At 41.4% G+C, this 144,179-nt stretch overlaps 3 protein-coding genes across 7 annotated transcripts; all 3 read right to left on the bottom strand.

The window, feature by feature from the left end:
* Positions 1–227: 227 nt before the first annotated feature.
* kiaa1191 (KIAA1191 ortholog) lies at positions 228–10,200 on the bottom strand. Of its 3 annotated transcripts, none has more exons than XM_072662295.1 (9): positions 9,997–10,200; positions 8,642–8,774; positions 7,116–7,228; positions 6,187–6,380; positions 4,571–4,682; positions 4,246–4,370; positions 3,800–3,903; positions 3,513–3,685; positions 228–1,179 (listed from the first exon to the last, which is right to left on the bottom strand). In XM_072662295.1, the coding sequence occupies exons 3-9, from the start codon at positions 7,141–7,143 to the stop codon at positions 968–970; spliced, it is 948 nt and encodes a 315-aa protein (XP_072518396.1). In that variant the 5' UTR covers positions 7,144–7,228; positions 8,642–8,774; positions 9,997–10,200; the 3' UTR covers positions 228–967. The 3 variants fall into 3 exon arrangements, with proteins under 3 accessions (XP_072518396.1, XP_072518395.1, XP_072518394.1); XM_072662294.1 differs by having other exon boundaries at positions 3,504–3,682; positions 9,997–10,199; XM_072662293.1 differs by having other exon boundaries at positions 3,504–3,685; positions 9,997–10,198.
* Positions 10,201–12,667: 2,467 nt separating this feature from the next.
* On the bottom strand, positions 12,668–18,061 carry LOC140539776 (uncharacterized). The gene is made up of 2 exons (XM_072662537.1): positions 17,854–18,061; positions 12,668–15,070 (listed from the first exon to the last, which is right to left on the bottom strand). Exon 2 carries the CDS (start codon positions 15,066–15,068, stop codon positions 14,322–14,324), a length of 747 nt encoding a protein of 248 aa, XP_072518638.1. The 5' UTR covers positions 15,069–15,070; positions 17,854–18,061; the 3' UTR covers positions 12,668–14,321.
* A 22,723-nt stretch (positions 18,062–40,784) lies between these two features.
* On the bottom strand, positions 40,785–116,887 carry adamts2a (ADAM metallopeptidase with thrombospondin type 1 motif, 2a). Of its 3 annotated transcripts, XM_072661483.1 has the most exons (23): positions 116,609–116,887; positions 114,074–114,465; positions 93,899–94,079; positions 73,139–73,341; positions 66,564–66,647; positions 66,259–66,415; positions 65,645–65,750; positions 64,467–64,610; positions 62,385–62,517; positions 61,556–61,585; positions 60,947–61,060; positions 59,025–59,170; positions 56,982–57,157; positions 54,773–54,906; positions 53,415–53,538; positions 52,580–52,660; positions 52,067–52,230; positions 49,458–49,617; positions 49,218–49,350; positions 48,885–49,092; positions 47,747–47,876; positions 46,192–46,266; positions 40,785–43,169 (listed from the first exon to the last, which is right to left on the bottom strand). In XM_072661483.1, exons 1-23 carry the CDS (start codon positions 116,691–116,693, stop codon positions 42,334–42,336), a joined length of 3,996 nt encoding a protein of 1,331 aa, XP_072517584.1. In that variant the 5' UTR covers positions 116,694–116,887; the 3' UTR covers positions 40,785–42,333. The 3 variants fall into 3 exon arrangements, with proteins under 3 accessions (XP_072517584.1, XP_072517585.1, XP_072517586.1); XM_072661484.1 differs by lacking the exon at positions 61,556–61,585; XM_072661485.1 differs by lacking the exons at positions 114,074–114,465; positions 116,609–116,887 and adding an exon at positions 94,210–94,225.
* Between the last annotated feature and the right edge of the window lie 27,292 nt (positions 116,888–144,179).

The following is a 144,179-nucleotide window of genomic DNA, read 5'->3' as shown; positions in this document are numbered from 1 at the left end:
TGTACTTGCACTCATCCACACAACTGATTCCCAACCACCTTACCACCAGAAATAAGAATTCACTGTAAATAAATAAACCCAATGTGCAACACTGGATGCAGAGGGGACAAAAACTTCTAAAAAGCAGAATTTTGATTCCTTCATCCCAGAACGATCTTCTACAGAATTTCTCTTCTGACTGACATGTAGGCCACATGTAGACAGCTGAATGAAAGATGACAACGACAAACTCTCATTTAGGTTTATTTCGGTTCAACAGATCCACCAAGAAGATTGAACTATACATTCAATTTCTTGAAATTGAACACATAACATTTTTACCATTTAACAAAAATAGAAACAACCCTCTCTGCTGTCTACATTAAATAGTAAAACTCGTCTTCAGCCAAACACAGTTAGTGCCTTCAGAACAATATACTTGACATCACAGTGTCAAAACTAAGTCAAGGAAACGTCATATTCTGAAATATTGAATGGTGAGGATATACAGTAGCCACCATGGGGGTAATGAACAGAACATGATAGCTGCTACCAGACAGAAAGAACCAGGAGTCCATCACCAACCCCACTGCTGCACTACAGAACATGCAAAGAAAGGACACTCAGAAGGAGAGGCCAAAGTCGAGCCTGTACTCCAACGTCTGTATTACAGGAAGTGAATTAGAGGTAATTTAACACTGTTGTGGATGAGGAGGCATGAACACACACGAAATGTAACCAAGGGCCCACTACAAGTCAGGGTGCGCGCAGAGGTATGATACGGACTTCTTTTCAGGCATAACATTGACACAAGACACGAGAGGAAGGCCATCATTAGGAATCATGTGGGCACAGAAGGTCTCAACTAAAAGGGCAAAAAAAATGAAACTTCAGTCACCTCACGGCACGAGGGACACAAATGGGAAAGGAAAGAGGGTAGACCAGCTACGTGTTTCCAGTGTGGTGAAGGTCCGCTAGGGTGGGCTTTTTAGAAGCCCGAGGGGGTCAGCACGTTCATGTCGCGGTGTTTGAGTTTGTGGGGGCGCGTCATCTGCCGCTTGCCGTCCACAGTGGGGATCTCCATCTTGGGTGGAGCCTTGAAGTTGGTGGGATCCTCTGCCAGCCGGGTGGCCTGTGCCTTCATGACCTCCATGGGGGTGGGCTTCTGAGCGCCTTTATAGGACTGCAGGGCAAAGCCCCCTGTTGAGCCAAAGGAGAGTGAGAGTTTATCCTGCTGCTGGGATCAGTGGTGAATATGGGAAGAAGGCGGTGGGGGGTGCTAAACCATTAGCAAACATTGAGAAGATTTGGGGGGAGGGCATTTTGCGCAACATCATTAGTGTGCTGGACCTTGCCTTTGTAAACAGCACAGAAAGCCAAAAGAAAACAGAAGGAAGGCTGTTTGACGTGGTCAGTCAATACAGCTGAAGGCACTAGCTAAATAATGACAGCATTTCTTAGGTCTGGTACTACACAGACACTGCTTTGTTTAAAATCCGCAACTCAAATCAATCTCGGGAACAAGTAGAGAAGGGAGAAGAAAGTTCCATTACGCAGATTAAGAGTTGTGAGAAAGAGCTTTTAGAATAGAGCTGTGAAAACACCCATACTTTAGTTCAAATTGAAATTTTCAGAATAGAACAGTAAATGCCAAACGTCACAATAGACACATTTCATTCAGCTGTATGCCCTAGTTTCAAAAACAGATTAAATGAGCCTAAGAGTCACCAGTCACCACACCCCCCCACCCCCATCCTGTGTGCTGGGGCACTGACATGCCATGCGAACAAGGGATCGACATTTAGGGATTGACATTTGAGGCATAACAGGCATAACTATTCCACCCATGGACTCCAATACAGCAAGAACTGTACTTGAACTTATAACGCACTGACCACAAATCAGACTGTTACACCAGTCATAAGCCAAGATTGTTAATTGTCTGCTGTCTGCAGTCAATATTTAGAGTCATCGTGTAGAAGACTTATCCGGTGTATAGTTTGCTAGGCGCTGTTAAGCATCTACAGTGACAGAAGAGGTGATTATCCTAAATGTAGTCATAGTGCATTTACATATAATTTAAAAGAAAAAAATACTCATTAGTTCATGAACTGATAGATTTATTTCAGATATTAACTACTAATTTTTCACTCACTAAAACGAATCCTCATTATTACAGGCACAGATGATCTTCAATATGTAATCTCTATCTACTCTCCAATTTTTCTGGATTCACCCCAAAAAGGATAAGGGTCTTCCATTTGAGCCTGGGTAGAGCTGAGCAACTTGATGATATTTTATTTTTAAGTTTGTTAACATGGTCCTGATACATTTTCTAAGCATATCGAGGATATTATTAGTGCTTTAGGAACTCTGATCAACTGCCTGTTTCATTACAAACATTTTAATTAGTCTGGTTTAATAAGATAAAGAGCAGCAGATGTTGAATAAACATCACTGTACTCAGTCTAGGAGAATATCTGTTTTTATGAATCGGTCACTACTGATGTATTTAGTCTATGATTACATGAACTGCGATAAATATTATGTCATCAAAATGTCTTATTCTACAATATTTAGATATAGTATTTTCCCCATATTGCCCAGGCCTAAGCCCGGGTTCTCCTCAGAGTTTCTCCTTCTTAACATTTTAGGTGTTTTTCCTCATTACAATTGCCACTGGCTTGCTCAAATCGTGGTTTGGACAGCATGATGTCAAGGTTATGATAACAGTGTCCAGGCCTTGGAGATACTTTATAGGGTGGTGTCATTGTTTTGTTTGTTGTTGTTTTTTTTTTTTTGTACTGAGCTGTTTTGCTGAAGGCGGTCATCAAGATGCTTTTTGCTGTGTTGGGCAGAACTGAGACTGAACAAGTGTATGAAGAATGGGACAAGCTATCGGAGCGACGCACTCGTAACTTCTGCTCAGTATTGCATGACTGTTCTACACGGTACAAAGTCACAAGACAGATCAATTCTTCCCATTTACCTTTTAAGAACTTAATGATTCTTTGACGTATGAAGACTAACTGTTCCCAGAGAAGGACGCAGCAGCACAAGATAAGTTCCTATCTTGAACCAAGTTATATACTACTGTTATGGCCATACTGATAACTGCCATCCAATGGTTTTATGTGTAGTCTTTAGTGTCAAGTTAGTAAAGGCTTTTAAAGATCATTCACAGAAGTATGTATATCTTTGACATTTTTATTTATAATGTAGCAAATGAAATAATTTACATGATCCTTACCTTTACTGATTTAAATATAACAAATGTGAATGTGCTGATCATTTTGCTTCACTTTTCATCATGTTATTTCTTGTGTCTTTAAAGCCATAATGAATTTTCAAGTCAATTTTAATATTTTAACTTTTAACTACAAGGGCAACGATTTTAATGGTCACTGTTTCTAAAGCTTAAAGCTTACTAAGTCTCCTGTTTTTAAAATGACCACTAATCAACTTTCTGGACAAAAGAAATGGTGTTAGGCTGGCATTTTCTACATCTAGGGTGTTCGAGTTACCTGCAGTACCTGCTTCTGTACCCATGTCGGAGGTGGATTTGTGGACCTGTGGTCTGGGCCCAAAGACACTCCAGCGCTCCATGCCTCCTTCACCTGCTCCCAGGTCCGAACTTGAGCTAGAGCTGGCACTGAGCTCTGAGCCTGTGAGGGAGGCCGCTGAGCCCTGACTGCTGAACCAGCTTCTGACAGACAAACATTTGCACAGACTTAGCCAGACATTTTCACCCTGTATGACCGTATATTTAACAAGGTTTTAACTGCTAAATCTCACATCACCGAAACAATGCCATTTTTACCTGCGCTTCTGTTTGGGAGATGACTGAGGGGTTCCGGATGGGGTTGACTGAGCAGACGATGACTGCTTCTCCTCCTTGAGGTCGACACTTTGCATGTGCAATTTCTACAACATTGGTGAGAAAAGAGAAAATAAATAAATAAATCAAACAGCAGACAGGAAAACTAAAGAACTAAAGAGTATCAATTTTACCCGCATTCTATTCTTCTGAATAAAAAAAAAGCCTCAAATGGTTATTTAAACACTACCATAGAGGAATGACTTTTGGTTCCTTAAGAGATATGTGAATATTCATACACGCATGATTCTATTACAAGCATGGTTTGTTATGGATCCAAAAGTGGTTTTATTATGGCACTGTTCAAAGAACCCTCAAAGCACATTTTAATAGTGCACTTCATTTTTTTAAAGATGTCCTTGTGTGAAACAAATAGTTTGCAAGGTCACCTGCAGTGATTCAGCCATGCGGTGAAAGCGGGTTTCTTCAGCAGCCAGGCCTTTGTGGGGGGTGTAACCTGTATCAGTCAGTCCAGCTCTCTTCTCAAAGGTCTGTATGCTCTCCTGGGTCTGCTCTAAAGCACAGAGGAAGATTCACTTAGTTATCATCTGCTACAATCCACATTATTATTATTAATTATTATTATTCTAATTATAAAAGACAATCATTCCACAGTACTCTTTTTTAAACAAAGTGAGAGTCATCTTCACAGTGCATTGCCAGCGTGTTAATGCAGTGATAACTAGACAGATAAGCAGACTGTATTGCTCTTACTGACGATGAGGGAGTTCATTAGAACCGAAGCTTTGGCCTTCACCACCGGAGCTGGAGGTTGGGAAGGCTCAAGTGCAGGGGTGGTTTTTACTGCATTCTCTGTTTCATCCTCCTAAAAGCACATGAAATAAGGTCCCACTTCAGGCATGACAAACAAACCATTTTGTAAATCTTCAGGTTCTTCGGTTTCCGAATGAGAATTTCAGCACTAAATGATATCAGAATGTGTAAGTAATGCTACAAAGGAAAGCCACCAACCAACACACCTGGCTCAAAGTTTTACTAATGTTCTGGAATTTATTACATTTAAAAAATATGAATATAGAGTTCAAATAAAATAACACTGTCTTGGTAACAAAATGTCTGTAAGAAAGATCACATTAAAATGCATACACTATATAGACTAAAATATTGGGACATCTACAATATACACCTATATTGTCCCATTCTAAATCCATAGGCATTAATATGGAGTTGGTCCGCCCTTTGGTCCGTCCAACATTTGTATGCACTGTGTACCTCAGCAGTCAGCAGCCCCACTCTGTTACTTTACATGGTTTGCCACTTGGTGGCTGAGCTGCTGTGGTTCCTTAACGCTTCCATCTTTTTAATACAGGTGCTCAAAGCTAATGGAAGGATATCTAGGAGGGTTTCATTCAGTAAGCTCTTAGAATGACCCATTCTTTCACAAATGTTTTAAAAGAAAAACTGCATGCCTAGATGTTTGAATTCAAATAAAAACAAAATCCAAAAGCAAGTACAAACAAATGACTAAAATAAGGAAAATATCCAGAATATTTACAATCCAGCATATTCTAACCATCCAAAAGGCCTTGATCTTCAACTATGCAATCCAAACTCAACGTCTAACTTCATCTACATGAATGAAACCCTAATGTTTTTACCACTAATGTTAAAGTACATTTACAAATAGGAAGTAAATGTAAAAGTGTTTAAATCAATCCAGGGATCATTTTACTGTAAATTAGTAAACCTAAGGGGTGTACCACAAAGCTCTCAATTAACCAGATATCTTAAGCCCAAACTTGAGCTCTTTTCCTATTGAATAGACACAACTTTGGGTTTAGGTTTCCTAAATCCTGCTTTGTGGCATACCTCTCTGGTAATCACTCCTGGTCATCCATTTACATTTTTGGAAATTCAGAAAAGTGCATATTCATCGGGATCTCTTATGGACATTCTCAGACTAAATACTGTGCGTAGCAGCGTCCAAAAATAAGAGAAGACAGCTGCTGGAGAAAATTACAGATCTGTATCTGGACGGAACAAAAATGATCAAACCACCGCTGAGTTCAAAGAAACACAGCAGACAATTCTCAATTTTCTCAGAAAAGGAGGGAGACAAATAGATTTGGTCCTTCCGGACAGACAGCAACAGCAAAGCAGCACCTGTGAAAGATCAAATTAATCTAGGAGACCATGTCAATTTAATCCCTTCCACATAGGGCTTAAGACTAGCTTTGAGCATTGCAAAATCCCAAAGCACTGTTAAAAACAATACAGACAGCTGAGCATGAGCACAGCAATAGCACAAGAACATTTTTGGGCGAGCAGTCAGCTTCATATTCTCACTGAAACAATAGAAGACAGTGCACCTCAGCCAACCGAGAGAACTTTCTGTCTGGAATGACGGGCCTCCTCCACAGGTTGGTAATGTTGATATCAGAGGGGGGAGGAGACATGGGCCGCTCCAGGTTCTCATCGTAGCTGATGGCTCGGCGGGTCATCCCGATGGGAACAGACATGCCCCCTAGGAGGCCCTCACTTACTCCAGAGCCCGCCTCCAGGGCTGTAACAAACAGCAGCACATGTGACTAAATCATCATCAGTAGTGTTATACATTGTTCATGGAGTGGAATAACACACGAGTGTAGTTCAGGATTTTTGCCATGCCCCAGTCAGTGATTACTGCAGCCGTACCTGAAGTACAAATACTTGAAATGCTAGATGCTGGATCCTCTTTAGTCTCCCAGACTTTGATTTTCAGAATAAAAATCATGAGCCCAGACAACACTGTGCCAAGCACAATTATAATATTTATATTTTAGTGACAAAAGAAATTGAGTTCATTTATCTCAGTGTTCATTTGTTATATTTAGTTTTTACTAATATATACTGGGTTTTGGCTGATAGCAAAGTTCATGTATTGGTATCTGTATCGGAAAAGAAAAAGATGGATTGGTGCATCCCTACAAAAAAATAAAGTTTTCTTAATGATATTAAATCTACGTTACATTACTGCATATATCAAAAGTGTGATCTGCTTTAATCTCACACAAATCATGTTTGTCACATTTCCTGTGATATAAAATAAAATAACTAAATGAATGACATTTCTGTGCCAAACTGAGCTGTTCATCAAGGACTTGTAAACATGTAAAAATAAAAGAAGCCAAAACTCAAGTGTCTCAAGAAGACAAATACCAGAGTAGGTTTAACCAATATTTTAAGATCTCAACACTTTTGACATATAAACCCATGCCATATACAAAACCCATAAATTTCACACACAAACTGCACTTACCTGGAATGTCTCCAGGTCTGGACACCATGGCCACAAAGGACAGGCTTTGTCTTAGGCGAAAATGTGCAATATTCTAAGTAATATCCACCAAATGGCAGAAGACTGGATCTGACCTGCCAGAGAGTAGGACAGAGAGCAATACCAATCAATACTGCTCCAGATTACATTACAAGGTACACTTCTTGGAAGCAAAAATACTGCATGCATTAAGCATTAACTGCAGCTGTTTGCCATTCAATACACATCATCTAAATGCAGTCAATGATCAACTGAGAAGGAACAGGAAAGCTGTGCCGATACATTCAGTAATCCACAATCTGAGCATCTCTGAACCTGAAGAGTTCAGCCTAGGGCTGTTTTTACATCAATCCCGATACTAAGTAGTTTCACAATGCTCAATATTATGACAACCATCCAAACAGATGGCATCCAAGCTAGTCTTGACAGCACCAACCAAAAGTTTTCACTCTGACTAAGGTCTATTTAGTTGCTATGTTCTACATTAGGGACGCTCAAATGCACCCATTGCCCCCTAACCCAGAGTACCTTAACGCTAGGTATTAGCTGACCCTTTTATCATCTTTGTTTCCATAGGTAATCCGCCACACAATTCAGGCAACATGCTCCTAAGTAATACTGAAGTAAAATCTCATTTTGCTTTAGGCACACAATTTAGCATAATTTAACTCCGTACAACAGATATAATAACTGAATATAATTCTGGACTGATTTTTGTTAGGTAGCTACCTTTTTCTATAATACAGTCTGACTGACTTCCCTGATTGGTCAGCGTCCAGATACCTTAAAATGCTGCTGGAAAATCACTTAGTGTTTGTTGTGTGTACAGTAGTAAGTGCTTTTTACAGTAGGAAATCTGATTTGAAAGTGCTCTGATTACATTTTCTAGCCAACCCCTCTCTGTTTGTAATGCCTTTTAATTCAGTGCCAATTTAAAAGCAAAGAAAGGCTTGTGTCCAGAGTAGGTCCGCATCTAAAATAGTTCCACACTGCAGACATCTAAACATTCAACAGCAAACACAGCAGTGAGTGCAAAAATATTTTTTTACCATATGACTTTAATTTACTTGTCATATGATTATACCATTACAAAGACTTGAGCAGGTGAATTACACAAGTACACTTCCGTTCCGCACCACTAAATGAGCTTTGGTTCGTGGCTTTCTGTTGGACAATCCGGGGTAAATATGAAAGAGAAGACACAAACTAATGGCCAATAATGATTAGAGGTTTTAGGAGGACATACTGGGAGGGCATCTGGTAAGAGTTGGTAAGCTACAGTTAGTACGGATCTGTGTACAAACATGCGAGAACCGAATACATCTGTAGTCATAACACATTAGTGCATGGACACTACAAAGTCAGCTAATAACCCCCATTGCGCAACTCATGGTGATACTCTGTGTACTATAGGTGAAGGGTGCCACTGTGTTTTTCAGTTCCCTCATTTTTTTTTTCCAGGAACAAGCAGTGAAACATGTGCAACACAGTGATCAGTGTGTGCTTACCAGTTCAGGGCACAAAGGCCTGGAGTACTGCTGCTATAGCACAGGATCCTGCTGATTCACCCAGAGTGAAGGTTGCACACTGAGCATTGTGGTATATACTACTGGAGTACAGGCAATGATGAAAGACAGATAACTGAAAAGGAAGAAAAAGAGCCATTAACACAGTTCTGCATCAGAAGCTTCATGATGAATGAGATGGACAGGGTCTATTTAGTGTTACTAAAAGCAGGTGACTAAACCTTGATCAGGGTAACAAAACAAAAAAAAAGTGAGGTTCTGTCAACACCACTCAAACCCAGTAGAACCTGAAGGTCAGAGTCACTGATTAACCCAACTGATCAGCAATAAAGAAAGATGCTCATAACATCACACACAGCTCATACACAAAAATGGGTAAAACACAGCAAACACCTGACGTCTGACAAAAAGTACATGCTCCACTTGGACAGACATGTGCATGCATACACCTACAACACAAACAAAACAAAGCTGACCACTAACAACAATAATAATAATGATGATAATAATAATAATAAAAAATAATAATAAATGAAAGTTTTAGTAAGAAAGTAATTACAGATGGGAGAGAATGGGATTCCTGTAAATCAATGGCAGCTAGCTAACATATTACTAAACAACATTAGCCAGCGCTACATTAGCTATGGATATGTTGTCCTGACATGACTAGTCTTTGCAGATCTATCGTAGCAAACGTTTCATAAATATGATAATAAGTTCTACTAGTGACAATTGCATTATATAGATCTTGATTTCGAGTATTTAATAGTAAAAATATGGTGCTATTTTAGGCTAAAACAGCTCACCGCAGCCTACACAACAAGGGGCTGATCAGGACTGAAGTAGATATGTTCCAGACCCTGTTCCAGATCACCAAGTTAAACAGAGTTTATAAATTACTTTAACTCACAAAACATCCACATTTCTTTTTCTCTGCGGTCTCTGTCAGTGATCTGTGGTTAAAGATCAGTAGGTCGCCGAGAGCGAGCGCTAAAGGCAGGACTCGGTCAGTTCAGCATTATGCAATAGCGCAGCAGCTGAGCCCAGGCTCGCTGTACTGAACCGATGACAGCACACTAGCTATAGCTAGCTAGCTAGCTAACACACCTGACGACAAGTCGTGGTGACTCGCCAGCAAACACCCCAAAAACACGAACTCAGGCTCAAGTTAGGTGTCTCTGAACTGGACCGCTTTCCGGCTCAATTTATTAACACACCTTTTCACATAAACAAGAGCTAGCTAGCTAACCTGGTTAGCTAACCGCTGCGCCGAGAGCAGGACAAAACAAGCCGCCCCACAGGGAGCCACAATATACAGCTAGTGCTAGCTAAATTACCTGGCGCGATGTTTTCCGGAGCCAGTAACGTGTTAGTCGGTATCTAACAATCCAAAATGTGTAAAGAGAAGAGTAGAAACCGAGCGACTTCGCCCCTCTTTGACGGTATCTGCGCGAAGTCGCCTTTTGTCTCTGCCATTATAAACTTCCCTTGAGCTCTGAGCGGTTAAAAACACAGGCCTGCAACGGAAGGGCGACCCACTCTCGGTAAATCTCGCGATACTCCAGTACGCCAACACGCTGCTGCTGCTGCTGCTGCTGCGTATCGATTCATCACAGGGGGCGGTGTAGGACCAGTGCATGCAGGAGCCTGCTGTGTAAGTGGGGAAGTACGGCTCAGTTTCATGAACCGATTCTTTTGCTCCCGCTTCACAGTGAATCAAATGTGACCCAGCGATTCAGAAGCCAAAGCCTTAACTTAATTCTTGTCTCCTTTACGTTCAGCGACGTGCTGAGAGTGAGTCTGGTGTCTGCATGTACTCATTAATGGAGTCCTAATCTTTATTAAAATAATTACCTGAAGAAAGATGTCATTGACAAAACTGGGAAAATGCGAGTTAATTCAAGGGGATTGTATTTAACGTGTTACATTATGTTGTGTTTTTTTTTTTTAATGTGTTGTTTACTATAGTTACACGTTTTTAACATATTATTTACTTAAAATAATATTTATTTTTTATTTCTTTAAAATGTATTAATCTAAAAAAACTAAACTTAATTAAACTTAATCTTTATTTCTTTCTTTCTTTATTTCAGTTAGTCTAAAACAAACAACTGAAGAAAGAAGCCATCGACGGCAGTAAAGAAAAATAGGGCATTTAAAAAACATTATTTTTACACCGTACATTGTGTTATTTGTTATGTTTTGTGTATTTTTGTTGACTTTAATTACAATTCTATTACATTTTTTGTCATAGGGTTTTTATTTATAGCGTCAGCGCTAGTTCCGTTCAGCCGAAGTTCGGCTCAGTTTAACGAACCGATTCTTCTACGCCCGCTCCTCAATGAATCAAATGTGACCCAGCGATTCAGAAGCCAAAGCCAACTTCTTGTCGTCTTCCTTTACGTGCAGCGACGTGCTGAGAGGGAGTCTGGCATCCTAGGAGTCCTAATCTTAAATAATGAACTGAAGGAAGATGTCATTGACAATACTGGGAAAGTGTGAGTTAATTCAAAGAGATTGCTATTAGTATGTTAGATTAATTTTTTTTTTTAATGCTATGTGTTTACTATAATTACACGGTTTTAACAATGTATTTATTTTTTTATTTGAGTTAGTTATTTGTATGGCATCTCGTTTGGTTCAGTGAGTCGATTTGACTGCCTTACTGAAAAGAACCGAAGCTAAAGATCGATTCGTTACATTCAGAAAAAGAATCACTGACGGGTGTGTCTGAAACTGACGGTAGCTGCCTTGGTGTCTTGCTGCCCACGCTGTTCCACAAGTGTAGTGATGAAGATCTCTGTAACCGAAGGCAACATTGGCTGTGTCTCAAACGTTATAACTATGAGTTATGAGCTAAACACTCATTTCTATTGAGCTGCCAGTACCTCTGAAACATCAGGATGTAGTGTTGCCCTCATGATTCAGTTACAGAGACCTTCATCACTACACTGCCTTCTGAGACAGTGTGGAGAGCAAGGCATCAATTCAGCCAGCTACCTCCAGTTTCTGACACAGCCAATAGGTCCTGACGTAGCCAAGGTATCCACTGCTCACTTTTAGATGGGTGCATTTGGCTGTGTTTTATTTAGCAATAAAATAGAAGGCCAGATCACTAAACCTCAATTCAGACATGACTGGGTGCCTTCCTGCCTCCGAATCCTGTCTAAGTAGGCAGCAATTCTAATATTTCAGACACAGCCAGAAATTGCTTGACCACTAAATAATGACGGGCTGTGTCGCACAGTTAACATCACACTGCTCATTGTTCTGCACCTCTGTACTGTCAGTGTGACGTGTACAAAAATGTGGATGTAATTTGGACTACATTTCATATATGTTAGCATTTATAACAGCAATTCAGTACTGACCCAGTCACCACCACAGTGGACCATATTGCTGTCTAATCAGGTGTAATGGTCAGGACACAGTGACCTTCGTCTGAGTTAATATTTGTATTATTATATTTGTATTATGATTACATGTCATTCTAACCCGGTTCACTGCGTTAGCTCTGTAAGTTGTCCCTTAACAGCCTATTTATGTACGATGCTAAATGCTTTAAGCGTGCATTCCTGAATATGCTCACTGTCATGCAGAAACCTTGTATGTCTAAATTGGCAGTTTTACAGGAGAAGAAAGAAATCTTGTATGTTAGGTCATTTCGGAGCATTTCTATAGGTCCATGCATCATTACATTTGACACGATGTAAATAACGACTGCCAGATTAAAAAAAGGCTGCTTATACAAAAGAAAAATGTACACTGTTCTCATTTTCCATGATAAATCTACCAGAGACAGATTAAAAGATTATATCTGCACAATATCTGTGTTTTTATTATATATATTGCAATATAAATCACAGAAGAAGAAGGAATCTATTGCAGTGCCTGTGTTTCCCGGTATCATGCAGCCCTAATACAAGGTGGCAGTGGGGATGATATGCATGCTCTTCGGATTAAATAACATATAATAAATAACAGAGACGCAGACAGAGAACAACGAACTAAACACAGACATTTTATTTGCTTAAAAAAGTGAAAAACTCTAATGAACACAATTTCGAAGACTTTACAAATAACATTTTATTTCCCCATATAATCATTTGTTTTTACTCAAATCATTGGCATTCATGATAATAATTTATAGGACTTCAAATGCATAAATAGAAAACCATTTACAAAGTCATGCAACTACTGTTTGCCCTCTAAGGTCCATCATTTAACAGTTCAATTACCTGCAAAATACTGGAACACCAAATCAATGCTGGGAAGGGTTTTAGGGTCTGTGAGTAAAAAAACAGTCATGTTAGGATAACAGTGCAGTCCTAGATTGGCTTTTTTGTGTAGCAATTATGCTTTAACATCAAAAAAATAATTCTTTTAAAAAGGAATAGTGGTCTCTTGATAACTCCAGCAGCTTGTGTTCCAGGAGCTGGGGTTTGTACTCGCGAGTTGGCAGCCTGCTCTCTCTGTATAGCTGACCAACATGAGGCCGGGCCTGGGTAGAATGGCTATCATTATGATTATTACAGTTATCTTACAGCTGCGGGCAGCAGATGGCAGTGGATTATTGTTTGGATGATGCCACAAGCCTTGGGCCAGCATTACACTGCATCCTCAATCTTAAGGTTTCCACAGTTGGTTCTTCGTCCAGCTAGCTAGGAATACAGGACCTCGTTGAGAATCATGTCATTATTAAGAAGCATATATACCATTAATAAACGTGTACACCTGGAGACAGGTGTCGATTTGATATGTACAGTCTCTCCAGGTGGACAAGTGTGTGTGTGTGGGGGAGGGTGGGGGGCAAGAACATCGTCCTGTAATAGTCCACGATAGCCTTAAAGCTTCGAGCCTTGCAGTTGTTGTTAAGCTTTTACACTCTAGAAACGGGAGTTGATTCGAATTTTCATGAAATATCTTGATTTCTTTGGAAGCATGGTGTCTGATGTTTTTGCCCTAGCTGCCAGATATGCAAACTTGTAAAAAATAAGATTTTGGACATAAAAAAAGCAAATAAATCTGGTAACAAACACACAGTGATTATACTCATCTGTTACTTTTGTGCATTGGCCCATAGTCCTGACCTTGTTTCAGCTAACCTATATGTATAGAGTATTCTGTGTTAGTAATGCAGTTTTGATGATAGAATTTTTTTTTTTTCACCAAACAATGTTAAAAGCATCCAACAATCAATACAGTTATTGATCACAATTGGACACGACTGGACTGACACTGATCAGTTTTTAGCATTGACATTCACTGTAACTCTACACTGTGGTGTGGCATAGACACGTCACCATCTATAGGGTCACTTTTGCTTAGTTTACATCGAGAAAATGTATATGCATATAAACCTGCACTGAAAAGAACGATGCACTGAAGTCACTTGATTCACATGTGTGTGCAGTTTCCACACCAACAGGATCTGACATCTGTACAAATTTGTGTTCGAGTCTCTTACTTTGAGCAGTGATTGTGTTTCATGTAATTCATTGACGTGAAAATGACGTACTCATGTGAATCAAGTCAGTTCAGTCCTCCTTCAGTGTGGACTGTGAAGTCGGCTAATTTCTCTGTTTGCCATGTAGTTTTCCCTGTACTGATAAACTTTTGAGACTCTGCCTATGCAAGACAAAATCTCCACGCTTAGACCAGCCTACTTCTCGGCAATAGCGGGCAGCATGCAGGCCCGGATGCGGGCCTCCCTCCACGCGCTTCGACATTCGGCGATCCAGTGCGACACCATAGTCTGTTTGTCCATGCAGCGGCTGCTGCTCTTCCCCCTCCAGCCAGCAGAGGCGCCGTCGAGTTTACCCGGGAAGCTGCTGCGGACTCCATCATCCAGCTTCTTTCTGCTGACCGGTGAGCGCTGCAGGACGGTGGGCGACGGGACGGGTTCGGCCAGGCCCAGCAGCTCGGGACAGCTGCTCTTGCGCTGGCTTTCCGGCCCAGGGCGCCCCCTTCTGGTTGACGCTGCTGCTGCACCTCCGTGGCTGTATAGGTACTCTAACGGGTCAGCTGAGCCTGGATGGTCCGGTCCGCCCTGCTCTGGGCCCTGGGCTTGAGCTTGCTCTGCCTCCTCCTTGTGTGTTGATGGCTGGCTTGAGATGGGGACGCTGCTGGATGTTGTGAGGGGCTGCTGGAGCTGCAGGGAGAGGGGCTGGCGCAGGCGGTGCAGACGCAGGCAGGGTTTGGGCGAGTTCAGTGTGCCGAGGGACAGGATGTCGCGGTCAGGCTCATGCAGAGGGAAGGCTGGGCGGGCCAGCTGGCAGATGGAGTGAAAGTAGTCCTGCGTGCTGGTGTGCTGACTGTTGGTCTGATTCAGGTCCTGCACCAGCTCCTCGTAGCCCTCCCGGATGGTGGGGAGGCCTCTCTTGGTCAGCAGTCTTGACCTGGGCCGCATGGCTGCAAAAGATGGAGGAAAGACACTGTCATGATGATGTAAACCAATATACTGACTGTATGTGTACATCCATATGTATACAGATACTGGGGACGAGATGAATTTCCTCTTTCTTCACAATATATTGTCGCTGTCAACCTCATTTCTCCAGAATGCCAACTTCAATGGAGAGAAGCATAACTTTCAATGGAAGTCAATGTAGAAACATTTTATTTCAAGGCATTTAGGAACATTTCTATTGGTCCATTGGACACCAGGAGGGTAACGACTTAACACATGTCTCCTCCGATACATGTGAAGCTGCTGCTGATGATGTGGTATTGCCGGGCAACCAACATACTCTGAGGAAGGTGCCAGGTTCCCAGCTCCACCGCACCAGGGAACGCCTGTGCTGGCCAGTATCACTTAAGCATCATGAGAGCGAGAAAGCGAGAGAGCGAGTCATCTACCCACATCTGCTCTCTCTGCCTCCGGTCGCTGATGTCAATCAGAGCCCCAGACCCAAGACCCATTAAAAACATGTTGAAATAATTTCAACGCACTTGAAAGAGGGCAGGTAAGAGGGTACCTTTTCATTTGTACTGACCACTGCATCCCAGAAAATCCCCCACAAGACCTACTTGATGTTTTGGAGATGTTCTGATTCAAACATCTGTCGTCTGACCAGATGGTTCGGTCCTTGTCAGAGTGGCTTGGATCTTTATGCTCACCCATTTCTCCTGCTTTTAACACATCAGCTTCAGGAACTGACTGCTGAATCGCTGCCTAATATATCCCATTATTATATAAGCTTTTATATACAGTATATCTATATCACTACTGTTTATCAGTATGATAGCTGTGCAAACATGTATGGCCCTGGCACGCACACATACACACACACACTGCAGTGGCTATTTACTTCCACAGCTACCAAAATGGCTGAAATGTGAGTTTTAATCCGCAGTGTGTCATTAAATCCAGTCATCCCATGCCTAATGGATACGCTATTGCCCACACAGTCACATGCTGACGGTTGTTCAGACCGCCGGCATACGAACATGAAGTCACGTTTTTTTTTTGCCAGAGACGTGAGTTTCACGTGTATCGAATCTCTTCCTTTTGCAGACATGCCATTTAGTGCAAACTACAATTTGTACAAAAATGGTGTAGAAGATACAGATAAGGTTCCCACTCTTTTTAGGAAAATGTTTGATATTATACATTACACACATGGCTACTGGATGTGCTGTTTAATATCTAGTACTATATGCTATAAAAACTATATGCTTTCCCATAAGATGGAAAATCCCTAAATCAGTAGGTGTTCAATTAATAGGGTGTCAGTAGCTAAAACATGCAATTCCAGTGCTCAACTTTTCCAGGATTTTTTTTAGCCATTGTCTCAATGTTCAATAATCTAAAATATAAATTTGCAGGTTTTCCAGTTTTACAGGATGTGTGGGAACCCTAAGATAGAAAAGAGTGAATACTGTGAACCGCAGTAATGGCTTCTCTCTCTTCTTCCCTCACACACACATGCATACCATCGCTGTCACTCAAAAAATCCTTTTGACATAATCTGAATCTGACAGTTGGTCTATGCATTGTCTCAAAATTTCATGATACATGGACCAACAGAAAACTCCCATGGTAAGTTAAGAAGGTGTTTTCCCCTCTCCTGTAAAGTTGCTGTTTTGGAGATACAATGTTTCTACATGGCTCCTTCAGAGCATACGTTATTATCCAATTAACGAACGTATATCCAGTGTTGTTTTTTTCCTGGTAAGATTTACAATCCAAAGGCGTTTCCTGGTAGATGTCTACTGAACAGGTTCTTTCCTGTGTCCCTCTCGCTTCCTTCATACTGTAACTGCAAATAATCGATACCCGTAGTGCAAGACACGGCTTACAGGGAACTGTGCAAGCCCTGTCTCCATGGTAACTCCTCTCCCCATCAGATCTCAGGGTGTGCTCAGATTTCATTGCAATCGGAGAATGCACACACACAACACACACATATGAACGCACACTCTCAGAGACTGCCAGCCCCCACCCCATCATTAGCACACCCCTCCATTTGTTGGAAGAACAATGTAAACAACCCAGCACCCCATCCTTCTCTCCCTTTCTCGCTCTCCCTCTCCCTCCCAACCCCATTTTCTCTCAGTGTTTACCACCCAATGCTGCTTTCCTCAGCTCCTCCACAGCTCACAGCACACACACTCACACACACACACATACACGCCTTCCCTTTCCCAAGCGAGCAAGCCCTTTTTTTACATAACTCTCCAAGGTGTGCACACTCTTTAAGCGGCGGCTGAATTTCATACTCTTCTTTTAACCACCTCTGCTTTTCCCTGCCCTACTGCCCCTCTTTTACGTAATCTCGGAATCTAATTCGGCCCCCGTTTTGTTTCACTGTTTAGAGAGAAAAAAAGTGTAATCTGCTTAACCTACAGCGGACACATCAGATGTGATGTAATCGCCCTTCTATTTTGAGACCCGTTGGCTGTAAATGGCTGTATGGTCGCTGTCACTGGATTTAGAGCATTTTAAACCCTTTTGGTTTAGTCTATGATGTTAAGATGTGTTATTCAGTAACCAGTATGAATTACTCCGTATCTCTGTATGGCTTATTCATTAACTACGCTGAAACTAACACGTGTGATATCTTCAGTGAAAGTGCTAAAGCATAATATACAGACGTATTAGAGAGGTGCTGCCCCTGAGCTCCATTTGTGTGTGTGTGTGTGTGTGTGTGTGTGTGTGTGTGTCGTAGGTGGCATTTTATTTCATCTCCCACCTGTGCTGGGTCTCTGGGTGCCTGGGGTCTTTAAGCTTCTCCTCTTCCTCCTCTTCCTCCTCGCCTCTCCTTTCTTGGTCCCTCTGCTACCACTGCTCCCTACCACAGCACAGCGTCCAACTGCAGCTCCACACTCCACACCAGTGGTGCTTTACCCCTTCTCTCTCTCTCTCTCTCTCTCTCTCTCTCTCTCTCTCTCTCTCTCTCTCTCTGTCTTTCTCTCCTCCTCCTCTCGCTCTCTCCTACGTGCGCTCCCTCTCTGGCTCTCTCTTGCACTCACTCACTCGCCCTACCTCCTTTCCTCCCTCCCTCCCTCCCTCTCTCGGCCTGGGCTAAAAATAGCATCACTAGTTCATTCCCATCCCTGTAGCCGTGCACGATCATTTGCAAAATGAATTTGACTGATACGAGGAGAGAGGGAGAGGAGAGGAGAGGAGAGAGGAGGCAGTGGGAGGATTAAGAGGTGGAGAGAGTGGAGGACAGAGTCAGAGAGAGAGAGCGAGAGAGTGGACAACAGCTTTGTCATCCTATTGAGAGATGGGCACTGCTATCCTACTTTATGGCTTGTCCTGCACTGATAGCCCTGAAACACATTAGATCTAGTATTTGAGCTGATGTTTTTTTGTCCCACAGAACCAGCCAGTGCTCGGCTCCTGCTGTTTGTTTCCTCAGCTGCAGACCAAGACCCGGTAGATAGCACCGGGACATTAAATATTTGTTTACAGGACGAGCATAGTGTAAATATTTAGCTCGATTCGGGACAAGGCCTGTTGGGCCAGAACATTCTTTGCAAGCCCCTCTTAACCGCTCCCTTAAAACCCAAGGTTCCTCTGTGGTTCTTGACCTTGGTGCTCGATTCTAGGATTCTAAAGGACCCATATTCTAGACTTTTTTGTAACCCATGAAGTCCACTTATGGCATTTGTATGGGTTTATGGGGAAAAACTGTCAGACTGTGCCTGTAAGGCTGATATGCTGATCAGCTATATCGCTCCAATCGTGACGTGAAGTAAAATGAAGTGAATGGCTTTGATTATCATTATTATGGCACCTGTCAGAGGATGGTATATACATATTAGTCAGCAAGTGAGGAGTCAGTTCTTGTAGATCTTGGAAGCACAAAAAATGGGAAAGCTTAAAGATCTAAGCTAGATGGACCAGACTCCGATTGCTAGACGACTGGGTCCGAGCATCTCCAAAACAGGAGGTCTTGTGGGGTGTTCCTAGTATGTAGTGGTCAATACCTACCAAAAGTGGTCTAAGGAAGGACAAGCAGTGAACTAGCAACAGGGTCATGGGAGCCCAAGGCTCACTGATACTTGTGGGGAGGGAAGGCTAGTCCCATCTGGTCTGATCATGCAGAATGGTTACCGTAGCACAAACCAAGCTAAAAGAAAATTCATACTGGGGTCCATGCTTTGATGAGTCAGTACGAGGGGGACCTACACAATATTGGCCGGATGCTTTAAATGTTACGGCTGATTGAGATATATAAACAACCTATGTTCTGATTGGCTGTCCTGTCCTGTGCCTCACTTAAAAAGCAGTCCAGGCTGAAACACTGCTTTCCTTTAGGGCAGAGCTAAACTGAATGGGCATAGACAGTGTATGTAAATGTGTGTATGTTATCATATTACAGAAACCATGAATTCAAAACGGGCTTTTTGGCAGCTTAGCTTTCATTTATGGGCTGAGAAAACACCAACTGTGACACCAGTGTTTACATACTCCATCAAACTCTTGGAGATGTCTAATAACCAAGGAAACTGTCATTTTTTCACAGTATGGGCCCTTGGAATAGGACTTTCGAAAGGTTCTTCACACTCACACATATCACTTCCTCAAATGCTCCTTCAAGAAACCATCTATTGAAAGGTTCTACAGGTAACAAAAAGTGGTTCTTCTGTGGCATCGTTGCAAAAGAACCTTTTCGGTGTACACCACAGCACCACTCACACTTCACCATATCAGTGCCATTGCTGTGCTGAGAACGACCCACCTGCCAAATAAGTCAGCGGTGGTCCGTTTCCATTGATGGATGCGATAGTGGGGGGTTGATGAATTATGCAGCAACAGAAAGGGGTACAGTCAGTGATTGAGGACCTCTAAAACGCATAGTAATCAGCGTACGCTGTACAGCTACTGTTTTTCCTAATTGTGTGTAATTAAGAATGAACTAGTTTTCATTCATTTCATATTACCACACAGATACACTTTGCAGGTCTACAGTTACTGACTGTAGGCCACCTGCTGCTGCACAATGTCTCAACCCTTCTCTACTCACCATCAAACCACCGCCAAATAGTATCTAGTCAGTGGTGGTCTGTTATTTCCATTGAGGGAGGCTGTATCTGTATGAAAATAAGGTCACCCTGTAAATTACACTGTGTCAGTTTAAAATAATAACAAGCACTTTAACTCAATTACATTCAACTCCAATAAATACTTTTGGTTTAAATGGAAAACAGGCATATTTTACTTTTACCATACAAACCTCCAAAAACAGCAAAACTGCCCTGATCCACTCTTTACAGTGAAGGTACAGAGCAAGGGTTTCTAATAAACTGGCAAAGTGACCATCAACAGAAAAAGAAAAATAACCTCTAGTATGTACCTCGCAGCGGTCGGCCGCCTTAAAGCCGCCCTGCCATAAGGCGCTGACTGCGGGAAGGGCAGCCAGGTGTTTGTTTTATCAGTAATTTTAGAGATATACTTCCATTTTAAGCTCTGTCCAATGAATGATGTGCTTATCTTGGGTAAAGAGAGTTTATTTCTGTGTTTGTACACGCCGCTGCGTGGCTATATTAATCCCTCAGTGACCTTTTCATGAGTTCATGTTGCCAAGGCTTGTTGTGATTGGGCAGTAAACTCAGGAGTGTCTACACAACAAACACAACTACAGCGGCATTAATGACACTCGCACTAAACTTCAGAAGCTCCGAAGTTCTTTGAGGGTGTGAAGGGAGGGACGCACATAAACGCACACAAAATAACGCAGCTCGCACATGCATGTCCGAGCACATGCATACACACCTACAACTGTCAGTGGCATAATAAGTCATGTAAGGCCGCCAGTCCACTCCACCATTGTGTGGTAGGTATTTATTTATTTATTTATTTATTTATTTATTCATAGCCTGTCTTAATCTTTCTTCTTTACTTCTTTAAGTCATTTTTGTAGGACCATCGTTCTCATCATTTTGAATGAACTATTTTTCAGTCTACTCAGTGTGCTCCTGCTGCTGCACAATTTATCAGCCCCTCATAGCACCATAGGACCACCCATGAGATATTATTTGGATGGTGGACCAGTGACATTCCTCTTGTCAGTCACACTGTTATAGTAATGTTTGTGTGGTGGGGTTGAGGCCTTAAAGGGCCCTTGAAGTGCTCAGAAATGGTTCAACACACACACACACAAACAGCAGCAACAATGTTGACCAAGCAGTGAGATTCAGTTTCTTATACAGCTCAACTCAACTTGCCCCAAACTGTCAGAAAGGCATTAAACTGCAATGCACAATGTGAATGTTCTTTAAAGGGGCCTTATTATAGTGGAAAACTGGACTTGGCATGGTTGAATAATAAGAGTTTGGTACATGGAACTGACAAACCGTGAACCTGAAACAACCAAAATGGAGCTGTAAAATGGGCCAATTCCAAAATCCTAAGACTGTTACCTAAAAGTTTTGACTCATAATGTTTACACCCCCTAAAATGTGCAATTATCTAGTCCGCTATCCCTAGTCAAAGCTAGCGAACTTGAGAAAGGAGACAATGACTTCAGGAGGATGTGGTGTTGATATGAAAGCAGAACACCACCAGACTCAGATAATTATGGGAATACAGTTTGCTATGTAATCCAGACCTCATGGTCATGGCTTTTCCAGTGCCCATGTCCATAGAAGAGGAGTTTAAACTCAGCACACAACACAGCGAAAGCTGGGGAGGGGAGCAATCGGGGATCCGTGCTATGCATAAAGCTAACGCCAGCCGAGTGGCTTTTCATATCTCGTCTTTTCAAGGTCTGTCCAAAAATGGACTACCTGTAGAAAGTCAAACCTGGGGAGCTGAGTAGAGGCTAGGCTGAAAACTGCTCAGCTTGCTAACAGCACACCGCACTGATAGGACACAAAAAGACAACAACACCACTATGCAGTAAGACTCTGAAGACCAAGATCAAGCTGGACTGTGAATCTGGTTCAGTCCGTGCGCAATATCTAACCTAGCCAACATGTTTAGCACCTTTGAGCAATCACACACATACCTGAGATCACTGTCTGGAGCTTGTCTGGATGCTAATAGGTGGCACTGTGGCTTCCTGTCCTCTTGCAGTGTTGTTGACACAACACAGCCTGTGCTTTTATAGCTCAGACCTTATGATAATGCATACGGCCTTATCTGAGAGGACTGGGAGAAAGGGAAGGATAAACAGGGACATTGGCTTGGTCGGAGGGAGAGAAGGTGGAGCAGCTGCAGCTTGGCACGTGTGCAGCAGCCTGGCCTTGCCTAATGCAGTCCAATCCCTCACCGTCCATCCATCTAGCTGTCATTTACAAGCTTTCTCTCCATTCTGATCACACTTACCGTTATACACCATCCATCACTTTTACTGTAAGAGTGCATGGGGTGCACAGAGAGGGGGATGGAGCAAAGGAAGAAGGAGGGAGAGACTTGATGGTGCAAAACAAGAGAAAGGAGAGTGAGAAAAGGGGGAGTGTGTCTTTTGGAGCCGTTTAAAGTAGGTCAGGAGCCTGAGCCAGATGAAAAATGGAGAAAGAGAAAGAGAGAGAGAGTCCAGGAGAGAGACGGAAAAAAAGGATCGAGCAGAGACGGCACCAGGCGACTACAGAGGCACAGGGAACTTTATAATGAAGCTTATTATAGCCCGGTCAGTAGGTGGTCGCAGGCCGAGCGCCATGGCAACATACGTAATAAGAGGCAATAAAACCTGAACTAGTTTGCCCCCACAATCCATCGAAGCTTTCTCATCAGGCTCATGCCTGCCTCCGCCTTCAATGAAGAAACCATGCAGAGCTCTTCCTCTGGAAAAAATCACATGAATTCGGTTTCAACCACACACATTCTCTCTGATCAGAGCGAGCGAGTTCCTCCGTCTGACTTTATTAAGAACCAAAATGGCAGTTTCGATTCTGCTAAACTCCTTGTGTTATTGAGTTGCTGATCTGCCATCATTTCTGCACAACACGGTCATTAAAATGTAAAAAAAAAAAAAAAAGTCTTTCAGAGTGAAGTCATTCAAACTTTTTTGAGGATTGCTCATAGAGCATATCTAATATGATATATGAAATTTTTTGAGACGGTTTTGGCCAGAAACATATTAAATATACATTTTTTGGCACTATTTTATTAGAAGCAACGTTAGATCTAAAACTCAGATGATGTGTTTGGATTCACCTGTCATTTTGGATGGTAAATAAAATGTCTACATTTGCATTACAGACATTGAGGCCCCCTGGTTCTCATCACCGCCACTGTAAATGAATGAGCTGCCAATCAGAACGGGGCTCATTTAGCTTATTTCCCTCTCAAAACAGAACCGAAATAGATTCTAAGGGGAAAAGAAGTTATGTAAAATTAATTTTGACCATTTTTTAAACAAAAAAGCCACAATTTGGACCTGCCTCTATAAACACAATGTTAATGCGCACTATGTGTCTAAACGTTTGTGGACACTCCTTTCAATTAATGCTTTCAGTTACTTTAAGTGAACCCATTGCTGACACAGATGTGCAAATGCACACACATGTACAGCTTGTCTGGCCCCTGTAGAGAAGTATTGGGAATAAAGTAGGACTCTCTGGACCAGATAAACATACCTATTGGCACCATGCCTAATGCCAGGCGTGGGCTAGAAGGGTATAAAGGCCCCCAGCATTGAGCTGAGAAACTGTGTTCTCCAGAATGATGGTTGGTGCTCTATCCAGTACTTTTGGGATGAGGTGGTGATCATCCAACTTCCTGGCCTCACTAACCCTCTTGTCGTTGAATAAAAATCAAATCCTCACAGCAGTGCTCCAAAATAGTAGAAAGTAGAAAGCCTTCCCTGGACAGTAGAAACAGTCACTCCAACAAAAGCAGGATGAAGTCTTTTAATGCCATGGTGTCCCTATACTTTTGTACATGTAGTGTATGTAGTGTTGTGGACTTAAATGTCTTCTAGGGTTAAAGTTGTTAAACAGTGTCGCTGCCTTCCAAAAACTTAAATAGCGACTTTACAAAACTTTGCTTATTATTGGTCCATTCATCAACAGGTGACAATAATGAAATATGGAGTGAGACATACAGTGTTGTGCTTTTCAGTGAAGTGCACGTTAATTTTTCAGCATCAGGAAATAAAAGCTGAAAACGCTCATTGTTTACGAAAAAGCCAAGATATTTACAACAGGTAAATGTAATGTAAGAAAGAACAGCGTTCAGTGCGTCCATTCTTTACCTTAACGAAAGCTTCTATTTTTTTCCCACCTAACCTTTCCCCACCTTCAAAACTCTTAGACGTTGGAGCATTGTAGACCTATTAGTCATTCTGCACACATTCAGTGATGTTGAGATATAGACTGGGGTGTGGAGATATAGGGGCGGTCAGTCCATTGTGCTGTGACCTTTCTTTAAGCTCTCCTTGATCAGCTCCACATCATTTTAGACCCACAGCTATGAGTCGTCTTCTCGGAGTGGAAGTGGCTTGATTTGACCCCCTCCCCCCACCTTCCTCTCTCTTGAATGTGAAAAATGTAAGTACTGTGATGGAGCAATTTTGGTGGTCTACCAGATGTGTTACAATGGGGTTGGGGGTCCCATGTTTATCTTTTAAAATTTTATCAGGACATATTTTCTTATTAAATTCAGAACATTTGGGCCAGCTGACTTGCAACATCATTTGTTTACATCCGTGATGTTGCTCGCCCTGGGCTGAACTGTCATCACAACAGACACGCACCAGCATGAGGTCATTCTGAACAGACTGTACTCCTCAAGTCACCTGTGTTTATTTTGATTTAGTGAGGAACAAAATCTGTTGTGAGGACAGAATTAAGCACCCTTTCCCCTATAAGAAGCAGACCCCATTTTTCTAGGAGGACCGAGCATTTTCAGCACATGATCACGCATTACAGTGGTAGGGAAAAAAAAGTTTTGAGAAATGCAATTGACTAAACCATTTCCAATAAGTGGTCAATAATGTTGAAAATATAAGATATAGAAAGTATGACACAAGTGGCCAGAAACTCAATAGACAAAATATATAGCAGAAATACACTAGACTTACAAACGTCTGTGGACACCTTCTCATTAGTGGATTAAGATGCAACCCCTGCTGCCACAATGACCTAATCATCCAACATCAGAATGTGACTGCACTAATGCTTTTGTGGCTGAATACAATCAAACCCTCACAGCAATGTTCCACAATGTAGTGGAAGGCCTTCCACCGGGCCAAACTCATTTGTAATACTCTTGATTTGGGAAGAAACAGGGGATGGGCAGGTGTCCACAAACAAGTGTAAAATGTAGAAATTGAGATTAGCAGAGAAAATTAAATGCTATAGAAATTATTAAATTTAGATTCAGCATCACCTAAATATTATCAACCAATAGTTTGAAATAATGGTGACATCTAATTGATATAGTCTAAAGCTGAACGTTTTTAAGCTATTTTTAATTTTATTTTTGTTTGTTGAACAATTTTTCTCCCATTTTGGCATCGTCAGTTTGCCCACGCGTTCATAGCACTAGGAATGCTCCGTACACTAGGAGGGTAAGCCAACATCCGCCTCTTTTCAAACTGCCGCCGGGTCCCCAGCTCCACCGCACCATCACTTAAGGGGAGGTAACACGTCCAGTTGTGCTCTCTCGGCTTCTGATGGCAAAGTAGCATGGTTCAGAATTTGAACTTGTGACCCAGGCCATAGTGGTAGGGCATTAGACTGCTGAGCATTACCTTCCAGCAAAACTCTCCTCTTAATAAAAGTACAGGTGCTCTACTTGTTTCAAAGCCTGTTGGATTTATAAATAAATTGTGAATAAAATATATGTATTAATGATGGGTTCATAATTTAACATCGAAAATAATGAGCTGGGCCAATATTTTTAAGGCCCTGTCAGTCACAGGCTCTTTGAGGCATAGGCACTCTGTTTATCATGCAGTTTGTTGCCGTTGCTGGTCTAGAGTAGTCTAGAGGGAATGAGGAGTGGTTACATGTACGTGACAAATGGCTAGTGTGATGTGAGACCGTGAGATTAGTGCCAATGTCTGGGAGTTGCCAGCCCTGCCTCCATTAATTCTAATCTAACCTCCAAGAATCTGACCTACTTTGACATTGCTCAAACTGTGATGACCAGACGATTAGGTCAGAACATCTCTAGAACAACAGGCAGGTCTTGTGGGGTGTTTCAGTGGCCAGTACCTAACAAAAAGGTCTAAGAAAGGATAAGTGGTGAGCCAGCAACATCATTGGCTCATTGATGCTCATAGAGGTCCCACCTCACAACCTACAAGACAAAGGATCTGCGCTAACGTCTTCGTGACCGATACCACAGGACGCCTTCAGAGGTCTTGTGGAGACCATGCCGCAAATGGTCAGATCCTGGCAGCACAAGGGAGACCTACTTAGTATAAGGTACTAATGTTATGGCTGTTTGGTGTAAACTCTCACGTGTAGCGCACCAGTGGGCAAATTATAAGGCACAAAAGAAGAATTAGATAGTTTGGAACTTTCTCAGCACATGAATACTCCACCAAACCTATAAAAACAAGCCAGTGCAGGCTGTTGATGAGAAAGAAAGGGAGAGGTTCCTGTGAGTCAGTTGTCTATGTGTGTGTGTGTGTGTGTGTGTGTGTGTGTGTGTATTGACTAAACTGAGACTTGAAAGTGCAGGTGCAGAAAAACAATACATATGGGATGATACGGGTCGATACTGTAAACAGGGAAATTTCGCACAGAAAGGTGAGCATGAGGACGTGGCATGCTCAGCTATTATGCAGGAACGCTGGACAGCGGTTCTCATGCACAGAACAATCTAGGTCAAAAGACGTTTGCCAAGGAAATTCACTTTTTTGTTGAATGTTTTTTTAATCTTCAACAAAGCGCCTCTGTGTTCTTTAAAAGGTTCTTGGCTTGTATGCACAGTTCTACAACATAAAAATAATAAAAATAATTGGGAGAACCTTTAGGTTCTTTTAACCGTAAAAAAAGTTCTTCTCAGCCACATGACTTATTTACAAACATGGTTCTTTAAAGAAGCACCCATTTGTGATTCCAATAGTGGTTATTCTTGGGCATCACACCAAAGAACCCTTTTTGGCACCTCTATTTGTTCGAGTGCACTCAAGGCTAGCCTCGCCTTTGCCTGTTCAAAGTCCTTCAGGCTGTTAATATAGAGGAGCTGTTTGTGAGAAGGAAGTCTAATGTGTGTCTCAACTGGAATGGTAAAAGAGAAATACAGGGTCATTTTGTAAACAAGAGAATATTCTGGGCGAGTAATGACCCGGCACGATCTCCACAGCACGTGCACCCACGTCACCACACGTGCCACATTACTGGCTGCTGACCTTTATATCAGCCCCCTCTTCCACATATGGCTCCACAACCGATAACAGCGCAGGTTTAATTAAGAGCACAAGCCCAGTCCGTGCACCCAGAGAAACAGCTTGAGGCTCTATGTCATGATCTACAGCATCCGTGCTGGGGAAAGTCTGCTCTGTGCTCCAAATTAAGAGCAACTCCAGCTCTATTTGCAGCCAGCTGGGAGGTCTATTTGAATCTGTGCACTGTGTACAGCATGTGTGCTGTACTTAATATATAACAAAGATAAAATACAGTTCTGTCTCTTCATTTAATTTGTTGAAGGATGTTATCCAACACCATTTGAGACAGTGTTATAAAGTAACTGCCCCCTCAGTTATGCAATTAACCATATTCAAGTAATAACTGGGTTCAGTTAAACTAGATAGACTTGATTGTTGTCATGCTGTGCTAAGACCTGGAAAAAGTTACAAAGCTAAGCCTCTGGGTCTTTAGCGAACACTGTGAGAGCCATTACGTAGGAATGGAGTAAACTTCAAACAGTGGTAAATCTTTCCAGAAGTGGCCGGCCTACAGCAAAGACCCATCCAGAAAGTTACAAAAAATCTAGACAGGCATTTTAGGAACCCCAAGCCTCATTGCTTCAAAAAAGGCTAGTGTTTATGATTCCACTATTAGAAGAAGAACAGGCAAAAAATACCATCTACGGAAGAGGTGTGTGGTGAAAACCTAAGCTAAGCAATAGAAACCTAAAGACATTCAAATTTTAATACTTGATTAGTCCATTCAGTGTGACAACTAGCAATTCAGAGATGTTTATTCACCTTAAAACCATACTGGTTTAAAGTGTAGACTTTAATTCAAGGGGTTTTACAGCTATTTTATGTAGTCCCTTTTTTTTAAAGGTTTAAAAGTAAATGGAAAATAAACTGATAAGACCAGGTTTCTGTTTCCTTGTTATTTCATGAGAAATTGAGGACACAAAAGGTCTGGAGTTGAAGTATTTCATTTGTATTTGGTAGCTGTTCATGGGAAATCACCATTGGAATTGAGTCATGTGTTTATAGCAGATATGAGTCTTAATAGAAGTAGCAGGATAAAGTCTAGAGTGTATAGAGCTCGAGGTTTTGCTCAGATTCAGGCAAATGTTGCAAAAGGGATACTAGTACAGATGAATAATAACCCAAAACATATCAGAAATACAACCCAAGAGCATTTTAAAAGAAGAGGAATTAAATGGAATGTTCTTGGATGGCAGAGTCAGTCCTCAAACCTCAACCCAACTGAGCAGCCTTTTACTCACTGAAGACTAAAGTAAAGCAGAAGGACAAAGCAAACAAGCAAGAACTGAAGGTGGCTGCAGTAAAGACCAAAGGCCAAGCAAAGCGTATTAAGGGGGGACAACTCTGCGGATTTGGGAACCAGAAAGTTTTGTTCTCGGGTTCCATGTTGGTCCCACATATGGATGCCCTCCAGGGTCAGTGAATGTGACCAGGAGGGGTTAAGCATGGGCACCATTTGGGTTGTTCACTGCACATGGGGCCTAGATGGGACCCATGTGAGATTAATGTGGGCTGTAATCATTTGGGAAGCCCATCTGGGTCTCAGTAACAATGTATGTCTAAACCCACTCAGAGCCCATGCCGAACTGGAACCCCCGTAGCCCACATGTGAGCTCCACGTGAGCATGTTGGCTGGGACTGTAAAAATGGAGGGACTATGGGGAAAAAATGTCTGTATTTCCTAAATGGAAATCTGAGCGTTATTTTAAATCCACTGGTGGGGTACAAGAGCAGAATTACAACAAATGTGTGAATGAATCACTAGTTAAACTGCTTGTTGTGTCTGGAAAAAAGGTTCTGAAATGGAGAATTAAAAAAATAAATTAATAAGAAGAAATCTTTCTGCTGCTCCTCATCCCCACACCCCTACCCCGTACCGAAATCACACCATATATATTACCCTGACCCTGACCTACAAAATCAGCAATGGTCCGGCCCCTCCATACCTGATTCCAATGGTCAGAACCTGATCTGACCAAGAGCTTCAAGTATGGCTCGGATTGACCCACCATTCCTCAAGATACACAGAAGACAAGCGTCTAGACTTTTCTTAATGTCCTGGCATTAAAGTAGTGAAACCAACGTCCCCTAGGTGTCCGAACGGCCTCCAAATGCCTCCTAGTACTTAAATCAGCACTACTATTGCACTTGTACTTATTGTGTAAGAGTATTGTGTATATTAAATATCTAGGTATCCAAACCTTTGGTTCCGGAAGTACTTCATCCTGAGATATCTTTGGATTCTAGACTATTTTTGGAATAAACTGTAGGGATATTTTCGCAGTGCGCAGCAAGTGCGCAGCAACACACTTTTGAAGTCGTTCTGGAGAAGAATATCTGCTAAATGCCTTAAAAGTAAACATATTTTCATGTAATTTCACATTTACAATTTTGTTCTGCTGATGAAAACGTCAGCAGACCTTCTCATTGGGCACTAGTGCTCTGAAAACTGAGCTTCAGCCATGGTATCTCTGGTACCAGCTGTTCTATTTAGGCGTCATCCTGAGAGATAATAAAATCACTTTTTTACATTACCTGATTAGCTGAACCCCGATTACGATCAAGTGTAACTAGATGTCAGTTACTGTAAAGCCTGGTGACAGATGGCATGAATGATCACTGCTCCTCAGACGCTTGCATGATCAGTCAGGCCTCCTGGGTGGGAGTACGTCATGCAGTGGGTGGCGAGAGTCGTGTCCTTCACCGCCTCCACGTCCGCTTGCTTTGATGTGCTGGGTCTGCTACAGTAATTGTGACCAGGGCTCTTTTTTTTCCCACAAACTCTCTTCTGCCTGTGCTATGCCATATTACCCATATAAACCTCAATAAAGCTTTTGTATGTGCCTCAATTCTACACTAAAAGTCCATTTAGGGTTACATTAAATGTTAAACTTAAGGTTAACAATAACAATAAAAATGAGGGGGAAGAGTGCCATCTACCTACCTGGAGAGAGCACGGCCAATTGTGACTGATGGGAAAGCGGCAGGGCTTGGGATTTGAACTCACGACACCTGCATTAATTATGTCCTTATTTTAATCCTGGATTTAGCGTAACAGTAAGCTTAAAACAACGTTAATCCATTTGCTTTGTTATGTTAAATTTCACCTAGGGGTTAAGTGTATACTTTCAGGTTTATGGGTAACGTTCCACAAATGGCAAAAGAGTTCCCTGAACTGTCATTTTTGACCTCATTGTCTACCTATGCTCATTTCTATTCAAAAGAGAAGAGAACTTGCATAAATAATGATTTCAGGATCACAAACATTCCTGTTCCATCCCCCTAAACACTGGAGTCCCCCAGGGCTATGTGCTGAGCCCTCTGCTGTAGCCTACAGCCTGCTCACCTATGACTGTGTCACCAGACAACATCCATCTCATCATTAAGCTGATGCTGATGACACAACAGTTGTAGGGCTTATCTCCAACAATGATGAGACAGCATACAGAGAGGAGTTCTGATGCAAGGACAGCTCTCTCTTAATGTCAGCTAGACAAAATAGATGATTTGTGGACTTCAAAAGGAACCCCTCAAAACATCAGCGAGTTGGACAGTGGAAACAGGGCATAGCAAGGTCTTGGAAGTACACATCATTGACAACCTCTCCTGGTCCCTAAACACCTCCTCCGTAGTGAAGAAGGCTCATCAGTGGCTCTACCTCCTGGGAGATCATCGGCATAAGTAAAGCTATTTTCAGCTACTTCTACAGAAGCATCATAGACCTCCAGCATCATTGTGTAGTACGAGAACTGCTCGGTCGCAGACAGGAAAGCATTGCTTGCAGCAGGAGGTGAAGACAATCCAGCGCATTGCTGGGTCAAGTTTTCCTGTCCTCACGGACATCCTGCAGCATCTGGAAGGATCTCTGACACTTCACATGGACTGTTAATACCCCTACAGTCTGGAGACAGGCTAAGGAGCATTTGGGCAAAGTCCTGCTTGGTGATGTATAGCCACGATCACAGTTCTCCTCGTTCCTCACTCAGACTTTGACAAATTAGACACATTCCACATTGATAGGCCGGCTGATCTACTGAGACTGGAGCTTGTAACATTCCCAAAGTTCTTGGAACATCAAGTCCTCCTCGAATAAGAGGGGCAGGTTGGATGGGTCAAAATAAGTAGGTCCGGTTCCGCACTGACTTTTTGTTACCCATTCAGCAGCATGTAATTCGCTTGTCCAACTGCTTGGCCTTCTTACCCACAACTGGGTCACTTTGAATGGTCCTTGGAGGGTTTGAACAGACCAGATCCATATCACCTTTGAAAAAAATTTTTTTTTGATGAAGCATTCTTTACAAAACAATCTGTTTAGACACACACACATGCGCACACACACACACACACACATTGCTCTGTGCTACAACAAGGACAGTGCTGGGAGCGTAAATAAGAACGGAAGAAGAGGAGTTGGAGCAGCTAATTCATGGGAATTTATATAAAGTGTCTAGATTATCTTTAATGCTAGTGTGGCTAGAATTCTGTGTAAGTAAGGACCCTGTAATTTGCTCCTACAACAGACTGCTCATGTGTGCTTCAGCAGCCCAAAAATGGCTAATGCAGTTTTAGAGGTGCAGCTATTCTGCCTGAACAGAGTACAGATGAATGGCATTACACAACTTCTTAAAAGTGCATAATCGCCAGCTTAGCTTACTGAAGCACAATGGCATTGTGCCTCTCCCAACAAAATCACTTCAATTATATAATGTTAACAAACGGTAAGCTAGATTGCTTTGTAATTAGCACTCAAGGCTACCATTCAGAACAAGAGAATCAGCTTCAGGGCCATTTGATGTTTCCGGAGATCAGGGCAGGTGCTGATTAGCAGAGCAAGAGACTCACCATTTGTCCACCAAAGAATCGTAGTCTGATCCTTATTTGCAGTGTTGTAGTACTGTAGAACGTGTGTGGTATCCTCACAGCTCCAGGATCATGTAGTTGTGGGTTCAATCCTCACTCTGGTCACTGTGAGAGGTTTGGTGTGTTCTCCATGTGTCTGTGTGGGTACATATGGTGCGTATGGTAGAGCATTAGGCTATGCTACACTGCCCTAAATGGGTGACCCTGTAAACTTAAACAGCAAATACAATTCAGAGAAGATGTTTTTTTATTCAGTTTGGCTAATGACATTATCTGATCAATAAAAAACAACATTTTGATTTTATACAGTTAGAGTTTAAGGTTTCCAAAAGTTATAATGGAGAAGCTGATGACAAGTTGATAAGCTAAATGATTTTTGTAGGGGACACAAGTCCCAGAAGCACACATACAGACCACGGTTTGAAGCCGCCAATAGTGTTTGATGCGTGTACCATTAACAACCCCAATACAGGAAGAAATATATAGCCTGGCTTACAGAGTCACTGAAACTCTAACTCAGTCTCTGCCCCCACATACAGTCCATTACAACCCTCTCCAGGCCTTCTCTCATGTGTCCCTGATCCCTTAGACCTAAACGTGATCAGGTGGGGGCTCCCAGGAAGAGGTGACTGGGGAAACATACACTTGGGTATCCGTAGTTCCTATCAACCCAACTGCCTACTAGAGAGAATGGAGTACTGAACATGCCTTTCAGATTTGGCTTGGCTTCCTACTTCAGAAACTGTCTCATTAGAATTTTTTCAAATGATTAAATGAAAAAATTAGAATATGAACGGGAGTAAATGAAAGCGCACTGTATCATGAGTAGATAACGATCCTGATTTGATTAGCTGCGAACTTAAAAGACAGAAATTCAGGTACAGCAGATTATCACTTAAAGGTGCAGGCACTCAAAATTGGATTTCTGGATTTCTGTTCTTTTACAAGGTAACAGTTACGTTAAAAGCATAAGATCCTTGAGGAACTTTCGGAGGTTCTTCAGTTTGGAACTGTGGAGGAACCTCTTAAGGTGCTTTGAGAAACCTTCAAGTAAAGATTTATAGAAGAAAAAGGTTCCTTAAAGGTTCCTTAAAGCACCTTCCGGTTTCCAGTTTCAAACTAAAGAACCCCTAAAAAAGCTCCTCAAGGATCTTATACTTTTTACAGTGTTGTGCATGTGTCCCATAGCTCCACTGAGGTTGCTGTCTGTGTAGAGTTTAGTGTGTTCTTCCGATGTCCGTGAGAGTTTCCTCCGAGTCTCCCATTTTTTTACTCCCTCGAATTGGTGAATTGCCCCGAGTGTGTGAATGAGTGTGTGTGTGATACCCTGCACTCAATGAGTCTGGACCCACACGACCCTGACCAGGAAGAAGCAGATATGAAGATGGATGGATGGATTAGAAAATGATTGGAGATTCCTTTCATTATATTTGCACACCCTTCTACCTACCGCTACCTGTTTAATTACCATGTTAAAACCGAAATGGACTCTTAACTATCTGCCACTATTAATCACTATCATCACTATTAACTATCTGTTGTATCTGGTTTGGTAATTTTTATCAATAATGTTTAAATAGTTCTGATCAGAGGAGGATGAGTCGGGTCCCTCTTGTGAGTCTTGGTTCCTCCCAAAGTTTCTTCCTCCAGCTCTGAGGGAGTTTTTCCTTGCCACTGTAGCCATTGGCTGCTCACTGGGGGTCTTTGATCCTTCATGTCTTACGTCACTTCTTTTTTGTCTCTGACTTTTATTAATTACTAATTATGTAAAGCTGTAAAGCTTTGTGACAACAACAGTTGTAAGAAGCGCTATACAAATTAATTTGACTTGACTTGACTTGACTCCTTTGGGGGGGGGGGGGGGGATGCAGTGGAGTCTTTGGCTGAGAATGGAGCCCTTATTGACACCAAACAAGCAATGTGCAAAAGTAAAGACCCCTCTCCAATTGTGTGTGGATGGATCATGCTTTGGGGTTGTGTTGCAGCCACTGGAGCAGAGAACATTTCACTGGTAGATGAAAGAATAGTTTTAAGGAAATAGCAGCAAATTCTGGTAGCCAACGTCACACTGTCTGTAAAAAAAAAGATTGATAGCAGGACAAGGATCCAACAAGGTTTAACAAACAAGGCTCTAAGCGTGGTGCCAATTCCATGCTGCCCATGGCTTGATTTAGGGAAGGTCTTGAACTCTCTCCTATTGACCAGGCTCACAGGCTCACGCTGCACTTGTTGTCATCATCCCTGAAAAGTGTTGATCTGCACAGGATTTCATCCATACCCTTGATTCTATCAAATCAAAGTTTGTCTCCGAGATTTTGCTCCACAACCTGCCTAATTGTGTGAATATTTCCAGAGAGGGACATTTTGATTTTCGGCCTAATCGAATCTGGGCGCGCAACATGACAACACATGATGCCAGGACTGTGTGCGATTTAATGAAGCTTGTTCAAGCACAGTGACTTTCTGAGCTGTTCCAACTAATGTAATTCGTGGTGGCATCTCAAAGCTAATGTGATAAACAGCTCAATTACATAACTCACAAGCAGCGTGTACGAGGCTGGCCCAGAAAGATCAGCAACTGTTTGTTCCTTGTTTTTACTCAGGGCTCATTAGGAAAACACAGTACGGTTATATAAAGCAGTCGATGGGGATCGTAGGTAGGAGTTTGCCTATGTCCAGGCCTTTGTGCTTTCAAGCACAGTCTGCTTCATCCGCTTCCCCTCTGAATTATTTAGAAATCTGGAACGCAAATGAAAAACTGCAGAGAAAAGGCTTCACCAGGAGTACAGAGGGCTGACCATTAAAGATGCATAGTGCTCCTGATGGTACTTGAAAAGACAAACATATAATATCAAATATTGATAAGCCGAACGGATGTGTTTGTCCTAAGTGCACTATATGTAATACAGCAAAACGCACCAAGGATACATTCTGCTGACTTGCACCCCCCCCCCTTTTTTTTTCTATGAGATGTCTTTGCATGTACAGTATGGACATGCAAAACACAGTCCTTACCTTTGGTCATTGCCGATCCCTCTGTGATCTAAATCAAAAGTCATGGGTCTTTGTATTTGGCATTTCAGCATCAGGGCAGGAGATGAGATCGTGCCTCATGCTAAATTGGTCTGACCCAAGTCAGTGTCAAGAGCTCTCGTCTCTGCCCTTAATCACAAGGCATCAGGGCTTTAAGGATAGAAAAGGGCAATGAAATATGAGCCTATTGCAGGATCTGGTATCGAGCTGTAAGGGATAGAAATCCTAATGTGCAGTTACTCTGTGCCTCTGTGTCTTTCATACCTTATAGTTGAGTTGATTTTTTGCCTTCTCCTTTACATAAAAGGCCTCTGGTTCTGAGTTATTCTTGGCTCATCTCGCGTGCAAAGCTTGTTTAAGTTCTGATCACAATTTTTCTATAAGATTTAGGTCAGGGAACATGTGAGGGATTTTTCCATCCTTCAGTGCGATATTGCCATATTGTGGCAACACATCCCAAAAAGCAGGATTGATCCATCCCCAGGCTTCACATTTGGCAAGCTGTTCTTTTCATTAAATGCAGTTTGTCCTGTAAACATAATTCTGCTGATTCATCCCGCCACTGCACCTGTTTCCTAAACACATCTGGCTTCAAACTTCGAGTTGTGTGACGAGATCATAGCTACAGCTGTCCCTCTTATGATCCTTCCATGACTGTTACATTTGTGCAAACAATGCTGCACAGTGGAACAGTGCACCACATTTCCTAATGCTACATATGCAGGCTATTGACCGTGGTTGGTGTGGCACAACAGATAACACCACTACCTGCCAGTGAGCTACCACACCACGTGGGAGACTGAGGTTTGATTCCTGGTCTGGGTGGATATACTGCACTACACCAATAAGAGTCCTTGGGCAAGACTCCTAACACTACATTGGCCCACATCTGTAATATGAGTACCCTTGTAAGTTGCTTTAAATAAGAGCGTCAGCTAAATGTCATAAATGTAAATGTCACACAGAGGGGTTTGATTTGCCTTTCTTACCAGCATACAGGGATTCTGGGAGTTTTGATCTTCCAGAATCTCATCTCTGCAGTTCCCCTGAACCACCATTTCTCAATAATGACTGTATTAGTAGATTAGAAATTGGGTTCAGCTGACAGTTCCTAATTGCAATAAGTAGCATGGATCAGGCCTGAGACCAAGAAAAAAGTAGGATCTAAGCCTTTGCAATGTTTATGGTGTCCAAACTTTTATTTTGATTTCTTTCTTTCTTTCTTTCTTTCTTTCTTTCTTTTAGTTTTATGCTACAAGGGACAAAATACTAGACGGTCAAGGATTTTATTTTAAATTAAAAAACAGTGTTTAAAACCTTCCGGTATTTTGTCCACTTTGTCCAATGATTACGTGAACCGTATTAAAGAATTAGTAACACTTTAGCAACATAATGCTTTAGATATCAGCTGTGTTGCCCTATACCTTAATGTCAGGTTACCAAGCTAGTCAATTATCAAGCAGGCTACTACACCGATTTAGCAATTTAGCAAAAAAAAAATATTTTTCTGAATACAAAATCCTCACAAAGGATTCCCAAATTAAGCAGTGATTAGAAAAAAACATCATTAGGTAACTGCCCAAAGGTTCTATTGGGAAAAAAGAAGTGTCCGGAGAGGGGCTTCAGCACATTGTACTGAACCAGAGACTTTGATGGAACTTCCACAAGGTACTTTCAAGAGGACTGCAGCTGTTTCTGCAATACCTCACACTCCTGTGCATTCCATGTCCATTACAGTACGTTCAGGTAAGTTCCTTTTTTCCCCAATGCGTTTCCAGTTTAGCCTTTCCTATTCTAATCCATCTGATTTATCAGCGAATTGTCAAGATATTGAGAACCGAAAATACAGAACTATATATATAAAGTTGATGAATAGTCATATATATATTCCAATGATTGCTAGACCACATTATCTTGACATTTGCATAATGAGCACTGAAAAAGATTGATCATATTTTAAAAAGCTGGCAATAGAATTCCTAATTTAACAGTTTCTACGAAACTAAAGCCTGTAGCCAGATGCTGTAGATAAAGTCTATTTTTAATCCTTCTGACCAACTGATATGGTATTTCTCAGCAGACAAGAAATCTAACATGTAGAGGTTATTAGGAAATTGCAAGGTAAACAAAGCACTGAGTCAGTAGTGGTTGTAGCTACGCCCGGCAAATATTGTGCCACCTGTTCCAACAGCAAAACAGATGTAAACAATATCATACCAGAAATGATAAGAATGCATGCTATATGAATGAGTCTTGTGTCAGTGTTAGTCCTGTGTCCGAGCTTTGTCAACAATTCCTGGTAAAGATCAGTAAGGTTTCATGTAAAGAGCCCATGATAAATAAGTAGGCGACAGCATTACTGCTCTGAGGCCTACATCTGCTAGGCTTCAGTCAGATGGTGAAGGACAGTAGGACTATGAGAGATGCAGATCGGAGACCTTGAGCTGCCATTGGCAACAGGAACAGGGATGAAGAGGCCACACGGCTAGAAGACTGCCATCTGTTGTTTACAGCATGTAGTGCCTGAGTAGGATGTGTTTCCCTCTCTATTAAATGTTATCAGTTGGCTTGGATCAATATGATGTCAGAAATGCAATTAACAAGGGCATGAAAACCGAGGCTGGATTTAAGAACAGTGTTAAAGAAGCTCAGAAAGTCTGGAAATATAGTGGTTTGCCTTATACTTGGAAAGAATGTCTGATCCTGTTTGAAGCAGCAGCTTAGACAACACTGCCATCTTATGGCTGGAAGGTTGAATAAGCCAGGTAATCACAGTTCTCAGTTTTTACTGTAGGCATAGTCACCTTTTCTTTAAATGACTTCCTAGGTTGCCAGTCTTCTTTAATGGTTTCCAGCCAAAGGACTGTTCAGACCCTGACTAAATACACAAAACACTGCATAAGAAATACAGCCAAAACATTTAACCCTAACATTTTTAACTAGCATTCTACTCCAAATTGTATCCTGATCACCCTGCTGGGATTTCATCTTCATCAGTACACACATACAGACACACACACGCACACACAGACACACACACACACACACACACACACACACACAAACACAAATGTTGCACTGGCAAGTAAATTTTTCATTATGAATTAGATTGTAATAACCCTGTTGAACATTTGTAATAAAAGTAGTATGTTTTTTTTACAATATTCACAATATCAGAATTCCTTAGTATTTAATTTGTCCATCACATACTTTAATGATTTCATGGACTCCACCAATTTGTTAAGGCCTCTGATCAAATCCAATCCACCTGAAAGTTTTTCAAAATTAATTTAATTAATTTAATATAATAATTTAATATAATTAATATTTGTTTGTAATATTAATGTTTGTTTTTTTCTATAAAAACATTCACACTCACCCACACACATGCTATATGTCCAAAAAATATGTGGACACCCCTCCTAATTTCAGTTGAGTTCAGTTGTTTAGCCTGACCCACTACCTATAGGTGTATAAAGTCAAGCACATTCACTAGCCACACACTCCCACTGGCAGTGGAATGGGTCATACTGAAGACCTCAAAGACTGTAAATGTGGCACCGTTATTGTTTGTGAAGTTTCTGCCCCAGACAACTGTAAGTGCTATTAATGTAAAATCTAGACACATCTAGGAGTGGCAACAATAGAAGCTCAGCCTCATAGCAGCAGACCATGCAAACTCACAGAGCAAGAACCGAGTGCCAAAGTGTGCAGAACATGAAAATCACCTATTCCATGTAGCCTCACTCACCACAAACTGGAACTGAGTTCCAAACTGCAATGCAACATCAGCACAAGAACTGGAACTCTTCTCTAATGTGACGAACGCTACCTACCGGACTGCACAGTGCCATCAGTAGAGATTGGTGGAGGACAGATGATGGTCTGAGGAGGTTTGCTTCCAACTTTGTGGTGGAATTTTGGGGAAGACCCTTCCTGTTCCAGCCTGACTGTGTAAAAAGTGAGCTTTACAAAGACATGGGTTAATGAGTGTGGTGGGGTAAAGATCCGGTAGTCTGCACAGGGTCATGACCTTAACCTCAACTGAACACCTTTGTGTGTTTGAGTGGAGCCTTGTTTACAACAACTTCCTGTTAATTACTGTATGAAACACTCCTCAATACCCCAGTACTCCACCCCATCTCCTCAATGCCTCCTTACTCCACCCCATCTCCTTAATGCTGAATTACTCCACCCTCATCTTCTTAGTGCTGCATTACTTCACCCTCATCTCTTTAATACCTAATTACTCCATCACCATCTCCTCAACGCCCCCTTACTCCACCCCATCTCCGTAATGCTGAATTACTCCATCCTCATCTTCTTAGTGCCCCATTACTCCACCCTCATCTCCTAAGCGCCCCATTACTTCACCCCATGTCCTCAACATCCATTATTCCACCTCAACACCCCTTTACTCCACCCCTCTCTCCTCAATGCCCCATTACTCCACCCCTCACATCTGCTCAACATCCATTATTCCACCCAATCTCCTCAACGCCCCATTACTATACGCCATCCCCTCAACACCAATTCCTCCACCCCATCTCCTCAACGCCCCATTACTCCACCCCTATCTCCATCAGATATGCATCCTGCATCACTGTGGGCAAATACATGTTGTGCTAGTAATGTTAGGGGCAGTGAGCCAACTCCAGCGCCCGGGGAGCAGAGAGGGTAAAGGGCCTTGCTCAAGGGCCCAACAGTGGCAGCTTGCCGAGCCCGGGAATCAAACTCACAACCCTGTTATCGATATCCCGGCGCTCTAACCGCTGAGCCACCACTGCCCCGTGTAGAATTAGTGACATTCCTTCTGAGTGGGATTCTCAGGTTTATAATTTTTATAGTTTCTAAGGATTATAATTTTACTAACAAGAAAGTAAATGTTGCAGTGGGCAGCACCATCACACCCCTCACATGGAGGTTTGATGCCTGCTCTGGCCAAACACCACTGCTTTACCAAGAAGAACGAGTAGAGAACATGTGTAGCATAATTAGACAATTATTCTCTCTGAATAAGACATTTTAATTTCATGCATGGCTGAGAATGAAAGGTCATTGTTCCTTGAGTCTTGACTAGTGCTTCTTATAGTAAATCAGGTAAGCTGCTGGTGGAACTGAACAAGGCCATACAGTGGAGTGCACTGAGAAGTCAGTAACCAAACGTAAATGTCTAATTTGACTACCTTTGCTGTATTGTATTCTAGTGCTGTATACAAACTTTACAGGCAAAAACCCACTTACAACTGGGATAAACAGTGCACAGTACAGTAGACACAGAAACCCTGCCAAAATCATTGCCAAAGCATATTTTTTCCTCCACAGCTCAACCAAACGTACCCTGATCTACTGTAAAACCACGCAACATGGCAACACTGACTTAGGTCAGTGGGATCTGATGGTATTCTTCAAAAATAGCTAGAAAGCAGCGAAGCTTGACTTCATTTGCGATTTTATTAAAATAATGAATGAAAGAACGCATGTGCCCACAGCATCCTTACACTTCATCTTCAAGAGAATGGCTTTAAACAGTGTGGACATCACGTCATATGATCAGCATGTTGACTGTGCTACAGGTGGGACATTGCTGCTCATGCCGCATGCACTGGCTTTCACGTAAGCTTGAAGCGGACTCGTAAAACACTGCAGTTTAACCAAAGGCAATTCAATAAATATAAAAAATAAAAATTCTGATTCACATGTACAACTTTAGTGAAGAGCTTCGTATTTGCACAGGTACTGGATGGAATGAAAAAAAGAAGCTTTTAATAGATGAAACGCGTATGTGAGTATGAGGGACGGGGTTATATGGTGTTACAAAACTGGAAGACTTGTGAGAGAAGAAAGTGCTCTTCAAAGAGCTCTGTATGTGAAATCTGAGAGGGTTTTTGGCAAATCAAGCTCAAGTTGCAGGAACCTAGTCAACAGTTCCTCAGGGAGGAGGAGTGTGGGTGGCTTATAATGAAGCTCCACTGTTTCAAAACAGCATCAAAACAACCTTAATATATAGAAAAATGAAAGGTCTGTGGATCATATCAGAAAAAGGGTCTCAATGAATAGGTGTTCATATCCTGTTCTTATGAAGATCAAAAAGAGGTGCAGTTTGAAAAGTTGTTCACCCCAGTTTCAGCCCTACCAACAGTAGATCATCATATTGTATAAAATATAAGCAATATCGTTGTTGCCGGGACAAAACCTGGTGTCTCTTTTTTTGCTTCTATTTTAATGACCCAATAAATAGAACCAATAGAAATGGTCCAAAAACACCTAGACGAAAACCTTATAGCATGAACCTGCACTTCGCTCTGACGGCGATGAACTACGTTACGGGTGCTGTGAGCCTGGTGTGTTTATTATGTTGAAATGCTACTATAAAGCAGAGAGGCTACCAACTCCTCCCACTCAGTGGTTGGAAAGATTTTTAAGATAAAACCCAGTTTCAAAGGGTTAGATGTTCCTGTCAGCTTTAAAACAACCAAGTGGGCCGAAAAAAAACCTGATAGTCTGTTAATATTTGTCAGTTTGCTTAACGATTGTGCCAAAAATTCTCCCTAAAGGAAAGTGTTTAAATTTTTAATCTAGATGTATTGTTTTAATTACGCGAACAATATCCCTGTAAGAGAAACAGTATGTCTCCTTTTAAATTGATAAACTATCCCTTCTCAAATCCCCATCTCAGAGATAAAAGTGAGATTCCTATTTCGTAAGATTCCCTGCTCTACTTTTACAATCAACATATCTTCATTTGCAATTTATTTCAAGGTTGTGAGTGTAGGGACAGTAAAAAAAAACAAAAAAAAAAACAAACAAACTAAAAAAAAGCAACGTGAAGCTTTCATACAGAAACAACAGCTAACAAGCAGATAAATGTTCAAACACTTTTGGACACGTCTCTATGTTCTGGAGGTGGATTTATCAAAGATGATAGAATACATCTGAGAGCCTGAAGTGCTTCTATGAGACAGGAAGAAAAGCAAAAATTGATCAGTCTCCAGGTTTTCTTTTCAGTCTTCTAAGAAGAAAGTCTTGCCTCCTTTTCTCAGCAAGGAGCTCCTGAATCCTTTTATTGTGTGTTTTCTCTCGGAAGGGCACACGCTTTTTAGGTATAAAGTGGTTCTGCGAGACTTCATTAACATCCACAACTCTGTAGGACACATCAATTGAGTTATTCTCCTTCCTGTCCTCTGATTTGTGAAGGCTTACGATAGCCGGAGGACTGGTCATAATAACCCTAGTTTGCACTGGTGTTGTATGTGCTGCCGTTGGAACCGTTGGAGTTGTGACCGCTGGAGTTGTAAGCACTGGCGTTGTGAACGACTTTTCAGTGGCATAGTTGGGAGCAGTTGTGGATTGAGCGCTAGTCGACAAAAGGTCCTCGAACCACGATGTGGACTCTGAGAGCTCCTCGGGTATGACCACTGTCCATGGCTCCAGGGCACTGTCCTCCTCATCAAACGTCATGCTCGGGCCATCCGTTTCCTCCAGGACGGCACTGATGGTGATGGGAAATGTAGTTCCTCTCCTCAGAGTGAGGGGGTCCAGAGTGGTGGTGTATCTCCAAGGCGTGGAGGTGCTGGTAGGTGTTCCTTGCCTGGTGACTGGCGCCTGAGGAAGCATGTAGTGCTGCGTGACGTCCCCAACTGCAGTGCCTGGAGCCACAGTAGTAAAGGACCAGGGCTTTGAGGTCAGGTTGAGGCTTGATGTGTGGTTGCCCTCACTGCAGGACTTGCAGCACATCTGCCTGTAGCCAGAGTTGGAGCAGTACTTGTTCAGCACCTCCATACGACAGAAGACTGACTTGTCTCCTTTACAGCGTGACCCTAGAACACAATAAGACATAAAGAACCAGGCTTAGGGCTTCGCTTTCCACATGCAGATCAAGCCTGGGCAGAATATAAAGCCTTTTAAATGGCTTGAGCATTGTAATTTAGTTCTCTCAGGCTTAATCCATGTTACCAGTTCTTAAATGATACGATTATTAAAAAGGAAGAAAGAGAAAAATGAGGGAAAGCGAAGAGGAAAAAAGGTGAAAGGAAGATGATGAAAAGAAAGAGTACAGTATCTTCACATTCTCATCTTTACAGTAGACACTCTTCACTGCTGAGGGCCTTTTAAATCAGTACCGGAGTCTAAATATTCAAATGTAGCTTTTAGCTTTTATTCCTTAATCCTCGTAGACACAGCTGACAAGAAGCCATTTATATAACACTCGCTCCGCGTCAGATATATACCATTAACTATACGACACATCATCTTTTTTCTTTATAGTACAATATAAACTGTTTTAAACGTTGTCATTCACAGTTTAGTAAACACTTTGGTTAAACACATCTTCTTACGACCGTCCTATCCATTGAAAGCGCAACATTTCTAACATTTCTGATAAATGTAAACAACAAAAACATTGTAAAAAAGGAATGGCACCTCCCAAGCTACATCGGAACAACCATACCATGTAATCGGAGCTACTCAAGCGACAAGTGCTACAGAACTGGGTCAGTATGTTTCAAGTATCTCAGAAAAAAAGAGAGCTGATCTAGCGTCAGTTTCTCCCTGACTAGATAACCATAGTAAACGTATCGTACTTCAATGCAACAGTGACTCAAGCAGTAGTAAAAAGTAGCCTAGCAAGGAGTACAAAAATACTACTGGAGAGCTTAATTCCTTATAGACCTGCAGTGGAACTACATTTAAAGGTGATTACGTCATATTTAAATGAAGTTTATTTGGCTCTATTCTTCTGTTTTTGGGAATCTTTTGCACTAATATTTTTGCCAAAGCTAGAAAAGATCAAACTGAACAAAAAGAAATGAGCCACATAATGTGAATGGCTAACCTAGACCTGCATAAAAAGTTGATTAACTTTCCTTCAACGTGTTCTGAAATAGAAGTAATATTAATATTTGACATTTATCAGGCTGTAAAGGAAAGAAGCTGACCTTAGATCAGCCCTATTACTCTGAGAGGTTTTGTACAAGCATCATGATTTTTTTTTGTCTATCACATTTAACTGAATGTAGAGTACAGTAACACAGACATTAGAAAGACCTTTAATTAATTTTTAACATGGGGGTGGGGGGGTGGGGTTAAGACCTTTGGGGAAAAAAAACAACAACAAAAAAAAGGTTAACCCTGAATCGACCAATTCAGACCACAACAGTCACATGAGGCCTACAAAGCACTGTAGTTTGCTGTGTGGCTAACACTGTGCTATCTGTGAGGTGCTACAGCATAGTAACAGCGTTACTACTTACAGTGTGTAGTAAAACAGTCATAAAGCTACATAGGTGATGCTCTTGTACTGTATTGCCAGGTGTGATTCAAAGGTGTGTGTGTGTTTGTTTGGGATGAGGGATTTGCGGCCTGAGCCTCTTGACATTCTTGACTTTTCTTGCCCTGGGATTTGATAGCAGCCATAAAAAAACAACAACAAAGTAACAAAGAAAGAGTTGGACCTCCAGACATGATTAAAAGAACGTTAAGTTGAAATGTATCATTGTAACTCTAAAACCCTGAATAAGCTTAATCTCAGTCTTCTTGAATAACATCACTTTCTAGGCTGTGAAATTTGCCCTGCCATGTCACAAAATATATAGACATTATATACAATATAACATTTTTTTGTTAACGGCATTAGACTAAAATGATAACAGTCATTAACATTGTTGAATATATTTAACATCTGATATATATATATTTATCTATATATTTATATAAAAGATAGATATGCCATCCTTTAGTTACAGAACCTGGCAACAATCATGATCGAGCAATAAAAGAGAGCTTGATGAAACTTAAAAGACTTGACGACATGCAGCCTGTGATTCCTGTAGCTGTAAACATCCATAGTGGTCCTGGTTATAATCCCTTTCTTCTAGCTGCCTTTTTTCTTTAATCCTTGGAGCCACCCTGAAGACAATGTGCCATTCACGTGTCTCAGAAATCCAGGATAAGGCAAAGATTCTTCATATTAATTAAAAAAAAAAAAGAAGAAAAAAAAAATCCAGATATTTTTTTTTGTTAAAGAAACCATGTAGAAGCATGAGGTATTTTGATCATCTTGTAGACAAATGTCCAAAATGGAGACCAGACTATATGAAGAAAAGCAGCAGAAAGCAGTGGTGAGTGTAACACACACTGTTTTCTCCGGGAGGGACTGTAAAATGGACTTCTCAAAAGAGTGCTCAGATGCTGTTGCCTGAGTTCCTCTTGACATTTTCCATCGTTCAAGTAAATATGTACAAAAATACAGAATATAACAGTCAACAATGGCCACACCTTCTTAGCCATACTTTTATTTACTGTGGAATATACTGTATAGTGTTTATACTCGTATACTGTATGCTTATATTATAATACAAATACTCAGCAGGAATGTCCCCCTCCTCTTCAACACAAGGGGTCAACACCTTCAAATCAATACTTAGAGCTCTTATAACATAAGCCTTCCCTGTACATCACCTTACAATGGCACCCTACACTCGGCTCCAGTGAACTGCCTTCATCTCTTTACAACATCGCTTCTATCTTCATCACTGCTCATTACCCCCATGGTCCTGAGCCTTAACAATGAGCTCCACCACCCCTTAGCCCTGATACTGAGCCAGCACAGGCTGCAAGAGACGGAGAGGCAGATAAAAACAGCCCCCCCTAGACTCCCCTCAGGAGGTGCGAGAGAGGGGAGAGAGAGAAGCAGAAAGGACTCCAGAGAGCCAAAGGGCAGCAGTCAGGGCAGAGTGTAGCACAGCCACAGGGCTAGAGAAAGGGCCAGAGGCCAGGAGAGAGCAGCCAGAGTGGGCAAGCAGAGCACGGCTGGCTGATGACTGGACAGAGGGCGAGTACTTGAGGAGATCTTGGGAGCCGGGAACTCTGGGTCTGCTCTGGAAAGCCACTGTATCAGGAAGTTCCCTTTATCACCTGGAGGAAGAGTAATTAGACAGAGGAATTAGCATATGCAGGGGAGAGGGATGCGTAGAAGGCTATGTATTATAAATAATTAGTTATAATCCTGTAAAAAATCACGTTTGATTTACATTATGTTACATTCAGACTTAAGTCTGTACTTCATGTCAAGAAATTACTAAAATTGTAAAAAAAAAAAAAAAAAACCTAAGGATATTTTATCCTTCTGCAAACATTAGACTGTACACAATAACACTTGTTTAAAGATCTTAATAACCATGAGTGGAGAGGTAATTCAACAAATCTGATCCCTTTTAAATGTATTAGTTCAGCTAAAAATAACCCTTTATATACGGCTGAAGTTATGCGAAATAAGCCTCCAGTTTTCCTCAACAATTACAAGTGGAGAGCAGTTTTATATTTGAAGAAATTGCCCACCTACCAGCTAACCTACCTACTTAACTTACCCACTTATCAACCGTAATGACCCACATACCTATCTACCTACCTACCTAACCCACCTTCCAAACGTAAAGACCCATCTACATATTGTCGCTGTCCAACGAAAGACTCTGAATAGAGGTCAATGTGAAATAATCATTTATTCCAGGTAATTTAGAAATTTTCTATTGGTCTATTCATCCAGGCAAAAAAAAAAGCAGGCAAAAATGGAGATGCATGTTTTTTTCATCGGACTCACTGTTTTTTACCTAACTCACTCACCTACCAGCCTTAATGACAAACCTACCTACCCAACTTACCCACCTACCAACCTTACTGATCCACCTATCTTTCTACCTAATGTCCTTAACTTACCCACATACCAACCTTACTGATCCACCCACCTATCTACCTACTGTCCTTAACGTACCCACCTACCAACCTTACTGATCCACCTATCTTTCTACCTACTGTCCTTAACGTACCCACCTACCAACCTTACTGATCCACCTATCTTTCTACCTACTGTCCTTAACGTACCCACCTACCAACCTTACTGATCCACCCACCTATCTACCTACTGTCCTTAACTTACCCACATACCAACCTTACTGATCCACCTATCTTTCTACCTACTGTCCTTAACTTACCCACATACCAACCTTACTGATCCACCTATCTTTCTACCTATAGTCCTTAACTTACCCACATACCAACCTTACTGATCCACCTATCTTTCTACCTACTGTCCTTAACTTACCCACATACCAACCTTACTGATCCACCTATCTTTCTACCTATAGTCCTTAACTTACCCACATACCAACCTTAATGACATCACCTACCTATCTACCAACCTACCCACATAGCAACCTTAATGACCCACCTACATCTCTACCTACCTACCAACTACCTATCTACATACTACCTACCAGCCATAATGACCCACCTAGCTACAGTATCCACCTATCTACCTGTCTCCTCTAGACAGCCTGTGTTGTATTATGAGCATTGTAAAGTATGTACTAGGTGGCACTGTTTGGTTGGCACTCACCAGAACATGATATCAGCTGACATTTTCTGATGATCTCCGGCTTAGTTTCCAGACAGACACCAATGGCGTTATCAGGGGTACTACACATGACCTGCCGCTCCTGAGTTCCATTTCCACAGGTGACAGAGCACTGTATCCACACACACACACACACACACACACACACACACACACACACATTCAATTAACAATGCAGCACAGAACAGACATGCACCGGCACATGTAAACATACATGCAGACTATAACTTTTACTTTCACTTAAACATCTCACTGCACCTAACAGTGCTTAACTATACATTGTTACCTAAAGGTTGTGTGTTAAAAGTACAAGGTAAGTGGTAAAGCTAAATTTAGCATATGTGGCTGGAAATCATTACTATATACTGCCTTGAACTTGTGGGTCCTGTCTTCTGTTTAACTGCCATGTACTTGTCCTTGTGTTCCCCATCTGTGCCCCTCTGCCTACCTCAGTGTCTCCAGATGTTCACTGTTTAAAGCCTTGCCCCACTTATTACCTTCATCACACGTTCTTCTTTTAGACTGTCCATTGATGGACTGCTTGTGTTTGTTTTCTTGTTTACTTTGTAAATAAAGCATTTTGCATCCTCATTCCTCACATATGTGACACCACCAGTGCAAAATAATAAATATATTAAAATTTTACATCACATATTTTAACTTTAAAATACCATGACAACATACAGCCAATGGTGGTCAGTACATAGCAAAAGTAAAACCGGTGAGCCATGGGCACCTAAAGCTCACAGATCCTCATGGAGGTCCCACCTCACAACATAACAGAACTTAAAGGATCTACTGCTTAGGTTTTGGTGCCAGATACCACAGGACACCTACAGAGGTCTTGTGGAGTCCCTGCCTCGAATGGTCAGATCTGTTGTGGCGGCACAAGAGGGCCCTACTTAAAATTAGGCAGATTTGGTGTTAATGTTATGGCTGATCTGAGGCAGTATTGCTGTTTTCAGTCTGCTTCGGAAGAAGTGAAGAGATTCAGCCACTTACTTTCCAGGAATTCTACACTAAAATCATTTATTTACACTGTTACATCGTGAACAGCTAGGTTAGCCAATGAGGATGATGTCAACAATGCCTTCTATATCTGTATGTAACACACACAGACCTGTGACCAGGGTCCACTCCGCCACTGGGCAGGGCAGAGATGCCGGTTGCAGGTGCGGCGGCCCTCAGGCCGGTCATCGTTGCAGTATTTGGAGTTGATGGTTTTCTGCGTGCCGTCAGCTTGAGGCCTCACACAGCGCACAGGCCGAGTTTGAGTGCCCGTCTTGCCGCACGACTTACTGCACTCCTCCCAGTCTCCTGTCACCCAACTGCAAAATACACATGCACACTTTACCGCTGCATCTCTGATGACACCCTTTAGGCCGAGCAGCGGCTTGCTTTTTCAGTAAACTCTAGGTTTCCGAACTACCACTGCGCACAGCAGAGTGCTTACACTGGCTCGGAGCACTGTTTCTGGTTGCAGGCTCGGCTGATGGCGCGGGGTTTGGTGATGTTGAAACACAGCGTGCGGTGCACCATCTTACCGTCTGACTTCCTGCGGCAACCGAAGCGCGTGTACTGCTTCCCTGAAATGCAGGAAAAATACATGCCGCCACACAAGCTGTGGTCAACCACCACTGGTCTGAATCACTCTGGGCACACACTCAGGGCAATGATTTGAGTGTAAGCGTACCTCCACCGCACGGCTTAGAGCAGTGGGACCATTTCTTCAGAGCCCACTCGAAGTAAACTTTGTCGTCCTGAGGCAAGCTGTTCTCCATGGATGAAGGCAGGTCCTTTGGCAGGATGTACTGGTAGGACAGCGTGACTTTGGATGCATTGTAAGATTGAACCTGCAGACGTGAAATGTGCAACAGCAAGTTAACACCCTACTCCAGGATGACATCTGCAGCAGAGTTAAAACAAGGGCTGGATGCAGGCATATTAAGTGCATCTTTAAGAAAATAGAGAGGTTACCTGTTACTGTAAAAGAGGAACCTCTTAAGGTGCTTTGAGGAACTTAAAAAAAAACTTCTTTCCTTAAGGTTCCTCAAAGCATCCATGGGGACCTCCAAAAGATCCTCAGGAATCTTTTGAGGACAGTGTACCCTCTTAAAAACAAATGTGCTACAAAGTGTTATTCGAGAAATGCCCTAGAAGAACACTTTTTGGTAGGTATGTCTCAATCTGATCCAGAGGTGATCTATCTATATATATTTTTTATTATTATAATTATTATATTTGCTTTTAAAGCCCGATCCACTTCCTATCCTTGGTTTTGTAGTAGCATAGCGCCCTCTGGCATTCTCTATGCGGCATTAACAGAAATGATTTTCAGCAGCCGCCTGATGTCTTAAGAAATTCAAAAACTACCCTAAAAATACTCTAAAAGAATGTTTAACCACTTTTCCTTATAATAAGTTTGTCTATTTTCTGACATTTGTGCTGATTAATGCACACACACTAAAATAGCAAATCCAAAGCTCACTCGGGGGATTGTGGGAAAGTTGGGCAAAAACACTTGATCTGGACATCCATCATTTTTTGGTTCTATAAATAACAATGTTTGTAAGAGATGTAAGTGTAAAGAACATTCTAAATTGGTAAAGAACACTTACAAACACGTCTGAAACACAAATGGGTTCCTCACACACATACCTCACAAACCAAAAGTAGTTCTGAATGGAAGCAAAAATGGTTCTTCTATGGCATTGCTAAAAAAACAACCCAGTTTTAATATCATGAAAATACACTTCTATAAATCCACCTATAGCTCCCAGTTATATCTCTGACCTCCTCTAGACTCCTTCCTCCTCAGGAGACCTAAGGATAAGGATCCCAATCCCAAACAATATTTTTAAGTTACAGTTAAAATATATTTATTCTCACAGGGATCTGAGCCCTTCTAAAGATCACACATTCATGTATCTGTTCTGTCTTGGTTGTTTTGTTGTGCGGTCAGTTACTCCTGGGTCTCTTATTGTTTTTTTATTTGTATACAATGTTTATGCTGTTGTTTTTAGTTTTTTTACATGTTTGAATTGATTGAATTGACTGCTTTAGTTAATTTTATTGTGCAGCACTTTGGCCAACACTTGCCTTTTAAATGTGCTACAAAAAATAAAAGTAATGACCTTCACATGTTAAGCCTACAGCAGTTAAGCCCTACCCTTCTTCTGGTTTTACTGGGATAACTCTCAAAACAAGCTAAACAAATAATTTCAAACATCTATTACCGATAATATATTTAATAATATCTATAGAATTTTATTCTATACTCAATTTTTGTTAACTTTCACAGGTGATATTGCTCGCTCAACCAATCACGGCTGCCTCTGGAGTTGTCTTGACTAAGTTACAGGCAAGTAGACAGGTTGATTGGGTCCCAGCAATGAGAACTGCTTAATACACTTAAAAGGAGAAAAAGCAACACTATGGACTATAGCAACGATAGTATTGCTATTCTCCCTAAAAGACAGTGAGGAATCACAAAGAATCTGAAGCTGTTATTTTAAGGAAAACATGCTACATAGTGCCGCTGTAACGGACACCCAAGCTGTGAACGATGAGTCTGTTCATGAGTTCTAACATGAAACTTCCTTTCCTGTCTGATTTTCTCGATTTTGCCTGATATGGAGGTCATTCTTTTCATCATGTCTTGAAATCTCATAATAAATGCATCTGCATTTATCTACAGCACTGTCTCACTTAAAGTGGTAGAGCTGGATCCACTTGGTTTCTTGCACTGTAGAAAACTCTCCACCTAGGGCACAGGAAGCTAGTTCCACCAGGATATCAGATGGCGGGTAAATACTAAGCTAAACTGTTTAGTGAATACACAAAAATAGGAATTCTTAACTCTAGAATGTAATATATTAAAGCAATAGCCACTATAGGAATGGGTTTTCTATACTATACTTTATTTTAGAAGCAGGCAATTGACAGCAAACTCTGGAAAGATGTGTCTTATATGAATTGCATTGTTCATTTGCTATTAGATCATCATCATATCTGTTAAAGTGTTCAGAGGTTTTCTTTTTGAAACTTTCCGATAGCCACAGATGATTTGTTATTAAGTCTAGGGACTGATTATTCACTAAGGTTTGGCTTCTGAAACCCTTTTTTCCAGCACTAAATCCCCATCCTGTCATTATTCCAAGCATTTCTGAGCAACGCTGATTCACAAGCAGAAGCAGCACCTACAGTCAAACAGTCTGACAGCCAAAAAGCCCCATCAGTAATGATCTAGGTAAGAAAACAAGAATGTCTCCATGTGGACTGCTGCAAGCTTATTCTCCTTACCATGATCAGTACTCCGTATCTCAGCGGGCCTGTGGTCTGGACTGTCTCCATGTCATCGTCGTTGCTGTACTCCCACAGAACTCCCTTCTCAATCACTGCTCTGGACTCAGGAAACTCGCCCTCGTCATTCAAGAACAGGTGGTCCGTGGCCTGGTTCTTCACCGCTGATGAGAGACGTGACAACTTTAGGATGACCGCAACTCTCTGCACAGCATAACTCACACTCACAAAAACATCCAGGGAGGAGAAACAAAGATCAGTCTTGAATAAGCTGTTGTTGGAGTAATAGAGATAAATCAACGCGTTGGGAAAGCGCCGCTTCCCAGAGGTTTAGATGTTTCAGGGGCACTGAGGCGGTGAGCCGGAACCTCTAAAGTTCTCACTGCCAAGATGAGCCCAGATTGCTCCATTAATAACAAGCAGTCGGAGGCCAAACACTCAGACACTTGAGTTACGAGCAGTGGATTTTCTGTAATGATTTATACAGGCATTCATTCAGATGAAGGTCCTTACCCAGAATGTGTGGGGTTCCTTTAAACTCTCGGATCATAACGTGCCTCGCTCCTCTGGGGATCTCAAGGATCTTCAGGAAACCTGAGAGTTTAGTTAAGACAATGATGAGGAAGCTGCTTATGATGAAAAAAACCAAAAATGGGCACTTTGTGGCACCAAAACACTGTCCAATCGTCATTGGAGATAATATAATACAATATGTCCAAATATACAGAACCTACTGGCAGCGTGCCTCATGCCAGGGGTGGGCTAGAGGCGTATAAAGCCCCCCAGCACTAAGCTATAGAGCAGTGGAACTGCGTTCTCTGGAATGATGGAACTTTCCATCCAGAACTTTTGGGATGAGTTGGGGTGGTGAACCTACTGCCACCATGTCTGATGCCAGGTGTATAAAGGGATATCAAGCCCCCAGCATCGAGTTGTGGAGCAGTAGAACTGTGCTCTGTAGTATAATGCTGCTCCATCCAGTATTTTTGGGATAAGCTGGGGAGTCTGGGATGATGTGAAGTGGTGATCATACACTAAAGCCTGACCTCACTATTGCTGTTGTCGCTGAATGCAATCAAATCAATCACAGCAATGCACCAAGTGTTGCGTGGATGCCCAATGCAGGTCCTAGAAAACTGCTCCTCCATGGCTCCAGTCTGACCTAAAACACCTGATCCAGGAAATTAAGGCCTACTGGATACTTAGCCGGGTGTGCTGGATCTGAACGCAGCAGTGTTGTAGATCTTCTGGACATCCCGGACTAAGAGCAAAGACCTGCTCTGACATGTATTCATGCAATCATGTAGATCTCTCAGAAAGTAAGACTAGAACAGAGGAAAATGCTTGCCTGGTTTCTTGGTGCTACGGGTGAAGTTTCCTTTGACGTTCTTGCAGGTAGTGTTGTCTCCGCCACATACACCACACATGTCCTCCTCCAGCTCTGAGGCGATCACGTTATCACAGCCCACTTTCTACACAAACATCAATGGCAAAGAGGTCAAATGTGCGGAAAGACATATAATGAACTTTTGAATAATGAAATAAAGAAATAATTAAATATTGTATTATGATTTTAATTTACTGGAAAATGATTCTATTTCTTGTTTTGTGGAAAGAAAAAAAAGTACTTCACATGTTTATCATTTTTTGACTGGTTTAAACCTGCCACCAGAGGAGTTATGGGGTGTATATAGTCACACTGCACTACAAACTAGTTTATCTGATACACTATGTTTTTCCGTAGAGAACATTTTATTGTCATTGTCATAAAAGTATGCCATAATACCCTTTTGTGAGCATATTGTGGATTATTTCTGCACTTATCTGTAGGCAACTGCCTACTTTAGTTATACGGTAAAGGTGGCCCTAATTCTACGTAATGCACACCAAGGTACATATTGTAATGCACTTGATTAGTGTAATTTATCTTGCCTAGTTCAACAAAGGCATTGTTTTAATAAAGCCACTTTAGCAGCATAAAGAGCAGAGCAGTCTAGGAGCCGAGCTGGAGCACATGTGCTAGCAGGCCATTTGTGCAAATAAACGTGAAGTTTGGCAAAGCTGGGTGGAAAATGGTTCATCGTTGGAAATGCGATGGAGGAAAGAGAAACCGGGGGGAAACCAGGGAACAAAGCCCAGGATCGTCAGCTGAGCTTCATCCGATTACACTTGACATTATTCATTTGATTGGATAAAGGAAAGGTTCAGTGAAAATATCTGATTTGCACAATTTTCCCCAAAACCCAAAAGCAGTTGGTCAGCCAAGACAATTTTTGGCATTACGCTTTTTGAGTTTTGCACTGGGGCTACGCGGCTAATACGCTAACAAATATGAATAACAAATAAAATCTTATAATCTCCTGTGAGTATCATGCAAACGGCACGTCTAAACCATCTCAAACTAGCCTTAAACAGTGTCGTATTTTTGTTAGTATTATAAAAGTTATGCTTATGTGTTTTCTGACATTTGTTTTACTGAATGTTTCTTTTGACAAGTTCATTTCAGTGTCAACCTATTAGTTTGGAGGGCATGGGAATATAAACAAATCCACAAAGATTACTGTGTATTATCATTTTATGAGTAAGCAGTTTGCGCTTTTCCAACTTGTGGGTGAGAATTTTCCATGAATAGCAACTTGTCCTGTGCAGATATAAGGAAAATCCATTTCTGTACCATATCTGTTCCATGTCTATGACATTTCTCACCTCACACTCTCCACGAACACACACACTATGAGGATCCTTATAGGAGCAGCGTGTGCCGTCATGCACCATCCTCTTCATGGACACCACATCACCCGTCTCTTTAGACTGGCAGTAGAGCTGACATCTTTCCTCATCTACCAGCACCCATGCAAACACACAGAGGAGAGAGAGCCTTTAAGCATGGTGGAGTCGGTATGGTGCAATTTAACCCTTAGAAGCTGCATTTATCACCAGTGATAATAAAGGCATGGTTTTGTGAAATGTCATGTTTTATGCCATTGTTTGGAAATTATTTGAAATTATCGACCCAATCAAATACATATTTACAAAATGCATTACATTTCCCTTTGATTTAACAGCATCAAAAGTAACACGTCTGCTCCTGTGAAATGAAGAAACAACTCTTTACACTTTGTGCAAGAGGACACAACCGCGTAACTGCGGTAAAGAGTTGGCAATGAGCCAGCTGTCACTGAATTTACCTACAAACAATTTCATGGACCTACTATAGCATCACATATGTCCCACGTTTGTACTGAAAATAACAGCTTCACAATTACTGTGACGCGCCACTGACTGTAATAGGGAGAATTTTATCGTTGCTGTTCTGGGCTTGGCAAACTGTTGACTGCACTGTGTAACTTTGGGTAAGCAGGCAGAACAACGCTTGAGAGAACTGGGCAACGCTGCGTAACCCCAACATAACACTACCGCATCAGTTCTTTCACTTTTAGGAGTGTTTCTGTATCTCTAAGCATGCCAGAAATGCATGTGTAAAGCATGTCCTTTAGGGGTGGCTGAAAGTGCAAATTTATCTTCCCGACTATAGGGGGAGCCCAGGAGCAGGAAATGCCAGTTCTCGCATTATGCTGCATTAAATGGTCCTACTGGTTTCTGCACCGACATGCAAAGCAGAAAAGACTCTGATTGGCTCCATTCTGCCCTACCTTTATCCTCACTAAGCCACGCCTCTGCAAGCTTGCATTTTTCAGAGAGGAGGGTGGATATACTTATTAAGCAATATAAATATGTTCCATTCCATGATCATAAACATCCACATTTGTGCTCTGTATGTTCTCGAATATACCATAAAATGTTACCCCACTGAACAATCATCTAGAAACATGATTTTATCCCAATAATCAAGAAAACTGACCTCTGACCCCATTACCAGCAGCGTTCGTACAGTGAGTACAGGCCCACACAGCGGGAGTGAAAGGGTGTAAGCCATCCGCTGGCTGATTTAATTCTATCTAATGTAAGAACAATCTGGTTCTGGTGGAAAATTGGAGATGTCATTGCTGCCTAATTGCATTTCCATGTGTCTCTGCTCCAAAACACTGCAGCCTAGCGTTCAACTAATGACTATGTTCTGAAGGCTGGAGCCTAACATTTCTCCAACATTCTTCAGAGGAGCCACGCAATTCAGCTCAAGTCTAATCGCCCTGCCTCAAACTGGGTTAACACTGACTCCACTAAATCAAACAATTACCGAAGCAATTATGCCGTTAGCCCGAGGCGCAAGAAAGAAGCCAAGCACACACAGTCTCCATTCAAGCCTTTTCTAGTGCTAGAACAGCACTTTTCTTTTTTTTCTTTTTTCCAGCCAGACAGTTCCCTTGCTTCTTTCCGTTTCTGGAATTCAGCTTCCATTGCCCGCATTATGTAACAAAGCAGTTCTGACGGCTCAACGTAAAACTCACTGCAGGCCCCAGAGTGAATACAGACGGGAGCTGTAGCGCCAGGGCAGGAAAAATTCGAACAGAAAAGAGACAACTAATGTTAGAAATAGCAGCTGTTGTCTATGTCCCATAAACCAGATCCCCTAAACTGATTCCGCGACTGCTTCAAGCGCTGGAAAAGGACTTGGAGCTGAAATGCTCCTTGCGGCACAGTCCACTTGCAATCAATAAATAAAAACGATTGATCAATAAATAAAAACTCACAGAGGTCAGAGATCAGGAATGTCTCAATTCAGCTTGTACTATAAGAAGCATGAGGAGAGGCTGTAAATGTGTCAGCTGGAGGCAAACAGCTAGCGGATGACAGCTCAGATGTATAGAAAGAGGTTAAGCATAGAGTTTATCTTAATGTAGTATTACCAGGCCCAGCTTTACACTCCACTAACGCAGCTTTCATTTAAAATACAATAAATCACAGAGTATTAAAACAAAGTATGTAGTTTATTAGTTTTTTTTTAATGACTCACGCTCAGGGTGTTCATAAGGCAGCCATTGGTGCTTGACCCCCTGGTGCTCAAAGTGTGGGTCCCACATCTTGCACTGCTCCTCTCTGAAGTCTGCCAGGGCCTTGGCACACTCTTCAGTGTTACACAGCTGGAACTCGTAGTTGTTTCCGTAGCAGGTGCGCCCACCGTTGGCTGGGCTGAAGGAGCAAGGGGAGAACTTTATACAGGGTAACGGAGAGGTGAAATCCAGACGTCCAGAACAGACGTCTCTGAAAGTTTTCAGCGGAATGTAATATACCGTTATTCTAGTGCTTCTCCAGCATATCTTAATGAAGTAATGAATTACATCTACTCTTATTAGAGTACTTAAATTAAATTAATTAAATTAAATTAATTAATGAATTAGTATTAAATTATATCACTTTATTTCAGTTAAATTCATGTACTTCTACTTCACTGCTAAATTTTTTTTAATAACTCAGCTTGAGTTATTTAATCAGATAAAAAAGCACAGTAGAACATGCAAGTCTGAAAGCCAATCAAATTGAAGCAGCATTCAACTCCTGAAAATCAGTTTTAGTTGCAGTTGGGCCCCGGGTGTTTTCACAGACATCAGGTTTAATGGAGATGGAGAGAGTGAGAAGAGATACCCTTGCAACGAAAGGAACATTGCCCGATTCTTCACCCTCAACAGTACAGCCTTATTATGAGCTGTCAAATACAGGCAGCTCTGTGAAAATGCAGGGACTGTGTAAAAATGGCTCAGTCCCAAACAGTTGTTAAACCCTACATTTCAATCACACCTTTATCGTTTAATTTTTAAATGCACTGCAGTGATGCAAAAAGATAAAGTTACAAAACAAAGGTGGCACTGTCCAAATACTTATGACCTGACTGTATGCATCTCAAAAGTCACAATCTCTCAGTGAACAGTGACCAACCTCGTACACGAGGAAGCTAATATGTTGTAGCCTGTCATCTTCAAATAATATCATTAATTATTTAATAGTGTACTCATTATTCTGACACTTAATCAGGCACTACTGGGAAATCTTACATCCACATAAAATGGATTTATCCTTGTATAATATGCGTATAATCTAATATAATATGTTGCTCTTCTGTGATGCCAGCTTTGTGCTATAGCAAAGTCCTTAAAGGCAAGTCTGTTCACTCAGCAGCTATCACTGCAACACCATAGGCAGCTTTTTCCAGTCAAGTCCAGACCTCTAGCTCTATAAATGAGGGGAGACCAAAATACCGGAAACTGAAGGTCAGATTACCAATGTTTCAAAAACATGTTAAATCACTGATGAAAAACACATTAAAGGTTTGCAGTGTTGCAGTGACTTTTGGCTTGTTCTGGCTACTGCGCTAAGATCTTCGGGGGAAAAGATGGGGGCACATTTCCTAATTTCGTAGAGTAACTAGCAATCAGCTGATTGACTTTTTGGATTTGGTTGAAAGGTGGGACTTTATCCAGAGAGCAGACGCCATGTTGTCATGCGTTATAAGACCTCCCATTCATACTTAAACCAGTGCCTGGTCTCCTCATTTCTCACATCTCTGGCTATTGCTTGCACCTCTGGCAGAGCAGAGCTTCTTCTGCACTGTGTGATGGCAGAAGTGGACTTCAGCCATAAGCAGCAGTATTCCTATTCCTATTCCATCTGTTTTGGATGAAACAGATCCGAATCTTCTAAAAAAGCATAAGGTGCAGGTTCTCCACTGCCCTCTGGTGGAGTTCTCTGGTGGACCTCTCATTGCTCTTAAGTATTCGGATGTATAGATTCGTGTCTGTGCAACGTCATCACCAGAGGGCAGAAAGCAACAGAAAGCAGCCCTGTTCACGCTACAGGGCGACAACGACACGACAAAGATCCCTTTGCCAAAAAATAAACAGCAACAACTCTTTTTCAATGATGAACTCCCTTTCTTCACTACTGCTTTATCCAACTTTGCAACGCTGCAGTATTGTAGTACACAGTGAGAAGTGCAACAGTGAGTAAGTACTGTTAGCTGCTCTGTGCGAAGGACAGTGATTAAGAGTAGACTAACACTCACATGGGGTTGTCACACTGGCGGGTGCGGAAGCGGACACCTCCTCCGCAGGTGCGCGAGCAGGAGCCAAACTTAGTCCACTGGCCCCAGTGGCCGTCCTGCCTAAGAATGTCCGGTGTCAGCTTGATACAGTGACCCTTAAAACAATGCTGCAGGAGAAAAGGGGGGGGGGGTGGTGGAAGAGAGTGAGTGTTTACTTAGTGTAATCTTTTGCTTTATATTTAGTCAGAATGGAAGTGTCAGTGGCTACATTCACTGCCTATCATTGGACATTTTCCCAAATGTTTTGTAACATAAACTGCTTATTAAAACTGTGGGTTTATTTAACAATACTCAGCTTCGTGTTTCTGAAAGTGACTTCCTTAGTTCCCTACCTTTCAAGTCTTCAATTACCTGTCGTATTAATAACTATAAATTATGTCAAGGGATTTAGGGATCAGTAATGCAGGGAGGATTTTGGAGAAAAATCCATGCAAAACTACTACAAACTGCTTGTTGGGCCACAGGCCCAATATCTCCAACCAACCTGTGCACGATTATCTCTCAAACACATATGAATGTAATGCCTGACCCTGCTGTCATGTCTGCCTTTGTTTTGTGTTGTGCTTGGGAGCACATGGCTCTGTTTATGTCTTGTATGTCCTGGCCACGCCTGCCCAATAGTGTTTGCGCCAGTGTCTCCTTTGTAACCACGCCCCCTTGTTACTCCTAGGTGTTCCTCTGTATTAGTACCCCTTTGTTTCAGTCGTGCCTTGTCTGGTCTTGTGCATGTGCATGTCCATGTGGGTGTGTTCTCATGTTGGTTTCATGGTTTGTTGACTTGGCTTGTTTGTGTGATTCTGGAACAGTTTATTTGGTAAGCTTAGTGCTTGTTTTGTTTTTTGTTTTTGTTTATTAATAAATATCCGGTGAGTATGTTCGCCTCTGTCTTTGACAAACCGTGACAATGAAGGAGAGACAAAAGCAACAGGGGTTTTGCAAAAGCTTTCTTGAGAAGAATCTTCTATAAAATTCTTAACTGTAATTATATAAACATAATTATTTTCTTACATTTTCCTGTTGTCTGTTTTATGTAATCATTTGTTATAATATTGTAATTTATAGCTTATCATAAACACGGCCAGACTTATTTTAATAATTTATTATTCCGTTTATTATTCACTTTTGTGAATTTGTCCACGCTGAGATGATTGTAAGTTTAAGACAACATTAAAGAGCATATATATATATATATATATATATATATATATATATATATATATATATATATATATATATATATTTTTTTTTTTTTTTTTTTTTTTCCTTTCTTTTTTCTTAGAATTCTTCTTAACAGTAACGTTTAGACAAATGTATATGTGTGGTGGTTAGGTGGGATGGGTCGTGATGGCTGTGGACTGTCCTTTTGTATAGTTTATTTTAAAAATAACTCAATATAATAAATTTGATTACCAAAAAGAAAACTTACTAAAAAAAAAAAATTTTAAGAAAACATTAAACTAGCCATAGACAAGGTGTTTAGGCTCTGGCAAAGGTTTTGTTTAAAATACAAGTAATTTACACTTGAAACTGGCACAAAAACTCACCAGGCACATCAGGCCCCTAGTTTTCAACCTAATATTTGAAACCTTTTGGAAGATCTTTTGGCCAAGCCATGTGTTTTCTCGTGTTTTAAACAGCTGAAAGATTTAAGCAGTGAGATCACGCAAGCGGATAAAGCTGATAGATGTGAGCTATCACAATATTCCCAAAGTATTCCTGACAAATGACAATATATAAGCAACATTTAATTTCACATTGGTTACTGTAAACCAACAAAGTAAACAGGCTAAGGTTAACTGAAACCTTTTGAGGGGCCGTGTGAATAGCACAGGTCTTACAGCAAGCACAGAGCTGAAGGTATGGATTATTGCTATGCTTCTTACCTTTCCTGTAGCGCACTTAGTGCCGTCGATAGGAGGGCCTTTCTTGGTCTTGCAGAAGAAAGGGTTCTCCGGGTGGCTGCACCACAGCTGCTTGCAGGGGTCGTAGGTGCTGTACTAAAAGAAACAGTCATGCTCGCATTCACACATGCAGCTCACAGAGGCCAAGGTCACAATATCACACAGTAAAGAATAAAACGAAAGAAATTTCCATGCAAACTGAAGGCAAGGCAAGTCTACACCCACGTTTCACACTCAGTCACAGGGGGAGTGGAGGATTACCTTCAGCTGGCTGAAAAACCGACTGGTTTAAATACACTAAGATGGTAAAACGTACATACTGCTACCGAAGAATCTCACACTCTCTTTTTTCTGAATTCTGTGCTTGTGTCAGTAGTGGGTTAAAGAGTGTTGGGTAGAAGGAAATAATGCTGTATGCTAACATCAACGTATGTCTGTTTTAGTGGACACGTATAAAGCACAATTACTTCACATGGATGACACAAAAAGAGTCAAAGGAATGAGCATGTATACCAGAAAAACGTGACGAGTACTAGAAGCAGGTGCCATACACATGAAGGACACCTCTCTGATCAAAGGCTGACCCCTTACCTGCTTTGCTGTGCGGGCCACCTTTTGCAGCTATGAAGACAGTTCGATAAGACAGTAAAGTCAAGTGTTCCACCACAATCCCTACTTTAATAAAAACCTAAAGTGATAGTTTGGCAAAAAAAACAATCCACTTTACACGAATTTAACCCAAATGAATTAGCCAACATATGTTTGGGTGATGATGAAGTCTGCTTTCTTTTTTAGTACTGGAGAGCACTGAAGCTAATGTAGCTAACAATCAATGTAAGACCTGCAAAATTCACACCTAAAACAACCCACACTGATTTAAACATTAGTAAGTGCTCCAATAGACTTGCTTTCATCACTGTATTCCATTGTTTCTAATAATTGACAAATGTGTGCCACATGCTAAACATAGCTAACAGTAGCAGCAACCATCTCAAAGCTGGAAATGTGTCCGTATTTTTGTCTTTGCTGACCAACAAACTTTGGGTTAAGGTGAAAATTGTGTGCATTGGATTTTTTTTTTTTTTAAAGATTATAGTTTTAAAGGAATACAGAACCCTGATAATGCACATTTCGGAAAAAATGAGTGCACAACGCCAACAAGGCCGTATCATGCGAAACAAACAACGACAAAGATGCTCCTATTCATTTTAGCCTTCGTAGCACTTTTCAGGTGATGTATTCCTTTAAAGCAACCCCATCTTGTCAAAGACACGGATGAGCTGTGGAACATGCTGGTTAATCGTAATGCTGGACATCACGAGTAAACAGTAAAAGCATGGTTATAGCAGCATGAGATGAGATTTGAGACAGGTCAGGGTGGGTTCTGGCAGTTAGTGCTGGTGTGATGTGTCTCACTCACCGCCGTGCACATCATGTAACCCATGCCAAAGTCAAAACGACACTGCTCGTTCATGGAGTAATGCAGACCCGGCAGCTGCGGGAGGGACGGCCACTCGTGGTCAAAGGGGTCATCCCGGAGACAGTCGTAGGTGCTGCAGGCAAGACACCTTTGTTTTGGACTTTGGATTGTAATCAATTAACATGTCCTATAGTCTACAAGCAAATCGGAATATTAGGGGAAATTAACATATATTTTTTTCTTTATTGATCAAAGGTTACTAAAGAATAATAAGAATAAATTGTTTTTGCAAAGGAGTCAAAGGAGGTGATATTCTGGGAATATTCTTATTACTCAAGAAAAACATGGAAACGTTAAAAAGACAGAATCACGTTAACGGAACAGTCCAACACAATGTTCCCATAACCAAAATGACTGAGGTGACTTTGGAAACATTCTTGACACTTAAGAAAACTGGACAGTTTAAGTTGAGGGAACAGTCCAATGCAACGCTCCTCCAACCAAATGTTCTAAAAATGTTTGAAGACAACATTCCTAGAACAGTAATTTTGTTGGAAATGACTCAAATTATATTCTGCTAATGTTTATATTACTTAAGAAAAACATCCTGGAAATGTTAAAAAATGAAGACCAAATCACGTTGAAGGAACAGTCCAACACAATGTTCCCATAACCAAAATGATTGAGGTGACTTTCTGGGAATGTTCTTGATACTGGACAGTTTCACATTGAGGGAACATTCTAATGCTGCATTCCCCAACCGAATGTAAGGGGAGTTTTCTGAGAAAGTAACTTTGAATGTTCTCAAAATGTTTCAAGACAACATTCCTAGAAAAGTAAATTGTTGTTCCAAAGGAGTATGATATGATATTCTGGGAATATTCTTATCACTTAAGAAAAACATTCTGAAAACGTTAAAAAATGTGAACAGAATCACGTTGAGGGAACAGTCCAACCCACTGCTCCCATAACCAAAATGACTGAGGTGACTTTGGAAACATTAATGACATTTAAGAAATGTTGAGGGAACAGTCCAATGCAACGTTCCTCCAACCAAATGTTCTAAAAATGTTTGAAGACAAAATTCCTAAAATTGTTCCTAAATTGTTGTTCCTAAGGAGTATGATGTGATCTTATGGGAATATTCTTATTACTCAAGAAAAACATTCTGGAATCGAAAAAAAAATTAGGACAGAATCACGTTGAGGGAACATTTCAATGCAACGTTCCAACGCTCCAACCTTATGGAAATGGGTTCTGAGAACATAACTTTGAATGTTCTCAAAACATTTCAAGACAACATTCCTACAACAGTAAATTGTTGTTGCAAAGAAGTCAAATGAGGTGATATTCTGCGAACGTTTATAATACTTAAGAAAAACATTTGTAAGTAATATATTAAGAAATTAAGACAGAATCATGTTGATAACCAACCAAATAGATTGAGGTGACTTTTTGGGAACATTCTTGACACTGGACAGTTTCACGTTGGGGGAACATTTCAATGCAACGTTTCCCCAACCCAATGTAAGGGGAGTTTTCTGAGAACTTAATATTGAATGTTCTCAAGACAACATTCCTAGAATGTTAAATTAGAGCAGATAACATTGAGGAGATGTTCTTTGAACGTTCTCGTAACTTAAGAAAACTGGACCGTTTCCAAAGCAACACTACCACAACCAAAATGCATGTTTTTTGTCATCCAAAGCGCAACAGAAACAACCGATTCTTTTTAAAGAGCAAATGCTAAACTTTTATGATGGTTATGACACTTTTTAAAAAACTATATTGAAAGCATAAGTAAAGAATTGTTTACTCTTCAGTCGAACTTTCTTTTCATAAATCTTCTAAGGTGGAGGTGATAAATCACCTTTCTACACTCACATACTCAGACATGTCACCGGCTTTTTTTTTCGCTTCATAAAACCTAATAACCGCTTTGTAAAACTCTTTTCAAACTTCAACACCTCAAATGTTAACACCTGGGTATTTTGCTTAAAGCTGTAAACTAATAGCAGCTAAGTGACCTGTGTGACCTGTGTAAGCGTGTAGAACAGGTTGGAATGGAGGGGAGGGGCTTACTTGAGATATCTGCTGAGCTCCTGCTGGCTGCAGCGCGACCAGTGGAAGCGGTGGAAAGCTGCTTGCACTAGAGGAGCCATGATGCTGCCCATGGGGACCTCATCTCCACACTCATTGCCTTGGCCATCATGCTCCATCCCTAGCCTGGCCAATACACATCACACACACACACACACACATGAACATAGACTGACGGTTAATGTGATATTTCTGACTAGCTAACTCTGCACTCGAGCTACAAGGCTAATGTAAACTATATGGACAAAAGTATTGGGACATCTGCTCAGTCATTGTTTCCTCTGAATTTAAGAATATTAAAAATAGTCTATCCTGCTTTGGTTTGGTCTCTACTGTTCAGGAAAGGCTTGCTGATAGATTTTGGGAACACTGATGTGAAGATTTGATTGCATTCAGCAACAAGTGTTGCGAGTGTTAGTGAGATCAGGGTGTTGGAAGATCACCAGCCCACCTCATCCCCAACCTCCTAACTTATCTCAAAAGTACTGGATGAAACACCACCATCATTCCAGAGAACACAGTTCCAATGCTGGGAGGCTTTATTCCCCTCTAGCCCATGCCTGGCATTAGGCATGGTGCCAATAGGTTTATATTTATCTGCTCCAGAGAGTCCTATTCTATTGTCAGTACTAATCAACATGGACTAGACAAGCTGTGTGTGTGTGTGTGTGTATGTGTGTATTGGCATATCTGTGTCAGTGATGGGTGCAACTTAAAGTAGCTGAATGCAATCATTAGAAGGGGTGTCCAAAAACATTTGGATATATAGTGGGCATGTCTAAATCACACATGCGCTTCAAACTGTGTCAAATAGTTATGCAGTTTTTCCAACTGTACAACATACTGCTATCTATAATGATGGGTAAAAGTACACATTTGTGGATTAGTGTGTAGCATGTCGACACTTTTAGGCTAAAAAGAAAATTTTAGACATTTCATTTGATCTCTGTACTGATGATGGCAGTTTAACACAGACTGATTTGCAGGCTATACATAGTGGTTTATATTTGCAAGCTTTTCTAACTCCAGGAGCTTCACTGAGCTCATGAGCAGAGAAAGTTACGCTGTGATGTTGTCTACAGCTTCCTGGAAAAAAAAAGAGTAGCTTTAAAGTGTGAGTTAAATGTGTGGGTGGACAGCAGGGATTTAGCGTTGCTCACACGTGTCCTGTCTCATGAGCCACCACAAAGGCAGAGGAGAAACCATCCTCATGATTCAGCGTGCAGCTCCTCACCGGGTGACACATGCCAGTCACTGGCGCATAACCTACACACACACACACACACACACACACACACACACACACACACAAACACAAACACAAACACACACACACACACACACACACACACACACACACACACACACACACACACACACAAACACACACACAGAGAGATACACAGTCAACACAGATGCAAACACAGACACAGTGACACTCTTACAAAAAAAAATTGCTCCTTATGGAACCAAAGATGATTTTTCTAGGACATTGCTCAACGTTCTACCTGAAACGCTGATCTAGGTCATATAGAATTTATCGTCACTGTCATGATAAAACCTTGTATCTCCTACACTGTATCATAATAGAAATGCTTCAAATTGACCTTAACCTTTTTACTTTGACTTCCATGAAAAGTTAAGACCTTTTTCCCCCTTCTCCTGTAAAGTTGGCATTCTGGGGATATGAGGTTTAGTCATGATAGAGAGGATATGCTTGTATTAGTGCCATTAGTGTCAGAGCCTCTGTGTTCTGAATTAAACAGTGCTGTACCTTGCATGCCCGTGGGGCCAAACTCTTGTCTGGTGAGGAAGATGGCGTGATCGTGGTATTCAGCATCGTTCTCGTCCTCTTTCTGCTGCAGGAAAGCCCAGCGACAAACATTCTCCAGACTCTGAGAAGGGTTCCCCAGCTCGATCAGACCCATAGACTTGCAACAGTAGCAGAGAAAAAAGGAACCCGGGTTAGCACAATAGCATTTTTTTAGTGTAAGGACACAGCACACAGTAAACATGTCTGAGCCTGATAGTAGCATGTACCTATGCCTGTAGCAATACAGAGAATGACTGCAGTCTTACCTTGGCAGAGCACAGCATCATGATTCGCACCAGCACAACATTGATATGAGCGCCCAATGAGCCATCCTGATAGATCTCGTTCACCTGAGGGCAAAGACAGAGATTCATAGAAAAAATCAAACGACAGAAAGTTTAACAGTTGTACCCTTGATCAACTTGACCTGACTAGTCAACCAGCCTGACCATGTTTGTTGACCACCATTAACAACATCACCACGCTGGTTAACCAGTCTGCTCACGATGATCCACCAGTCTGACCAGCTTGTCCAAACTGGTCAATCAGTATGACAACAAGCTTGGTCAAGTTGGTCATGCTGATAGATCAACTAATCCTGGCTCACCAGCATGAAGTACCAGCCTGGATGATCAGCATTTCAACCACCTTGACTATCAAACACCAGCTTAGATCTTCTGACAGCAGCTTCTGAAACCAGTGCGTGTTTCATATGCGAAAGTTTGGACACCCCTGTTCCATCAACAAGATTCTGGTAATTTTCTAACTGAAAATTTGTCAACAAATCCTCTACAGGAACTTGTAATAGGATATTTTCTGCCAGTTTTAAAGGCCAGGTTCTGTTTTAATGCTGAATTTAACTCTTTAATTAAACATACATAAAATATTGCCTTTTTTTAGTATAAACAAATTAATTATATAAAATTGACCACACACACCCAAAAATGTTTCATAAAAAATACAAAATCCAGACAAGACTGGAGGACATTTCCATTACTTGTCAGCTACATTAGCCTAGTAGCTCTGGTACAAAATGAAAGAAGCAAACATTGAACATTAAACAGCAATGCTGACTGACTACATACGTAAGGGTTAAGAGGACAGCAGAGTAAGTGAAATTTTGACCTTTGAACACATTAACTGGCCATTGTAAACATATGTGTCTAGGAGGCAGGAGAAGCAAGGTGCCGGGGGGGAGTTTGGTGTTGCTGTTGATGAATGCGGTGTTTGGGCAGGGCTCTTACACCTCACAGCCACCTCAGGGCAGATTTTGTGTCTGACCCCAACCTTTGACCTCCCAGTCAACAGCTCTCCTCCCTCAACCTTCAGAAGTCACAGTTACAAGCAGTGACAACAAACAAACGTGTTCCAGGATGTTATATTTAAAACTCTTTAGACGCTTAGAAGGGTTCTGTGGCTTATACAGACCCGTAGACTTAAAAGTCAGCAGTCAAGAACACAGAACCTTGGTTAACACCACAGCACTTAAATGCATCTTTAGTTATGTATTTGGGAAAGACAAAAAAGGGAAAAGACCAATCAGTGTGTCACTTGCTGTTTGCTTAAAGAGTCAGGTGCGGTCTGACTTTGGCGTATTGCTATTTCAATGGTGCAAAGTGGGGGCGTATGCACGTTGGGCACACGCCTGTGTTGACAATTCACTGCCAAGATAGCAATGAACGCCTGACTGCTGATGTCTGCCTAGGTTGTTTTCTGTTGCCAAGATATTTCGAGACCACCACAGCAATCAGCGTACACATATTCGCAAGCACCGTTTCTATTTAAACGACTATCAGCATTCGTTTCACTGGTGTGTTACTGGGAAATAACCGGATGCTCTTCTCTTCTGTGCTAATTAATGAACTAGAGCAGGACACTGCAAACAGAAGTAAAACTTGCACTTGTTAGGATGGGTTGTGCCATATGTTCATCAATTTTTTTTGCACATACCTATAAGCTACATGCACTTGCATGCACCGGACCCCTGACGACTGTGCCGTGATGGTACGGTACGAATGTACATACGGTACAGTATGTGTTCACATCATGTGAACACATACTGTTACACCCCTACATGCATGGATATGTGTGCAATATTTCAGAAGTAAAAGAGCAATGGCAGCGTGTTTGGCATGTCAGTATAATGTGAATAAAAAGGGGCCAAACTGGATAGAAGCCTAAATTCTCCCCATATAGAATTTATTTGATTAGAAAATATACATACAATTACAATCCCCCTATCACAGGCCAAACAGGCAGCACCCCTCCTGGGGTCTCAAGACAGCCATCTGTGCACAGCCCTGTGTGTGTATGTATGTGTGTGTGTGTGTGTGCGTGTGTGTGTGTGTGTATGTAGGAACAATATAATTTCCCTCCTGCTCTCACCTGACCCTGTCTCATTCCCCATTTACATAGCCCATCATGGGGAGAAACCTGAGAGAGGGTGCAGGACCTCTGCCAAAATGACCCGTGTGTGTGTGTGTGTATGTGTGTGTGTGAACATGGGCATGTGTGTGAGAGAGAAAACTAATGAAGCCCTACGACACACACACACAGACTGACAGATGGATGGCAGTTCGACCAGAGGCTGTTTAAGAATCTGAGTGCGAGTGGGGAGAGTGGACAGAGGAAAGAAAAAAAGAGACAGATTGACAGAAGAAAGAAAGAAAAAAAAAGAAGACTGGAGAGCGGAATAATGCAGCACGGTGCATCCGTGTCCCTGAGAATGAAACTGAGGTTAACTGACTCCTCCCGGAGGCTGTTCTGTGCGGGAGCTATTTATTTCATGTATCGATGGCAAACGGTGCGGCAAATTGGACTAAATGAGATGTTGTAGGCAGACAGTGGAGTGAGTTCTGCCAATATACTGACTGTTAATTGTTTCATGACATCAGCCGTCGGAAAAGTACTCCTGCAGAAAGCTGAGGGATTTCCAATCTTCCTAAACGTAATTATTTGCAACATTACAGTTGAAAGAACAGGGAACAACAGGCTCCAGATACTTTCTATTAATGTCCATGTATGTGTTTCCTGCTTCCGGGGATACCAGTTCTCGCATCCCATCACCTCACCTCCCCATCTCCTAGCTGTTCCTCACTCCTATTCAGCAAGAAAGCTGCAACATGTGGAGTATGCAAATGTGCCTCTGGCCAGTCATGTTTGTATTCCTGCGTGGAGTGACCCTCCTGACCAATTGCAGAAGTTGTTTGGGTCTTTCCAAGATCCAACAAACACAACATCGCTGTCATCAGAAAACCTTGTTGAGTTTTTTGTAATGCCGGCCATTCCTTAAGGAGCCAATCCTTAACCACATCAAATTAAGAGTTCTATGTGTTTTTAATATATTGGAAGCTTTCTTAACAACACCTGTACACCTTCTCATTCAAATGATGGTTTGGGCCAATAACCCAATCCCCGTTCACCCAACACATGTGAAGCCTGTCACCCCCTCTGATGCAGCATAGCTAGGTAGCCAGCATGCTTGGAGGAAAGTGTGACTCCCAGCTCCGATACAACAGCTAACAGACGCCTGTGCTAGCAAACATCACACTGGGAGTGATGTGGGGAGGAAGTGCCATCAACCCCACCCATGAGACAGCAAGGCCAATTGTGCTCTATGTTGGACTCTGGCTGCTGATGGTGCCACAGAAGATTGTTGATGAATATGTGCATACCTTCATGGCCTCAGTTTACTCATCTTCTAACGGCTACTTCCAGCAAGACAATGCACCATATCGTAAAGCAAAAAAGCAAAAGCCATCTCAAACTTATTTAATGAACATGACAATGAGTTCAGCTTTCTTCAGTGGCCTTTCCAGATGCTGGAGACCAATAGAACACATTTGGGATGTGGTAGAAAAGGGTGCTTGAAAGTATTCCTGAAATATCTGCAGGAATTGCTTGATGGAATCGTATTGACCCTGACCAGAAACCTGAAGGGAGGTTTCCAACATCTCGTGGAAGAAAGGTTTTAAAAACAGAGGGAGGCCCAGCTTGATTTTAGTATATGACTGCTTAATCAGCTTCTCACATTGTGCTTTCCATTCCTAGATCAATCATTTTAAATCCGTCTTTTCCATTTCTGAATTTCTGGGAATTGTTCCCAGTTTAGTCCTTTCCACTCCCCACCCACTAGGTATGACTTCCCCATTACACAATCCTGCCACTGCCACTGCCACGAGAGTCTCTTAGCCAAGATCAAATCTCTAGTCTCATAACAATTGGGTTCATAGTTAGACTGTTGCCCCACTCAGGAGCCCTGATATCTACTAGGAAAAAAATACTGAGGGGACAAAAACTATTGCAACGTGGCTTTTTCACAGTGTTGTTCAGCCTTACTGCAAATTGGACTAAATGAGTCAGTTGATAGCTATAATTAGTGCTAACCCTCATTAGAGCAAATCCAGAAGTATAGGATAGCGACTGTGGTCATTAGGGGGTGATGATAAATCTAATAAGGAGGAGGATCTCTCTTCCTGTTTATCACCTTAGTTACTCCTCATTAAAGTTGCCTGGCAACCTTGAGAACGAGATGAGATGTCCATGAGAAAACCCCGCTGACCTCCGTCTGGACCATTTGGTCATCCATTACCGCCCTCCTATTGTGTCTCTCCTAAAAGACCCCCCCCTACACACACACTCTGCAGGCCATGTAACAGCTTCTTAACCTAACAGATAAGCAACAATTATCAGCCATGTTCAATGCTCCCTCTCATTACTGCTGATTTTTCTTCTGTTCGTCCGCTCACACTGTCTGTCTCTGACGTGGCCACACACACACACACAGTGTTAACAATGGGAGCATAGGCCCCTCATTAGAGCAGGTCTGTCTCTGGCCCTCTGCAGGACCCTGCCCATGTTCCGTTAGTCCAGCTCCCAGCGTGCTGCCGAGCAGGTAAGCTTAATTGACGAGCGGGAGGCCAAAGTGCCAGAAAATCATTAGGATCAAATTAATAATGCAGCAAGGTCTTCCACCGGAGCTTGTCTTCTGCTAGGCAACCGAACGGCAGCACAAACAAAAACGAGGCTTGCGCGCCACAGGCGAGACTGAGGATGGACTGAAAGAGAAACGAGGACAGGGAAAACAAAGGACAGATTGAAAAAAAGGGCTGAATGCATAATCTTAAAAAAATAAAGCTGCAAAAAAGTAGAAGAACAGTCTTTGGTTAAGGAACCATTCAATGGATGGTGCGTTAACCAAACTCAACTGAAAGCAATCAATTGAAAGGTCATTTTGGGAACCAAAGTGGTCCTTCTATAGCGAGGTTCATTAACTCCAGATCTAAAGAACCCTGTTCTATGGCATTACTCCAAAGAACCTTCTTTAACACCTTTATTCAAAAGAGTACACAATTAAACAAAAGAGACACAAGGGATTTGAGCAATATCATAGACCCCCGGTCTTCAAAGCTGGACCTTGAATCCAGTTTCCAGTCCTGGATTTTGTTTTCACTGGAAGGGAACAGTTCATGTAATTGACCGGAAACTTATCGTCACACTACGCAGGGAATACAAAGTCCAAGACTGGTATCAAGGTCCAGCTTTGAAGATCTCTGCCACAGACAAACCTATGCCTTTTTTCCAAATGTTTGGTCATATCCACCCCTAACATATGCTCACACCAAGGCACATGATGCCAGCCATTACATCGTTTAGAACTGAACGTCACTGGAAAGCCAAACGTACATGGAAGAGGTTTGTGAATGTAATGAACCTCGTAATGTAAACAAAGTTCTACATTCTTTAAGTCCTCAAAAAGGTTCTTCATTCTCCTACATCTCATTTAAAACATCTGGTGAAAAGGATTCTCTGAAGCAGTGGTCCTCTAACTGGTCCTCAGACCCAGATGGTCCACATTTTTGCTGTGAATTAGATTGGAGCAACTGCCTGAGGGTCAAGAGGAGCACTGCTATATAGAACAATCCACTAAAACATTTTCTATGGATCCAAAAAATGGTTCTTCTATGCCATTGTGCAAAGAACACAAGAACAAGTAGAAATGATGTGGGGTTGTGTTGGAGAGAAGGCTGATGGAGAGCTGGCAGGACACTGTGAAAAAGGACACTGTGAGAAATCTAGGGAGAAAAACAGTTATATCAGAAAACCCTGGAAATGGAAGCTGTTTCTTGGTTCAACTGAATGCATAGTAAGTTCATTGCAAGTCCAGTCTTGCCCATAAGATCCAAGGCACATCAATCCTTCAGGTAAAAAACCTTGTTAGCGAGGTGGATGGAATTTCCACTCTGAGCGCAGCTGTCAGGGAGATGGATGGACATTCGACAACGTGCTCTCTCATTCTGAACGCTGCAAAAAACCCCCACAAAAAAACACTGCTACACTCCAACTGATCCCACCGGACCAGATGTTGCCATATTCACCTCGGGTTACACAGATGCCAAGTTCAATGTTAGCTACATTGTGTAGATCTTAGAAACATCATGGCAGCTTAAAAAAAGCAGCAGATACTATAGCTAGTCTCCGAATGCTACAGTGGCTTGCAAAAACATGCCCTGGCAGTTTTCAAGACCGGCAGGTGCACAAGGTAATTTTAGAATGTCAACCCTGTTTGACATTCTAAAACAGACCTAAGAAGAGTTACATTGGACTGACTCCTGACTTGATTTGGACTTGAGATTTCAGCAAAATAAAAAAGTGCCGAAACTCATTAAATAAGGACCACACACAGTCAGGCAGTACATAAATAAACATTTTGTTTACAACCTTACATATGACTTTGCCTGTTTTTTAGCACACTGCATTATGGGTACTGTAGTGAGTATTATTGACAACAATAAGGTCAAGACACATAAAGCGACTAACAGCAAAGGTCTGGAATACTTACTATGTTCATAAGCGTCAGCAGGTATTTCTGGATGTGCTCGCGGCCATGGAACTGAACCACCGAACAGTCCACGCCGAGGAGCACCTCAATGTTGAAGATCTCATCGTGGTATGATTGTCTTTTTGAACGTCTGCTGCTGTTCACTTTCGCTTCGATCCCTCTGGTAAAAGCCTTCACACCAGCCAGGCCACCCAGCGCTGAAGCTGCAGAAACAACATGCACTAGTTCAGATATTTCAGTGATTCCTTTTCCAGCTTTTTAGAGCCTTCAGCATTATAAAATACAATGTTTCAATGACATTTGTCCCTCAAATGGCCAGTTCTCCTAGGCAGGGATCAAGACTTGTTTGCTAAATCTACTTTCCTTTTATTAAGTGAATCTGCATTCCGAATGCTGTGTAGTCCAAGACTAGGCTTAATCTCTGTTGGGAAACCAGACCATAGTGTCCTGATCTAGCAATCCATCCACAAAGCTAATATGTTAGCCCAGCGACATGATCTGGTACAATATGATATATGGTAAGAGTCCTCTTAATTAAATTAACATGTGGAAAATAATCGCAGTGAATGCTTTTCATTTGCATGCACTGTTAGTTATTCCTAAACCACACTGTCTTGCAAAAAACTTCCACCTAAAAACCTGTAATGTTAAATAGATTAACTGATATATTTAAAAGTCTTAAACTAATTTTGAGCATCATGACAGATATCACGACTGCCTTTAAGATGACCTAGATATTTCAGAGTGCCTTAATACAGAATGGCTTTGAACGAGGCTCACTGATGGGCCTCTATGTGTTGCAATAAATGCATAAAAACAGAAAAAGAGATAACTGCACTGTTATGATTGAAAATAATGAAAGTTCATCCAGTTTGTGTCAAGCACTGCAACTGCTTGTATTTCTGGTATCTATGCTTGAACTTTGTTTTCTTTTTGTCTTGCTGTTGTTTTTGACAGTGGTTGGAAGTTATTGTTTAGTTTATTACCAGCATTTGTTTGTCTACTTGATATTTGTATTTTTTCTGTTATATTTTACGAAACTAAACTGCTGTTTCTTTTATTATCGTGGCTCTTTTTCAAAGAATTTCAGTACTTTTGTGGCACCCCAGGTGCTGAGCGCCATTAATATGCATTAGTTCATTAACATTAGCTGTTACTTAAAACACAAAGACAGCGGTGCACTGGGATATAACTAGGATTTAAACACTATGCCGAACTCCGAGTTTATGAGTCTCGGACAATATCTCAACACTTTTACGTTGATTGACAGTACATGCAAACACAATACAAAATCAGTAGAAATATTTCTGAGCTCTTTTCCAGGTTTGAGACTTAAATGATCTAGTGAAAGTGAGGAATTCTGCATTGTGAAATACCCCCCACTCCAATGTTCCTGAAATCTGCAACATAAAACAAACAGGCACTCACAATCAGGAAGATTGGTACTAAGACATGTCAGTCAAAATGGAAGAAAAGCAATATCTAGAATGACAGAGGAACAGGAAGAAGAAAAGAGAGTGCAAAAACAGACAGCAATCTGATACAAGGTGACTGTACCAATTCACTGATATGATTGGCTGTGGACCAGCTAAACACTATGTACTGAAGTCATTGATGAATGTGGGGGTGTATGGGAGAACCAGCTGTGATGTGGTTACCTGAGAGAGCACACACAGGATGAAATCCATTTAGCCCTGTTGTGAGAACTGAAAAGAGGGCTAGAAGACCAAGGCAGGCAGCTGAAAGACTTTCAAAGACCTTTCTGCAATCATAAGATGTAGGACAAGCAGTTCTGTGTAGGTGACACCAGTTTCTCCATCATCAGATACATCCCAGAGACCACCAAGAGCAGCTCATATTAAAGGGACCATATTATGGAACGTAGTTTTCCTATTCTTTCTTTTTAAATGAAGGTTTGATGTAAAATATAGGCTAATGTATATAAGAAAATGAGATAAAATGTTCAGATATTCAGATGACCTCACTCTAGACTCGTCTATTCACACTAAAGTTTAAGGGATGTGTTTCAATATCTCCCGATAACAGCATGCCAAACAAATCTTTGTCAGTCTGTCTTATTTGCCACTAACCTAGCAACAACCAGAAGACGGCCAACAACCAGACATTTAAAGTGACAAGATACAAGCCCATGCAAGTGACCGCCAGCGACAAAATCAGAATACTTCCAGCGTTATCCGTAATGTTATATGCCAACAGTAGAGTGGCAGTTTCAATGGAGGGCTCGTTTCTGTACCACCTCTACAAAGGCAGATGTCTTTCATAAGAACATGGTTAAGCTTAAGTAAACACAGACAAGGAGAAAGTAATCTATATGGTGGAGAACAGAGAGCTGTACGACCCTCAGTATTTAAATGCAGCAGCAACAGATCTGAGCTATTTTTTTGTTGTTGTTGTCATTTTGTGTCTTCATTATCTGGAAATATAAGAAATATAAGGACCAGAATTGTGGTCTAATCGCAATAATAATAATAAAAATAATAATAATAACTTTTTTCTAGGGCTGGGCGATATGGTAAAAATACTATATTGCAATGTTTAAAGACTTATCTAACAAAATGTATCACAATACAATAAAATATCGCCATATTACCCAGCTCTACTTTTTTCTCATTATATGTGGTACATAAACCCACACAAATATCATGAGTGGACCTCATGAAGCATATAGGCCTTTTAGGGAAAATCTCATTCCACATAAAATATCACAGGAATGCAAATACTGAAGTTAGATATATAACAAAATCCATTTGCTGAAGTGTCTACACTTTTGTGTGTCTTCTGTAAATGCACAGCACAGCCAAAACTATTCATTCACCATCAATACAAACACCCTCAGGTTCCTTGAACAAAGCTTTCAGGGCAGGGAGGGCGAATTAACACGAGAGTAAACAATGCAATAAAAAGGCGGCCAGCTCATGAATATAAACATGCCTTGAATGGAAAAAGCACAATCGGGATCCGTATAGAGTGAATCTGCATTTGGATCTTCTCATACAATTCTAAATGAGCTATCTTATTAGCATACATGCTCAGAGAGGTATGTTTTGCATAATTTAGACAAACCTTTTCTGGGAAAATGGTAAAAGGTACTGTTGGGTTCAATTTGACAAATCCATAGTTTGAGACTTTTGGGATCGTTTATGTAAATGCAGCCCATAAAATGTGATTACGAGTGAGATGCACTCCACTAATAATGCTAAAATGCAAGGTAGTGTGTGTGTGTGTGTGTGTGGCATGAATAATGGCAAATAGGGCCTTTTTTTTAATCAAGCTTTGATACAACTACACTCCAGATTTGGATCAACCTCTGGCAACCTCCGATCAACTGAATGTTGAAACAATGCAGTTCAAATCAGGTCATGTCTCCCGAACAGGCTTTCTTTCAAGTATCTGACAGCAAAGCGCCCTTTTGTACGTAAACCACTTTAGAGCACTGCTTCAGAAATGCTCCCTGATGATTTGTTTCTTGAGTGGAATGACTAGCACAACACCCAGCAAGCATGATTTAAGTATTAAAGGGGGAAATGCGCAGTGTAAGCAGTGGGAAACCCACAGACCAAACAGGTCACGTGAGAACAGGTCACGTGTATCTACAATATCTTTCAACTCTGTTTCTACATCTTTGAAGAAAATAAGCGCTTATAGTTCTGATAGAGCAAAAAAAACTAGACTGGAGAATTCCCTCATACCCTTCTCGTACCTCTGATACCAATGATGTCCAAGGTTTGAGTATTATAGTAAACTACAAAAGCTCACAACATCAGCAACAACACACCAGCACACATTTTGCCTTTGCTTCTGGTTCAGGGCAAAGACCATGCATCAAGGTATTCTCCAGGGCTTAAAAGCTTTAAGCCAAGACTTTAAACACCTGATGAAGTCAGCAGTTTATCAGTCCAGGCCTGCAAACTACAGGGAATACACAACACAATAAGCACTCCACTTGCAAGCCTCAGCATGCTACTGGAAACATGGCAATTGTGTGACCAATTCTGTGATACATACAGCCCATAATCCCCTAATTAATTTTGAATATGGATTGCTCTTTATAGGTCCTTCCACAACATTGCTATTGCGTAAATGTTGGTCATTCAATAATGTTGAATTTCTCCTGCTTTAGGCATGTCTTTGTAGATTTAGTATAATTGTGTGCTTAGGGTTGTTGTCTAGCTCCAGCACAGACTTAGGTTTACAGAATGTCAGGCAGATGTCCTGACATTCTGATGTAGAATTCCTAGTAGAACTGTAATGATTCCTAAGTCCTTCAAAAAAATGGCAAGCTGTCCTGGACCTTAGGCAGCCAATCAACCAGAAACCATGATACTACCACCCCCATGCTTAACAGTTAGGATGAGAACATTCTTCTAAAAGGCTTCTGGCTTCTCTCTGTGGTCTCGACTCAAAGCAAGAGCGGCCTGTAGTTCCTTAGACGTTTTATTCCTTATTCTGCATTCTTTATGACTACCTGTACTGTTATTCACTGTGCCCTTGAAGGGATTTTTTAGGATGACCACTCCTAGAGAAAACAGAGGTGCTGAATTCCCTCTTTGATAACTCCTTTTCTGAGGTCCTCAGGAATCTCCTTTATTAGAGGCAAGGCACACTCCCATAAATCTGGGTGGTGGAGCCCAGACTTTGATAGTGAAGACCAAAGTTCCTGAAACATGGGAGGGCCTGCTAACCTCACACCTGACTGCCTTGGTCGTCTTGATTAAAACACCTGGAGCCCTTTCTTGCACCCTGCCCAAGGTGAATCGCAAAGCTCATTGCTATCTCACACCCCGCCAAAAGTCTATTTTCACGCCTTCAACCTGTGTTGTTTAAATAGCAACGGTGCTTGTGGTGGTCTCGAAATCATGTGTGCTCAGGTCGTATTGCTATCTTGGCAACAGTAAAACACAGGTAATGGAAAATGCCATTGAAATAGCAATCCGCCAAAGTCAGACCGCACCTGGCTCTTAAAGGTAATGGCAAGTGACACTCTGATTGGTTTATTGCACGTTACGCCCAAAACACACCCATGACTTAGCACATGCCTTTTGCCCGTTTTGAGCTGTGCAAGGTGTACTTTAACTGTTGTTGCGATAGAAAAGACACTCAGACACACCCTAAATCAAGCTACCTGGTGCGTGGTTAACGGCTCGCCTGAGATTGTTAAAATAGATGTCAATAATGTTTCATATTCATACTTTTTCAATAACCTATATTTTGTGTCTTTTCTTTAACCGGGTTGGTTCACTTTACCTCATTTTAGGAATTAGATGAAGATCACATTTCAGGTCAAATTTATGTAGAAATGCAAACAGTCGTAGAAGGTTCATGAACTTCCTAGCTGCACTGTACGTCCACAAATGTGATGCTTCTTGTACAGTAAATGTGACATTGGCTATGTTTATATGCAAAGAGCTTCTCCAGCCCTACTGAATTCCTTCCGATTATAGATTTAGACTGAGGTGTTTATATGTACACGCTACTCAACAATCTGACAATGTTTTTAAGTGCAGTCAGAGTAGGAAGAGCAGCAGTATGAGTTGTCAGTTGGTGTGTTTGCTTTTTAATTGCTTTAAATGATGACTGACTCAGGGAAATGTGCATTTCCTGAGTCACATATTAAAGAAGGGACCAGAGGAAGGCTGTAATAACGTGTGCTGCTGTTTGCCTGTATAAGCTAGGTTCTTGCGCTGAGTACTGCGTTATCTCTTACCTGTTCACATCTGATTGGAAATGTAATATGACACAGATGCTTACATGGCAAATTGTTTTCCATTTAATAGATTATTTAAAGGATTATGTAGCTCATTAAATCGGACCAAAATAGTATTCCGAATGGCCTCAATCGGACTAGTCTAATCCAAATGTGGGGCTGACCTTATATTCAGATTGAGCTATTCGATTGTTTACAGATTTTCAGGTTGCAACAACAGATGTAAGATGTGTGCTGAGTGATGCTGGTGTGGGTTCCTTCTTTTTCAATGATGAACACAAATATGACTCGTACCAAAAGCTCACTCTTGTCCCGAAATGTACTGACAGCAAACTGCAAAACTGAGCCAATTCATCAAGAACACACATTTTTACTAAATGCTTTTAATCAAGTAATTGATTTTAAATGAGCAACAGAGTAATTGTGACATCCATGATTACAAAACAATCACCAATATCCTCTCATTGTCCATCGATCCTCATCAGCCTCTGCATGATGGAACCCAGGAAATCAGATAAGAATCCAGGCAACCTGATTCAGCCAGACGCCAGAATCTCAGGTTTCCTCGAGCTTACAACCAGCTTCTACTACCATCAAAGGTCCACCTCAGCACACTCCTACCCCACAATCACTGCCACAGTCATCCGGGTATCACAACGTCAGCAGGAGTCCACTTAAACGCCACAGTCATCATATTTCAAGGGTACAAAGCTTCAATGCGCCACTGTGTACTTGGGCAATACCTAAAAATAGAAAGCTACAGAGGGGCTGGCCATGTGTTTGTAGGCGCTATGCTGAAGAAGATACCGCGTCTGTCTCTTACTCTTACTGTGTTAGCAGTGATAGCCTTGGTTTATAGAGCAGGGGGTTCCAGAGGCAGAGCAAGGGCCAAGACTTAAGTTGTCTGCATTTCTTTGCACATTGACATTGGGTGCCTGCTAGCATACTTGAACGCAAAGTGTGAAAAGTGTACACTGAGGACCAAACTGCATCGAAACGTCTCCAGCCTTTTATCTCTCTAAAAAAATAATATTCACTTCACTTTTTTTTGCAATATTTTGGAATGCATATGCATAAGGGCCTGTACTGTCACACCACTTCAGACAGCGGATTCTCAAGCTTTCCTGGTGATTTTCAGCTGGTTCTGCTTCGGGTAGAGTGCTGTTTGGATGTCGGCCCACCCCCAAATCTACTGAATGGTCAGTCAGCATTTTTTGGCGTTTGAGTTGAACTGTGCGGGTTCGCACAACTCAGAGGTTTACATTTAACTCTTTACACAGCCGAAAGTGTTATTACAAACTTCTATTATCAAAGAAAAGACGGTTTTGTACAGCTGTCCCTATGTACAGAAGTCCTTGATGTGTAATAAGCCTTTCTGCAAGGGGGTAAGAGTACATGTATGTGACTCTTAGCAACACTACAAGTCAACCATTAGCTTTTCTGGACTAACACAGCTAGCATGAGTAATACAGTTACAGAGGGAAATGTGTCCACAGCTACACTGACAACATATCCACTAATTGATATTGGTTGCCACCTTGACATAACCAGGCTTATGCATTCTTGACATGCTGGTTCAAATGATGAGCAGGATCTCTGGGAATCTAATGTAGACAAGATGTGTGGCAATTATTCGGTACAAGTGGCATCAATATCAATACAACAATATATTGTCGTAAAAGTCCTGACCAGAGAAAAGATGGATGCAGCTGCAATTTGTAGTTATAAAACAGAAGGAAAGCATCCAAGACACGAGGCAAACTACTGCATATACAGACATTTTCCAGAGGTCTCCAGGCAACACACAAACGGCTTTTGTAGTGGTCCAGGAAGATTACTGGCCAGATGGATGCACAGACACAGGCTTTAGGAGTCAAAACAAAATGCATAACTTGGCATTTTCAGCAGTGCTGGCAGATGTGACTGTTCAAGCAACTGCCTCTGAAAATAAACATAGAATAAATCGAGAAAAAAAATGAACTGCTGTCGGGTGTACAAACACAAGGGGAATGCTACGCAGAGCGCATCAAATTACACTCAGAGCGAGGTGTACAACAGCTGAGCACAGAAAGAGATTTACGTCTTAAAACCATTTTTGCCGCTTCAACAAAGCAGAGATGCTAGAGATGCTCACAGGTTCCTTTGCGGCCTCCCAGCTAGAAGATTTCTGGATGCTTTTATTGAACTTTTTTATGTGTAGTTGTTGATTCTGACAATTGAATATGAGCTTTTCACACTTGGTTGGCATATTTCCAAAAGTAATGGAAGCTCAAAATCTAAACCTTTTTTTATTATGTGTAAATTCTGTGTTTTATTCAGTGTAAATTCTGTGTTTAAATAAATGCTCCAATTCTTAAGTTTGGAAAACATTTCGTTATTTCGTTTAATATCATTTTTCAGTGTGATATCAGTATGATTAAGTATATATTGTTTCTCAATGTTTTTTATTGTGTTGTTTATTTTACATTATTATATTATATTCAGAACATTCCTGAAACATTATTTCTGTAAGATTACAGGCAACCCTTCCTGAAACCTTTTAGAAACAATGCTGGACATTCCTATAATGTTCTCTGCTAGCTGGGCCTATTTCAGATATTGGAAAGCTTAACAATACTTCCAATATTACAGAGTGGTTTGACTAAATTGCTAGTTGTTTCCAGGTTCACAGGCAACTTAAATGACTTTAGGAACATTTAGCAACATGGTTTAGGCAGGGAGGACTAACTAAAGGACAAGAAGCTAGCGTTATGATTTTTTTTTTTTTTACCTTGTTGGAATTTTTTACATTAAGTCATTTTTAACAAGATTACAGCATTACAGCAAGAATCTTGTATACTTAACCACAACATCAACAAAAACAAAAACATTGCATTTATTTCCTCCAATCCTTGAAAATTCAGAATACCTTATTCCCTTCATCAAAAACAACTGCACAGGTAAAAAGAAATGCTTATAGTGTCTGTATTTGGTCCATGGGGGCTGTCGATCACGTTATACCTGCTGGTGTTGGTGGGAGTGTGAGGGATGTGGACAGAAAAAAGGAAACATACACACACAAACACACCTACACTTCTACAAAACACTTGGGACTTGGGACATTTTTTTATATATATATATATATATATATATATATATATATATATATATATATATATATATATATATATATTGTATATTTATATATATATACGCAATCTGACAACATGACAAATGAACCTTCAGAAATTTAAAACAACAACCCTTTGCATTTTTTAGGGGTACTAACAGCTGACAAGGCAATAACCCATGAAGTGCTCGATGTACTCAGTGTTAGATACAAATCAGATGTATTCAGCCTATGTGTAATGTACAAAACCATGTATCATGTGAGCGGAAAAACCCAAAATGCGTTTCTCTGGGTCATACATACGCATTTGAAAGATGCTGCCACAGTAACAAGATTGCACAGAAAATGGGTGGTGGTATTAGTGATGCAGCTGATTACACATTCTGCTCAGCACACAGGTTTGCATGGATTTTTCTACCTTTTAAATGCAGGTATAAATTAGCTGCAGTGTTTCAAAGGCGACTTGTTCGGAGGCTTCCTTAAACACTGACAGCTGGGAGCACTTGGGTGGCACAACTGTCTAAGCGTTAGTCCTCTCGTTAGGAGATTCCGAGATTCTCGTCTCCCAGAATGCCACAGCCATCCATGCAGAATCCAAGACAGCATAATTGGCTTTGTTCTATCTGGGGGTGGGTAGGATGGTCCTCCCTCTCTCCCCCCATCACGCAGCGTGATGCTAGTTAGCACAAGTGCCTGTTAGTCGTGTGACAGATTTGGACAGTTAGCTGTCTCCTCCAACAGCGTTGAGATGTCCACTGACGTTGCTTTGCCAGCACTTTAAAAAGATGCAGGGATGCGCCACGTAGCTTGGAGGAAACACATACTAGCCCTCACCCTCCCGACTTGGTAGCACTGTGAGTGATAGCATGAGACCCGACTAGCAGGTGGGAATAAGTTGGGGAGCAAAGACAGGGACAGGAGCCTGGAACACACAGAAGCACATGCGCCTTGATATAAGAACTACGACTATAACACCTCATCATCAGTCAGCAAACTTTTTGACCTCATTTTTGCAGCCATCCCATAACGCACACACATGCACACACCACTCCATGATCACCGTCCTTCCAACAGAACCACACCTCATACAAACATTCCCCATCGCTCTCAGCCAAAACACAGACCCAAGAAAATAAGCTTAATCACTGTCTTTTCTACACAGCACAGTAATTACAGTACAGCGCTATACTGTAGCTCAAGCTGTGCTCAAGCTGTCCTCCTCTGAAAAGTTGGGCCGTAAAGCAATGGAAACAACAGCGCTGATGGCCACTGCAGGAGCAATCGGCAAGCCTCCATCTGCATAAGCCATTCCCTATAGAAGTGTGTTGCAGGGAGGGCTAACGGAAAGGTGGATATGGAGAGGAGAGGAGAAGAGAGGCAGCAGCAGCGCACTGGAGGAAGTGAACTCTCCTCCAAAACACTGGGCCAGGCCAAAAGGCTATTAGTCAGTGGAACAACTGGAATGTTGTTGTTTCAGGGCTGGGAGATATTTAAATGAAAAACATATGTGTCACCCACATGCACAAACACACAGGAATCGCTATCAAGTATTTTTTTTTTGTGGATAGAAATATAAACTTGCTCAGTATCATCATCTTATCAGCAGGTATTTTCAGTTGTTATGAATTTGGGGAAAAAAGCTGACTTTCCGAAATGTCTAGCTACTTACTAATTGGCTATTTTGCTAAAGGGTTGCCCAAATCAGCACATTTTTTTAGTTTTTAGTCAGTAGATGATTCATCTATGTGACACATCTTGCAAATTATAGAACTTTTCCAGACGTTCTCGCTAACTGCTGAACACCCATTTCAAGCATTTAGGGGTTTTAGGGCTATTTAAGGGTTTTATTAATGTTGTGTGCATGTATTATCTCATCAGATGATGTTTCTTACTGACATACAGTTGTATGAAAACTGTTTAGGCAGTTCAGGCCAAATACATATTTTGTTATACACCACTTAGCCATAGCATTAAAACTACCTGTCTAATATTGTGGAGGTCCTGCCTGTGCAGCCAAAACAGCTCCAGAAGACCTCTGAACGCGTCCTGTGGTATCTGGCACCAAGACGTTTGCAAAACATCCTGCAAAGTCCTGTAAGTTGTGAGGTGGGGCCTCCATGGATCACATGGCACCCATGACCCTGTCACTGGTTCACGAGTTGTTCTTCTTTGAATAACTTTTCGTAGGTACTAACCACTGCATACTAGGAACACCACACAGGACCTGTGTGCCTGAAGTTTTGGAGATGGTATGATCCAGTCCTCTAGCCATTATAATCTGGCCTTTGTCAAAGTTGCTCAGGGTTCTTACACTTGCACATGTTTCCTGCTTCCAACACATCACCTTCAAGAACTGACTGTTCACTTGCTTCCTAATATATACAGTATATATAACAGTAATTGTAGCATATGCAAACATGTGAACACACTTCCAGTTATAACTCTTTTTACTTACAACTCAATCAACTTTGCTAACACTAGTTGGACAGGTCAAGAAACGTCAACAGGAAATGTCAGCTGATGGCAATTCCAGAGTATAATAAATTCTCAGACTCTTCAAACTTGCTCACTCAACATCCATTGTCCCCACTAAGCAGCTGGCTGAGGATCTGAAAATGAAGCTAACTGATGCCTACATAGCAGGGGGATGCCATAAAAAGGTCTATTAATACAAAATGTCATGAATAAACAGGAGTTAAAATAAATTGTGGGCAAGAAAACTCTCAACTCTTCAACTGAACTGCTTATATGCTGGCCAGAAAGGCAAGGCATAGCATTTCTTTATGCATAATCTAATCAGATCATTTTAAATGACACACAGCCAATGAGCCGACTTTGATAAACTTTTAGCTACTAGTCAATTACCAGTCTACACCTTTGCAATATCTTTTTAGTAAGAAGTCTATTCTTTGTGATAATAGGCCACGATACCAATAACCACATTGCAAATATAACATGTATATTTATAGAGAACTTATATAACATACAAGGGGATACATGATGATTGGAGTTGTGAGACTATGTTGTTATATGTGATAATATGATTTCATATAGTTATATAATATATTGGTTACATAATATGCTGCTTCAATGTCTATTTCAAGCTTCAAACGGCAATGAATAAGCTCCACTACTATCTAGCTTCTGACATAACATTGCAAACCCTTGGAGATTATAGTGATAATTAGATAAAGGCTACCTATAAAGCAAACTACAGAAAGCAACGCATTAAATTTGCTATGTAATTACATTTAAAGGTTTATGTAATGATCACATATGTGTGGTTATAATAATTAATTATCAGCAAGATTCCCTCTGTGCCGTCGAAGCCCCGAAATCCACAGCTGATTCCTGCACAAATGACAGATATGATCTAGCTCTGAGCATTAGGCTGCATTAGATATTCCTAGGTGTGTGTGTGTGTGTGTGTGTGTGGGTGGGTGGGTTAAGGCTGAAATGTTGGGCTGACTGAGGTGTGGAGAGACGTCCACAGATGCAGAAAAGCTGCTCTGCTCAAACTCAAGGTGACAAGCCAGGCAAAAATTAGACTAATGTTTTAAGCAATAGCCTAAATGTGTGTGCAAGGTCACCCGCCTCATATTTCAACATAGTCTCCTGCAAGTTTCATGTATTTTATCTACACTATTGATATACAGACCTCCGAAATTCCTGCCAGGGGGACCACATGAGGCGAACGGTTCACAAAAACAAAGGCTGAATTCTCCACTGAGTCTCAATGCTCAATAAAACGCTAAAAGTGAGATGCTAAGAGAGAAAAAACAGAAGCAGATGCAGTGATGATTCAGTGCCGCAGAGGATAGTCCCTCTTTCTCAGGTTACAGGCTTGGTGAAAAAGGGCTTTTTTATGATTCTGTAAGTCAGCACTATTATTCAGTTTTGGAACAAATAATATTAGTATCTTAATATTAGTATCTTATAGTAAGATCTTTAAAAGTCCAGATCATAATGAATGCTAAAATGTAAATTCTAAAAAAAACTAACATGATTCCCTGGCTTACCCTACCAAATGAAGTCATTCAGACAATATGCTTGATAGCTGATATATATGTTTCTTTTGTTTATAATGCAAGATTCTATGCTAATGTTGCTAACAGACATTAGATTTAGACTGTCACCAATTTCATATACGGGTAAATGCATGCCAAAATTCTTATTTATGTTCTTAAAAATCTATCTAAAAGCTGCAAAAACAAGGCTATAAAACTGACAATTTAGTAAAATTACATAGATAAATCTTATGTAAAAATATGCATATGGTAATGTCCTACTTTGTAGTGCGATTGTGCTTTCAAACTGGCCTACAATGCACAGGATGATACCACATACTGTGCTGTGGTAAAAGTGGCTCCGGTTACTGATCTGATGGAGCTGCCCACCATCAGATCAGTTCTGCCGGGGGACAGCTTCACCAAACTATTCCTTTAATTATGTAGGCACTCGCAAATTACACATATTCAGCATTCAGTCTTTTCAAATGATTGAATATCACTCTGTATGACTGAGTTACCACTGCAAGTGCGTCCAAGTGTCTAGGAGTGACTCAAGGTCGTGGCTGTAAACAAGTATCTTCGGAAGATAAATACTTGACAAACAGCTCAGGCCCACAAATTTAAGACAGAGACAAAGAAAGTCTCTGTGGTTCGCCTTTAGTTTAGCTTATAATGGCCATGTGTAGGCAGAACACAAAAGGCATTTTTAAAGCTTGACTTGTCACTGCTCTCCTAGGCCTCGCTCTTTCCCTGCGCAAGTTTTACAGTAACTCTGAGTTTTGCCCTTTTCATGTCTGCCAAGTGGAGCTTAAAATCCCATCAAGTCTGCCACGTAGACACTGGCTGCCTGAGTCCAGGCTTGGCTGCAACATGTCTCTGCTGGATTTCAATATGAGCTTCAGCCTTTATACACACACAGACTTCATGCTGAAAGGTACACAAATTCTCTCTCTCTCTCTCTCTCTCTATATATATATATATATATATATATATATCTCCATAGTACACCCATGCACATTTAAGATGGCCACAGGGCGGGGCACTGTGGGAGCTCACTAATTGGTGATGTCACACCCTGAAAATAGGTGAGAACACAAAAGCCCCACAGTAGCTGTTTTTTTTGTGAACTATTTTAATTACTTCAAATAAAAGGAAGTGCAATCAAAACCAACCCAGTCTGCTAAACTTCCCTAAAAACAGTCGCAGTCAGAGATGAACACATATCCGATAACATTTACCAATTATATCTATACACTAAGCTCCCTCTAATCCCATCATCATGGTTCCCAAGGACGCATTACACTGGTTAAAGCAATGATTGCACAGAGCATAGAGAGTGCAATGTCTCTCAAAAGTGAAGCTACCACAGGTCTAGTGCCTCTGCTGGCTGGTTGCACGTTTGACGTGTAGCTCTGCACATCCCCATATGTTTCAATGACAAAACAGCCCATTTCCCCGATCTCATTTTTCCCCTTCCAACTGTCTTTCCGTCTCCAGTGTCTAATTTTAACAGTTAGTTATCCCTCTGCTAATATTGGCAGAGTTACACTCAGGAATGAACTGACTGACTGCCTTGGCTGGAACAGACCGTCTGCTGGACCTTTCTGTTCAATGAAGTGGCTGAGTCGTAGTCAAGCTGTCAGGCAACTAGCCAGTTAATCATACTATTAATCATCATGTGGTGTTGCGTTGTTTGTGACCGCCTGTACAAAGATCTTTGCAGTTTTTTTGGTATGTCTGTCTGATGTTAGCATAGAATGGCAGATGTAACAAATTAGTTGTCAGCCAGCCAGGTAACCGTGTGCTAGAATGAAAGTAGTATTGTGCTCGGCTTTGCCAAGCGCCAAATTTATCTTCTGGTCAGGACTGAGCCCAAATACCATTTAAAACATGTTTTTTTTTCTTTCTTTAATCGTCACTGGTGCGTGCTGACTCTCATCGCAGCAGTAGTCTGGGGGTTAAACTGGATCGTAGCAGCTTTGATTTGTCTACTCTTGAAGCAGTGTGCTTACTGGACAAATTGTGCATCTAGTGTAAAAACCCACTTTGCTTCTGGTCCTTCTGGCTGTGCTGTAAACTCAGTGAAGGCGGTCTAAGACACGCTTGGTCTGTGGGAAGGGGATGGGTCTACCAAATGAGTACGCGAGTCTGCCTCCACCTGTGGACCACAATACTTGACACTACACTTTGCCCAAGTAATCTTGGAAGAGTTGGGTCTTCAGTCAGCGTTTGACAGACTCTGTGCTCTCGAATATTAGCCTTTATCCTCTAAACGTATGTCATTTGCACCTACGTTAGCTGGAAAACGGTCTGTGCTGTGGTTTTTTGTGTTTAGCCTGTTAGCTAAATCCTAAGACTAGCTAGTCGGCTATGAGTCCAAGAATGACACAACCCACTGCAATTCAACACAACCTGCTGTCACTCCAACACCAACACAAGTTTTTTCATCAGTTAGGCAGCAGTTAGTCAGAAGAGCAGCTGTAATGTGTGGTCCTTGATGGCTCTGCTCTTTAACTTAGCAAATGGGCTACAGATCCATCACTTTCATAAACCAGCTTTATCAGCCAGATTTGAGCATGATACCATTAGCATGCTTAATAACTTCTCCCGAACCCCTTCACACAAACTCACTCACATCCAAAAACTTGCATGCACACATATCCTTGCATGCAATGTATACACATTCACAACCATGCTTGCATCTATGGAGAAAAACACACAGATACACGCTCCAGTCAGTACTGCCACACACACTTCTCCAAGCCGGGTCTCTGTGCTGAAGCCCTCTGCACTCAGCCAGTTGCTTTGTTATTGTTAGTCTTGGGCAATGTTATGTCTGCTCTGCCTGGTTGCAGATGTTGCAGCGCACACAAGGACCACACTGACACGCATGCGCTGCTATACGTTCAGCAGAGCTACAGTCTTGGTTTAAGATCAGTGGATCCAAAATCAGTTCATGTGAATCATTGCAAAACAGCATTTAATGATCTGAAGGAAATTCAAAATGCCATGGCGTCCGACTTCAAGCAACAGGTGTGAACAATTACCCTAAAAGCCGCCCTCTGGGAGAGAAGATATGGCTCTAATTAAACAGCTAAACCTCCAAACGTCAAAACCTCTACATCCTGGAACTGGATGTCTCTGGATGTCTCTATAACAATTGTCATAATTATCGCACAAAGTTCAAGATAAGGTCAAATTAAAGTCTTCCTAACTGGCTTACACTATTTTTAGTAGCATTTTGTACATGTTACATCCAGCAAGGTTGTCTGATACACTCATACCAGCATCAGACATGCTAGCATGCAGCTACAATGTAATTCAGTGTCCCTACTTAGTTGAGGATGGTCCACCACCCAAATAATATTTGGTGCCCTGTTTCCATTACTGAAGGTGGTGGGGGCACCTTTTTAAAATTCTGTATTTTTTTAAAGAAAAGTCAGATCAGCTGTTACCCAAGATCAGAAAAGACAAAGTGGTATCATGGCCTCTCTAGGTAGAACATTAAATACACAGGAAATTCAGTTTATAACATTTCTCAGGTGGTGAACCATATCTATTAGAACTACATCTCAACTCATCTAAACTCATCATTACTACAATGATGATATAGTTTCTAACACTATGCTAGTTTTAAGCTAATGCTAATGCATATGAAGACGTTTGAGCTATTCTAGACTAAACACAGACATCTGCAGCTTGTAAAAGACATTCTGTCAGTGGTCGTTGCTAGGTAAAGCAGAGGAGGACTGAACCTGTGCAACCTCAGAAAAAAACGACACATTTTAAGAATCTTCTTAGTTCTTTCGAAATGGACGGCCCTGATGAAGTATGTGGCTGAGGAATGGGACCTTCGTAGCCCCGTAAATGTTATATCAGAAACTTTTACATATATAACTTATAGTTTACCTTGTATGTTAAAGTTTTACAGTAATTCAGTCGTTGTTTTCCATTTCTAACAACATGACTGAACCCTGGTCAGACTACTGCTCGCATTCACAGCCAGTGATGTATCATGGCAAAACTGGTTCTATCCATTGGAAATCAATGGTTGATTTCTCTGTCACTTACCAATTGTGTTGGTAGTTAATCTAACATGTGAAGCCCTCAGTCCATGTCTTGAAGAATTAAACCAATGGGAGAGCTCAGTTGGCTGTATCTGACAAGAAAAATGTATATTGAGTTTAACTATAATACTAATTAGAATTTTTATTTATTTTAAATAAATGTATGGAGCAGTGATGGTCTGATGAAGGTATACGGGAACCCTACAGCCCAAAACACTTGGAGGGCTCTCCACTGAAATGTTTGCTGTATATATTGTGACACGACCCCTGGGGAAAGGGGCGTGACCACCACGGCTCGATTGGCAGCAGGGCTCAGAGACGACACCAACATAGGGCTCAAGTGACACAAACGCACCCTCCACCACACCCAAACGAAAACTTAACAAAATATAAAAGCCCAACCAGGACTCTAACAGCCTCTACACACATGAATACTTTGGTATGTGTTTTGGCAGCTCAGTCCGTGCTCTCCCTGTGTTGGTCTCCCTCTCCCATGAATGACTGGACATGCCCTTTTATGCCGTTCACCTGATCATTATCCTGCATGGCCGGTGCAGGTGAATTCAGGCATCCGAAGTGTTTCTTTTTTAATATAGAACTTAGGTTCTATTTAGAACCATTACATTTACTAAAGAAACCTGGAGGAAATCTTTTTTAAGAGCGTACAACGTGCCACTATATAGTAGCTATTTCTGATCAGAATCAGAATCAGAAATACTTAAATATCCTGATACAGATTCAATATATAGTGCAACATGTTGCGATGCTGCAAGTAAGGCGACATACCACAATTTAAAAAAAATCTAATTTTGTCATGGTGTAAAAATCACACCATCGTGAGTAAAAGACTAGTCTCCTCTCATGCAATCAGAACGATGTGACCTGAAGACAGAGTACAACACTGCTATCTAGGGGTCATGGTTTAAACACAACACAAAATGGGCCACTGTCTGACACCAATCTTTGCATGTAAACTATTCATTAAAAATTCATACTGTGGTTTTGAGAATCGATACAGTACTGCAAAACATAATATTACAATACTTTAATATATCAACATTTTCTTAAACCCCCTAGTGTCCACTATCCACTCCAGTAGCCCTGCTTTCAATCTGTCACATCCCTTCGAAGTCCAACGACCCAGAAGGACTGGAGGCAAATGTGAAGCGACTCTGACGCAAACCAAGTCTACCCGTGTCCCCCTGGCTGCACCCAGCGGGCTAGAGGCTGAGTGACATGTGAATCCCTCTTAGAGAAGTTTATGACTTCATCCAGCCTGCCCTCTGCTCACACCTCTCCCACACAGCTGCACAAGGGAGAGGAAGAAGGAAAAGAAGAGAGAGAAAGAAAGAGAAAGAAAGAGAGCAGAGAATGTACGTATAGAAAAGCTTGCAGAAGCGAAGTGAGATCGCTCCAGAGACTAGAGGGAGGCCCACACTAAACTGAACCAGGTTTCAAGATCCTGATCCGTTCTGTAAGTACATCATAAAGGTTGGGATAAGCTGCTAAGTTAATTCAGGAAATCAAACCCAATTGTGTCTGATTTAACTAAGAACCTGTCTGACTGTTATCAGACATTAGCATTTAAAGCTTTAAAAGGATCTGACAGTGATTAAGAAAAGAAGCAAAGACAGTGTAGTCCACTATCTAATGACGGTGCTTGATTAAAGCACAAAAAGGAAGTTAAAAATGCCTTTTTAATGCCTTGGTCATGTTATAATAGAGAAAATCTGAAATTGCTGCAGACTTTAGTGTCTCAGTACTTTTTACATATGTTACAATGAATAAACCATATTAGAATGTATGTAAACTGGTTGCTGGTACATCCATAATCCGCATTCTTTCAGTGGCTGAACAGCTTATCTTAAGTAAATATGAACAAAACATGAATTAACCGAAACTGTAACAATGTGTTTTCTGACAGATCTAGTATGGGGCGGGTTTCAGGAGTACAACAGTACACCCCCATTTCACATTTCAAGGGCGTAAAATGTGCTGTAAATATCTATGCATCTATGTGGTAATTTTGTTGACTATAGGATACCAGAAAAATACTGGCAAAATCTTGTTTGTGGCTGTAATACCGAATGTGTCTCAGTACAGAACAGAATGGACATTTTCCAGCTTTCCAGCTCTCCAACCTTTGAAACGCATTTATATATATATATATGTATATATATATATATATATATATATATATATATATATATACATATATATATATATATATATATATATATATATATATATATATATATATACATATATATATATATATATATATATATATATATATATATATATATACATATATATATATATATATATATATACACACTAATAGTTAATTATTGACTCATAAAATCATCAGTATATACAAGTTTTGCAATGTCATGGTTAAATAACTCTCGGGACTGATATAGAAAATCCTGTTGTTAAAATCCTGTTAAAAGTGAACAAGCGGCTGAGTAGCACAAGAACATTTAAATACTTAATTCAAGCATAAATTAATAATTAATCATTATTTTCTTTAATTTATGGTCAGCAGTCATTTGCTCTTCTGTGTGTTTGGTAGTCATCATGTGTTACTAAATGGCTTAAATGATGCTAGGCATGGCAAAGGCTAGGCATGGCTCATCATCTATTTGAATGTCCATATGTTCATAGAATTTCCCAAACATTTGAATTTTGAAATTAATTTTGACAACCCAGATGAGCAAATTTTACTTTTTACTTACCTCTCCATCTGTCCACTCTGTATTATATAAGGTATCTGCATCTTTTCAGATGTGTGTCATAGCAACGGTTCCACTGTGAGATTTTGGACTAGAACTTTCTGACACTGACTGAACTTCATTGTCTTTGGTCGGAAAGCCATAGAGCTTCACCTCTCTAATCAACTTATGGAGTTTTACACCTTAGTGTGTAATAAGCCTTTCTGAGATAAGGGATATTCTTTTAATTATTCTTTTTTTTTTCTAATATTTAACCCATTTGCTACCCAGTTTGAACTCCCGCCATCACTAGCAATGCTCTACACTAGAAGGGTGAAGGCTAGCACGTCTCCTCCAACACATGTGAAGCCAGCCACATGTGATGCAACAACGCTAGGCAGCCAACATGAAAAGCATTGCTCCCTAGCTCTGATAAAACAGCTAATGCCCAATAGCAAGGCCAGCTGTGCTCTCTCTGTATCCGGCTGCTGATTGCAAAGCAGCATGACCAAGAATTCGAACCAGACATCCTTGGATCATAGTAGCAGCACCTTAGTCCACTGGACCACTCTGAGGTATTTTTACAACCTTGTGTTGAACGTTGTTCAGCATAAACCTGCCTTAAAGCAGCATTATAAAATGCTAGAGCATATATAACATGTAATTCCGTGCTTTGAGCTCCGCCTCTTGGGCAGTTGTAAGTGAGCATTCGCTGACTAGTGGAGGAGAAAGAAGTATGCGGACTGACGCAGTAGAGCAATGAACAGAATTTTACACAAATGAAACAGGGGTTACTGAGTATTACATTCCACAGTTGTCGCGAGAGGTCTTGTGTACGATCCACCAAAGCTATATAGTGCAGTAACAGTGTGCCTAGCCTGGAGGAGTGGCAAGGACAGAGATTCTATTCTCCCAATTACAAGACAGCGCAACATCAACATGATCTGCAAGGAGCTGGAAACAGTGGTATACTCAACAGGCCAATGTTCAGCTAATGGCCACATTAAGAGGGAATAAGCATCAACAGTATGATTTCTATCCATTTATCCCTCAGTGTAGCACTGTGCATCAGGATGCATGTGGATGGCGGAGTCCCTGCTGCTGTGTGTCATGGAGCAAGAGAAGCAGTGCTGACCTCTGGGGGGGAAATCGTCCGCGTGACTGGCGGTCGGCTTCTTGATGGCGGAGGAGCGGTAGAGGATGTGATGTCGTCCGTCTCCTCCCTCTTCCTCGCCTGTCATGTCACCTCCTCCTCCTCCTGCTTTCTCAAGCGGCTCGATAAAGAACTCCTCCTGACCCGCACGGATCATCCCCGCCTGAGAGAGGGAAAGAGTGAGAGAGCAGGTATGAGGAGAGACAGAGGATCAGAAAGAAAGCAAGACAGAGGAAGAGGCAGAGCAACGGTAAAAGTGAACATTTCATTCACAGACAGCTACAAAAGCTTACACGTCAAGTCCATTAAGAGAAGCAGCTCCAGGAGCTATTTCTGTATGCTCACTATATCATATTTTCAGTGGCTTTGGAAGAAACCCTCGGGCAACCTGATCCTCCAATCGATCCATACTCCGTCTCCTCCTAAATCACGTGCAGAGGCAGCAGCCCTCATTAACAACAACATAAAAAAAAGCCAAAAAACCCAGTGACCCTTTTGGCCATGGCCAAAAACAGAAGCACGCTCATGTTCCCCAAGAACCTGGCATTTTGTACCCAAAGGTGAGCTCCTAGCGTTTGCACAATCGAAACGGAATGGGAGGTCGAAAGAGATCGAAAGCAAAAGAGAGGAAGAGGAAATTCAAAGCGTGAAACGCGATCAATACTCAAAATGTGTCTTCTGACTGCGGACTCTGCTGGCAGGCCGATATGCCTGACAGTTTCCTGTTCACTTCTCTCTGTATCTGGTTAAGGTTGTCTGTTTGAATGACAGGGTGTGCTCCAGTGCCTGAGGCACCGTGTGCATAACAAGCAGTATGCGAGAAAGAGAGAGCGATAGAGATAGAGGGAGTCGGAGGTCTGTGGGGCTGATCCACTGAAGGCCAGAGATGCGACCCATCATAGTATCTATGACTTTTTCAGTACCTTGGCTTTTTTCCCTGGAATGAAAAACAGGGTCGTTTCCTCCGAGATTCCATTGCAAATTAGCTTCAGGCCCCAAAAAGGGCACTAACCTATGGTCAGATTAGCACCCCTCTCTGATGGGGCAGGTTGTCGCAAGTTTCTCAGACCTGACTTTAAGACAAATATTCCTCCATACATGCTGGACGTTGAGATGGAGCTCAAATGCAGAGCTGAACTTTTGGCCCTACTCCCCTCCAGGGACTAGCCATAACAATGGGATTACAATGGGATTACAGAAAAAGTGAGATAAGCTGAAGTGCAAAAAGCCTTCTCAGAATGTTCCTACGTGATGCTACATGTGAAGCGCTGAGAGGTTTTACTACTACCAGTAGAAAGAGTCATTTGTTTTTTAAGCCTAATGAAAATGTAGATTTTGAGGTCAGACACAGGGCTGCCAACTCTGTCTGCAATTGGCTCTAATCTCATGTTCTCAGGCCACACTTCATATTTCTCACACATTTTAACAACCACCTCGAGAGCAACCTCTAAATTCATTCGACTACAGCTAGCATTCCAGATTTCAGTGATTAAACATGCTCTGAACCAGTGAGGACAGCCTTATTTAAGGAGAGCACCCCTCCCGGTTCAAACAGTCACAGTTTATAAATGTGTGTATATTGGCATCGGCATCAACAGATATGTGCATGGAAAGGCTCAACGTCCACATAGGCACAGTATTCCTGTATCAGTGCATCCCTACAAAACACTTCCCTGTTATTAAGACCTATCCATAGTCCACAGACACAGCAGGTACAGCTCCTGTGTTATGTTCAGGAGCTTACAATCTGCTTACCTGAACATTAAAATCAGGCAAGACTCCATTTCCAGTTGACTGGCACTATGACCCGAGGATTGCTGGTGCAAATCATGGGTCTTGTTGCTTGCCATCAGCAGCCTGAGCCAGAGAGAGCACAGCCAACCCAGATCTCTCCAGGTGGGTAGATGTCTCTCCCCTGCCCAGTGACTTTGCATCAGGGGCAGTTTCAAAAAGAGGCGGTTAAGTTGAGAATTGGGTAAAACGTAAAAAAAAATTATAATAATAATAAAATAAACTAAATAAGAAACTAAACTAAACGTAAACTAAAATGCGGTATTGTGCCACCCTGATTTCTTGCTTGCAGAGTCGTGGCCAATCCCCAGATTCCATCTTTTGGATTGCATCCATTTCAAGTTTACAGTGTGCCAGGAGAAAGGCGTGGTGAGTGAAGCTCTGCCCTCCTTATCCTCAGAGAGAGCCTCAACTCTGGCCGCTGAGCTAGATGTTTAACTCGACCTCCCAGGACACATTACGCGGAAAGCTGCCCCTACCTCTTCCTCTCTCCCTCGCTCTGTCCCACATCCCTGGGGGGTTCATTACGGAGAACATCAACACTGCCGTACTCAGGGGTAGCCATCCCACTCAGTCACAGCTTCCTAGAAAGTACTGACAGAAAAGCCAAGCACACACTTCTATCCTCACAAAGTCAAAGCTGTCTCTACGGTTTAAAAGGGTCAAATGTTTTTTGAAGGGTTTGAGCAGGCTTATTAGATAGTCCACTTTTCTCATCAATTGATTAATAATTTGCCGGGCTATTTACATATCATCGATAAATCAGATAAACAGAATTATGTGAAAACGGCTGCTGCCTTTAAATTGTGTGGATGTTTAACAAGAAGTGGACCTTGAGAAATGCATTGTTCTGAAGACTGATGGTCATTAAAAAAAAAACACACTAGTGAATTAGAGGGCAGTGAGCACACACACTGCCAGAGCGGTGGGCAACTAACTCCAGCGCCCAGGGGGCAGAGAGGGTGAAAGGCCTTGCTCAAAGGCCCAACAGTGGCAGCTTGCCGAGCCTGAGTATCGAACCCACAACAACCGTGTCATCAACAGCCCGGAGCTCTAACTGCTGAGCAACCACTGCCTCTACATATTTCTGCCAACATATGTATTAATGGTTTACGTAGATGCCGACACATTCTCAACCTGGATGATATGGCAAAAATATTGCATCACAATGCTTAGCAAGACATTTGAGTAAAATATTTTGACATTCAGAGTAAATGTACTAGTTATGCAAAAGTTTAAAACTTCAATTTGCTGCATGACATCCAATTGAGCTGTGATAATTATGCTTTTGGTAATGTCCAGAACATGCTCATAAAAGCATATTATTTTTAATGATAAAATCATGATAAGTCAACAGTGTGTCAGTTAACACACACACATTTATAAAATGCAATAATTGGGACTAAATCCAGCTACAACACAGATTCACAGTAAAACAGCATGCACTAAAAACTTGAAATCTTGGTATTTCTATTTTTCACTTATATTGTATTTCTTCATGATGAATGGACCAATAGAAATGCTCCAATGACTTCCACTAAAAGTTAATTAGGTTTTATCCACCTTCTGTAAAGCTGGTATTTTGGAGATACCAGTTTTTTTTTGCGTGACACATATAGATGAAAATAGTTTTAAAACCAGGCTGCACATGAAATGCTTCTTTAATCACTATGTGCTGTGATATACAGATTAACCAAACAGTGCATTATATGTCCAGCAGGGAGTTGTACAAACATGTCTGAATCTCAAATGACTTTCTGTTAGACATTTTATCTGCTGTTTGGATGCAGGAGTCGTTATTTTAAGACAACGCAGAGAGGAAGAAGCTATTTGACATTCTGACCTAGAGTGGGAAAAGAGTGCAACACTGTTAGCTTGGTGTTTTATTGGTTTTCATTTGGTAAGCTAACACTACTTTTAAAAAAGGCTCTCTCAGTGTTTCTATAATGATGTCTTTGTTATTATGACAAAAATGTTGAAATTAATGCAATATTCTAGTGTATTCTGGTATTTCTTGGCAGATAAATGCATTCATTATTAAAAGTAGGCATGCCACACTGTTTGTTTGTTTTTTTTGGAGATGATATATTGCCCTAGAAATAATTGCGATAAAAAAGGTTATTGTTATGTTAAGTCCATTTAATTAGATATTGATGATATAATAGCATAATAAAGCAACATCTCTTAACTTTTCATTAATAAATAACTGTATAGTTTGGCAGATGAATGCTTTTTGGCCTGTTGAAGGTTTGCAGCAAATTTGAATCCTAGACCTACTTGAATCCCAACCTACTGTTGAGATACACTGCGGAAAAAAATCTTGGTCCTTTCCTGAACTTTAACCGACTGCAAATGTAAACAAAGCCATCGTTCCAGCGACACACTAGTTACCATTTTGAGAGCATTTATTCTGGCAGTCAACTGGAAAACATATAAACTGATGTAAGCATACTTTATGCAACAATTCCACAAGTAAGATCAGTGCTGATTACTTCCATTTGGAGTGTTTCGGAGCCAATCCTATAATCTGAAGTCGAACCCCAAGACCCTTCTCCCCTCATGGAAAAATGTCAGCCAGTTCCTATCTCTTGGCTTCCAGACAAGCATGTAAAAACGCTTACGCAAGTGTGGAATCATTAGTAAAAGGTTCCGTTTGTTACGGTCAAGCAGCATGACGAAACACGATGCAGGCTCACCAACAGAACAAGTCGGGCCTGCCGCACCATCCAAAACCCCAGAACACTTTCCCAAATCCACTTTATCAGAGAGACGTACTGCTGTTTAGCAAGCCTTTGAGCCTCCGTCGAGGAGTCACTTCCTGCCAACTCTGAGGTGGAGGGAGAGCACGAGTTTGAAGTCAGATGGATCTCTGACTCTATTTGAAAGGGTGTATTTGTGTGTGTATGAGAGCATGTTTGGGGAAGATAAAGAGAATAGCTCTGTGTAAAGATGGAGCCAGCACAGAGACTGTCCCCTCGCTACCCTGCCGGACACCTGCCACGTTCTCGGCCCATAACACGACCACAACAACTGCCCCCTGACGCTGAGTATCTGGGTTTGTGAGTGTGTATATCTGCATGTCTGACTGTCTTTCAGTCAGTTGTGTTGGTGAAGTGTGCTCTCTTCTAGCACACTTTGAATTTGCGCAAGATTCTGATGGCTCCAAGTGATGGCAGCAGCTCTTTCCATCCTGCATGCTGCCTCAAGGTGTTTCAGACAAGAGGCTGTAAATAGATTATTTCTCATTGTGAACCTGAACAGCAGCTGAAGATGCCTGAGCAAGACACTTCCCAAAGTTCTGATAATCGAAAGATTAAGTTATGGCACTGGAAACTAGGGCAATCATCATAAGGCTGGGGTGACAGCATTTGGCCTGAATTTTTTGAATTTTTAGCCTGATCCTAGCCCTGATTCTCAGTCTGGACAAGTTCATACTGGTGGGCCCTAGTCTGCAGATTTTTTTTGGAACAGTTCTTTTAGACCAGCCTGAGTCTGGTCATACAAACTCTGGTCATAATCCAGTTGTGCTAACTGGACAGCGTTTCAGTTTGAATGGGTTCTACCAACAGCCAATAAAATACATAGAAATATAAAAAAATATCTAGCAGTGTTGGTTGGCATACCATGAGCACGCAGAGACACATTCATGTTTTATCAGTGATAAATGTATTGGATATTATACAGATGCTGTCCAATTTTCCTACCTTTGATTTGTTCCTAACAGATTTAGCCTGTGAAGTATTTAGGAGGGTAGCCTGTTATTTTTTTCCTATTTGTTTTTATTACTAGTAGTAGTATAAGGGTGTAACTCAGTGTAGGGGTGTAACCAGAATTCTGAAGAGTTTAATGCCTGGATGCCACATGTTAAGTTTTGAGATAAGCCTTTTGGCCTGAAATGAAACACACGATTTGGATTTGTCACTATTTTGTCATTTGTCATATTCACTATTAGTTTTGGATTGAAAACTGAATGAAATGGGAGACCCTTGGTTCCCGTCACTACTCCTATAGAGAAAAGGGCCAGGAAGTTTCTCTACAATGACATAATTCTGTCTAAATGACTTTGTTTTAGATCTCAACCACTGAATACTAAAAGTTTTCAGCCATTTTAGTGAACACCAGCCACTAGTGTTAGCGATTTGAACCCGTAATGATAGCAACAGACCCCTTGTCATTAATTGTTGTGTTTCCACCTAGTCCATGGGCCACAGTGTCTTGACCAGAACAGTCAAAGAGGTCGGTCGAATAAAGCTGGAGTAGAAGAACAACACACCCTGGTAGCTGAGGTCATCATCTCTGAGGTCACAACTTGGAGACTTAGCAACTACCAACAAAGTAACAATATGCTTCAGGTTTAACAGCACTGCTGCCTCATGCAGTCAGTGCTTACACAGGCCTAAAACACACCAAAGCTTAGGTAATTCGGATCACGTAAGCAATATAGCTTGGACAAACGTGCACCAAGGACCATTTTCAGACTGCTCTGGACCTCTGTGTTCCAGATGAGGACGTTTTTTCCGTATTTCTCCATGATTGGGAATGAGTGCTGGCCTGGAGCAGGAATGCTACGTTAAAACAAACTGTTTAAAGTCTCATAGGGATTGATTGGATAGCACTGATTTGTTTTATTGTGCGAGCTGGAGAGGCACAGTGACTTACTGGATTCCTTCGGGTTGGTTTGCCTATTTCTACGTTCAAGCAAAGTCTTCCTCAAACCACATCTTACAGCTTTGGCCACATCAAATTCAACTCCAGGCATATGGAAATAATTGGAGTGTTTTCCAAATCAATCTTATGAGTCAATTATATTTTAATTATTGAATATACTTGCAATTTGAGGTTGTAAATGATGCTGTTATTTTGTTACAGCCACTATAAAACCAATTTATGACGTAAAAGGCAAATAACTGCTAAATTGCCACCTATTCTTTTTTGCTTGTATGTGGGTCATGCGAGTCTTCAGTGGTTCATGTTACTGCTGGAGTGAATTGTGCCAGTGTTCCATCAAATAACATTACTCAAGGAAAAGCAAATCCTGGATGAAGACGGGCTTTGATCCCAAGAAACATGATCGGGCCTGAGTTGACACAGCCCAGGCGGATAGAGGTGTGGAGAGCAGCCATCTTCGCAGTGTTATCCCAGCGCTACACATTTTTTCAGCCTGCTTATCTCAAGCTCGGAGTCTGGAGAGCGGTTGGGCCAAAGCTACTGCTTCTCCTCAGGCTGTCCAAAGCATGTCCTGAACCAGTTCCAGAAATTCCCATTCTTCTCTCCAAACAGATAGAGGGAAAGGATGTCTGTCAGGGAGCATGATAAGCTTTAGGGTGAACGAATGCAGTCTGGAACTAGACTCCAAAGGTCGAGTCATGATCTAGGGTGTAAATCTGACGTCCCAGTAATTTGCTTCAATGACAAGCCCTTAAGGACTTGTACTGTACATTTGTACTAGTTAAGTACAAGGCTATTTGAATACTCAGTTAACCATTCAGAGTTCCAGTACCTAAATACATTCAGCGGTTTATACTGTGACATTTTTCATCAAACGGAGTAGGACCACTCTTGAACAGGACTCGTAAAGGCAATAGTTCTATATAGAGCCAAGACAAGTCAAACAACCCTTTGAATCCCTAAATAGATACCTGACTGGTTAAAGGGTTCTTTACATTGGTGGAAAACACATTTCTCAGACAAACTAACATGTTGGAATCAATATGGAGGCCTTGTGTAGAAGACGAGTTCTCACCAGCACCTAATGCTGTACTGGTTACCTCTGTGAGCTCAATAGACAAAGAGGTACAATCCTTTATTTTCTTATCCAACATAAAAACCTACTAATGTCTTGCCTATTTTTAATATTAAAACTTGCTATATATATATTCCATTGTGTGCTGCTAAATTGCTATACTACTGAATGTTTTCTCTCTCAACTAGGGGTGTAAGAAAATACTAAATAAATATCAAAGTATTGTAATATTATGCTTTGCAATATTGTATCGAATCTAAAAAACACAGTAAAGTAATACAGGGATAGTGTTGTACTCTGATTTCAGATCCCACTGTTCTGGCTGCATTAAAAGCCAACTTTTCCTTTACTCAAATTCTATCAGAGTATATCAGCTAGCTTAACGTATCCCAATAAATCTTAATAAACTGAATGGCAACCCCTGCATTGTGATACACACCATATCGCCAGGTTCCTGACAATACACAGCCCTACTCTTAACACCAGTATTTTCAACTAAAAGTTTACAGCAGAGCTGCACATTATATTGTTTCATGTATTGCAATAGTCACATTGCAGGACATGCAGTGTCCCATAAGAGAAATAATGTTTTCGCTGCAAAAGGAAAATTTGCACTGACATATCTACCAGAGGCAGGTTATATACACCCAATATTATTTATTTGACTTAAATCCTGAATATATGCATTGCATTATTAATATCATGATACATTGGATCATTGACTTTTGGTATTTAAAGGGTCCATATCCCAGTTTTTTTCAGAGGTCTAACTATTTGTGTGGGTGTATGTAGCAGAAAGAGTTTTTACATTTACATATAACATCACTCACCTTTATATGCCAACTTTTCTTGAAATATGACTTAAAATCAATAAATTTTCATTTGAAATCTTCCATTTGTCCTTAAAAGGAAAATTGGCGGTTATGAAAAACAAAGGTCACATTCCATTTAGGCATACTCTTGCATGTGCATTCTGAAAGTGGATCATCAGGTCAGACCTCACACATGGTGGTTTCTGTCAGAAGTCTGGACACGCCACAGCAGTAGACTGCATGGAATACCACACACTTATGGAACGGTTCCACCCGGTCAATACTCCAACTCAGCCTCTCTGTCTCACTCTCAGACATCTCCCCCAGTGCTTTTAATTCCTCGCTGCTCAAAAAGAGGATATTAGGGAAACGATTCAGTGGTTCAGATGTAAGCAAAGTCATTCAGAGTGGTTTTGAATGAAATGGGGCGTTGTGAAGAAACGTGCAGACTCCGATTCCTTTACAGTTGTGATGATGGGAACTAGAGGTCACAGTGTCTGGAGCACAAACAGAACCATCTAAACCCACACATATCCCCTGAGCCTTTCTGTGTAATGGGGAAGATGGTTAAATAATGGTAAATCTAATTCTTGCCTTAGGACACACTGTTTTAGACTAAAAGCTTCTCTCAAAATTGTCAGAAGTCAGTGTATCTATCCGCAGCCATTTCCAATAATAAATGCAGCTTTCTGAGACAGTAAACACTTCAGATGTTGGGTTCTTATCACCACCACTCTAGAGTGGTTAGTCCCCCACCAAACCATTCTGAATGGTTTTGTTAACATCCTAACCATCTAATTACACAGAGGTTGAACCGTGGAATTTCTACCCTCAATCACTGGAAACTTTCTACACAACGTTCACATTCGAGCCAAACCCTTTCCATTAGATCCAGGTCTTCTTCTCAGCTCTTAATCAGTATCTGAAAGCCATGATCTCATGCTACAATAGTTTTTTGACCTCCCAACAGATGCCTGCCTCACCTTTTCACTCCACTTTTCCAGCAAAAGGGCGAAAAAGAGGCTCCAGAAAAGAAAAGACGTGGTGAGACTTCTGGACGAGGCTGATGTTCTGAGCGACAGAGGACAAGGAATGTTGTGTAAGGAGTGCTAAGAACAACTGAGGCAGGAGGTGTTGAGTGACTTTCCCTCACGTGGGTTTTTTTTTGGAGGTTCAAAAGATTCAGCAGATAGACTACTGCTTTCTTGTGTCCTGTTGGAACGCGGAGAGTAAATTGCTTGTGTCTTTGAGTCCAAAGAGACTCTTAACACCCGCTAAGCTAATTTACTAGAGCAGAAATCCAGACGAGAGCGTCAATATGTCACTTTCAAACGGTAACATAACACACATTCTGCTAGACTGGGCCTCGGGCCAATGGCAGCGAGTGAAAGAGAGAATGAGAGAGACAGCAGAAGAGAGAGAGGGAAAGAGAGTGCTTTACACATGGTGAGAGAGTGACGGAAAAATAGGAATTAAGATGCTGAACTTGATCCATCACTGGTCCAGATGGTCGAATGACTGGTCAAAAAAAAGGCCATGTTTAACCATGTCACATCACTGATTCGCCAAAGGCCTTTCTGACATAACATGAGGGCTCTCTCAGTTCCAGTATGAAGCAAATTAATCACAATACAAGTGTTTTCATCGTATCGTTCAGCGTTACTCTCTTAAAAATAAAGGTTCTTTATATGGTTCTTTGAGCAATGCTATAAAAGAGCCATTTTAGTGCCATAAAGAACCATATTTGTAAAGGTGATGGGTGTGAAGAACATTTATATGTTTAAAGAAGTTGAGGTAAAGGTTCTCTACCAGTTTAAAAAATTCTTTACACTCTTCTCTCTTTTTGTTTACAAAAATGCTTCTTCTATGGCATTGTTTAAAGAGCCCTTTGTAGAACCTTTATTTTTTTTTCAGTGTTCTGCTGAGATTTACCAGGAAGCACCTGCATTTTTTACTAGACAGATGGACTCTGTCTCTTTCTTGCATAGTAATAATCTTAGGAATTTTGGTACTGGACATCCCACAGTGTGTTCCACGCAAATCCAAAGCAGAGGGAGGCAGGGAGGGGCTCCTCCCATTCTTTCAGCCAAAATGCATTGCCCCAAAATCCTGCTCTCGGCCCTCCTCAGGAAGGAGAGGAGTGTATTCAAGGTATCAAGAGACTGATGCAGGCCTCTTGCCCACTCTCTCGCTCTTTCCCTGTCTCCCTGTCTCCCCACAGCTGCCACGTCACATGACTCTTAAGCTGGGGTTTCACAACACACTCTGTGAAGGCCGAGCCAGAGGCTGAGCTAGCAATCATCCTTCATTGTGCGAGTTTTCCTACAATGCCTGTCATTCAGGGCTCATCCAGAGATTTGTACTTTCTGAACATGCACATTTTTGTCCTGTTATTGTAGCAAAAGAAAACAGCGGCAAATTCCACACCACCTCGTTCCGACAGTTATTTTAATGTATTTTATTCTTCCTCCTCCGGTGCTCTCCGATTCGGAGAGTGTCAGTGGTGAAATGTTAATGACATCATCAAAGCACTCCAAAGAGGCTCCCTGGCGACAGGTGCCAGGAGATTTCTGGAAACACCCCCACCTGACTAACGCTCCCCTTTCATCCTGCACTGCTAAAGAGTCATGCACACACAGCACACACACATCACAGAGCGCCCACCAAGGGCCCGCTGCTTAGCTTTTGCAGATGGCCCAAAATGATTATTATTATTTTTTTAGTTAGAGAGTCGTCCCAGAGGTGATCGGTGGCGCAGCACAAGAACACGGAGCCTCCCCAGCCTCCAGCTAGCAGCAAAATTGCTAACGCTCATACGGCACGCCCTGAACTCTCACAACATTAAAAGAACAAAATATTAAGTGCCAGTTGTCAACCACAAGAACAAAAGCATGGAGGAATTAAATATGAATCATTTCTCACCCACAGCTCACTGGAACAAGTCGAGACCTTCTGATAAAAGTGTGGATTTGACGCTCTTAATTAAAAATGAATTTGTGTTTGTTAATTAGACCCTAAATTATTATAGTACAGTTATCTCTAACCTCACATTTGATTGGCTGGGAGGCAGTGAATAATGGAACAAATTTCTCTAAGTATCAGTACGCCTCATCAGTATTAACCGTATTCTGCTTAGCAATGACCACCAGACATAAAACAGCAACAAACGAACCTACTAAATAAAATCCATAAGCTCTCATATTCTAACAGCTAGCAACCCAATGAACAGCCACTGTCTTTCATAACATAAATCATCAATGTTGCCAGTGCAAATGATTGGACACCTTACTGGTCTTAGTAACACCCCCCTTTGGCAGAAATCACAGCGAGCAAATACTTTTTGTAGCAGCTAAAATGTTTCAGTTCAGGTTCTTTGCAGAAGGCCTCTAGTTCGGAGATATTTTTGGGGCATAGTCTTGCATGCACAAGAGTTTCCTTGGTCTTCCAGATCTGATCATGACTTCCACAGTTCCCCTGAACTAACATAATAACATTCTACACTATAGATATTTTCTTAGCCAACCCCTGCCTTATGGGCATTGATTCGTTCTCAGATGCCTCATGCCTCAGGCTTGACTTGCTAATCAATGTCTGAGACCTTTTCAAAATGGATTTAAGAATATCTATATCATATTAAGACTTTCTTTATTATGAAACACAGTGTAGGTGTGCATTAGAATGAGCTGAAAGTATTGAGCTTCAGGTTTGGTTAGCTACAAAGGCTGTGTTTACTACTTCTCAATATTTCTCAAAAATGACTAAATGTGTCTCTCACCAGTATGTATATATTGGTGCCCAAACCTTTGCATAGGAACTATTTATCAGTTCTCGGAATACAACTGTGGTAATACAGTTAAGGTTGTGCTATGGCGCATTTTCTTGTGTATTAATGCATCATTGTTGGAGGTACAGTTTTATTTATTTAATATTTTAGTAATGTAATTTCTGAATTCAGAGTTTAAATACAGAATGCACACTGACATGTGTATAATTTGACTGTGTTAGCCATACTCATAACAGTAGAGTGTAGGGTACTATTCAATTTGCACTGGAGTGTCTCGTATCTTGTGGCTAGTGTGTTAGTTTAGAGCTATATAAAATTTGTGAGTTCACCCACTCTTTAATTTGGTTGCATTAAACAATCCTAGTTTTGCCGGACCATCATTGGCTGCATAGTCTTGTCAATGGCATTTCACCAATGGGGAGTTTGGGACCAAAATATATGCTCTTTTGAAAAAGGTTCTGGGGCATAAAAATGACTATGTGATAAAAAAAATGATCTATTGTGTTTCATGTACCAGTTTAACGTGACCCTGTGTGGTAAAGGACTCCTGTCTTGCCCTCAGAGCCTTAAGATGCAGACCACATATTTACCAGTATAGATGTGAAGTGACCAGGACCTCGTGAACATGGCTTGTAACTACTGCCGCGGTAGCAATGCTGGACAAGGCTGGCAGCTGGCGTAAACAGGCATTAATGCCACAGTATGTCTTTGCATCATTTTCCTTTGCAGTGATGTTTTAAGCAAGGAGACGCAACTGCAGCTTACCTAAAATCTCCTCTCAGCAGCTACGTACTGCTAGAAATGTAGTCCTCGGATCTTCAGTATGAGCAAATATTTTTTCCAGGCAAAACAAGAGGCCGCTCTTGCACATGTACATTTCAACAAGGTTCATCACTCGGTCAATGGTCCACTAAGACTGTCAGACACAAGAACAGTTTTTACGCTCAGGCCATCACCTCCAACAACAGCTAATCACCATCATTAGCTATAGGCCATAGATATTACTGATCAACTATTATCACTCATATCCTACAGTTACTGCACCACTGCACCATTATTCATTCCACATATGTGTACACTGCTGTGGTTTCACAATATTTAATCTGTATAGTGTTGCATCTTGCTATTCTGTGAATAACACTGTAAAGCACAGAAATGTATAGAAATGTCCTGGTATAGTCTGTGTATACTGTATATGCTATTGTTCTCTGTGTATTGTCTGCAACTTTTATGTAGAGTAGCTGTATATTGTTAATACTAGAGAGACTTGTGTGTGTGAACAAACTTGGCCAATAAATCTGATTCTGACTCTGATTCTATGAACAGATCTGCAACGAGGTGGAAAACACTACAATAATAATGTGACGCAGAAACCAGGCGTATGACAATCCCATAAGATCAGAAGATTCTTGCACCATGTACATTTAGACAGAAAAAGGAGGAAAAAGATATTCGCCCTAGCAGGAGGCTCCTCACTCCCAACGTCTGAGACATTTAATGCCCTTAAGCAGTCGAACCGACTGACCATTATCAGAACTCTGAAAGCAAACAGCTGATCAAACTTCAGCAGGGGGATTTCATTTGTAAAATGAGACCTTTCCCCAGCAAGCTGCTCATGACTAGCACCAGGAGGAATGCATAGAGAACTGTTTCTCACGTCCAAAACTTGGCACTCACAGGGCTGAGGCTAGGGGAACTGAGATGAGCAAATTGTGATGAGCAGTTCTCTCTATTCATCTTAGGAAGGAGGCATGTCCATGCTAGCTCGAAGTTGGCTAGAGGGACGACAGCTTGAAGGCTGTTGGTGAAATGAGGCAAATACTTTTGGCATTTCATCCATGTCGGGGATACCACAACACTACAAAGCCATATAGATTCAGTAAAAAGCTTTGTTTTGCCCTTGATTTTGAATTGTGGTAGGTGAATGGTTATTTTGGACTTAATCTTTTATTCCATTCAGAGTTCCCTTCGGTTTCCAGTCCACTTTCCCACATAGAGTTAGCCTAGCATCTGTGGTTAACTAATGTGGTTAACACCAAGCAATACAGAATGGAATACCAGTATGTATATATTGGTGGATAGTGAATTCAGCTCTTAAATGAAGCAACCACTACAGTTCTGAGTTTTTTTTTTGGCTGACAGGGAAGTCTGACAGGAAAGAAAATGATCAAGCCAGCATGAATAGCTGATTGGATTTCTTGACGCATTTCAAGCATGTTGAGGATCTTACAACGGATGGGCATTTGTACATGTGCTTGTCAACTTCGAATGCCTGCTAATGCCTGTTAATGTAATCACAGTTCTTCATTGTGAAGCCTGTGAAAGCAATGTGGCAGCCAGTGAGTGAAATCCCTGAAATACCTTTCTGAAAACCTCCCAAAAAAGTAGTAGGTCTAGTAAATTCTCATCATGAAAAAAATGATAACGTTTCCCACTCTGAAATATGACATAATATAACGCACTAGGTGAGATCGTTTTTGTGAGTAGGCTACAAGTGAAGGTGTCTATAACAGTAGCATGGCAACTTTTCACAGTCACAGTCACAAAGTGGACTGATCTGTCACCAGAAGATGAGGTGAGACAAGGCCAAGTGCTGAGGAAACAAATCTGAAAAAAAAAGAAAGTTGTGTCAAGAAGAAAACAACAAATGAAGGAAAATCAACTTTTTTGTAATGCGTGGATGTGGGCAATTCCGGCAAGCTCTGCACAAAATCAATTTCTGTTCTTCACAACAAAGACCATAAAGTGTTGCCTCTGAGCCAATGTTCTTTTGTTTGAGGTGGCCCTGGTCTTCATTCTGGTGAAGTAAACTTGGTTGGATTAATAAAACTCAGGTCGCGACGCCACGCAAATCTTCTTTTTTTTCTACAATAGATCCAATAGTTACTATGCTCAGAACCTGTTTGGGTGCCAAAATGGACGCGGAGGTAAATTCACCTCAACGGCAGTTTCAATGTCACAATGCTAAACTCAAACAAACCAAAATGAGCCTATTAAGTAGGTTGATTACTCAGCTGAGAAAGTGTACGTTCAAGATGTGTTGCTGGCCTATATGTGTGACCAAACATGTTTGATAACACTACAAAGGAGATATATAAAATCAGATTCTTCCTGGAAAATTACCATCAGGGTGGTAGTGCCTGATTTCACAAAAATAAAAGACATACTGGTAATCGTTATTTATGAATTAGTAAATGTGTTACTGTGATGCCATTTGCTTTGAAAGCTTTTTAAATGCATTTTAGTAATTCAGTATTTTGAGTTGTTCTTTGATTGCAAATTTGGTTGGGGTGGAAAATACCTAGATGCGTTTTTACACGCCTGTTTACAACCTTATTTTTTGACCTCTGAAGGAAACATGCTATTTTCCCTTATGGTGGGCTCAAGAATAATTGAACGTGCTCTACGCTGACTGGCTGGCTCAACAGTGATGGTTCACAGAAGCAACATAGAGCACAGCACAGCATCACATTACACTTTCTGTAATTCATCCCTAGTCCTACTAGATAGGGTTGCTATCTTCTCAGCATGGTGAGCGGTTGGCAAGCTAAAAAAGATTGTAGCCGGTCGACTAAGGGTTAGCCTAGGATGGATACCTGTACCCGCCCTTCTCTGAGCTGTGGTTCCCCAATCTGCTAGGTTTAGTTTTTGGCTTAACATGGCTACCTACAACGGCCCTTCTCCAAACACTTCTTCCTTCCATTTGCTAGAAATAGCTGGTGTAAATAAAGTCAAGACTGTTCTGTAACGGGCTTGGGGTTTTAAATCAGAGCATTTACTGCTCTGTTTTGGTTATGCAGATTTCTTTTTAATGAGGAGACAGCAGTGTTTGAGGTCAGTGTGTCACTTCCACGTAAAAAACTCTCATTATAATGAAGGTAAATGCAGTGTTTTGTTCTAGGGCACCTTTATTGTTACAGGAAATCTGTATTAAGTGAAAGGTTGTTCGGAAGGTGATCTTTTATTCCACTCATATGTGAGTCTGAGATTCCATTCAGAGTTCAATGCATTTTGCATTCCACTCGGAGCCTAGTGTCGGTGCCAGTGGTTAATTGATGTGGTTACTTGACCAGGCACTGTAGGCTGAAGTAACAGCACGTACCTACATGTCTCTCCTGTGTAGGAGGCGTATCCGCGTTAGCTCAAAGTTCCCCCTACAGAAAAGTAGCTATAGTGGCGGCAACAGCTTGTGCCCCTGCTGGAGAAGCGAGGCACACACTTGCCGTGCAGCCTCCCACTCACTTCTCACTTAGCGGGGCTTCGGGCCTCCCAGCATGCACCTGCCCTCCCCAGCTCCCTCCGTGACAGGCTCTGGTGCTAGAGCTAGCCCCACTGCCACTGACAGTGCTGAAGACGAGTGGTGGGTGTATTCTGCAGAGGTTTGCAGGCTAAGGAAGCGCACGCTGCCAAAGGAGTGTGCTTGGATAGAACGCTGTGGAGAAGCACCATAAGGAATAGCTCGTCAAGGACTGTTGACAAGAAAATCAGTGCAGAGTGAAGAAAAAAGCCTGCTGATTCTCTTACCTCTGATATGACGGATGTACGTTTACTGGGTAGTCAATTTAATATATAGTATGGAGGTACACTACACTGGGTAATAATATAAGCTGACAGCTAATGCCTAATTGTATTCTTTTGTAGCATATAGATGATATTACATAAGAGTTCTGTGTGTGCGGCCATTAAATATGCATGAGACAGAATATTCAATCATTCTGAGATTACATTCTGTGTGTTTTTTAATATTTGCACTTGTTCAGGAAAATGAACCATCACAGATTGGATGATTGACATTAAGAGTGCTTTCGAAAATATCGTCCAAATCTCTTATACTTGCAAACATGGATGACACCTGAGTATTGCTTATACAATTTTCGGTCTCTTTCTTTTTTCTATGCCCTTTTAAAACAATAAATGCATCTTTTGGCACCTTTCATAGGTCAACAGCGGCCAGCTTAAGTCATTTCTAATCAGGCTGACCAAAATTGTATGCAGCTGACCACTTATTCCTTTCCAGCGGTTAACCAATCATCCGCTCGTTAACTCTTACTTACAGATATCAAAATGAGTAAGACTGCACATCCTTAGTGCGGTCTATGAAAATAACAATACCCTGCACATCTCTATAAACTTGGACTAAATGTGTATCCTAAACTGACTTTCAAACCTGGAGAGTTGCTCTCCACAAATGTAACTAAAGCCTCTCAAATCCGAACGCTAAAAGCTGAATGTTTTCCCCCTAGATTCCTTTAGCTGGGTAAAAGCACTGCAGGTCAGATGGAGTCGTCTCGGCATCCGGAGAGCACAGACTCCGAGCCGGGCCTGCCGTCTCCTGTGGTGCCCCTGGGTTTGTGTGAGGTCGCTAAAAGGGCTGGAGCACTAGCTGCATTTCATGCTGAAGTCAGGGAGGCTGCCCAGAGGTGTAGGCAAAAGCCAAGCACATGTGAGGCCACGCCAAAGTGTTTCTGGACACACTTGCAAAGTCCATGTGTTTAAGCTGAGAAGGTACTGAGAAGGCACAACGCTACAATGGATGGAGCGACAAGATATTTACATTTTCACACTGATACACTCATGTTCATGTGTTTAGCAGTGTGGTAAGCTAGTCCACAATGCTTGGAGCCATTCCGTGGCAGTTTTCAGAGGGTCACCAGGGTCACCACTCCCCATTTTGAGATTTTAGTATTCTGTCTGTTAAGTGAATGGTTGTTCTGGACTTAATCTTTTGTTCCACTCACATGTTCACTGAGATTTAGAATCCATTGAGAGTTTAATTCATTTTCCAGTCCACTTCTCCACTCAGAGCAAGCCTAGCGCTAGTGATTAATTGATGTGGTAACGTCCACTCTAGCCATGCTCCCTCTGGTAGACAAGAAGTGGCGAAGGGAAAACAGACTAAAACCAAAATGCTGGCCCAGCTCTGTGCCGTGATTAAAGCCATGTTATTGTGAGGTGTCTGTGGAGGGACGGCAGCTGTCTTAGCCATTAGCATGTAAGCCTCAAAGGACCTGCGCAGTTCCACGGCGTCTGAGTGGAAGTGAGCCAGAATGCACAGTCACACCTTGCCCTGTCTAACTGCACCACAATCAAAACCACAGCGGAGAGCTCTTCCATGTGTACATAATCTACAGACGGACACATTTATTAATTCTTACATTTTTAATTAGAAGGCCAGGCTGCACATCAGCTGGTTGAGAAATCAACCAGACATCATATTAGTCATAAGAAAATCTCTAGAATCTCTAAAAATCATAATTCAGGGCAAACTAAATGTAGAGAAGCACCAAGCAGTCCATCGGTGGCCAGAATAGGCCAGTTTTCAGCTTAATCAGCCATAACTGGTGACCGGCTGATCCGTCTAATATAACCGTTTCTGTGCCAGTCACATTAATACTTGTCGCATCGCATGTGGGTGCCAGCGGCACAAACACACACACACACACGCCATGGCTGTGACCGAAATTGCACCCTACAGACCTTTCTTACAGTCTGCGTCGTCCGCCTACACCGTTTAAGAGAGCGTTCACCGGTCTTCAGCATTCCTCAAAAATCTTAATTGGGCAGCACAGCACAGCCAACAGGAGGGCAGTTAACATGCCTGGAAGTCTCTCCAGCATGGACAAAAGGCTAGTTTGTCTTGGCGGAAGCATGTCACGCTAAACTTGATTGAGTGGAAACTCTGGCAAGTGTGTTTGGTTGAATTATGGGTGTATTTAGGAATGAGCAGTAGCCTCAGCCACTGTTTATAATACAACCGGAAGCCATTTAACACTACTATTTATGCTTCCGCATAAAGCATCCGTTACATGCTTTAGATAAAATAGATAAGAGAGAGAAACAGGTTATGTTTGAAGAGCCGTCTGGGTTTTCTAGGCATTCAAAGAAGACCCAGAATCTGAGAATTAAAAATACAATTAATGCAATTCATTAAAATAGCATCATCAGACGTGTATTTTACGTAGTAATATTGGAACTTCATCAGATGGTTTTGGTTGAAAATGAAAGTGTGAAATTGTTAGGATCTTAAAAAGCCCAACAGAAAAGCCAAGTACCCAATTATTATTCTGTATCTGCATTATCTAGGTAAATATAGCCAAGTGAGCCACGTAAACATCATACAGAACACTGACATCATACAGAAACATTATATATATATATATATATATATATATATATATATATATATATATATATATATATATATATATATATATATTTCTGTATGATGTTATTTGTAATTCTTAGAGAGAAATAAAACTGGAATCATCCAGGAAAATTGCAATTGGTGCTTTTCTACAAAAAGGACCTAATCTTTTGTCCATATATCTGTCAAAAAGCCACATAAACAACAAATGATTTAGTAAACAACAAGGTCTTTAGACACAGTCTGATTCGTGACAGTCTGTTAGTCTGGCATCTCCCTTCTCAACTGAAAAAGCAAACATGAAGTATGAAGCATATCTTGGCTGTCGAACTGCATCAAGAGTGAGAGATAAATCATATTTGATTTTCCCCTAAAGCAACATGTCTTGGTTTTTGTGACATCATAAAAAAATGAGTTTTTAATAGGTACTGGGATAGTAAACAGTATATATTGTAATTCTGGATTAACTGAATGGTCCACTGGTTATGAAATAGTCACAAAATGCAAATGACAGTCAGTGTTTCCAAGTGGCGTAAACAAATATGTCCGAAAAATGAAGGCTATTAGGTTTTGATATAAGCCACGTTTACCTACCACCAGCAATCTATGTTATGTTAAAGAGTAAATATCCACTGCAAGAACAATCCTCCCCAAGATCAAGCCACCACAACCCTCTAAGGCCTGAGAAATCCATTCAAACCCACAGATCTACCAAAACACTGCCAAGCCGCACCTCCTGCCCAGCTGCACAACTGCATGGAATAATAACAGCTCAGTGGCCATTACAAAACCTGGGGAAATACCTAAGGAAAGCCTTAATTCATGGCTTCAGCTGGACCCAAGGAGTCAAGGAGTGTATTACATAACAGGCGGGGGCACTCACCAGGCCGTCACAGTTGCTGATGGCCACTGAGGTATCCGGTACATTAGTAACGTGGCCCACATACAGGCAGTCGCTGGGCAGGAGCGGCTCCGAATGAGTTCGATTGCCATCCTCGTGCCACTCCACCGTCGCTCCGGGAGCCACCAGCCGTGAGTTGCGGCGCAGGTGAAGGTGGAACTCCTGCCCGAAAACGGTAACATTGTAAAAGAGCAACTCTCTGGCGCTTCCCTGCTCCTGCTCTTCGTTATGTTGGGCATCTCTCCGCCGGCGCCGATGATGCAGCTGCCCACTCAGCCTGCTAGCTGAGACGGCATGGGTGAGGAAGTGTCCGTCCGCATCCACACTGACCGGCTTCACCAGGCCATACTCCCTCAGGACATGCTGCAAGGAATCTGCAGAAGACACACACACAGACACACACATTTGTTTTTATAGCTTTTCGGGACATGGCCTAACAGTCTAACAGTCTATATGTAATAGGGCTGAGCAATATGGCAAAAATACAACATCACAATACATCGAGACACCTTTAAAGAGCCCTTTGGGCTTTCTAGGCATTCAAAGAAGACCCGAAATCTAAGAATTAAAAATGCAATTAATGCAATTAAAATAGCATTATTATTATTATACATATTAATATTGCAACTGCATCCGTTGGTTTTGGCTGAAAATGAAAGTGTTAGGATCTTGAAAAGAACAGAAAATGACCCAATTATTATTCTGTATCTGCATTATCTAGGTAGATACAGCCAAGTGAACACTGAAGCATCTACGCTACTTGCGATACTACTGGTAATACCACATACCACGGTAACGATACTGACACACCCTGATAATGCAATCATTGACATGTTATCACAAGGCTTAAATTCAGGACCACATCAATTACTGACAATATCTATGATATATTCAGAATATATATGAATATATATATATATATATATATATATATATATATATATATATATATATATATATTCAGTATAATGTGATCTAGTTGATCACAATAGCAATAAATACTGTCATATTTCCCCCTCCTAATTATATCCCCCTTTTATAAAGAGGGTTTATTTGCAGGCTTTTCCCCTTACTTCATTAATTCCCGAATGAAACAGGACATGCTGGTGGAAAATCACTGGAAACCCACCACAACAGTGTCCGAACCGAACGAGGGGAATAAAAGAGTGGTGGGACAGAAGGCAACGTAGGAGGAGGTGGACGAGGATTTCGTACCAGATGTTAGATCCTATTCCTTTAGGTCTGTCTCTATGTTAGCAGGAAACCGAGAACTGGAGTTTTTGCTCAAGGACAGAGGTGGGGGTGGTGGAAGAGAGGGAAAACACACTGTGCTGGTACTGGCTAATGTAAAATTTTACAGCCAGAGGTCAGAAGGCATTTAGAGGTGAGTAAAAGTCACCACACTTCCATAAAAGCTTCTTTTTTTTTTTTTTTTTTTTTTTTAACAAACCAACAAGGTAAGTAGAAAAATGTAGATGAACTTCACACGACCATGAATGAACATCACACAGGTCTGCATGCATGTACGCCTCTCGTTCATCTACAGAGGACAACATCCAGTCAGCCCAGGAATCAATCGATCTCATTAGTGACAGAAGGAGAGTGCATAACGGTCTACAGGCTCACTAAAAACACTGTTACTGAAGTTACACAAACGTTGTAGTAGCAGATCTCACTGCCTCAAGCATTCTGGACCACACTCATCTGAGGAGAGCCACATTTACATGGACTTGTGCAGCGTGCAGGTCAGAGAGAGGAGTGCAGAGAGCGTCCTATGCATATGCAAAGCCCTTCACCTCGGCTGACGGTGAGGCTGAAGGTGCAGCCACGCACACACACACACACACGCACACACACACACACACACACACACTGGGGTTTCTCAAGTCAGCAGTGTGTAATAGTCATTTTCCATCGCTCGTGTCTCCTAAGAGAGTTTAAAAAATAGCTGTAACAGAAATGCAAGAGTTTATATATATATATATATATATATATATATATATATATATATATATATATATATATATTAAAAAATGTACTACCTCAGAACTTCAGCTGTCAGTCAGATATTTAGACTGTGCCTAAAGTTAAAGGCTAAAAACACGGTGGAATCTCTCCCGGTTCATCTTTAGCACAGTTCCAGAAGTTGGTGGTGAAAACGCAACTCTGCTCGGAGGAGAAACGACCGCCCGAGACGAAAAGATGAGCGGAAAAAGTTGCAGACACGCAAAAGCACAGAAAAGCTCGATGTCCCTCTAAACACACACACACACACACGCACACACACACGCACACGCACACGCACACGCACACACACACGCGCGCACGCACACACACGAGCAGACTTCCTATTACTTATTTAAAAGTAGTGTTCTGCTGGAAACCTGGAGGAACCGAGTTAGTCCCGCAGCTCGTCTCCTCCTAACCGTTCCTTATCTCCCGCTAAAGTCCCTCCACGTCCACCCAGGACTGAGGAAGAGGAGTGGATGAAGAAGAGGAGGAAGGCTGGGTTCATACCTGCGCTGTGGGCGATATAGAGCGCGCGGGCGAGCTGGACGTGCAGCAGCAGAAAGCAGAAGACAAATCCAAGCTGAACGGCCATGGCAGGTCTGGAGAGGCAGACGGCACTTTGAGCTGAGCTGGGAAAGAAAGAGAGAGAGAGAGAGAGAGAGAGAGAGGGAGAGAGAGAGAGAGGGAGAGAGAGAGGGAGAGAGAGGGAGAGAGAGAGAAAGAGAGAGAGAGAGAGAAAGAGAGAGAGAGATAGAGATCCGGCAGCCAGCCTGCTTTCCCCCTCCCCTGCTAGACGGACTGCAAAGTGCACCGTGCGAGCTCTTCCCTTCGCCACCACCGCACCCCCCACTCCCTCCACCCCCACCCACCCATCCCTCCATCCCTCCCTGCCCGGTCCTCTTTCCCTTGACCACTACAGAGATTAACAGCCTGCTTTCATTAGTTATGTCCCAGAATTCATCTCCCCTGTCTTTACACTGAGGCGCTTTCAGGTCTATGAAACATTTAGGCAGGAAAGACGGCAGCGACGCGCTTCATGAGGAATAATAATGCAGACACAGCATCTGTCCTCTCTATCCATCCACCCATGTGTCCATCTGTCAGAACAATGAACAGCTGGACAGGTACATTGACACAAACAATGTAAAGGAATCCTTAAAGGTACAACAGTGTTCCTACAGTCCAGGGTGCTCCTCCAATGAGTTTTAAAGGTACAGGCAGCCTTCGCCACTTTATAATACTGTTATAATGCTGTTATAATACTGTTATAACGCTGTTATAATGTTTACATCAGCCCAAATCATCTCTTTAAATGAAACAATGGTTTAGTGTTTGTTTAAAGTTGAATAAACTATAGTGAAAATTTCATAATTAGCTTTAATGGATGACCACGGTCAAGCCAAGGTGTTAAGGAGTGCATGGAACTTCAGCAAAATATGGTTAAAATATGTTTCTTGTCTGTCTGTTCACCTGTCTGTCTGTCTATCTATCTGCCCGCCTATCTATCTGTCTGTCTGTCTGTCTCTGTATCTACCTATTTATCTGCCCGCCTATCTATCTGTCTGTCTGTCTGTGTATTTATGCCTGCCTGCCTGCCTGTCTGTCTGTCTGTCTGTCTGTCTGTGAAAGCCAAGCTTTGGGAAAAAGACTGTCTGTCTGCCTGTCTGTGTATCTATCTATCTGCCTGTCTGTCTGTCTGTCTGTCTGTGGAAGCCAAGCTTTGGGAAAAAGACTGTCTGCCTGCCTGCCTGTCTGTCTGTGTCTGTCTGTCTGTCTGTCTGTCTGTCTGTCAATCTATCTGCGTGCCTGTCTGTCTCTCTATCCATCTGTCTGTCTGTCTGTCTATCTATCTGTCTATCTATCTATCTACACTATATGTCCAAATGTCTGTGGACATCCCTTCAAAAGAATGCATTCAGCTACTAGAAGTTGCACCTATTGCTGACACAGCGTGTCTGGACTCTGTAAAGAAGTACAAGTCTTGTGTCTGTCTGTCTGTCTGTTTGTCTGTCTGGTATTCATTTTTTATCTCAGAGTTCTAGATTTTCAGATCTCACTCAAGTTCTCTGGGTAAAAAAAAAGATTATATATATTATATATATATATATAATTATATATATTATCTATATTATTATAAGTATAGTAAACATCACAAATGTGTCATACAGTTTTTGTTAAATCTTTGTGTTTGTGAACTAATCATCCAACACCAGTACCTGAAACTCACTAATGCTTCTTTACACAGTGTGTCTTTTTTAAACCTGTGGACATTTAGCATGTACTGCCTGGTACTCTTACTAAATCGAGCTCAGCTTTAACACAGTCCCCCATTTTTCGCTCTTGTGCGAAGGTCTGCTCATATTCTGACATGTGGCGGCGTCATTAGGGAGCAGAAGCTTTGCTGAATAATCCCCCAGTATTACCCTCCTCACCTATTCCCATCCAGACAGATATTGGTGCCCCGATCTCTCTATCAATCATCCTGCCCAGCAGAGCCCCAGGAGAAGGCCGGCTGTCTGAAGGTTCCCTTTCCTGCCAACTGCCTATCAGGGACATTAAAGTCTCTGAGCCTGATGCAATATGAGGGGCTGAATCACCAGTTGCTTGAACTTACAATTCAAATCTTTTGGGCTTGAGTCATTGGTGTGGAGTTCAGCTACCTCTTCAAACAAATGATCCTGCTTCATTGCTGTGTGAGAAGAGGCAGCCTACATATATTTGACATAAGCAGCAGCACAGAATAAAGATTGCAATTCCGTTCCAATGAAAGTAGCTGTCTTGACCCTGGAAACTGCAAAAGCGACGAGACGAGAAGCAATCACCCAAAGCTTGTTTTTGTTAAGGCCAGACGAGATTTAGGTTTCTCTGATACTTTCTCAGAATTGGGATTCGCTGGGACAACCGTATTTCTTGGGCCTTTGGCTTTCTCTGAGCAGCATCAATCTACATGTGTTTGAAAGCCGCAGAAAAAAGCGTAGAGGAGTGTTTTTGTCAAGATTAGTTTGGCGTGATGTGTTTCATCTGTCATCTTTCTGGCCATGTAGCCAAAAAAAACAAACAAAAACATGCCTTGAAAATACATGCAGTGTCGCAGCATGTGTAATCTTGATGGTATTCTTCTTAACCATGGTCAAATAGGAGGGAAATGCAGCGACTTGATCTGAAATAAGTGGATTATTGAAATAAATCACCTTGGTAGGATTGAACAGTGGATTCTTGGAAGGGAAGGAAATCAGCTGAATGTCTAATGAATCTCCCCAGCCCAGAAGGAAGAGGAGCGCAGGCCATCTATCTGTCAGCATATCTTTCCCTCCACTCATCTCCGCTGAGCCATGCATCTGAAAGTACAATTACTGGTCCTCTTTGCATTTGAGGGCCAGCATAGGTTGCTCAAGGATAAGCAATAACATGTTTTAAAGCAGTAAGCCACATGAAGCTGTGCTCAAACCATGGTTGAGGGGTTATAATGCAAAGTGGAGTAAGTCGTAACTGTGGGGAAATCACTGTAATGCATGGCCTTATTGAGGAATTGATGAAATACACCAGTGGTTATTGTTGAAGGAAAATTCAGCGTAACAAAACAGGACTGGACAACAGGCCAATTCCAAAACCTCTAAGACAATCTTTTGTAACAATCTTGAAATTTTACATAAACCCATCCCACAAAGCTGGCAAAGTGGCTAAATGCGATGGGAGATTATCATGTTGTTGATACTTGAGAGCAGCACATCACCACCAGACTCACGTAAGACTCTGGAATAATTGAAGGGCTTCTCTTCCAGTGTAAAAACTATGCTATAAAGATGTGGCTTCTGTAAGCCTGTCATATTGCCATAAACTAGCCAATAAATGCAGATCTTATCGTTTTTGGGGTTTTTTTTGTCACAAGCCCTACATACAAGAACAAAAATAGGTAGCTAAAACAACAGGGTTGTACATAGGCTTCCTGAACATACATCCACATCTTTCACCCCAAACAAAGTAGGATGCTGACTATTGACACATGAAAGAAATACTTCGGCTGTGGTATAAGTGATAAGTGGTATGAATACATTCTTTGCATGTATTAAAAAAAAATCTAAAGAATTATAAAATATTAATGGAATTCCTCTTTAATAAAAAATGCAACAGGTTACTACTGCTTGGTTAAAAATATGGTCAAATTATTTCTCAATTATTTGCCCAATTTAGTCCTTTCCAATTCCTACCCGCTAACTGTCACACAGTGCTCCAGTACTGGGTGAAGGCTAGCACATGCCTTCTCCAAGTCAAATGAGACCAGCCAACCTCATGTTTTTGAACTAAGGCTAATGCAACATCATTGGACAGTCCACTTGCCACTTCACTGCATGCTATTCTTTTCAATGGAGAGAGCTGCCGCATGCACACAGTGCATGGCGGGTTGTGTCACGCCCAGATATATGTGGTACATCATCAAGAATATGTGGTACATCATCAAGTGTCACACATGGAACAAATACCTTTCAAACATAGAGGACAAGCTAATAACGCCAGCATCTCTTAATCCTGTCACCTGTATTCTCCTGCTGATAACGCCAACTCCTCATTAGCTATTATTTTATTAGCATATCATTTTTGAGTTGAACGTCAAGGCTAGAGCTGCTAGCCTTTTTGCACAGATCATGTCACCCAGAGAACACCGATGTCTAAAGCCAAGTGAAGGTCAAAACTGTAACAGATCATATAGCATTCATCTCCGGCACCTCCAGATGACCTCGTCCACTAACTACGTGGCCTCTGTGCTGAAAGCCGCCACATTGCGGCTCCGTAAGCATAGCCAGAGAGAGCCAGCAGCTTTATGACATAATGGAGAGGAGGGCGAGTGAGCACTGACCGGGGGAAGCATACTGTAAGTGCAAAGTAGACGGAGATCGGGCTTCCTGACAAGATGGCACCGGGACAGCTGAGAGCCTGTGAATGTATTATGCTTTTCTAACGGAGGTAAAAGAGCAGACGTGTCACTTCGCTATAAAGGCTGACTGCGGTTTAACCTGAATACTGCATGCCTGCTCTGCCGGCTAGCCAGACGAGGCACGCTAACTCTTTTATAAGAGATGATAGATTTACCAATCCCAGACTGCCCTGTCCATTCCACAGCTGGCACTGTGTTTAGGGAATAAATTGGGAACATATGAGTGAAGGCAGGAACCAAACTAAATATTTGCATTTTATTTACCTTTTAATAACAGGGGTGAATTCTCTGCAGACAAAACTGACTTGCATTTGGTTGGGTGTACACAGACATTCATCCTGTAGAAACTCTACAGGAAGAGTTTGATTGTACTATTCACCAGGAGGGGTTTCCTTTTCAGAGCTCATAGTAGAGATGTCATTTTTGCCCGGAGCAACAGGCCTGAAGCCCCTTCTTCTCCCAATCGGACATCCTAAAAATTCTATCTATGCCTTGTCCATGTGTTCACCTTCCCATCACCTCCCTCAGCCAAATGAGTTTAAAGGAAGGGGTGGGGGGAGGGTCTGGCCTTCTACCACAAGTCAGAAGCCACTCGAACTCCAGTGCACAGCCCCCCCCCCCCCCCCCCCGCTTTGCTTACAAACCTAATCCCATATTATCATAGGCTGATAGCATGATCCAATCACAGAAAACAATAGATGTCATACAGTCTTTATAGTCTTTATAGATAAGCAAGTCTACTTTAGATTATACTTGACACTGTGATGCAGTTTAAAGCATGTGTGTGATCAGTTAGGCAGGCAGTTTGCAGAGTGCTAATCCCTGGGGTATATGCTTCATAAATCAGTAAATTTAAACTGTAACAGTAAAGGGGAATCCCACTATTTGATTGAGGATGCCAAAATGGTTAAGGGTTAAGAGGTAAAGAGGTAAATAAAGACATTCATAATGGTGCGACTTAGAAGAGTTAAATGGCTCACAGAAGTTAGTACGCAAAATAGTTGTCTGCTGCCTGATGTCTGATATGATAGTACTGAGATAATGTTTTGGCCTAAAACATATTTTATTAAATACATCAAAGACGTTGTAAAACTCCATTAATGTACCATTTTCTCTCCATTTTTGTCCGTTTTTAGTTTTCTCCATCATTTGAACCCTGTAGCTGCTTCTGTACACTGTGTAAATATTTCTGGAGGAATGGGCCAACAGAAATGCTATATATATATATATATATATATATATATATATATATATATATATATATATTATGTAGAGTCATTACATATGAATAAATTGCACTAAAAACACTGACTTTCATCGCAAACACTGAATCATGCAAAAATGAAAGAACTAGCAGAATTCCTCTTTCAGGGTTGGATATTTACATACACTGTGAAAAGTACACAATCCTTGAGGAACATTCAGAGGTTCTTTCATTTGAAACTGTGGAGGAACCTCTTAATGTGCTTTTTGGAACCTTCAAGAAACACTTTTCAGAAGACAAAATGTTCCTTGAAGGTTCCCCTTAAGTCGCCTTAAGAGCTTCCTTCAGAGTTTCAAACTGAAGAACCTCCAAAAGTTCCTCAAAAATCTTTTATTTAATAGTGTGCCTGTGTACATTCCTCAGTACAGCTGTATGTTCGATTGTACTGTTCCCCAATAATGTAAACTGTGGATTTAAAAAATAGGGAACATCTATTCTACTATTCATACATGATGCAAAATATGTATTAGACACATTTGATGTCATTGCACAACTTATACTAATATAACTCACAATATGCAAAATATTGGTTAAGGCCTCAGGTCAAAGCCTGTGCAAAGGAGAGACTGGATGGTCTGCTTGAGTTAAGACTCAGGTGGACTAGAGAAAATGATGCGAAAGAGTGAGTTTAAAGCAGATGGTCATGTATATTAATCATAATCTTAGCAAGCCCAGGGGCACAAGCCTCCTGAACGAAGCACACAAACTTCTCCATTAACCTGGATGTGAGAGCACATCAACTATTTGAAGCACGTCTAGATGTGATTATAAAACAAACATGTTTTAGCATTTTTATGAAATCTATTAATAGTAGAACAGACCATTGAGTATTGACTTCCCAGAAGATGGATGCATGTATACACTCAACCCCTTAAAGCAACAGCTCAGACAAAAAGTCAGATTCACACAATTTCTCTTTACTCTAAATACAGTGGATCAGTCAAGACATGCTTGGTGTCTGAACTGGAGCTACTAGGCTAATACAGACAGATAGCTAATAAAGAATAAGTAATAGAAGAATACAGCCCACCGATTAGTACAGTGCAACAAACTGCATACTTAAAATGTTTAGTGCCTTCAAACTGTGTTGAGTCTCTGATTACATTGCAAATCCCTTTATGTAAAAATCTATGAAAAAATAATAAACACAGATATGCAGAAAATGTTAAGTACTGGCAGGTATACAAGTTTTATAGGTACAGATATAAAGGAAAGATGCAGTTAGATTATTTCTTATACATCTTGCTATTTAAACCAAGAACCTAAGCAAATGTATTTAAAAATATTTAATACAAATATATTTATCGGGCAATTTCATGAATGTCAAATTCTGTATATTGCTGCTGTCTCTCAAATTGAGTCCGTTTTTAGTTTTCTTAATAGTTTGAACCCTGTAGCTGCTTCTGTACACTGTGTAAATAATTCTGGATTAATGGGCCAATAGAAATACTCTAAATTAACTGATAATAAACTTTCATAAAGTTACCATTTTGGAGATACATGCTTTTTATTGCACAGCAACAATATGGTTTAAAAAATATGTTTTATTATTATTCGTTTAAAAAACATTTAGCCGATAAATTAGTTTGGCCATTTTTATGCATTACAATAATACATTTAATAATAATATTTAATAATATATATAGGAACAGAAACAGGATCTGCAGGCAACACATCTTAAAGCCCTTTTTTTCTTGCTCATTTTTAGTAATGGCAGTTTCAGTATACAGTTTGCACAGTGCTATTTGGTTTGGGTAGAGCTTCCATTACTTATTAGATACATCGACCGTTTAGCTCCAGTGTTAACTAAAGTAGAAACCTTAATACACAAAGTTTTTTTTTTTTTTCAAACTACAATTTTAAACTAGATCTTATATCCTGTCATTCATTGCTATAAAACATCACACAAAGATGAAGCATTTGTATATCTGAAGGAAAACTATGAGCTCATATACTGATCCACCCACCATAGTCAACCCCCTAGCAAGCCTCCCTACTCCCCAAAAAACTTTATCAACCAACTGGATTCTCTTTTGAGGACACTTTTTAGAGGGCACTTCAATCCTTTAGTGTGGTCATATGGCTGATTTAGGCAGCTAGCGTGCTAGGCATGCTAATATGTAATAACATATGTACAACACAAGTTGAATTTCCAGCTCGTTTCCTGCGTCTCCGGCCAAGCTCGCCATATGTGTGGAAGTCATATGAGATCACCATGAAGGGCCTCAGATAAAACACATCCACACGGACACACACCATGGCGCTCAGTTCTCTTAATTTAGCTCCATGGCCTGACGCTGATCTCAGAGAATGGATGGACAGAGCTTTGAGCTTTAAGTGGACGAGAGAGAGAGAGAGAGAGAGAGAGAGAGAGAGAGAGAGACTGACAGAGACAGACAAAGGAAGTGAGTGAGAGAGGAATAGACAGAGAAAGAGTAAAAGAGAGAGAGCGAGAAACTGGAAACTGTGAGGGAGGGGGAGAGAGAGAGAGAGAGAGTGGAGCTTCTCTGGCGTCACCACTGGCCCTCAGTCAGAGCTTGGTCGAGCCAGAGTGTCCCGCCAGGACGTGTGTTTCACATTTACTCCCCCATCCTTTTCCCCCTTCTAACACACACACACACACACACACAAGCACATGAATCCTCGCACATTACATGAGCAGCTGAGCTCCAGTGCTGCTCGCAATACGCACGCATGGTCTGGCAGTGTTTCACACGCATGCACAGGCACACGCTAGTTTGGGGACATTCGATTCGCACAGTATTGTGGGTAAATAAGCTTTCTCTGATGGGTTACACGAACGGAAGCTGTTTATATCTCACCAGCTTTCTGTTTCTGACAGCAAAACTAAAGGAAGAGCTGATAAAAGAACTTCATGGGGAACAACGCCACACCACCCCACACCTGGACCTTCTTGTGATGTCAGCTTTTAAAAACACCTGTGGGGTGAAGGATTTTCATTTTAACAAAAAGGGGGAATATAGACGAATATACACTTTCCATAATATTAGTGAATACCTCAAATAAGCCATAATAGATTGGTGGTCGATATGGTATCACATGTTTTTGTTATAGTGTTGTTAAGGTGTAGCTGGAGTGGTCTTAGGGGGTTGTTGTTGAATCCCATGTGTTGCTATGGTGTCTCTGGTGGATGCAAGAGCGTTGCCTGGTAGTAGCTACGGTGTCTCAGGGGTTTGCTAGGATGTTGCTAGGTGGGTGTTCTCTAACTAGTTGCTATACCATGTCTGATCCATGCTAGGGTGCTGCTTGGTTTCTGCTATGCTGTTCCAGGTGGTTACTATGCAGATGGCTAGGGTGTTCCAGGTGGTTGCTAGGATGTTGCTAGATGTTTGTATTGTAGAAAGTTGTGTACTAGTGTACTAGCATCAAGACTACTTCCGAAGGGCACACAAACGTTTCTCCACAAAACTGAGCTTTACATTAGAAGGTTGAATTTAGAAAATGACATTTTTAATAATTTTTAATTAGTACTTGTCTGTATTGACCAACATGACATTTACACCTAAAATATCACCAAATAAATGTTGTTTTTTGATGTTTTAATTAAACTGTTATTTTCAGGATTACATAAGATTCCCAATTTACATAAGATATATTTATTTTGAAAAAAATTGGATGATTTATATGCATCCCTCAGACTGACAGACTAGTAATAATAATAATAATATTAATAAAATATTTCAGATTTTAATTTACACATCCAAGGTAAGCAATTTGACCAGATGAAGAAATATGGCCATTTTAGGATAAAATTTATCCATCCTGTTACATACCACCCAGTCACGATTTACTGTGAATACGGTTCTCATGTTAGAAAATTTTTTATTTATTTATTTTTATTTATTGGGGGGGGACATATCTTTCAAGTGTTTGCTTATGATGACAATTTTGAAATTTGCAACCTGGAAATGGCACCCGTTTCGTAAAATGACTCACTCACATAGAAAGCCCACTTACTTTCTGTCTGTGTTACTTGAGCACACTGAGCATACATTTGCACCCAGTGCTAAAAACACACATGCACACAATTGTATGCCTTTTTTCCATGGCCCACCATCTCTGAGAACTCAACCACGACTGTTTAAATCTCAACAACTCTGAGTTCATCTGAATATTAAGGTGAATCTGGAACAGAAACGAAGCTGGCGAGTGCTTGGCAAATTCCTTCAGAGACCAATACATTTCAGCAGTATATTTTCATTGGCGAAAGCTGTTTTCCTTTCATTTCAGCAGTATGAGTTTTAAACCTAACAGCTTAATAGGATGGAACAAGTCGTTAGCAAGCAGTCATTTCAAAAGGCCTTCTGGTCAGTAGTGTTTTTCCAGAGAGCATTAAAGCAACTCTTCTAGGTTGCTCGCCCTGCTGTGACATTTACTGGACCTGAAAGGAAACAAAGGGCCAGTAAAAAGAGTAGCCTGGCACTGTTACCAGAGGCTTTTAGAAAGAAGGTTTTATACACACATGCTGACACATGAGCACAAGCGTGGGCACCCATGAACTTGCAGGGACATAAAACGACTGGTTCACACCCAACAGACAAGACCGCAGACTTCTGTATATGACGGCTCCCTACACACTACTATCTATACACACTACCTCCAAGTGCCATCAGCTTTCCAGTGATGCTACGCTAGCAGCAGATCAAAAATAGGGGGTTGGCTGACTTTTTGTGGCCCTGATGAAGCACATGCTAGCCTTCAGCTTCCCAGCACTGGAGCACTGTATGATGGGAGAGATCTGTAGCTCTGTGCTCAGTAGTTCTCGACTCCACTCTGGCTCTGCTGGGAAGTAACTGTTGAATGAATGTCGAACCAAAATCATATTTCAGGGTCAGTTTGCGTACAAATATGGTTTCGATTTGGAGTTCAGAAAGGCAGTGTTCAGGTCTGGCTACTGGAATGAACTGCTGATGGCCGGCTGTGTCCGAATACTTTATGCCTGATCTGGCCGACATGTGGATTCATTAGCTAGTCAGCTCTGCCGGTATATTCACATTGTTACATGGGGTTCTTACAGTATTTTACATGATGGGATAGCACCCGTGAACTAAAGATTCTCCATCAGGGGGCGCTATTATCACTCAACTGGTTAGGTGTGTCATTAAAAAGAAAGTCTCATCAACCACTTCAACAGCAGCATCTCAACGCACGTCTGTTTTCAGTCACAAATTCCATGGGAATGAAGTAGTAGAGCCAGGACACAAACACATGGGGACATATTTTCATGACTGAAAATAAACTCTGTATACAGAAGATGCTGCTGCCGTTGCATGATAAAAAACATTGTAAGAGTAGTGTAGTAATGTAATACTGCTAGTAATCAACCGAAAGAAACATAGCTGCATTCTACTGCAGCTTAATTTTTACTGTTTATTCCTGGTTTACCGGATATTCTGATCTGTTACCTGTTATCTGCGTTTTACCATCCAATCCTGTGTATGTATATTTAAATTTGTTTAGACTAGAGAGGTCCTGACACATACGATCCAGGCACATTTGAATGAATTGGGTATCATCTTTGTTTTATCCACAATGTCTTGGTATTCTCAAGGCGCCATTAACAGAAATTATTCCCAGCAGGCAGCAGTAAGAACGTTCTGAGTAAGGTAAATAAAGTGTAGAGCTATTTTAAAGTGGAACATTAAAACAGACCATAAATCTGAAATTTTTAAACCTACAAATAATACTATCACTGAAACGCTCTGTTTCACCAGCAGGAGAACCGCACACCTTTCTTTGTTTTTAAACCAGCACTGAACAGGGCTTAGAACTGCATGGAGGCTTATACACATGCTAATACACATGTGCTATTGAAACTCAAATCACAGCACATTCACCCACTATAAACCAGTTATTACACATCCGTAGACCAACAACCACAGATATCAGTTCAAGTAAAGTGTGAAGTGACTTGAATGCAGTGTAAACTGGGAACTGATTGGTCAGAGAAGTCAGCAGACTGGATTATAAAATATTTAACACTATAAAACAGAAATAAAGAAAAACAAAAAAGCTCTACTAAACTAAATACGCCAGCCCAGAATGTCTCATTATAGAAACTATTCTAAAAAAAAAATAAAAAATTTAATAAAAAAAAAAATTATAAATAAAGGGATTTTACTTCAGTATTAATTAACCGCGTCTCTTATCTAAACTGTGTGACTTATTTATACAAACACAAAGATCTAATCAGATCTGTTTCAGCTGATGCTCAGCGTTAGGAGCATAATTTAAACTATCATCTGTTCATTCTGTGGCTCAGGGGTTAGAGCTCTGGGCTGTTGATGACAGGGTTGTGGGTTTGATACCCGGGCTTGGCAAGCTGCCACTGTTGGGCCCTTGTGCAAGACCCTTCACCCTCATTGCTCCCTGGGCACCGTAGCAAAACGACTGTGCCTGTGTGTTTTTGATCACTAGTGTGTGTGTGTGTTCACTGCACGAATGGGTAAAATTTTAAATTCCATCTGTGTCCAACACTGATGGGGAATATGGTTGTCTTGTCTTGCCTAATGTCTTCATGTTCAGTTAGGTTATGGATATATTGTCTGTATATTGACTACAAAGCATTTACGTCAGTCAAAAAGATGTCATGCGAAAACCTCCAAAATGGTCACTTTTTTTAACAGGAGAGGGAAACACTAACTTTCAATGTAAGGAGATTTTATTTCAAGTTATCTTGGATGATTTCTATTGGTCCATTTAGCATGGAATTTGGACACAATGTAAGCAACAACTGCCAGATGCACATTATGCCAAAAAGTGAGAATACAGAATTGGAGATACAGTGCTTTTGCATGACAGCAACTATATAGAGGTCTTTTGAAAGGTTTCCTAGTGTTTTGTGGTGGGGAATTTAAGAATTGTTGAGATGCTGTGCATGGCATGTCACTGTTTAGTTAAAGAACCACTGTTGTAAATGAGATGTGTGTTTGTTTAAAGACGCTCGCAAAGGGTAAAGCTTCCTTACCACTGAACATTTTCCCTTGAACTGAATGTCCGAGAACCTTCTAGAAACCTTAATTTCTCCAAGAATGTAGGAGAAACGGGAGGGTTTGTTTTTTGTGAATGCTGCATTAACAGATACAGGAGTCTGGCACTCCAGCGGAAAGGAGCTGCTTCATGCGATCTTGGCCGAGGTCAGCTGAAGGTCATCCTCCTCCGCTGCTTATTCGGCTGCCTAATGGGGGAAGATGAGGACAGCTCCCTGCCGTAGCACACAACAAATCCCACTGGGCAGCCATATGCCAGATCAGCACAGCTCCACTGTGGGCCAGGAGGACCACAAGGTCTTCTGGATCTGCTGCAGCAATGAGCCAAGCCTATTAGAAAAGCCAACACAGCAAGAAAGGCAAGAGGAAAGGGCTCTTTCCCAGGCTTCCGGGTGCGATGTGAGTGGACAGTTTAGAATGTTGTGACAGTAACCGGAGGAATCTGTCTCTAATGTGGACCGGAGAGACTGTCGCAGCGGTGCGGGGCGCACGACACCATCAGAACACCTCATTAGAGCACGTCTCAGAGACAAGGTGTCTCCTTCAGAAGCCTCCAACGCTGTTCTGCTCATTTTCAATAACGTGGAACAGGGAGTACAAGGGATATAAAAATCCATGGAAAAGATATGGCATGTGTACAAACACCAGCAACACACTCAGGATTAACAGTGAGCATAAGAGCAGGAATTCTGAGAAGAACCAGGTTGTGAGTCCAGAGCATGACTGTGATTCAGAATTCCAAAACAGAGGAAATGTAGGGATGATTTAGGTTAGTCATTCACGGAATTTCCATCTGAAGCAATAAATCCAATTGAAGCTGAAGGGCTTTTTCCTTTCTTACTTAACCCCTAGGAGTGAAGCACAGTGGTTTAGATTTTTTTCTATACATTTGATTTACATTATATTGTTATTTTAATGTAATTACGCTATACATGACTGAATTATGTAATCAGTTTGTACTAGTCATCTGGACTGGCACATTTAAGTCTCAAGACTGGTTAGCCAGGTCAAGAATTGTCATTAGGAACGGTCAGCAAATGACAAATCCAGAGTGCCACTGACTCTTTAAACCCTCTGCTAATACTCAACCGCCATGCACTCCTCTAAGCATCTGGATAAAAATCTGAATAAGCTAATACAAGCAAGAGCAGACTATAAAAAAAGACATAAAAATGCTTCCAGCTCACAATTTCCACTTTCCAAGAGGTCAGTAAGAAATGGGAGAGGAAAAAAAAAAGTGTGGAGGTCAAGGAAAGATCTGGAACCACATCATAAAGATGGAATTGAACTCTATCATACTGAAGGTACATATGGAGAAAAAAGGAGCTGCATTGGATGAGAAGAATGACCTGCCTATTGTTAAGCATGAAGATGAATCTATTAGTTTTAGGGTTGTGTGACAGCCAGTGAGGCAGAAAACTCACGGATTAACACAATCTCACATAGAAATGACCATATAGGGTCGTAATGGTCATTATTTTCACCTGTCCACTACGTTTCCCAGATTAGGTTTAGGGGCAGATTAATGTGTAGGTCAAAGTCAGTTTAAGACTATATTTGGGGTAAATTAAGGTGTATGTTAATGTCAGTTTAAGAATAGGTTTAGGGGTAGATTAAGGTGTAAATTAAGGGGTAGATTAAGATGTAGGTTAAGGTCAGTTTAAGATTAGTTTTAGGAGTATATCAGAGTGAAGGTTAGGGTTAGTTTAAGATTAGGTTTAGGGGTATATCAGGGTGAAGGTTAAGGTTAAGTTTAGGGATAGATTAAGGTGTAAATTAAGGGGCAGATTAATATGTAGGTTAATGTCAGTTTAAGATTGGGCTTGGGGTAGATTAAGGTTCAGGTTTAGGTCAGTTTAAGATTAGGTATAAGGGTAGATTAAGGTTCAGGTTTAGGTCAGTTTAAGATTAGATATAAGGGTAGATTAAGGTGTAGATTAAGATCAGTTGAAGAATAGGTGTAGCGGTAGATTAATGTGAAGGTTAAGGCCAGTTTTAGATTTGGTTGAGGGGTAGATTAATAAAATGACATTTTACAGTTTTATAGTTTTGCTTCATCACTGTAACATTGGATTTAAACAGTTTACTCTGTTGTGAGTCGATTCTCAGGTGTGAGTCGACTCTGACAAAAGTCCCCTGTAGTCTTTTGTCACTAGAGGCTGTGTTTCCTCTGAACGTAAAAAATAAATCGAATCGAACGATCAATGTGGATGTTTTTACTGTGAGATCAGGCTGGGACCATGATCCAAAAATCCACCATTTTCAATCCAACTATTTCAAGAAACACATGCTGAAGCTTTTGGAATGTCACGGTCCCTCACAGTCCCTTGGCTTCCACTGAAAATGTGAAGGTAGATGTTAAACTCGCTGTGCAGCAAGACAGCTCGAGGATATCTCAGAACCAGAAGTACTTTGTGAAAAAGAGTCAGTTAAAAAAAAAAAAAAAAAAAAAAAAAAAAAAAAAAAGAAATCCAAAAGCAAGAAGAGATACATTCCTAGCAATACAAATGCCCCACATCATTGTAATATCTGGGTTATACTTTATGTTTACTGACTGGTCATTTGTTTTCTATTGTAGGTTTTCTAAGTTTAAATATACGGTAACTGCATATGAACATTTGGCCAGGGGTTCCCAAACCTGTGCATGCCACTGTCACTTTCAATCAATCAATATATCATTGCTGTCCAATGAAAAACACATATCTCCAAAATGGGGACTTTACAGGAGAAGGGGAAAAAAGGGTCTTACTTTTGAATGGATGTTAATGTAAAATAACAGCATTTCTATTGTTTCGTACAGAATTACTTACACACTGTACAGAGCAGCTACAGGGTTCAAACCATGGAGAAAACTAAAACAAATGGAGTTCCATATATATGTGTTTCTGTGTTTCAATCAGAAATAAGTGAGAAATAATTGCAAATTGACAGAAAACAGAAGAATCTCACATAGTGGGATTACAGGTGATGGAGAAAGTTTATATGGAGAAATTTATAGATTGATAGATATATAGATAGATATGCTGAATCTATGATGAAGTGTAGCAGAAATGAGCTCTGTGTTTGCCCCTGATGTCTAAACTGAAGCAGCCTTGCTGTCGGGCTGTGTCTGGCAGCAAGCGCCACATCCGCTGCTTCCAATTTCATGATCAAAGGCAGGGATGTGTTGGAGAGGAATGAAATGGAATGAAACAAGAGGAGAATGTTCCAATAAAGGCCCGGAGGATCGAAGGAGCCCCTGTGGAAAGGTTTGTTTGTGACCGGTTGTTCTGACACTGTAAATCAGACACATAACTCAGGTAAGCCCATGACATGAGCAGCACATAAAAGCCTGTGTTTTTTTTTTTTTACCCGAATGTGTAAGTAACCGAATGTGGTAAACCAGGTAAGTACATACAAAACACTACTGTATCTGTGGCAGGCATTTTAAATAACACTTCACCCTCCGTTTTTTTGCATGGGGGCTAAAAATTTAGGTTTTGGCATCTAATCAGAAACATCAAACAAATGAAGTCTGAATTCTGAATTATTTCCAAATAATTACTCTATTTTCCACACAATCCCTCAGATCTTCCCATTTTCACACATTCTCTTACCTACAGCACACAGCCTAGCTCGAACAGAACCGTGTGAATGCAAAACATTCATCCTAAATCATCCTAAACACTATATTGACAAAAGTATTGGGACAGCAGAGTGTGCATGGTTTTCTATTGAAATCATGAGTACTGAAAGCAAGTTTGTGCTGCTTTTATTGGAGAAACTATCTCTACTGAGCTTTGAAGCATTGCTGAGAGGATCTGATTGCTTTCATCAACAAGAGCGTTCATGATGAGGTCATGATGTTGGATAATCACCACCCTGCCTCATCCCCAACTCATCCCAAAAGTATTGGGTGCACCATCCCTCCAGAGAACACAATTCCACTGCTCCACACTGCAAAGCTACCCAATGTCTGGCATTAGGCAGCATGGTGCCAGTAGATTCTTGTTTATCTGTTCCAGAGTCCTATTCTATAGGCAATGCTTCTCTACAGGGACTAGACAAGCTGTGTGTGTGTGTGTGTGTGTGTGTGTGTGTATTTGCACATCAGGTTGCTGAATGCATTCATTAGAAGGGTTGTCCACAAACATTTGGACATATAGTGCATATTCAGCCACATGAGCAATCGTACTTAACAACATTTGGTTTAAACTGCAGGCTTACTACTCAGATTGTAATGCTATTACAGCAGAACTAAAGATCTATTTAACAAGTAATGTAAATTATAAAAATCTGTTTATCTTTAAATAATTTTTGCCGTATTTCAAGTTTTTTTTATCACTACTGTAAAGTTAATATTTTGGAGATCAAGGTTTTGTGTGACAGCCACGATATGTAATACATGAGGTCATGAGCATGGGGAATAGTTGAAACCACTGTTAATTCCTACATCATTAAATATGATTCTCTTTATATATTAGAAGTTCTGTTAATGTCAATTTTTGTCAAATTTAATTACAACATTTACATAATTCATTACATAGCAACCACATGCTGTACTAACACAGTCTGTAGCTACAGTCCAGCAGCTTTTTTCATTTATTTTAATGTCAATGTGGCAAACATTTAAAGGACAGCCATTCTTTACATTTTCATCAAATGCAGACCATAATAAAATATCTTCTCTTCTACTCTCTCTCTCTCTCACACACACACACACACACACACACACACACACACCAATGTGCTACGAGTTAAATGTTGAAAATCTGCACTTTCACCATCATTTCTCTGTTGGGATTCAAGTGAGAAACAATACACAACAAGCTTTTGATTCTGCCAGCAATAACTAGGACCTACTTAATACTGTTAATACTGAGGGAGGTCAGCAGTGGTCTGGTGATTGTTCTTCATATCCCCTCTCAGCTCTCTGGCCCTCTTCCCTAGTTTTGCAGAGAGGTCGTTTCTCAAAGCTGGACAGACGGGTCAATAAATATGTCTTGTGGAGTGCCAGCGGACACATTGTACCTGCAGGGATGTTCCTTATAGAGTCACTCCTGCATCCCTCCGAAGACGAGAAAGAGGTGTAACGTCGTCTGGGACATCGTTATGGGATCGTTTGGAATTTCACGAACGCTCATGATGAACACTAACAGGACTCAGGACTGGATAACTCTCCTGAATCCCGGACCCTAAAGCCTCCCATACCTGACGCCCGTTTCAACATGCCCCCATCCACTTGGCAACCTCGTTTCCCCTTAAGGCCTACTCAACTACTTCATGTTCTTCATGTTTAAAGGAAAAATGGTTTACACTGAAAAAAAACTAGGCTACATTCAAGGCTACATTCTTCTCCCCTCCTTTGTGCTGCAAGTCTCCACTTCTATAGCGTGGGCTGAGGTCCAAGGGCTGAGTTAAAGGCGAGGGGGATGATAAAAACAGCACTGAAATGAGACCCTACATTTCAACCTGAGTGGATTATACTGGACATCATACTGTGAAATATCTATCAAATGTACCAGTAAATGAAAGGATCTGCTTTGCCCAGAGTCCCTCAGAACATTTTAGCTTCCTGTCAAACAGAAGGCTTTAGTATTTTATTTTTTTACCACTGCCCATTCCACTGTAGCCAGATGAGCTGGACAGCCCACACAGGATTCTTCTTTACAAGCCCCAAATGGCCAGTTATGTTGACTTTCACACTCACTATTTCTGCAGATGTTCAAAGAAAAGCCTTGAAAAGATGCCCAAGGATCATTCAGTGTCAAAGATCCTGATTTACTTAGCATTAAGAAGCAAGAGTTGGAAAAAAATGCATTTGTGTCCTAGAGCAGAAAGAGCAAGAAGGTGTGGATGTACTCAATGCCATCACTGTGGATCATATCTTAATAAGAAATCAGCCCTTAGCTAAAAAATACAGTTTAACCCATACAGCCTGGGACCGTACTTCGTGTGTATTACGTCCAGTGATACTGTGAAGGCAACTGCAGTGATCCTGAATTAAGGTTCTGGAAGATTGATTCTCAGAACATTGTACGCCAAGCTGTGCCAGTTTTCCTATCATTAGTTTCAGCTAAAGATAGACAGGACTTCAAATGATACATGTGTCACAAAACTAGTCAACCAGTGCTTAAAACAAGCAAACATTACAGTGGAAGCACAAACCATTTAGTAAGAGAAAACATTCACTAGAATTAAGCTTTTTATTTGTATCGTTTGTTGACTAAGCCTTTGTGAACATATGCAGATAACTATGCTAGGCTAACAAGCTATGCTACTAATACAAGCCAGTTTCATAAAACCTACACCATAAAAGCAACAGTTATGCCATGAAGAGTCCATATTTTTACTTATCCTATTTCTCTTGTATTTTATTTTTCCATGAAATCCACTGATAACGCAAGCATAGCTTTAAATATTAAAATGATCATTATTTATTTTTCCACAACCATCTTCCCAACTCTTTATCCCTCAGAATGTAAAGGCTGACACGTATAAGATCACTGAGCTCTGTTCTGATTATACTATAAACACCTATCGTTATGTACTGTAGTCTTCTCTCGGATAATGCCTCCAGCCATGCCTTCTGCTTATGGTGATTTATGAGAGGACTGTAAGTGGAGGGAGGACTTTGGGCTGGAGCTGGAGTTGGGGTGGATTCTGCTTTATGGTAGGAAGCCAGCCCCCCCTCTGATATGTGGAGCCAGGAGTGATAGATGAGAGGCCTAGAAGGGAGGAGACAGGGTGGAGGCAGGTTTTGGAGACTTGTTGACTTTGTAGACACAAGAAAAAGCTAGAGATGGAACTTATAGGACACTGGATTAGGGAGGAGAGGCTTCGGCCATGTTCCTCCTCCCGAAATGTAGTTATTTCAGAAGTCTACTTTAAGTTTACACGTAGATGAGAAAGAATGAAGTCTAAAAAAGGGGAGTTTAAAGAAAAGCTATAGGCAAATTTTTCAGTCCTGAATCACAGAAATGATTCATTTTAATGATCAAATAATGTGTGAAGACACGTATGAAGGAGTTTGTCTGATTCCAGAACCATACAGGAACCTACTTTGTTGTGTACAGTTACCAATATTAGAGGACAGGGTTTTATCACGCAGCATCCCTGAGAAGGTCATGTCCCTGCAAAAGTTGTGATTCAGTGCCATTGCGACATCACCTGCAGTTGTTCTATCCCATTTGTGTTTTGTCTCCCATCATTTCTCATTCATGCTCCCGGTTTGAGGGATCTGCGCTGGAAGCTTCCTTTCTGGCTGCTGAGCTCAGCAAATCCCCACAGAGTTTAGCAGCCGCAGCAGCAGTGGTGTTAGCTACCTGTGCCTGCTGTCACCTAGCATCTCCTCATCCTACCTGCACCTCCAACGCAGCCCTGCTCCCCCGCTAGCAAACATCAGTGTCCTCGATGCCCCGCCGGCACCGTGGCAGAGACAAACGCCTGTATCTTCAGCACAGGCCTCCTCAATCTTTCGACTGAGCCTGGAAGCTCATCAACAACTCAATTTAGGAGCACACCTAAACAACACTCTGGCACTGCGCGGGCTCCTCCGAGGCTCAGATAGATGGCAGGAGGGATTCGGAATGACAGAAGCGAAGGAAGCAGCCCAGAGGGAGGGACAGGCAATCAATTGGCTTCTTTTTTGGGGCTGAGAGCGAAGGCCTTCGCCGTAAAGATGAGTTGCTTATTTTCCGGGCACTGGCGGCATTGGCAGCGGAACGTGGCTGATGAAAGTATAGACCATATATGGGACTTGTCGGGAAGCATTTGCATCAAAAAGTCATTGCCGTTGTGGAAACTCCAGAAGCGTGTTAATGTCTGTGTGAGAGAAAGAGAGAGCGGTCACCTTATACTGCCACTCAAAATCTGGTTTCTCTTTTTTCCAGACTTGGATAGGAACACTCAGGGACAGTGGTTTCTGATTATGGGGTTCATAAATTGAGCCCACCATGGCCACAGGACAGAGTCCCTTTGAGTGATGCCAAGACGTAAACAAAGAAGTAGAAATTCCACTACAAAAGGACCAAAGACATTTAGGGTAAATGGGAACACGTGGAGTTAATGGTCATGCAGGATCACGCTTATAGTAAACAAGGAACACGAGCAGGCTTTAATGGGAATTCATAAAACTCTTATCATAAAGCTGAAGATGTGCTGAGGACCAGGAAGCCTTTTTTAGGATGCTGAGATCACTCTTCATAAAACTTGAATTTGTTTTTGCATTTGTTGAAGAAAAAATCCTAAATGGTACCAATGAAGTCCTCTGACGTAGCCCCAATAAACAAAAACACCACGTTTCTCCAGCTGCCCGTCTAAAAGCGGAGCGTGTTTTCCATCCTCAGTTTGGGCCAAATAAGTTCCACGTGCTTCCCATTAGGGCCCAATCGTGCCTGGTGAGCAGCCTGCAGACTTAACTCCATCTCATTCAGGCCAGGCTTACTAGAGCCAGGCCAGATGGTACCACACCTCGAGCAGGGCTTAGTGGCCCGTAAGCCCTAGCCGGTTACACAGCCCACCGGCCCAAGCCAAAAGAACAATAATTGACCATCCAAGGCACATTGGATGAAGACTGAAAGAACGTCACTGGAAAAGCTGTGAAAAGACCAGAAGGGTAAAACTCTGAAGCTCTGCATGTCCATTGTCCACTTCTACACTAAGCACTATTACTATTATTAAGATACACTACATATCCAAATGTTTGTGGACACCGCTTCTAATGAGCGCATTCAGCTACTTCAAGTTGCACCCATTGCTGATACAGATGTGCGAATGCGCACATACTGCTTGTCTAGACCCTGTAGAGACGTATTGCCAATAGAATAGGACTCTCTGGAGCAGCTAAACATGAACCTTATAGCCCCAGGGTCTAAAGCCCTTCCAGGCACTGAGCTGTGTGGCAGTGGAACTTTGTTCTCTGGAATAATGGTGCTCCTTTCAATACAAATACTTTTGGGATGCGTTGGGGATGAGGTGGGGTGGTGATCCTGAACCTGAACGGTAACGTTAGTGGTGGATCTCTTAGCTTGTCCAAAAATGCAAAAAAGTGTTTTAGTGGATACCACTTCCTGACAGTAGGTGCAGCCCAGGAGCAAGAACTGACAGTTTTCTCATACTGCTGCTTTAAAGATCCATGTTTATAATAGGAATATGTAAGAGTGAACAACCAAAATTTGCACACATCTCTATTAAAGCAACACTATGTAGCTTTTGTACCTTAAACTAACAGCATCAAAATCATTGCGATGCTCCACTGACATGCAGCAGGAAGAATGGCATTACTATCGTTGCTACTACGGGCTTGGCACGCTGCTAACTGCAGTGTGTAACTTTGGATAAGCGGGCAGGATAATGCTCATGAGAACTAAGAAATATTGCTCTACTGTGTCCATTCACATGCTTCTTTCACTTTAAGTGATGGTTCTGTATCTCTCAGCCTGTCCAGAAACATATGTCCTTTAGCACATATGTGGCACACATTGCACTTCCTGACTGTAGGGGGAACGCAGTAGCAAAAAAATGCTCATTTTCCATAGTGTTTCTTTAAACACATGGTTCTTATTGCATTCCTCAAGGAATCATCTTTAGTTTAAGATGGCAGACCATATTCTGATTGGTCTAACGTGATGAAATGTTAAGTTGTTGGATAAACATTGGATATCCAAATGTATTCCTAATCATTAATTAATCAACTATTAATGTGTAAAATATCAGTACTCACATGCTACAACACCTAATCTACTAGAATAAATTAAGTGCCAAAAAACACTCATGCAAGCTCAGATGCATTGTGGACCAGCATGTTGAGCATGTTTCCTGCACATTATGGACTCGAGAAGAGCGTAGTTCCATCCCTGCTGAAACAGTAAAAAAGAAGAAGGAGCAGGTTGGTGAAGAACCTTTTCAGATTTGGCATAGCTAAACCAGGGTTGTGAAACCAGGCAGGGCGGATACAACAGCAAAGCATGCTAGGGGATTTAACTTCCTGAGAGGCACACAGGCTTGATCTTCATGGCTTCTATTGGTCACGGAAGACAGTGTTGTCTTTGAAATTTTAATACTTGCTACTGCCTTTATCTGCAAACAGATCCACAGCTGCTGACTCAAGGGGAATAAGGTGGCATTAAATTAAAGGCTACAAACAAGCCTTGAACCCACACATTACAAAACTGTATAGGACAATACAACACACCTCCCCTAAGCCCGTGGTATGAGGTCTGGGCTCCTAACCAGAATGTTGTGTGGGCTCTGTATATAAAATAAACCCTGGCTATGGCACTGAGTTTTACAGAGTTACACTAGTTGTAGGCAAAGAGTTCATGATGGCTCAGAAGACTCACTGAAAGGGACTGAAAGTGCACAGGCAGTGTAAATTGAACAGTAAGTAACTTACTGTTAGCATGTTTATGGTACTACATTTACATTTAAGGCATTTAGCAGATGCTCTTAGAGCTACTTACAAAAGTGCTTTGCTGTTTACCCAAGGATAACCTCAGCCAGTTTGAATAGACCTCTAAGTTTATACCTCAGGCATAAACGTATGTGTGTGTGTGTGCGTAGATGGAATCGCGCCTTTGGCAGAGGGCCAGATCATGTATTAAGGGTCAGCAGTGTCAGTGCCAAGACTGAGTGTGTAATTTCACAGCTCTCCCTGCTACCAGTCGTTTCATGCAGACACCATCTTCCTATCCTAAAGCTCGTTCTGGAACTGCCTGCTGTCCACACACGTCTGAGGCTTTCTCCCTTTTTAAGGCCAAGATGGTCAACAGGGGTTTGGTCGGAACTAGCGAGGAGCATCCTCAAAACACTCAGCGGCTCTCTGCGGGTCTCTGTGGCACTTTTCATTGAGACTTCCTTCTGTTGCCCAGCAACTCTGTACCTGTGTAACATCAGATGAAGTGCAATAAGATGTGGGTTGACAGCAGGACCAAATGGCAGGACGAGGGAAAGGTTCCCGCACAGTCTATTTCTGGGAAGCATCTAAGCTGGTGAAGAAAGAAGAGCCTGTCTTACTTGGTCCTAAATGACAAATCTATGGAAAATCAATGGAGAAACTGAGACGAATGGTGTATCCCACCCGCACACCAACCACTAATACTATAAAGTATATAGTGTGCACTAATGTTAACAGGATAGGAATGTGGCAGGTTAGTTTGCAATGTACTGATGCATAGCAGAGCTTTGATAGATGGATGGATGGATCGACAGACAGATAGATTGCAAATCAACACATGAGGGACGGGTCTATCTGTCTGTCTATGTGGTGTTGTGGCTGCCTGGCCTTAATGCTGAAAGCTGTAAGATGCAGAATGATGCGTTCAACATTTACGAAGCAAGTAATTGTTAATTTGTTAGTTAGATAAAGTCTGACAGATCTTCTAACCTAGACCTTAAATCCTTTTTTAGTCCTGGGCTTTGTAGCCATTGGTAGGTGTGACATTATGACGCCAATCAGTTACATTAACTGTTACCTTACTGGAAACTGGACTGAGCGTCTTAACGTAAATATATTAAATGTAAATTGTATTTCTAATACACTCAGTGTATGATAGTAATGCAGTAATAATACGTATTAAACGTTTCTTTCATTATTATTATTAAGTTTATGTAAAATATGGATTTCAATACATATGCAGTAGGAATGATATGTAGTATAGAAACTTTGAAAGTAAAGTATACTTAAAATAGTTCCATTGTAGCACAGTTAAGCAAACTGAACACAATTAAAGTTAGGCTTTTGCTCTATTTTTGTACAATTCAATCACTAGTGTGGCTACAAGTGTAACATAACATTGAACATACTCTAGTCTACCTGTTTCACTAGGGAAGCTCTCCTAAAGACTGTGCATTTGCAGCGTTTTATTTTGAACATGAGAGTTGATTTCAAACAAAATGATCAGATTTAAGTATCTCATATTTACAGTTACAGTTAAATATACAGTTAAAAACAGTACAGTTAAATATATTTCAAATATAAAATAAACCCTAAATAGCCTAATAGTATTCTTTATTTTAGCAGTACAGCTGCAGAAAAACTAACAATAAATAGCTCACTAACTAAACTAACAGCATACCTGTAATTTTACTTTTAGTAAAGTTACAGCAAAAACAAACAAACAACAGATTGCGGTTACCTATCGTGGCGTCGCAGGTAGTGCATGCGTCACACAGCTTCTGGGGCCTGGGGTTGCGGGTTCAGTCCCTACACCAGTCACCGTCTCTGAGGTGTTTGATGTGCTCACCCCATGTCCTTGAGGGTGGGCAGTCTGGTTTCCTGCCACCCTTCCAAAAATGCATATGGTAGGAGAACAGCGTCATGCTAAATAGCTCTTAGGTGTGCGTGCCCCAAGAAAAAGTCGATAAGAAGATGACAGATGAGAAGAGACAGATGGATGGATGCTACTCTTGTAAATAACTAGTACTCCAAGCCCACCAATAGTGTAGTTCACAGTATAGTTACAGTACAAAATCTAACACAGATGTAAACTGCTTGTTTAAACCCCCAAAAAGTGAACCTTAACTATACTTAAGCAAATGCCTCAAGCACAACCCATTCCCATCAATCTGCACTTTTGGTGCACACTCATAGCAATCTAAGGGGTCTTCCAGTCATAGGATGGACTAACCGACCATGTGATCCAAAGAAACACCCCGTAGAGGAACATGAGCAAGGATTCACAGGACATTTGGATCCTAACACAGAGGGATGTAGTGAATGTGAGTGGAATGCAAGTTCTCCACCAGCGAGAAATCCGATCACAACTGTAGACTACAAAACCTTTCTGCTGAATTGCAAATTACAAAACACACACACACACAAAAGCTGAGCAACACAGTAAGCCTCACCCTGCTTTCAAGTGCAGCTTGTGTAGTACTTTTCCCCCGAAGACAAACCCCTTGATTCCAGGAGTCCGTTCATATGCTTAATCTGGGAGGTAAAGTAAAGATGGGGGTTGTAGTTTATTAGCTAGTTGATATCTAACAGCTTTATGAGCACAAGCAAAACAGAAACTACTGGGGCTAGTTACCCTCACCATGTATTACATTAGTATTGTATAATCCGATTACTTCTACACTGATGGACTCGTCCTTTCAGTCTCAGCCATAATGAAAACAGCATTGACATCATAGCTCTTCATTTCTCTTCATAACGTCATTATCTCTGAAGTGTGTTCATTCTTGGCAGCACCAGAATACTGACACCTGTAGCTGGTTTTTCTCCACATCAGGGAACACAACACACCCAGCCTTTGTCAAACTGACTTCAAGTCCTATGAGAAGTGGCGTAATTACTAATGGGAAACTAATGTGGATTTTCGATGAACCCTGTCTTTGCGTGTCTATATGAAGCTAACGCTTTTTGGGCAGTAGTTATTCAACGGTTCCTGGAGAACCAGCTACCTTCCTCCAGACTTTGTATCTAACCCTGATCCAGTTCACCTGATCCAACAAATTACTGCCTTCAGAAGATCTTAAGCAGCTGAATGGGGTGTGTTAGATATGTGTTGAAGCTGAAAACTGCAGAAAGTAGCTCTCCAGGTTGTGGTCGGAGACCCAGGCATCTACAATATAATGCATGCAAACTGCATTAAGGAATTGTCAGCTTATAATAATTACAGAGAGCAATAGATTCAGAGTCTTTAAGTCTTCTATTTGTATAAGTACTTCTTGCCAACCTAACAACCATGGGCTCCTCTAAGCAGCTGGCTGAGGATCTGAAAAGGAAGCGAAGACTGTCAAATATATCAGTGTGTTTCCGGCTCACCGTGTCCACGGGTCAAGGCAAGATTTGGGAGACCAAGAAAACGCTCAGGAGCGGTGAAGCACTATTCTACTGTGCAGTGATGCTTTCACAAACAGGGGGTGCCAGGAAAAGTCATCAAAAGGCAGTCTGGAAAACATCATCTGGATAAGAAACTTTTTGGAAACAACAAAAAGGAAACTCTTTCACAATCACCAATGGTAGGTTTGGGGGGAAAAAAGGAGAATGGAGAAAGGCCTCCATACTAACTGGTAAGCATGGACAGTGTAGTCACACAGGCAAGACAGTAGCCTGATCAGAAGCTTTTAGAACATAGGGAGGTCACCCCTAATAGTTCCAAGATTTCAGGAAAAGGCCAACTAAGCATCAAGATAAGCATTAAAGCTCCCTCCAAACCCTAATTCCAAGTATTGACTCTCTGGGCTCTATTTCAGCAATCTTTTGGAGAGCCATCAATCGTGTACCGCGCGGCTTGATTTAGGGCATCAGTGTGTCTTTGCTATCGTAACGACGGGAAGCCACTCGAAACGTGGTTGTACAAAGGCATGTACAAAGTCTCTTAATGGGTGCGTTGTCTGCCTAGGTTCTCCAGATAGCAACACGGTAGAAATGTACCTCATTTCGAGAGCACCACGCCCATTGGTGTAGATCTGGTCACAAGCACCATTGCTCTTTAAACTACGCAGACGGAAGGCGTGAAAATAGACCGTTGGCGGGGTGTAAGATAGCAAAGAGCATTGCGATGCACCTTGTGCAGGGGGTGAGAGAGGGCCCCTTGTGTGCAATCGGCTTCGGCACATGTGAATATACTACATATTAATGTTACATCCTCAAATGCGAGACATGGTCACCAGTTGAAATATGAATGGGAGTTCTCATAACGCTCAACATGCTGTTTGATTACGATAAAGTTCCACCCTTCACCAAGTTGCAAGCCGAAGCATCCTCCTTACTTTCCAGCAGCAGACACGTTTCCAGAGCGCTCCGCCACATCGGTTTCCAATGGTTTTCATTTGTCCCTCAGCTAAAAACAAATTCGGTGCACTCAGATATCTAATTGACAAGACATTAAGAAATGATTACCTGTATGATTATTTTATTCCGAAGTTGACGATGTTTGCTGCCAA

Source organism: Salminus brasiliensis, chromosome 18, assembly GCF_030463535.1.
Source record: "Salminus brasiliensis chromosome 18, fSalBra1.hap2, whole genome shotgun sequence".
Classification (NCBI taxonomy): Eukaryota; Metazoa; Chordata; class Actinopteri; order Characiformes; family Bryconidae; genus Salminus; species Salminus brasiliensis.
Note: the sequence above shows the minus strand (reverse complement) of the source record. Positions and strands in the feature narration are given on the sequence as shown.

Bases quoted from the DNA above. Each gene is read 5' to 3' on its own strand.
- LOC140539776 (XM_072662537.1), bottom strand. From the start codon at position 15,068: ATGCGGCCCAGGTCAAGACTGCTGACCAAGAGAGGCCTCCCCACCATC.
- kiaa1191 (XM_072662293.1), bottom strand. From the start codon at position 7,143: ATGGTGTCCAGACCTGGAGACATTCCAG. The intron at 4,371-4,570 runs GTAAGAGCAATA...TCTGTGCTTTAG, and splicing joins AATGAACTCCCTCATCGTCA to AGCAGACCCAGGAGAGCATA. The intron at 3,904-4,245 runs GTGACCTTGCAA...CCAATGTTGTAG, and splicing joins GCATGGCTGAATCACTGCAG to AAATTGCACATGCAAAGTGT.
- adamts2a (XM_072661483.1), bottom strand. From the start codon at position 116,693: ATGGCCGTTCAGCTTGGATTTGTCTTCTGCTTTCTGCTGCTGCACGTC. The intron at 66,416-66,563 runs GTAAGACTGCAG...TACTGTTGCAAG, and splicing joins TGATGCTGTGCTCTGCCAAG to TCTATGGGTCTGATCGAGCT. The intron at 52,661-53,414 runs GCAAGCATTTTC...CTAAACTCTCAG, and splicing joins CCGTAGCACCAAGAAACCAG to GTTTCCTGAAGATCCTTGAG.